General features: G+C 43.1%; 4 protein-coding genes and 1 non-coding gene across 13 annotated transcripts; 4 read left to right on the top strand and 1 right to left on the bottom strand.

Annotated features, from left to right (window-relative positions):
* Window positions 1–23,987: 23,987 nt before the first annotated feature.
* On the top strand, window positions 23,988–29,705 carry LOC115207679 (guanine nucleotide-binding protein-like 3). Its single transcript, XM_029775018.1, has 15 exons — window positions 23,988–24,200; window positions 24,385–24,443; window positions 24,704–24,844; window positions 24,927–25,043; window positions 25,126–25,218; window positions 25,367–25,502; window positions 25,614–25,717; window positions 25,899–26,049; window positions 26,440–26,527; window positions 26,802–26,979; window positions 27,084–27,226; window positions 27,432–27,568; window positions 28,447–28,592; window positions 28,861–28,930; window positions 29,206–29,705. Exons 1-15 carry the CDS (start codon window positions 24,188–24,190, stop codon window positions 29,304–29,306), a joined length of 1,677 nt encoding a protein of 558 aa, XP_029630878.1. The 5' UTR covers window positions 23,988–24,187; the 3' UTR covers window positions 29,307–29,705.
* LOC115147960 (small nucleolar RNA SNORD69) lies at window positions 26,593–26,668 on the top strand. The gene has a single exon (XR_003866539.1). It is a non-coding gene; the product is annotated as a small nucleolar RNA SNORD69 (small nucleolar RNA).
* Window positions 29,706–32,385: 2,680 nt separating the features above from the next.
* LOC115207678 (signal peptidase complex subunit 1) lies at window positions 32,386–33,681 on the top strand. The gene is made up of 4 exons (XM_029775017.1): window positions 32,386–32,533; window positions 33,022–33,081; window positions 33,170–33,256; window positions 33,463–33,681. The coding sequence occupies exons 1-4, from the start codon at window positions 32,420–32,422 to the stop codon at window positions 33,586–33,588; spliced, it is 387 nt and encodes a 128-aa protein (XP_029630877.1). The 5' UTR covers window positions 32,386–32,419; the 3' UTR covers window positions 33,589–33,681.
* A 106-nt stretch (window positions 33,682–33,787) lies between these two features.
* Window positions 33,788–41,366, bottom strand: LOC115207676 (serine/threonine-protein kinase Nek4). 8 transcript variants are annotated; one of them, XM_029775011.1, is made up of 16 exons: window positions 41,278–41,366; window positions 39,189–39,455; window positions 38,827–39,024; window positions 38,584–38,691; window positions 38,352–38,506; window positions 38,079–38,217; window positions 37,261–37,914; window positions 37,100–37,147; window positions 36,833–36,973; window positions 36,572–36,736; window positions 36,305–36,374; window positions 35,563–35,681; window positions 35,376–35,467; window positions 35,030–35,238; window positions 34,496–34,629; window positions 33,788–34,409 (listed from the first exon to the last, which is right to left on the bottom strand). In XM_029775011.1, exons 2-16 carry the CDS (start codon window positions 39,300–39,302, stop codon window positions 34,311–34,313), a joined length of 2,445 nt encoding a protein of 814 aa, XP_029630871.1. In that variant the 5' UTR covers window positions 39,303–39,455; window positions 41,278–41,366; the 3' UTR covers window positions 33,788–34,310. The 8 variants fall into 8 exon arrangements, 7 of the variants coding, with proteins under 7 accessions (XP_029630871.1, XP_029630869.1, XP_029630867.1 ...); XM_029775009.1 differs by lacking the exon at window positions 41,278–41,366 and adding an exon at window positions 39,788–40,084 and having other exon boundaries at window positions 35,376–35,464; XM_029775007.1 differs by lacking the exon at window positions 41,278–41,366 and adding an exon at window positions 39,788–40,082.
* A 151-nt stretch (window positions 41,367–41,517) lies between these two features.
* Window positions 41,518–101,788, top strand: LOC115207677 (calcium/calmodulin-dependent protein kinase type 1). 2 transcript variants are annotated; one of them, XM_029775016.1, is made up of 12 exons: window positions 41,518–41,646; window positions 48,604–48,717; window positions 86,482–86,613; window positions 95,677–95,751; window positions 97,262–97,400; window positions 98,004–98,130; window positions 98,306–98,381; window positions 98,599–98,711; window positions 99,246–99,324; window positions 99,478–99,565; window positions 99,745–99,889; window positions 100,304–101,788. In XM_029775016.1, exons 2-12 carry the CDS (start codon window positions 48,632–48,634, stop codon window positions 100,405–100,407), a joined length of 1,164 nt encoding a protein of 387 aa, XP_029630876.1. In that variant the 5' UTR covers window positions 41,518–41,646; window positions 48,604–48,631; the 3' UTR covers window positions 100,408–101,788. The 2 variants fall into 2 exon arrangements, with proteins under 2 accessions (XP_029630876.1, XP_029630875.1); XM_029775015.1 differs by lacking the exon at window positions 41,518–41,646 and adding an exon at window positions 43,371–43,550.
* The last annotated feature ends 16,767 nt before the right edge of the window (window positions 101,789–118,555 follow it).

The following is a 118,555-nucleotide window of genomic DNA, read 5'->3' as shown; positions in this document are numbered from 1 at the left end:
GTGTTAAAGAGCCAGCGAAGAAGAGGGTTTCCTGTGCAAGTTAATGCTTGATTTTGGGCCCGATGAAAACAATACTAGGCACAGTTCCATGTTTGTGGATTTCCCATTAGGAGCCAGTGTTGACAATGACTAGAAAGACATTAAACATATTCCCGTTTTTATTGCCCTTGGCACAGATTTTGAAGAACAACACCAAAAAAGGTAATCATGCAAACAGTAAAAAGTATTCTCTTTGTTGTTCTGTCAAATGCTCATGCTCTGATCTTTTTCCGAACAATGCCAGGTCCATCCTCAACACATACTGTTGAAAAATAAGGTACCAGTCAAAAGTTTGGACACACCTATTCATTAAAGGCTTTTTCTTTATATGTACTATTTTTACATTGTAGAATAATAGTGAAGACATCAAAACTATGAAATAACACATATGGAATCATGTAGTAACCAAAAAGTGGTAAACAAATAAAAATATATTTTAGATTTGAGATTCTTCAAAGTAGCCACCCTTTACCCTTACCTACAGTTGAAGTCGAAAGTTTATATACACTTAGGTTGGAGTCATTACAACTTGTTTTTCAACCACTCCACAAATTTCTTGTTATCAAACTATAGTTTTGGTTAGGACATCTACTTTGTGCATGACACAAGTAATTTTTCCAACGATTGCTTTCAGCAATTTCCAAATGCCTGAAGGTACTACGTTCATCTGTACAAACAATAGTATGCAAATATAAACACCATGGGACCACGCAGCCGTCAAACCGCTCAGGAAGGAGACACGTTATATCTCCTAGAGATGAACATACTTTGGTGCGAAAAGCGCAAATCAATCCCAGAACAACAGCAAAGGACCTTGTGAAGATGCTGGAGGAAACAGGTACAAATCCACAGAAAAATGAGTCCTATATCGACATAACCTGAAAGGCCGCTCAGCAAGGAAGAAGCCACTGCTCCAAAACCACCATAACAAATCCAGACTACGGTTTGCAACTGCACATGGGAACAAATATTGTACATTTTGGAGAAATGTCCTCTGGTCTGATGAAACAAAAATAGAACTGTTTGGCCATAATGACCATCGTTATGTTTGGAGGAAAAAGGGGGAGGCTTGCAAACCGAAGAACACCATCCCAACCGTGAAGCACGGTGGTGTCACAATTGTCGTATGAAGGAGCAGACCAAAATGCAGCGTGTGTATCGTTCCACATCTTTATTTAACTGTGAAACTATGCAAGACATACAATAAACTAATAAACAAAAACAACAAACCGTAACGAAGAGGGGCAACATACACAAACTCCAAATAATCTCCCACAAACCCAGGTGGGAAAAACATCTACTTAAATATTATCCCCAATTAGAGACAACGATGACCAGCTGCCTCGAATTGGAGATCATCCCAAATAAAACAACAAAGAAAAACAGAAACTAGAACATAACAACATAGAAAATGTGAACTAGACAAAACCCCGTCACGCCCTGACCTACTCTACCATAGATAATAATAGCTTCTATGGTCAGGATGTGACAGGGGGTGGCAGCATCATGTTGTGGGGGTGCTTTGCTGCAGGAGGGACTGGTGCACTTCACAAAATAGATGGCATCTTGAGGCAGGAAAATTATGTGTATCTATTGAAGGAACATCTCAAGACATCAGTCAGGAAGTTAAAGCTTGGTCACAAATGAGTCTTCCAAATGGACAATGACCCCAAGCATACTTCCAAAGTTGTGGCAAAATGGCTTAAGGACAGCAAAGTCAATGTATTGGAGTGGCCATCACAAACCCTGACCTCAATCCTATAGAAAAGTTGTGGGCAGAACTGAAAAAGCGTGTGCGAGCAAGGAGGCCTACAAACCTGACTCATTTACACCAGATCTGTCAGGAGGAATGGGCCAAAATTCACCCAACTTATTGTGGGAAGCTTGTGGAAGGCTACCCGAAACGTTTGACCCAAGTTTAACAATTTAAAGGCAATGCTACCAAATACTAATTGAGTGTATGTAAACTTCTGACCCACTGGGAATGTGATGAAAGAAATAAAAGCTGAAATAAATCATTCTCCCTAATATTATTCTGACATTTCACATTCTTAAAATAAAGTGGTGATCCTAACTGACCTAAGACAGGGAATGTTTACTAGGATTAAATGTCAGAAATTGTGAAAAACTGAGTTTAAATGTATTTGTCTAAGGTGTATGTAAACGTCCGACTTCATCTGTACATGTACAAATTACCTCGACTAACCTGTACCCCTGCACATTGACTTGGTATCAGTACCCTCTGCATATAGCCTTGTTATTGTTATTTCATTGTGTTACTTTTGTTACTTTTCACTTTAGTTTATTTGGGAAATATTTGAACTGCATTGTTGGACAAGGGCTTGTAAGTAAGCATTTCACGGATATTTTATTTTTATTTCACCTTTATTTAACCAGGTAGGCCAGTTGAGAACAAGTTCTCATTTACAACTGCAACCTGGCCAAGATAAAGCAAAGCAGTTCGACAAAAACAACAACACAGAGTTACACATAAACAAACGTACAGTCATAGAAAAAAATAAAAAATCTTTGTACAGTGTATGCAACTGTAGAAGAGTAGGGAGGTAGACAATAAGTAGGCAATAGAGGTAAAATAATTACAATTTAGCATTAACACTGGAGTGACAGATGTGCAGATGATGATGTGCAAGTAGAGATACTGGGGTGCAAAAGAGCAAGAGGGTAAGTAATAATACGGGGATGAGGTAGTTGGGTGCGCTATTTACAGATTGGCTGTGTACAGGTACAGTGATGGGTAAACTGCTCTGACAGATGATGCTTAAAGGTAGAGAGGGAAATATAAGACTCCAGCTTCAGTGATTTTTGCAATTCGTTCCAGTCACTGGCAGCAGAGAACTGGAAGGAAAGACGACCGAAGGAGGAATTGGTTTTCGGGGTGACCAATGAAATATACCTGCTTGAGTGCGTGCTACGGGTGGGTGGGTGACCAGTGAGCTGAGATAAGGCGGGGCTTTACCTAGCAAAGACTTATAGATGACCTGGAGCCAGTGGGTTTGGTGACGAATATGAAGCAAGGGCCAGCCAACAAGAGCATACAGGTCGCTGTGTGGCTCAGTTGGTAGAGCATGGTGTTTGCAACGCCAGGGTTGTGGGTTTGATTCCCACGGGTGACCAGTACAGATAAAAAAATGTAATGAAATGTATGCATTCACTACTGTAAGTTGCTCTGGATAAGAGCGTCTGCTAAAATGACAAAAAATGTAAAAAAATATGGGGCAAGGTGGTGCTGAGATGTTGGCTGGGGTAGCCAGGTGGAAAGCATGGCCAGCCATAGAAAAATGCTTACTGAAATGATCGATTATTGTTGGTTTATCGGTGGTGACAGTGTTTCCTATCCTCAGTGCAGCTGGGAGGAGGAGCTCTTATTCTCCATGGACTTTACAGTGTCCCAAAACTTTTGGAATTAGTGCGACAGGAAGCAAATTTCTGTTTGAAAAAGCTAGCCTTAGCTTTCCTAACCGACTGGGTATATTGGTTCCTGACTTCCCTGAAAGGTTGCATATCGCGGGGGCTATTCGATGCTAATGCCGAATGCCACAGGATGTTTTTGTGCTGGTCAAGAGCAGTCAAGTCTAGGGTGAAACAAGGGCTGTATCTGTTCTTAGATCTACATTTTTTGAATGGGGCATGCTTATTTAAGATGGTGAGGAAAGCACTTTTAAAGAGCACCCAGGCATCCTCTATTGACGGGATGAGGTCAATATCCTTTCAGGATACCCGGGCCAGGTCGATTAGAAAGGTATGCTTGCTGAAGTGTTTAAGGGAGCGTTTGACAGTGATGAGGGGCGGTCATTTGACAGCGGACCCATTACGCAGGCAGTCAATGAGGCAGTGATCGCTGAGATCCTGATTGAAGACAGCAGAGGTGTATTTAGAGGTTAAGTTGGTCAGGATGATATCTAAGAGGGTGCCCATGGTTACGGATTTAGGGTTGTACCTGGTAGGTTCCTTGATAATTTGTGTGAGATTGAGGGCATCAAGCTTAGATTCTAGGACAGCTGGGGTGTTAAGCATGTCCCAGTTTAGATCACCTAACAGTACGAACTCTGAAGATAGATTGGGGGCGATCAATTCACATATGGTGTCCAGGGCACAGCTGGGGGCTGAAGGGGGTCTATAACAACAGTGAGAGACTTGTTTCTGGAAAGGTGGATTTTTAAAGGTATAAATTCGAATTGTTTGGGCACAGAGCTGGATAGTAGGACAGAACTCTGCAAGCTATCTCTGCAGTAGATTGCAACTCCGCCCACTTTGGCAGTTCTATCTTGTCTGTAAATGTTGTAGTTGGGGATGGAAATTTCAGGATTTTTGGTGGCCTTCCTAAGCCAGGATTCAGACACGGCTAGGACATCCGGGTTGGCGGAGTGTGCTAAAGCAGTGAATAATACAAACTTAGAGAGGAGGCTTCTAATGTTAACATGCATGAAACCAAGGCTTTTACGGTTACAGAAGTCAACAAATGATAGCGCCTGGGGAATGGGAGTGATGCTGAGGGCTGCAGGGCCTGGGTTAACCGCTACATCACCAGAGGAACAGAGGAGGAATAGGTTAAGGGTATGGCTAAAGGCTATAAGAACTGGTTGTCTAGTACGTTCGGAACAGAGAGTAATAGGAGCAGATTTCTGGGCACGGAAGAATAGATTCAAGGCATAATGTACAGACAAGGGTATGGTAGGATGTGAGTACAGTGGAGGTAAACCTAGGCATTGAGTGACGATGAGAGAGGTTTTGTCTCTAGAGGCACCATTTAAGCCAGGTGAGGTCACCACATGTGTGTGGGGTGGAACAAAAGGGCTAGCTAAGGCATATTGAGCAGGTCTGGAGGCTATACAGTGAAATAAGACAAAAATCAGTAACCAAAACAGCAGTAGACAAGGCATATTGACATTATGGAGAGGCATGTGTAGCCGAGTGATCATAGGGTCCAGTGAGTAGCTAGGCGAGCTGGAGACACAGCGATTCAGACAGCTAGCAGGCCGGGGCTAGCAGGCTAGCAGATGGGCCTCAGGGGGACGTCGCAATGGAAGAGCCTGTTGAAACCCCCTCGGACGGTTACATCGGCAGACCAGTCGTGATGAATCAGCGAGGCTCCGTGTCGGCAGCAAAGGGTCCAGGCCAATTGGCAAAAGAGGTATTTAAGCCTTGGAATTGTCTGATGGATCTCTTCGGCTAGCTGGGAGATGGGCCTAGCTCGAGTCTAACTCCAGGATAACTGGTGCTTGCTTCGGGACAGAGACGTTAGCCAGGAGTAGCCACTCAGATAGCAGCTAGCTAGCTGCGATGATCCGGTGTAAAAGGTTCAGAGCTTGTGGTAGGAATATGGAGATGTGGTAGAGAAAAAGCAGTCCGATATGCTCTGGGTTGATATCGCGCTGTGCAGACTGGCAGGAATTGACCGGGCCGAGGCTGGCTGATGTCCGAGTAAACGGACCTGCCGCCCCAATATATTCAGTCCGTAGATGGAAATTGAGATTAAAAATATAAAAAATGTATACGAAATATATACAAAGAAAACGATATATACCCGGGATGGGACAAGACAAACAAATCAGACATCCGACTGCTACGCCATCTTGGAACAAACAATTATTTGATGACAGCTTTGCACACTCTTGGCATTCTCTCAACCAGCTTCACCTGGAATGCTTTACCAAAAGTCTTGAAGAAGTTCCCACATATGCTGAGCACTTGTTGGTTGCTTTTCCTTTACTTTGCAGTCCAACTCATCCCAATCCATCGCAATTGGGTTGAGGTCGGGTGATTGTGTAGGCCAGGTCATCTGATGCAGCACTCCATCACTCTCCTTCTTGGTCATATAGCCCTTACACAGCCTGGAGGTGTGTTGAGTCATTGTCCTGTTGAAAAACAAATGATAGTCCCACTAAGCGCAAACCAGATGGGATGGCTTATTGCTGCAGAATGCTGTGGTAGTCATCCTGGTTAAGTGTACTTTGAATTCTAAATAAATCACAGACAGTGTCACCAGCAAAGCACCCCCACACCATCACACCTCTTCCTCCATGCTTCACGATGGGAACCAGACATGCTGTCACGTCTGCCCCCGCTCCCCCTCTCTAGAGTTCCTGGTCGCCAGGCTGCTCATCATTACGCACACCTGTCACCATCTTGATGCGCACCATCGCTTCATCGGACTCACCTATATCTGTCACTTCCTCAGTTTCATTCCCGTGTCTGCATTGATGTTGTTAAGTTACTCCTGTCCAAACGCTGTTGTGGTTTTGTTTCATGTCTGTTTATCATTCAATCCACACAATAGACTTGCTTCTTGTCTCCCAACGTCAGTCGTTACAGAACCGTTACAGAATGCTGACTCCACAATTGGAAGCATCAGGGAGTTTATTTTATTCATTTAATTTAAAAAAATGTTGGTGAATGCATTGTTTCTCTGTCCAGTGTCAATGTTCTTTAGCCCATCTTAATCTTTTATTTTTATTGGCCAGTCTGAGATGTGGCTTTTTCTTTGCAACTCTGCCTAGAAGGCCAGCATCCCGGAGTCACCTCTTCACTGTTGACGTTGAGACTGGTGTTTTTTGGGTACTATTTAATGAAGCTGCCAGTTGAGGACCTGTGAGTCGTCTGTTTCTCAAACTAGACACTCTAATGTACATGTCCTCTTCCTCAGTTGTGCACCAGGGCCTCCCACTCCTCTTTCTATTCTGGTTAGAGCCAGTTTGCACTGTTCTTTGAAAGGAATAGTACACAGCGGTGTGCGAGATCTTCAGTTTCTTGGCAATTTCTCGCATGGAATAGCCTTCATATCTCAGAACAAGAATAGACTGATGAGCTTCAGAAGAAAGAACTTTGTTTCTGGCCATTTTGAGCCTGTAATCAAACCAACAAAAGCTGACACTCCAGATACGCAACTAGTCTAAAGAAGGCCAGTTATATTGCTTCTTTAATCAGGACAACAGTTTTCAGCTGTGCTAACATAATTGCAAACTGGTTATCTAATGATCAATTAGCCTTTTAAAATGATAAACTTGGATTAGCTAACACCTTGTGCCATTGGAACACAGGAGTGATGGTTGCTAGTAATGGGCCTCTGTTCGCCTATGTAGGTATTCCATCAAAAATCTGCTGTTTCCAGCTTCAATAGTCATTTACAACATTAACAATGTCTACACTGTATTTGATCAATTCAATGTCATTTTAATGAACAAAAAATGTGCTTTTCTTTCAAAAACAAGGACATTTCTACGTGACCCCAAACTTTTGAACGGTAGTGTAAGTATTCAGACCAATTGCTATGAGACTCTAAATTGAGCTCAGGTGCATCCTGTTTCCATTGATTATCTTTGAGATGTTTCTACAACTTGATTGGACTCCACCTGTGGTAAATTCAATTGATTGGACATGATTTGTGAAGGCACACACCTGTCTATATAAGGTCCCACCGTTGACAGTGCATGTCAGAGCAAAAACCAAGCCATGAGGTGAAAGTAATTGTCCGAAGAGCTCCGAGACAGGATTATGTCAAGGCACAGATCCGGCGAAGGGTACCAAAACATTTCTACAGCATTGAAGGTCCCAAAGAACACAGTGGCCTCCATTATTCCTAAATGGAAGAGGTTTGAAACCACCAAGACTCTTCCTAGAGCTGGCCGCCTGGCCAAACTGAGCAATTGGGGGAGAAGTGCCTTGGTCAGGGAGGTGACCAAGAACAAGATGGTCCCTCTGACAGAGCTCCAGAGATCCTCTGTGGAGATGGGAGAACCTTCCAGAAGGACAACCACCTCTGCAGTACTCCACCAATCAGGCCTTTAATGTAGAGTGGCCAGACAGAAGCCACTCCTCAGTAAAAGGAACATGACAGCCTGCTTGGAGTTTGCCAAAAGACACGTAAAGGACTCTCAGACCATGAGAAACAAGATTCTCTGTGGTCTGATGAAACTAAGATTGAACGTTTTGCTCTGAATGCCAAGTGTCACGTCTAGAGGAAACCTGGAACCATCCCTACAGTGAAGCATGGTGGTGGCAGCATCATGCTGTGGGGATGTTTTTTAGCAGCAGGGACTGGGAGACTAGTCAGGATCGGGGAAAGATGAACTAAGCAAAGTAAAGAGTGATCCTTGATGAAAACCCGCTCCAGAGTGCTGAGGACCTCAGACTGGGGCGAAGGTTCACCTTCCAAAAGGACAACGACCCTAAGCACACATCCAAGACAACGCATTAGAGGCTACATGACAAGTCTCTGAATGTCCTTGAATGGCCCAGCCAGAGCCCAGACTTGAACGCTGATCAAACATCTCTGGAGTGACCTGAAAATAGCTGTGCAGCGACGCTCCCAATGCAAGCTGACAGAGCTTGAGACGATCTGCAGAGAAGAATGGGAGAAACTCCCCAAATACATGTGTGTCAAGCTTGTAGCGTCATACCCAAGAAGACTTGAGGCTGTAATCACTGCCAAAGGTGCTTCAACAAAGTACTGAGTAAATGTTCTGAATACTTATGTAAATGTGATATTTCCTTCTTTTTTTATATACATTTGCATTTTTGCTTTGTCATTATGGGGTAATGTGTGTAAATTGATGAGGGAAAAAATGATTTCATCCATTTTAGAATAAGGCTGTAACGTAACAAAATGAGGAAAAAGTCAAGGGGTCTGAATACTATCCAAATGCACTGTATTTGTTGTAATATTTGATCTGGTTTTTCAGGAGGATGAAAATTAAATTCTAACCAGCTTTGCATTGCTTGTTTTAGAAAAGGTTTCATTTTCAATTAACAAAAATGAGAGTTTGTAATCTTGATAAAGGAAAAGTTTAAGGGGCAAAAGCATTAAACCTCTCACTAAAAGCTTCAGAGGGTGAGCTATTCTTAATAATCCACTGGAGAATCAGTTTGGGTTTAAGTACAACTTTTGTATGACTGAAGCTTTTAGTGAGAGGTTTTATGCTTTTGCCCCTCAAACTTGTATTAATTATATAAATAAGCAAGTTTAATTTTGTCTGGCTCACAGTTCCAAATAAAGTGAAAACTTTTTTGCTCATATAATTATAAAAACACGTTTTCTGAAGTAGGTAGCAACTTAAGTAAATATGTAAATGGTGATATGACTAATTAATTAATCAGTGTAATTTTATCATAAATAGACAGGTTTGTACCTCTCCATGGTTGCAAGATCTTGTCTATTTTTGCTAACTTTGTATTCAAATTTGTTGTTATGAGTTCATTTATTTCTTTAGGGATATGAATACCAGGTATGCATACTTCATCATCAGACCATTTTATTGGTAAACTTCAGGGTAATGTAAATGTTGTGTATTTTAACGATCCAATATGTAATACAATACACTTATCATAGTCCAGAGAGCCTAGAGGTGATCTAGATCTTCAATGAGACTGTGCAGGGGTCCAGATTGTGGATTTAAGAGAGAACTAGAATCATTGGCATACATTGACACTTTTGTTTTTAAGCAATGGATTTCTAACCCCTTGATATTATTGTTAGATCGGATTTTAATAGCTATTTTTCAATTGCCATAACAAATATATATATGGAGACAGTGGACAACCTTGTTTAACTCCTCTTGACGGTTCAATACTTTCTGATAAGTAGATTATTTACTATTTTACATATGGGGTTTCTATACATAACTTTAACCCATTGTATAAGACATTCACCAAAATGAAAATAGTCCAGGCATTTATGTATCAATTATATATTATAATCCATAATCATCATTGATTAGATAGCTCTTTTATAAAAACTATTACTGAACAATTTAGAAAAGTTCAAGGTTTGGGCAGGAGTGTTCATTCATAAAGGACCTGTCTGTCCAAGGCTCCTCATCAATATCTGTCTCAAAGCTTCTGTCAAAAGGAAAGAAGGAAATCAATGAAATGATACAGACACTGGTGTGACATCCTCTCTCTTGCAGAGCTCTATAAAAGTAGTTTCACACAATTCGATGAGCAAATCGCTGGTATTAAACACCATTATCACTATGTTCAGAGGGAGATAGTTACAGATGATGAGTTTTCAATTTCACTCCAGATGGGTATTGATTGACAGAGACTAAGAAATGTATATGCACTGCAGAACAGATGATAAATGTCGCTTGACTTAGAATAAGAATCAGTCATCTAATGGACAAAGAAACTCAGGCAATAACTGTGTCAACGATAGTGTGTTTTTCTTTTCTTCTGATCTGGTCAATGGTAATATGACAGAGGGTTGTCATTTCTTAACCACTGACAACCATCATAATGAAAACTGTACCATCAAGAGATGATGTGAAGTCCTCCCGAGTGGGGCAGCGGTTTAAGGCACTGCATTGCAGTGCTATAGGTGTTACTACAGACCCGGGTTCATTTCCAGGCTGTGCCACAACCAACTGTGGCCGGGAGTCCCATAGGACGGCGCACAATTGGCCAAGTGTCGTCCGGGTTAGGGGAGGGTTTGGCGGGTAGGGCTTTACTTGGCTCATCGCGCTCTAGTGACTCCTTGTGGTGGGCCGGGTGCCTGCGGGCTGACCCCGGTCGCCAGATGAACGGTGTTTCCTCCTACACATTGGTGCGGCTGGCTTCCGGGTTAAGCTGGTGGGTGTTAAGGAGCGTGGTTAGACAGGTCATGTTTCGGAGGACACATGACTCCACCTTTGCCTCTCCCGAGCCCTTTGGGGAGTTGCAGCAATGAGACAAGATCGAAAGTTGGGGAGAAAAAGGGTGTAAAATACAATAAAAAAATGTAATAAAAAAATAGATGACGTGAAGGTACCTCTGTTGATTCATGCATGAGTCAAAAAGGTAGGGCTAACCAGATCCTCTACTGTTTCTGAAGAGAGAAGCTAGGAGACAGGGAGAGCATGTGAACAGGGTCAGAGGGAAAAGGTCCAAATCCCACTACACTCACACTTTTTTTTAACCTTTATTTAACTATGCAAGTCAGGTCATGTTTCGGAGGACACATGACTCCACCTTTGCCTCTCCCGAGCCCTTTGGGGAGTTGCAGCGATGAGACAAGATCGAAAGTTGGGGAGAAAAAGGGTGTAAAATACAATAAAAAAATGTAATAAAAAAATAGATGACGTGAAGGTACCTCTGTTGATTCATGCATGAGTCAAAAAGGTAGGGCTAACCAGATCCTCTACTGTTTCTGAAGAGAGAAGCTAGGAGACAGGGAGAGCATGTGAACAGGGTCAGAGGGAAAAGGTCCAAATCTCACTACACTCACACTTTTTTTTACCTTTATTTAACTAGGCAAATTCTTATTTTCAATGATGGCCTAGGAACAGCGGGTTAACTGCCTTGTTCAGGGGCAGAATGATTGATGTTTGCCTTTTCAGCTCGGGGATTTGATCTTGCAACCTTCTGATTGCTAGTCCAACACTCTAACCACTAGGCTACCTGCCGCCCCCCAATCCCAAGCACTGTGGCCTAAGCTATATAACGGTGCACGTGTGTACGTCAATTGGATTGTGTGCTTGTCGTTGTGGCCATTTCAATGCATTTCCACTGAGGAAACCCACATCTGAAGTCGTAAAAAGTTTTTAAATACAGGCCAAGTTCAAAAACAAAGAATAGTTCAAATAGATGGGGTAGAGAGCACGGGAGAGGAAGGACAAGGGTGAGAACATATGGCACGATGTGAAAAGGACGTTGATAAAAAATTCAGGTCCCTCCATATGACATGAGTTTATATGAAAATGTAATTCAGTTACATTGTTCCAAAATTACACTGACAATTTTGAATTGGGGACAGCAAAACACTTACAAAGCACTTACACTTGTATGAGAAGTCAATTACTCTACAATATGTTTTCCTTTCAGATGCCCATTGGCTGTTTATAGAAATCAAAAATCCTCACACACTATACTGTTAAGGATTACAGATTCAATTAGAAAAATCCAAAGCATAAATAACAACAAATTATTTTTTACTGTGTTTATACCAACATAATATATCGGCAAAAAAATCCCCTCCACATCCACACAAACCACAACAATGGTTAGATAATCTTAAAGCTGACCTATCAGGCACAACCCATTTATACCTACCTCTTTGGAGAGATACAGCAGTTAAATACTGGAGCTATAAAAGCAAACTGTTTACCTGTCCCTTTGACTTTTCACAGGGCTGTGAAGTAGAAAATACTTTTCATGCAAATGTTGACTCTGAATGTTTAATGAGCACATCTATAATACATGGAGATGCACAAGGCAGAGGAGCAGGTGTAGGAGATTCACTGTTCCTTATAACGTTGCACTGGCCACTCTGGTGCAAAACACAGTTCAAGAGGAACGTAAATGTTTTCTGTAGGTCGGATCATGTTGTTTTGCTGATTGTATGGTTTCACAATCCTAGTGTTATATTGATTGCTGTTGCTTTCTTGGGCAGGTTTCTCTTGCAAAAGAGACTATGTGTCTCAATGGGCTTTTTAAATAAAAGTTTACGAGAAAAAAAAAACTTAATTGGGTGGCATTGATCGTTTCCCATTTGGTGATCAGACACTGTTTAAGCATTCTGATTCTGAAGGAATGAGGGTGTGTCACGACTCCTACCGAAGGTGGCTCCCCCTCCTGCTCGGGTGGCGCTCGGCGGTCGTCGTCACCGGCCTACTAGCTGCCACTGATCCCTTATTGTTTTCCCCCTTTCCGTTATTGTTTGCACCTGTTCTGTGTTGGGCTGATTAGTGGGGCTATATTAGCCAGTAGGCCCACCTGCTCTTTGTGTGGGATTGGCACTCTGTAATTTTGCTTGTGTACACGCTGATTGTGTTTTGCTCTAGTGTGTGGTTTTGCGCTGACTGTTTTTGGTCCCCTGTGTTTGGGGCACTTTGTTTTGTGTGCGCTCTGATCGCTGTTGGGGTGGCTTGTGTTTCGCCGTTGTGCTCATTAAAAGCCACTACCCTGTATCGCTGCTTCCTGCGCTTGATTCCTCACCCACTACGTCCAAGCCTTACAGAATCCCGCACCACGAATGGAGTCAGCAGGAGCAGCTGCCAACCCCCTTCCCTCGATGGAGGAACGCGTTCTCAATCACACCTCAGTCCTCCATCGGATCGGATCCGCGATGGACTAAATGATGGAGAGGATGGACCAATGGGAGAGGAGTGGTCTCCTCTCTCCACCTCCGGCTCCTCCGACTCAGCCACCTCCTCCTCCCACTGCATCCGGCTCCGGCGCGCTTCGTCTTGCGCTCCCGAGGGAGTATGATGGAGCGGCGGCTGGGTGCCAGGGATTTCTGCTCCAGCTCGAGCTGTACCTGGCTACCATGAGACCTGCTCCCTCGGGGGAGGAGAGTGTGAGTGTCCTCGTTTCCTGCCTGACGGGCCGAGCTCTGGAGTGGGCCAACGCAGTCTGGAATGGTCCGGACTTGGCGAGGGATCACTATCCAGAGTTCACCAGCCGCTTTCGGGCCGTGTTCGACCACCCTCCGGAGGGACGAGCAGCGGGTGAGCGGCTGTTCCACCTCAGGCAGGAGACGAGGAGCGCGCAGGACTTCGCGCTGGAGTTCCGGACCTTGGCCGCTGGGGCGGGGTGGAACGACAGGGCCCTGATAGACCATTACAGGTGTATTCTCCGGGTGGACGTCCACAGGGAGCTAGCTTGTCGGGACACCGCTCTCTCTCTCGACGAGCTTATAGACATGTATATCCGACTGGACAATCTGCTGGCTGCCCGCGGGCGTACGGAAAGGGTCCTGTCCGTTCCACCTCCGTGCACTCCCGCCCCTACTCCTATGGAGTTAGGGGGGGCCGTGCCGAGGGGTACCAGAGGAGGTGGCTCCTCCTGCACCAGCTGTGGTCGGAGAGGACACACGGCCGACCGGTGCTGGAGGAGTCACTCTGGGAGTCGAGAGGGCAGGCAGAACACTTCTCAGTCACCCCAGGTGAGTCAGCACCAAACTCACCCAGAACCCCCTGTTGGTCACATGTTCATATTAATTTTGTTTTCTGATTTTTCTCCCTCTTCCCAGCATAAGGCGCTAGTCGATTCAGGCGCAGCTGGGAACTTTATGGATCGCGGACTCGCCATCAAACTGGGCATTCCGCTAGTGCCAATAGATCCCCCCTTCCCCGTGCACTCCCTAGATAGCCAGCCATTAGGGTCAGGGTTGGTCAGGGTTGGTCAGGGAGGCCACGGTTCCACTGGACATGGTAACGCAGGGGAATCATAAGGAACGGATTAGTCTCTTCCTTATCGATTCACCTGCATTTCCGGTGGTGCTGGGGGTTCCCTGGCTGGCTGATCACAATCCCCGGATTTCGTGGAAACAGGGGGTTCCCCAGGAGTGGTCAGAGGAGTGTTCAGGGAGGTGTATAGGAGTTTCCAGAGGTGCCACGTCGGTGGAGAGTCCAGACCAGGTTTCCACCATGCGCATTCCCCCTGAATACGCCGATTTGGCGATCGCTTTCTGTAAGAAGAGGGCGACCAAATTACCACCTCATCGACAGGGGGATTGTGCGATAGATCTCCAGGTAAACGCTGCGCTTCCCAAGAGTCATGTGTACCCATTGTCACAGGAGGAGACGTTGGCTATGGAGACATATGTCACGGAATCTCTGGGACAGGGGTACATTCGGCCCTTCATTTCACCCATCTCCCCAAGTTTCTTTTTTGTGAAGAAAAAGGAGGGAGGTCTGTGTCCGTGCATTGATTACAGCGGTCTAAATGCTATCACGGTGGGGTTTAGTTACCCGCTACCTCTCATCGCTACGGCGGTGGAATCATTTCACGGAGCAAGATTCTTCACAAAACTGGACCTCAGGAGCGCGTATAACCTGGTGCGTATTAAGGATGGAGACGAGTGGAAAACCGCATTCAGTACCAGATCGGGCCATTATGAGTACCTCGTCATGCCATATGGGTTAAACAATGCTCCAGCCGTCTTTCAATCCTTTGTAGATGAGATTCTCAGGGACCTGCATGGGCAAGGCATGGTTGTCTATATCGATGATATTCTGATATATTCCGCCATGTGTCTCTGGTGCGCAAGGTGCTTGGGAGACTGCTGGAGCATGACCTATATGTCAAGGCTGAGAAGTGTGTGTTCTCCAAACGAGCCGTCTCCTTCCTGGGTTATCGCATTTCCACCATGGAGTGGGTGGTGATGGAGTGTGACCGCGTTAAGGCCATACGTAATTGGCTTACTCCAACCACGGTGAAGGAGGTGCAGCAGTTCTTAGGGTTTGCCAATTACTACCGGAGGTTTATCCGGGGTTTTGGCCAGGTAGTGGCTCCCATTACCTCACTGCTGAAGGGGGGGCCGGTGCATTTGCGGTGGTCGACTGAGGCGGACAGAGCCTTCAAAAGGTTGAAGGTGCTGTTCACCGAGGCACCCATGTTGGCGCACCCGGACCCCTCTCTAGCATTCATAGTGGAGGTGGACGCATCCGAGGCTGGGGTGGGTGCCATGCTATCACAGCGCTCGGGTACGCCACCGAAACTCCACCCCTGCGCTTTCTTTTCGAAGAAGCTCAGTTCGGCGGAGCGCAACTATGATGTGGGGGACCGGGAGTTGTTAGCGGTGGTAAAAGCCCTGAGGGTGTGGAGACACTGGCTTGAGGGGGCTAAGCACCCCTTTCTCATCTAGACCGACCACCAGAATCTGGAGTATATCCGGGCAGCTAGGAGACTGAATCTGCGTCAGGAAAGGTGGGCCATGTTCTTCACCCGTTTCAGGTTCACTATTTCCTATAAACCAGGCTCCCTGAACACGAGGGCTGACGCGCTGTCCCCTCTCTATGACACTGAGGACCGGCCCATCGATCCTACTCCCATCATTCCAGCTTCTAGGCTGGTGGCACCGGTGGTATGGGAGGTGGACTCGGGCGTTAAGGGTGGAACCTGTGCCTTCACAGTGTCTCGCGGGTCGCATGTACGTGCCGCTTGGTGTCCGTGATCAATTGATTTGGTGGGCCCACACACTACCCTCTTCGGATGATCCTGGTGTGGCGAGGACAGTGCGGGGTCTCAGGGGGAAGTAATGGTGGCCCACCTTGGCTAAGGACGTGAGGTTCTACGTCTCTTCCTGTTCGGTATGCGCCCAGAGTAAGGCTCCTAGGCATCTCCCGAGAGGGAAGTTACAGCCCCTCCCCGTTCCACAATGGCCATGGTCTCACCTGTCAGTGGACTTCCTGAATGATCTCCCCCCGTCTCAGGGGAGCACTACGGTCCTGGTTGTTGTGGATCAGTTTTCAAAGTCCTGCCGTCTCCTCCCGTTGCCCGGTCTCCCTACGGCCCTGCAGACTGCGGAGGCCCTATTTACCCACGTCTTCCGGCACTACGGGGTGCCAGAGGACATTGTCTCTGATCAAGGTTCCCAGTTCACGTCCAGGGTATGGAAGGCGTTTATGGAGCGTCTGGGGGTCTCGGTCAGCTTGACCTCCGGTTATCACCCCGAGAGTAATGGGCAGGCGGAGAGGGTGAACCAGGAGGTGGGCAGGTTTCCCCGGCCCGGGGAGTGGGCGAGGTACATTCCATGGGCGGAGTTGGCCCAGAACTCACTTCGTCACTCCTCCACTAACCTGTCACCCTTTCAGTGTGTTTTGGGTTACCAGCCGGTCCTGGCACCATGGCACCAGAGCCAGACCGAGGCTCCTGCGGTGGAGGAGTGGGTGCAGCGCTCCAATGAGACCTGGAGAGCCGTCCAGGAATCCCTGAAGCAAGCCAGTGGACGGCAGAATAGGAGTGCTGACCGCCACCACAGTGAGGCCCCCGTGTTCATACCGGGGGACAGGGTCTGGCTATCGACCCGGAACCTGCCTCTCCGTTTGCCCTGCCGGAAGCTGGGGCCACAGTGTGTGGGGCCCTTCAAAGTCCTGAGGATAAACAAGGTGTGTTATAGGTTACAACTCCCTTCCTATTACCGTATTAACCCCTCGTTTCATGTGTCTCTCCTCAGGCCGGTGGTAGCTGGTCCCCTTCAGGAAGGTGAGGTGCCGGAGGTCCCTCCGCCCCCTCTGGACATCGGGGGGTCCCCAGCGTACACCATACGGGCCATTCTGGACTCGAGACGCCAGGTGAGGGCCCTGCAGTACCTCGTGGACTGGGAGGGGTACGGCCCAGAGGAGAGATGCTGGGTACCGGTGGAGGACGTCTTGGACCCGTCCCTGTTGAGAGATTTCCATCGCCTCCACCCGGATTGCCCTGCGCCTCGCCCTCCGGGTCGCCCCCGAGCCGACACCGGGGGGGGGAGTACTGTCACGACTCCTACCGAAGGTGGCTCCCCCTCCTGCTCGGGTGGCGCTCGGTGGTCGTCGTCACCGGCCTACTAGCTACCACTGATCCCTTATTGTTTCCCCCTTTCCGTTATTGTTTGCACCTGTTCTGTGTTGGGCTGATTAGCGGGGCTATATTAGCCAGTAGGCCCGCCTGCTCTTTGTGCGGGATTGTTACTCTGTAATTTTGCTTGTGTACACGCTGATTGTGTTTTTCTCTAGTGCGTGGTTTTGCGCCGACAGTTTTCGGTCCCCTGTGTTTGGGGCACTTTGTTTTGTGTGCGCTCTAATCGCTGTTGGGGTGGCTTGTGTTTTGCCGTTGTGCTCATTAAAAGCCACTACCCTGTATCACTGCTTCCTGCGCTTGATTCCTCACCCACTACGCCCAAGCCTTACAGGGTACTAGTATGTGGCATTCAAACATGTGATTATAAACCCATTTTAAACCAACTCCAGACTACTTCACGGCACGCCCATGTTTGTTTAATCCAGTAACACACACGAGAGGTCACACAACACAGAGTGCATGAGCGTCTGATGTAAGCTCTGTGTTCTCCTCTCATGCTCTGGTATGCAACATCTGTGTAGCCCTGCTGGCTCAGAAAAGACAGATGCCGCCAGCTCATTGGCTGCTAATCTTGCCACCGTGAGAGAACGGCAAATCAAGAGGCCATTCCCAAGGCCCAGGAAAATGGATATTGATCCCGAGCCATGCCTAAATGAATTAAATTACAGAGTACTGTTGCTAGCAGCAGGGATGTTGAGGGAGGGCTTGAGAAGGAGGGAGAGAGGCAGGGAGAGGGTTGTGGGGGGATTGGAGGGTAACTCTACCAAGGCTTTGGCCACCCATGCCTGGCACTGGTAGACAGCTCACTCCCTCTTCTCCCCATAATCAATACTATTATCAATCATTCCCCCCTACCTTCTACATGAAAGAAGTCCCTAGAACACTCTCAGTCTCTATAACATGCCAGTCTTCTTGGTCAAGTCAAGTCAAATCAAATCAAAGTTTATTTGTCACGTGCGCCGAATACAACAGGTGTAGACCTTAAAGTGAAATGCTTACTTATAGGCTCAAACCAATAGTGCAAAAAAGGTATTAGGTGAACAACAGGTAGGGTAAAGAAATAAAAACAACAGTAAAAAGACAGTGAAAAATAACAGTAGCGAGGCTATATACAGTAGCGAGGCTATAAAAGTAGCGAGGCTACATACAGACACCGGTTAGTCAGGCTGATTGAGGTAGTATGTACATGTAGATAATGGTAATGGTACATTTGATTCAGACTGAGTGTGAAACTGCGAGGAAGCTATCGACTACATATTGGAGGGAGAAGATGCATCACAGACACAGGGGGGACTTGACTAACACCGTGTCAACATTAGTGGGCAAAGCTGGGTGGGAGGAGTCATTCACTAACCTGAAGTCATTAGTCTTCTTGTATGAGCAGTGATCCAGAGTCTTCACTCTTTCTCATTCACACCCTTTTTGTTCATGACCTGAAGAGAAGATGGGGATACGGGTCTGAGTCTGGAGAGGATATCTAACAGAGTGCTTCCCCTGCATGTTCTGAGCTTTGATATTCTGCATAGAAATGTGTCCAATGGTATGACAGGAATATCGAAGAGGAGAGTGTGAACTAACGGATATTAATAGTAACATCAAGGGATGGCTGTGCTTTCTCACTAAAATCCATATCTGGATTCGTAATAGCCATGAACAATTGGACGATATTAAAAGATTTCAGTGTCTTTTTGAGTCCTGGTATTCTTCAGTAGTCATTTTCAATTGCACTTGCAATCCTTTTTGATTTTAAGAAGCCCTTTCTTTGTGTTCAGCTTTGATACCTTTGTACATCAAGGGCACCTCTGTCATACTGTTGGGCCCATAGACTTATGGTTGGGCCCCTATGTTTTAGGACCAGTTTCCCAGACCAAGATTAGGCCTAGTCCTGGATTAAAAATCATTCTCAATGGAAATTCTCCATTGAGATCACTTTTTAGTCCAGTTCTAGGCTTAATTTATTTGTGTCTGGGAAACCAGCCCATAGAGCTTCAGTCACAAACATTCTTCCCCACTCCACTTCATCCCCTTCGGGCAGTGCTCCACTTCATGGCACAATTGAATAATCATAAAGAACCCATTAGATTCCAGATGACACACGGACAACAGCACATGCTCGACATATGTAAATGTGAATAAAAATGATGTCCATTTCAGTGCAGTGATGTTCCAATCCCTATGACATTATGAAGAGAATGCATCATGGTTCCTTAATGGGTGCCTGTGTCCATTAGATTGACACTCAAGGATGTCCCACCATGAGTAATACTTAAAGAAAAACTGCTGCTGATCTATGTACAGTACAGTCGTGGCCAAAAGTTTTGAGAATGACACAAATATTAATTTTCACAAAGTTTTCTGCTTCAGTGTCTTTAGATATTTTTGTCAGATGCTACTATGGAATACTGAAGTATAATTACAAGCATTTCATAAGTGTCAAAGGCTTTTATTGACAATTACATGAAGTTGATGCAAAGGGTCAATATTTGCAGTGTTGACCCTTCTTTTTCAAGACCTCTGCAATCTGCCCTGGCATGCTGTCAATTAACTTCTGGGCCACATCCTGACTAATGGCAGCCCATTCTTGCATAATCAATGCTTGGAGTTTGTCAGAATTTGTGGGTTTTTGTTTGTCCACCTGCCTCTTGAGGATTGACCACAAGTTCTCAATGGGATTAAGGTCTTGTTCCCCGAGCCACTTAGTTATCACTTTTGCCTCATGGCAAGGTGCTCCATCATGTTGGAAAAGGCATTGTTCGTCACCAAACTGTTCCTGGATGGTTGGGAGAAGTTGCTCTCGGAAGATGTGTTGGTACCATTCTTTATTCATGGCTGTGTTCTTAGGCCTCCCTGTGGCTCAGTTGGTAGAGCATGGTGTTTGCAACGCCAGCATGGTGTGTGCAACGCCAGGGTTGTGGGTTTGTTTCCCACGGGGGGGCAGTACAAAAAAAAAAAAAAAAATGCATGTAATGAAATGTATGCATTCACTACTGTAAGTTGCTCTGGATAAGAGTGTCTGCTAAATGACTAAAATGTAAATGTAGGCAAACTTGTGAGTGAGCCCACTCCCTTGGCTGAGAAGCAACCCCACACATGAATGGTCTCAGGATGCTTTACTGTTGGCATGACACAGGACTGATGGTAGAGCTCACCTTGTCTTCTCTGGACAAGCTTTTTTCCGGATGCCCCAAACAATTGGAAAGGGGATTCATCAGAGAAAATGACTTTACCACAGTCCTCAGCAGTCCAATCCCTGTACCTTTTCCAGAATATCAGTCTGTCCCTAATGTTTTTCCTGGAGAGAAGTGGCTTCTTTGCTGCCCTTCTTGACACCAGGCCATCCTCCAAAAGTCTTCGCCTCACTGTGCGTGCAGATGCGCTCACCCCTGCCTGCTGCCATTCCTGAGCAAGCTCTGTACTGGTGGTGCCCCGATCCTGCAGCTGAATCAACTTTAGGAGACGGTCCTGGCGCTTGCTGGACTTTCTTGGGCGCCCTGAAGCCTTCTTCACAACAACTGAACCGCTCTCCTTGAAGTTCTTCATGATCCGATAAATGGTTGATTTAGGTGCAATCTTACTGGCAGCAATATCCTTGCCTGTGAAGCCCTTTTTGTGCAAAGCAATGAAATGATGACGGCACATGTTTTCTTGCAGGTAACCATGGATGACAGAGGAAGAACAATGATTCCAAGCACCACCCTCCTTTTGAAGCTTCCAGTCTGTTATTCGACCTCAATCAGCATGACAGAATGATCTCCAGCCTTGTCCTTGTCAACACTCACACCTTGAGAGAATCACTGACATGATGTCAGCTGGTCCTTTTGTGGCAGGGCTGAAATGCAGCGGAAATATTTTGGGGGGATTCAGTTCATTTGCATGGCAAAGAGGGACTTTGCAATTAATTTCAATTCATCTGATCATTCTTCATAACATTCTGGAGTATATGCATATTGCCATCATACAAACTGAGGCAGCAGACTGTGAAAATTAATATTTGTGTCATTCTCAAAACTTTTGGCCACGACTGTATATTGCTTCCCTTGATACAAGTAAATAATTCCGAATTTTCGGGGTACACTGCATGCCAATTCTACATAATTCCATAAAATATAGGCTACATAATACAGATTGCTCACCAGCACCGATAGGCCAAGATATGTGGACTAAAGTGAAAAGGAATTTCAGAAACTATCGGGGGAGAGTGGAACTTGATAAAAATGCTTCTTGGTTGAAAAGCAGACTACTTCGGCCCTGGGGGTTTTACAGAAAGAGAAAGTAATTAGGGATTATTACATTTAAAAATGGCCTCTTATGGGTTTGGGACCAATCACAATGCTAATGCAACACAAAGCATGATGTAATTGGTAAATGAGTTGCAAAAATCTGACCAATCGGATTTGTATAGCCATTTTACAGCACAGTCAGACTGCATGAAATTTCAATATGGAGTGTGTCATGACTGTCCTGATCAGGTCAGGGTACAGGAGACCACCACCCTACAGATTATCTCCCAAACCCCCAACAGAGGAGGAGAGATCTAGGGGTCTGAAGATGTGGGGGTTTTATGACACCTCATGCCCATAATACAGAGAAATTCCTTTGTCCTAACAATGGAGAACTGGCCTCAGAACCTTAAACATGCAATAAAGGGACTTTGGAACAATGGTTTCCGTCAGCCACAATGGTGGTTATGACGAAAAGTGGAATATTAAAATGTATGTAACTTTTGTATTTGTTTTTAAAGGTTAAGAGATGACGTTATTATGAAAACATTGTACCTTTAAGAGTTTTCCCAGTATATGCCTGATGTTTATACATTGTACGCTGTTTGGAAAATATCCAAATCAAACAGAATGTTTTGATAAAGATGAAATGTGAAGTTAGTGTCTAAAATCGGATTTTTAGCCAAATCTAAGCCTTGCCCCCCTTTACTTGGTCCGCCCAGAGAATCGCCCTAAAGGCTGTTACACCCACTTCTGACCCGAGGGTATAAGACAGGAGAGTGAAGAATTAACATAGAAGACTATTGACCCCAAGCTGCAGCCAAGGTCTAACAAAGTCGACGAACCCCAAAACGAAACACAAGGTTGAAGACAAAGAAATATTTTTCTACACGAGCTACGGACGAGTAGCTGTGTCTAAGCGGGTGAATTCAAGCCGAACCACCCAGCCTCCACTCTCCATTGAATCGTGGTATCGACACCATTCGAGCCGAAGCTGTGAGCTCTGAGCTACAGAGCTGTCTGTCCTCAGAAGACCCCTTTCCGATCAAGGGTGAGGATCAGACCACTTAGCCAAGAAGGACACTGACATCGTGAGGACAACCAGAGAGTTGCGCCGGAGAACTGCGTCATTTAGAAGCCTAAACGACCCACGCGGAGCTTCCCACCTGAGAACTCCAACACGTAATTACACCATTATATTCTGACCCATAAGAGCGGCAGTTCGGGGCAAGGCTAATTTTAAATAAGCATGGCTGACAAATGAACCCAAATGTATATTTCTCTCGTGTACTTCCTTTATTTCTCTCTCTTTAAAATCCCCATTTTGGGTAACAAGCGCCATAGTGTGTTGGCCCGTTATACTAAGTCCTAATCGATAGCTAGACTGTGTTTTGTGTATGTGCATTTTTATCATCATTTTAGCTTGCTAGTAAATAAATAATCAACTAAGATTGGTGTGGTAAATTCAGTGGTAAAGCCCGGGTCCGTGCAGATTCCCGGATTATACGACTTTCAGATTATGAGACTGTAGAGGAAATTGATTAATTTAGCGACTGTTGTAATCGATATTCTGATATCCTTTGAGTTAATTTGGGAAATAGAAACTCAATCAAAACAATGTTCCCATGGTGCCCCAGGTTAATGAGTTAATAATTGCTTGATTCATTGCTTAATTCATTTAATCACGTAATTATAAACCGTTAATCATTCGATGAGCAACAGTCGTCACATTAACTAATACAACGTCACGACAAGTGGCTGCGGTTCCAACTTTTCTGGACTTCTATTTTGGAAGACTAAAGGTCCCAAAGCTTGTGTGGGATTCTTTACTTTACGGACAGTCTCTGGAGTAATAAATGGAGTGACATTGAGTGTAGAGGTGGATCAGATGAGAAATAATATTTCTGGTGTTTGTGACGCCCGCCGTTTGGTGAGACGTAGACACGGTGGAAATAGTGTGACTGAAGATACCCTGTCTGTCTTGTTGAACTTTGATACAGTTTCAGGTTGGGTTACATCAGCTATTCTGTGAAGGCCTTTGTTCCGAACCTGTTGCGGTGCTTTAGTTGCGAAGGATTTGGACATGTTGCAGCAGTGTGTAGAAGAGAGATCCCAAGATGCGAGAAGTGTGCAGGAGGGTATAGCCACAGGGAGTGTGAAGTTGGGGTAGAAAGCGCAGTGTGTCAACTCTGGGGGCACCCATACAGCTGGGGATCTGAAGTACCCTCACAGCCCTGTGAGAGAGAGACAGGTTGAGATTGTCAGAGTTTGAGTGGGGCAAAACGTTTCCTAGGCTGATGCATTGAAGGGTAAAGGATAGTCCAAGGGTGAGCGATTTTGACTTGGGAGATAGGGCTCACAAGTGAGTAGGCCTGAAGAGAGATAGTGTGTTTTAGTAAAGTATGACTTCTTGCGTTTATTGCAAAGGTTATTAATTGTACTGCACTGATGGAACTTAAATCCTATGAAATAGATGTGGTAGTGGCACCCACCTGAATGAAGTCAAAGTGAGTAAAATACTGCTTTGGCGCCATCTGCTGGGCACAGCTGCAGATGAGCAAAGATGACCAAACCGGAAGCGGAAACGTAAAGGCTAGCTTGTGGTTCCACGTGCAGCAGAATTTTAGTCACAGTGCCAGAACCATAGTCCTGCAATGAAGCGCCCAGGTATGTGTAGCAAAAGTTTTTACATTTGGCTTGTACAGTCGTTTTTCTTTATTATTCAGAAATAATATTGTCTTCAGTTGAATATATATATGTACATTGCCAGTTAGACTGCCAACACTTAACTAATGACCCATGCTGGCAAGCAAGCCAGCCCGAGACTTTCATGCGTTTCATGTTTTTCCAGGGTTAAAGAAAGCAAGTAAACGTGTGTCTTGCTCCAAACGTTACAAAATACAGAAAAAGGTATTGTGAATTGTATTCTTTACTGTCAATACTTAATTATATGTAGACCACTCCTAACGGTAGCTGTTGCTGTTATGAAGTAGCTAACTAAGTTGGCTAGTTCGGCGGTTTTAAAACCTCTCCTGCGGCGACCGCCATACGTTTCACAATTGTGAAGTAGTTAGCTCAGTATATTGTTCTTATAAGCTATGTACTGTTAATTATAGATATACTATATGCGCAAATGAAGTCTTGTCATGATTTATGTCATTTGATTTTAGGTCCGGGAACACAACAGAAAACTAAAAAAAAATGCAAAAAAGAAAGGAGTAGGCAAAAAAGCGAAAAAGGATATTGGAGTTCCCAACAAAGCACCCTTCAAAGAGGATATTCTGAGGGAAGCAGAACAGAGGAGGTTAAAGGTGAGTTTTGTGGTCCTCTCATATTTTAGGTGGCAAAATAATTAGGCCTAGATGAACATGTACTCATCTCTTTCCAACCCAGCTTGAAGAAGAAAAAGAGAAAAAAAAGTTTGCCAAGCAACAACAACGGGCTCAGAAGAGAAAGAAGGAAAACGCTGCCAGTAGTGATGGAGACACCAAAGTGAAGAAAGCTAGAAAGGTATAGGAAAATGTGAAGGGCATCAAAAATCATGCACTCATGTAGCTTGACAATATTTTAACTCCACATTTTAACTCCACAGGAGTTACCGTCACAGGAGGACCTTGTGAAACAGATGGTGAAACAAAGTGACCCAAGGAATTCAAAGAAGCACTTTTGTTCAGAATTAAACAAGGTAGCTAAGATTAATTGGTATTAGGTGTCCAGGCAAGGAAAGTATAGCCCTTGTCTGGCAGAGTTGCTGTGCAAGACAGAAGCTTTAATAAAGACATGCCCTACCTGAGTGTCCCTATGAATTGATATTCAGTCTATATTTTCTCCAGGTGATCGATGCCTCTGATGTTATAATTGAAGTCCTAGATGCCAGAGATCCCCTTGGCTGCAGGTGTCCACAGCTAGAGGAAGCTGTACTGAAGAGGGTTGGAAACAAGAAGCTACTATTCCTGTTGAACAAAATAGGTAATAATCTTAGGGATACGTCTTTAATGTCAATTATATGTAGATGTAGTGTTATCTTTATTCAAAAGGTAATTCAACTTAACTATTAAATTAATTTTCCAAATCCTGCAGATCTTGTCCCTAAAGAGAATGTGGAGAAGTGGCTGCAGTGTCTTCAGCTTGAGTTCCCAGCTGTGGCGTTCAAGGCGTCCACACAACTACAGGATAAAACAGTGGTATGGACTATGTACATGCAGTGCCTAAGATTTTAATGGAATTAATTTCACTGACTACTTGGGGAATCCATATTGATGACCAGGTTCGGTCACACCTGCAGAATATAGAAAATTGGTCATTACTGTGTAGACTATTTGAATATTGATCATAAATGCTTATACATGTTTTTTTGTTAAACAGCAAGAGAAGAAGGCTAGGTTTGCAACTCTTAATGGAGTAGTAGACCAGACCAAAGGAGTGGCCTGTTATGGCAGCGGCTGTCTTCTCCAGCTCCTGGGAGACTTTGCAAATGGGACAGGGAGAGAGGGCTCAGTAAAAGTGGGCTTAGTCGGTAAGGAAGCTACTCCCCTCACCATTATTTAGACAAACTGCATCTCCTCTCGTAATTAGTATGGCTCTCAAGTGGTGGTATTAAAGTGTTGTGCTTACGAAATTATGATGATTTGTGTGAACTACTGATGTCTGTGACGACTACTACAACGCTGATCTCATCCATAGCGATCGCAGTGTCCTGTTGTGTACCCTATGTCATATTTTGTCTGAGCTGTCTTGTGTTCATTCAGTTTATTTTATCCAATTATATTATTGTACTGTATGCACACATTAGCCTGTCTTATCTGTTATGACAACAAGATTATGAATCTTTAAGGGTTTATCCTGAACAGTATAAATGCACATTGTCTATTACTTGAACCACTTATGCCCTCCGATATCCCCTCAGGGTTCCCCAACGTGGGGAAGAGCAGTCTGATCAACAGCCTGAAAGGGATGAGGGCCTGTAATGCAGGAGTCCAGAGAGGGATCACCAGGTGAGTGAAGCTGAACCATTCATGATAGTGATGGGAGTCCATTCTATTCGCAGATGGTGAGGAATTGTATGAAGCATGATGAAGTTGAAGATCTGACAAAACAATGGAGTCTATATTCAATCCAACACTGAGCTTCATACACCTCATCGAGGTCTTACCAATTAGGGCAGAACAGTCCAAAACCCTTGGTCATGTCTGTTCACCTGAATTTGCTCAATGCACAAATGCCACTTGTTGCTTACCATTTAACATACCTCATGTCTGACTCTTGCAGGTGCTTCCAAGATGTCCACATCTCTAAAAATGTCAAGATGATTGACAGCCCAGGGGTAGTGGCGGCCCAGTCTAACCCAAAAGCTGCCATGGCGCTGAGGAGTCTCCAGGTGGAGGACAAGCAGGAGACTGTTCTAGAGGCCGTCAGGACCCTGCTCAAACGGTGCAACAAGCAACAGGTGAAACTGACATCACTAACGTGAGGAAATGTTTACTGCCAAGTTTGAGATCAAGCCCTAGGTCTGCTGAGCCTACTAATAGTTCATCCTGGACTTTGTTTCAGGTAATGCTTCAGTACAATGTTCCAGACTTCAGAAACTCGTTGGAGTTTTTATCCTTTTTTGCCAAGAAACGTGGATTTCTGCAGAAGGGTGGAGTCCCTAACACAGAGCTGGCTGCCTCTACCTTCCTCAGTGATTGGACAGGGTGAGTGTTGTCATGATTTGTCACCAATCAAATTTAAAGTAGGATGAGGCTAGCATGGAAATGAGGATAATTAACGCAATTCTTGAGTTCAAGTGAAGACTATAATCCAACTCTGATCCCTCTGCTGAGCCAGACTGAGCACTTTGCCTAGAAACTAGAATGAAAGGTATTTTTTTGTAAATACTTAAAATGTTTATCTTTTCAGGGCAAAGCTGAGTTATCACTGCAAAGCCCCTGAGAAGCTAAGCCTTCCCTCATACCTCTCTGAAGACATTGTAACAGAGATGCAGAAGGGCTGGGACTTGGACAAGCTGAGGAAGAGCAACGAGGAGACTCTAAGAAGTGTGTTAATTTTGTATTTTCTATAATAGAATAATTTTCTATTTTACATTTCAGTCATTTAGCAGACGCTCTTATTCATCTAGTCGGCTCGGGGATTTGAACCAGCAATCTTTCGGTTAGTGGGCCAACACTCAACTGCCAGGCTACCTTCCGCCCAGTAATGAATGAGTTTGTTGATGTACACCAGTGTTTCCCAACTCCGATCCTCGAGTACCCCCACCAGCATACCTTTTTGTTGTAACCCCGGACAAAAACCTCATTCTACTTGTCAAGGGCTTGATGATTAGTTGACATGTAGAATCAGGTGGGCTTGTCCAGGGCCACAACAAAAATATGTACTGGTGGGTGTACTGGAGGACCAGAGTTGGAAAACCCTGATGTACACTGAGTTTACAAAACATTACAAACACCTGCTCTTTCCATGACAGACTGACTAGGTGAAAGTTATGATCTGTTATTGATGTCACTTGTTAAATCCACTTCAATCGGTGTAGATGAAGGGGAGGAGACAAGTTAAAGAATGTTTACGCCTTGAGACAATTGAGACATGGTTTGCCATTCAGAGGGTGAATCGGCAAGACAAAATATTTCAATGCTTTTGAACGGGGTATGATGGGTGCCCTGGTTTGAGTGTCAACTGCAAAGCTGCTGGGTTTGTCACACAAGTTTCCCGTGTGTATCAAGAATGGTCCACCAGCCAACTTGACACAGTGGTGGGAAGCATTGGGAGTCAACATGGGCCAGCATCCCTGTGGATTGCTTTCAGCAACTTGTAGAATCCATGCCCTGACAAATTGAGGCTGTTCTGAGTGGAAATGGGTGCAACTCAATGTTTTGTACAGTAAGTGTATGTGATGACTGACCTACTCTCCTCCTAGGTGTAAAGTTCCCAAACCAGGCCAGCAGCATTGTCCTCCTGTCTAAAGGCCCCACTGCCGGAGTGCTGAGTGACAGAGACGTGGTTGAGGACAAACCTGCTCAAGGGCCCACTGAGGAGATGGAGGGTAGCTGTGCGAACCAAGAGGTAGCTGAAAATCTTTACACTTATTTCTCACCTGATAAATCAGATTAAAGTAGGATCAGTCTGTTCTAGCATGGAAATGAAGACAAATAACGCAAGTCTGAGTTAATGAAGACATCTAATCCAACTCTGATCCCACTGCTGAGCCGATTGCCTTGTCTGGAATTTACAATCAATGTATAAAATGTCTAAACTATTCTTTTCAGGGCAAATCTGAGCTATTACTGCAAAGAAATAAAGGCCTTTGTAATGGAATATCTTTTAATTTCAGGATGATGGGGTTGAAGAGGTGTCTGATGCAGATGAAACGGATGAACCACAGATAAAGACACCAGTCACAAGTAAATCAATATTAGAGACCAGCTTCATTCCTGTTATGTTCCTTATTAATATAGGATCAGTCTGTGTGGAAATGAGTACAATAAAGCAAGTCTGACTTTGTGAAGACTTCTAATCCAACTCTGATCCCACTGCTCAGCCAGACTGAGAACCTTGCTTGGAATCTAGAATGAAATGGATGCATTTAATTTTTTCCCTCAGGGAATAGCTTAATTCCTGTTACATTCCCAAACAAGTCTGTCAATATCACTTAACTAATGATTTCTGCTCTTTGCAGAAGAACCAGCCAAAGTGAGGTTCCAGGATCCTGTCCCAGGCAACATTCTCTCCTCAGTGCAGACAGATGATGCCTATGACTTCAACACAGATTTTAAATGAACATCTATGACCTTCTGGCTGTGTTTGACAGGCAGCCCAATTCTGATTTTGTTTTTTCACTAATTGGTCTTTAAACCAATCAGATCAGCTCAGAAAAATTTGATGTGATCAGTCAAAATAACAATTGGTGGAAAGAATATTAGATTTGGGCTGCCTGTGTAAACGCAGCCTTTGTTTCTCAACACTCTCATATCTTAACCTTACTAGCAGTACTGGCACCATCTGATGTTACTGTTTGAAGGCCTGTGTGTGTGGATGTAACCTGTAAAATTAGTTGGTAACAATGTTTTGCCTTTTGAGTAAAGGCCCAGCGGTAAATAGTTTAAGATCTGTCAATGTTCATTGTGAATTATTGTATATAGCCTGAACACAAATAAATTGATCCATATTTTGACTCAAGTTGTGCTTTCTCATTCCAGTTAAAATGGTGATGAATACAACAGCTCAACCCCACATAGGATGTTCAATTTTAGTTTGCCATGGTGTTCGGTTGACTTATCAGGACCAAGACTCAAGGTGGTTGACTGTTTTATTGAGCTGCTATTACAAAAGGATGACAATTTGAAAATGTACATTAATTAGATTAATCATTTTGTACAAAGTACAGAAATGGTGTAACTTAACACCATGTTTAATACTTTAAATGAAAACCATAGGATTGTGTAAATAAGCTACTTGACAATTATCAAATTCATAACCATTTCAGCTGTTGCACATGTATCGACACTAGTGGTTTGTGTGTATGCCATCCATCCTTAGCGCAAAGGCTTGTCACTAAAATGCAATAGAGATAAAGGATAGTAGGCTTGTATAAAGTTGTGTGGTAGTGGTCCTGATATACAAATTACTTTTATTTTTTATTTAACCAGGTAGGCCAGTTGAGAACAAGTTCTCATTTACAACTGCGACCTGGCCAAGATAAAGCAAAGCAGTGTGACAGTTACACATGGAATAAACAAACGTACAGTCAAAAACACAATAGAAAAGTCTATATACAGTGTGTGCAAATGAAGTAAGATTATCGAGGTAAGGTAACAAATAGGCCGTAGTGGTGAAATAATTACAGTTTAGCAAATAAACATTTGAGTGAGATGTGCAGAAGATGAATGTGCAAGTAGAGATACTGGGGTGCAAAGGAGAAGGGAAAATACAAATCATATATGGGGATGAGGTAGTTGGATGGGCTATGTACAGGTGCAATGATCTGTAAGCTGCTCTTATAGCTGATGCTTAAAGTGGGTGAGGGAGATATGTGTCTCCAGCTTCAGTGATTTTTGCAATTTGTTCCAGTCATTGGCAGCAGAGAACTGGAAGGAAAGGTGGCCAAAGGAGGAATTGGCTTTCGGGGTGACCAGTGAAATATACCTGCTGGAGCGCGTGCTACGGGTAGGTGCTGCTGTGGTGACCAGTAAGCTGAGATAAGGCGGGGCTTTACCTAGCAAAGACTTATAGATAACCTGTAGCCATTGGGTTTGGCAACTAGTATGAAGCAAGGGCCAACCAACGAGAGCGTACAGGTCGCAATGGTGGGTAGTGTATGGGGCTTTGGTGACTCGGTGGGATAGTCAGTTTTACGAGGGTATGTCTGGCAGCATGAGTGAAGGATGCTTTGTTGCGAAATAGGAAGCCGATTCTAGATTTAATTTTGGATTGGAGATGCTTAATATGAGTCTGGAAGGAGAGTTTACAGTCTAACCAGACACCTAGGTATTTGTAGTTGTCCACATATTCTAAGTGCTACAGTTCTGAGTGCTACTGGATGGACCCTGGTGGGAGGAGTATATCTCTCCGCCCCAACCCGTCATTCCTCCCAAAGGTTTTGTCAGACAGGCATGTGAACATCCCTTTTATCCTGTCTGCTTACGACCCCCCGGCAGTGGCGGGGGAGTCTGGGCCTCCCTCCAGCATGCTGTGTTCTGTGCGGGCACTGGCCACCTATTTGGAGGGGATACAGTCAGTGAGAACAGACCGGATTTTTGTCTGCTATGGTGAGAGAGTCCTGGGGGTGGGCTATCAAGCAGAGGCTCTCTCACTGGATCGTGGACACGAATACGACAGCATACCGCCAGGCTGGCAGGCCAGTGCTGGGATCTGTGGTGGCACATTCAACATGAGGTGTGGCTGCATCCTGGGCTCTACTGAGAGGAGTGCCCCTCGCTGATATCTGTGCTACGGCCCGCTGGGCTTCCTCTTGCATCTTTGCAAGGTACTATCGGGTAATGTGGCATCTCCCTCTGCGGTTGGTTGTCTGGCCAGGTCCCTCTAGCACCGACTAAATCTGGTATGGGTATACCAATATATTGGAGTGATCCAATATAGTGAAACATAACGAAGTTAACAAAACACACTCCAATCCTCTACGGTGCTAGTGTCGCGGTTATGGGGTCTATATATAGGGGTGGAACCCAGCCTGTGACACAGGTGTACACGGGAGTGAATCTGTAAATCCTCACTTTGGATGTGGAGTGATACCAATATATTGGAGTGATCCATATAGCTCACATAACCGTGGTTACATACGTAACCTTCACTCTCCTTTGTTATCCTGCACATAACGTACAAATGATGTAAAATGTTATAATGATCCATACAGAAAACGAAGTACTTTGATTTATATAGTGATTTAACCACCGTCCCCACAAATAAGCACAATAACAAACCCGATGGTTACGCTATGATTTCTCAACCAAGTCAAATCGTTTCTTATTAAAACAACATAGACATACAATCTGGGGTAAAGGAAAGTGTGAGTATATGTTCTGTAACGTTTAGCAATGACAAAAACATACAAAAACAATTCAAATCAAAAGCGAAGTGCCAACTCAACATCAACAAGTATGTCGCCTGTTAACTTGAATGGCCATAGTTGCCTACATATTTGCCTGTATTTAAATCGCAAAGTCTACTGTAGGATAATCATAAATTACAATGGAGGTCACAACCAGAACATCACTTTGAATTGTATAAGTATTTAGATATTTTTAAGTCGTTGAAGGGGTGGGATAACTTAGTAAGAGGACGAGAAGTAGTAACGTTGTGTAGCTGCACAAGTCACGCGCAGGCCTGATGCGCTTGAATGTATCAACAGTCTGGGGTCCTTCGAAATAGTACGTATGCTTTTTGAAACCGGAAGTCTCACCAGACAAATTGAAGAATTTTTATTCTCTCATCTGATTATCCAACGTAGCAAGATGTTGTCAATATTCAACTCCATTCCAACACACATGGTAAGAGTTTGAATTATTAGTGAACTCTCCGACTGTTACAAATAGCTACCAATTTATAAACGTTAGCCTGCTGCTACAAATATCAAGGTAACGTAGCTAGCTAACTTGCCAAGTGGTAATTGGCAACTTGCTAGCGAGCTACACAAGTTAGTTAGACCGATTCAGTAATCATATTGAACATGGTTAAGACAAACGTTATGATAATTAGCTAGCTCTTCATCACAACCATAAATCCATTTCATATTAATTGTTTGGATGCTAGCCAGCTAGATGCCCATATGGCACCTCTATGAACCTGTCGTAACCAAATGTATAAATGCATCCTCAATAACAAAGCTTAGATATAATATAAACAACCCTCTTTAAGTCACCACTTCGGATGAACCTTCCTGATTTGTTTTGATTATTGACACTTCAGATATTAGTTTTCCAGTTGTGATCAACCATCTACCAGTCCTTCCTCAAAAATAAAACGTGTGATGTTATAGGATTATAAAGGACAGAAACTGGCGGAGCAGATCTTCCAAGGAATCATACTTGTCTCAGCGGTGAGTGGCCTGTCAAACATACCTAATAAAATGGACTTTTCATATGTGTTGTTTTTACACTAGGCTAACCCCTTATATTACCCTCCAGGTGATTGGATTTGCTTACGGCCTCATCATTGAACAGTTTGGGTGGACTGTGTACATAGTGTTAGGAGGTTTCGCTGTGTCTTGTTTGGTGAGTTAAGTTTCATTCCATCCTCCTTGTATATGTTTATTTGACTCTTTTTTTTTCCAGTTGTGCCAAGCAGAAAATAATGTTGCACTTGTGCAAATAGTGCACCCACAGACCCACGTTGACTCCAATCTGCTTTTACAGGACCCAAACTAACTCTTCTGATTTACATCTCACAATCTCTCCCTCACTACCACCTTCTGTCTCAGCTGACCCTGCCCCCCTGGCCCATGTACAGACAGAACCCCCTCTCCTGGCAGCCAGCCCTACCAGAGACTATGGGAGAAACCCAGCAAAAGCCTCAGGAGAATCTGAAGAAGAAGAAGCACAAGTAGCTCATGAATGTTTGCCCAAGACACGTTTTGTAACTGAAAGCAACCATCATTGTTTGTCTATACAATAAATACTTGTTTGAAGGACCAAGGGAAGGAAGTTTAAAGGAAGCCTTTGTTAACAGGGAATTTTCAATCAGTGGTGGAATGTCTCATGTCAAACAAATTTCTGCTACTGTGGCTACTTTGTCAATTTCACACATTTTGATATTGTCCCAACTGTTTAATCATGTGGATAAATCAAAAAACAATAGACATATTATAAAGTCAGAGGGGTTGGAAATATTTACACTACAGTACTTCTACATCCTGCAACTTTTATATTATACAATCAATCATTATACAATCAAAATTAAGGATTTCCTATGTAGTATTTATAGGTACACCTCGTTTCACTAGTTTGCATTCTAAATATTAACTCATTTTATTAGTATTTTGCTACAATAATCTACCTATCTGACAGGTGGACACAGTAACAGAAGACTCAAATTCATTGCATATTGTAACCTGTATGGAAAATTAGAAGACACGGCTGTGTGCGAAGAAAGAAAACATTACAACCATGTCTAGCTAAAAAGGACTATCATGGATGCCATGTATTTTCTAAATTTGCTTTTAGAGTGAGGTATAAAAATAGTCTACATGTACATAGAAATGGAGATATGATTGTCGATACAAAAAGTATTACATTGCTTGTGTGTAAATGCATTTTTCATTAGCTGATCCTAACCCTTGAAAGAAACGTCCTCAAAGAATTTTAGCTGCCGCACCATCAACGCATATGACTGGTACTTGTCCTCTCCCATCTGCTTCCGAAGACACAGCTGTGTGCGAAGAAAGAAAAGAAAACAGATTACAACCATGCCTAGCTAAAAAGGACTGTATCATGGATGCCATTTTCAATCCTAACCTCTCGTTTGTCCTCGTCATCGTCCTCCATTATGTCCAGGACTCTGTCCAACAGCTTCACCCCAAGTCCCTTCACCACATCTGTTTTCAGGTGCTCAATGGCTCTGCGGATCTTTGCCGGTCCAGATGTGGTGCCTTGTAAGAGGTGGGTTGAATACAAAAAACATAAGTTTCACAGAAATCAATTTATTCCTCCATTAGAAATACATGGATTTCTCACTGATAAGCCAGATCATGTCGACAGAGCAATTTTGCATTGAAACATGCACGTATGTAGACACCAGATCGAATTTACAAGGGCAGAGTTTCCCAAACTCGGTCCTGGGCCTCCCCTGGGTATACTTTTTTTCCCTTTCTCCAAAAGCACTACACAGCTGATTTAAATAACCAACTCATCATCAAGCTTTGACTATTTGAATTAGCTGTGTAGTGCTAGGGGAAAAAAACTATATGTGCATCCAGGGAGGCTGCAGGACCTAGTTTGGGCAACCCTGTGCTAGGGAAGCTCAGAGAGATTGTTTTGGCTGAGACTTACCGGTGGATAATTCACTGAAGTGGAACTCCTGCTCCTCTCTAGCTTTCCCATGCAGCATCAGGGTGTCCCTATACTTCCTGTTCAGCTTAAACTCAGCTAGTGGAGTAGATCTAACACCATCCAGCTCACTAACAGTATCTCTGCCATCCATTCGCAATGTCTGGGTCATCATCTGAACCAGGTCCTGCATATCACTGGATTCACTCTTTCTGCAATGTAAAAAGAGAAGAAAATAACAATGTGTCAGATTTAAATGTGAACATTACCAGCAACACAAAGGGGGTAATGTGCTTCTATGGGTGTGGTGTGGCACTGCTCCCAAAGAGCCACAATAAATTGCTTTTACCCCTCTTTGCAGTCCCCTTCTGAGTGATCTGTTGAGCTGGTGGAGGAGCTGCATTTGTCCTCGTCTGATGGGCGCCCCAAAAACCTGTCCTGCTACAGGAACACACACCACTGTTATAGACTGAAGCCATATTTTGAAATTTTAGCTTACTGAAACAGTAAGACAATGGAGATGAACCTATATTTACCAGGTTGGTTTCCTTTCCCATTTCAGATACAGAGCGAGTGACAGTAGGGTTCTGGGACTCTGGCTGCTTATTATGTAAAGAGGCAACATCATAAGACGCCCTTCTTTCTGCATTGACAACTGTGGGAAAGAAGAATACTACAGTGAGCAATAGTAAGCAAAGCTACCGCTTTATTGTTCAAATAGGCAGACAATACTAGACAAAATGTCCCTTGCTAATTCCTTCTGGTCCCATGGTCATATGAAATATTGACAACAGAGGTCGGAGGAGTAGCCTGGGGGTTAGGAGCATTAGGCCAGTAAACGGAAGGTTGCTGGATTCAATCCCCGAGCCGACAAGGTACAAATATGTCGTTCTGCCCTTGAACAAGGCAATTAACCCTAATTGCTCAAGGATCGATGTCAATACTGGCTGATTACATTACATTTACATTTTAGTCATTTAGCAGACGCTCTTATCCAGAGCGACTTACAGTAGTGAATGCATACATTTCATACATTTTTTTTTTTTTTTCTCCCCCTGTGCTGGCCCCCCGTGGGAATCAAACCCACAACCCTGGTGTTGCAAACACCATGCTCTACCAACTGAGCTACAGGGAAGGCTGATCCCCTGGCTGTGACCACACTCTGAGGGTGTCTCAGGGGGAGTGGGATATGCAAAAAAAAAAAAACATTTCACAACTCACACTTGTACATACAGTGAAACAGGACTATATAAGTGCCCCCTAATTATTATTATTTACTTGGTTGGCTGGGGTTCTGCTGGGACTGCCTCAGTCTTCTCCTCTCCCTGGCTGTCAGAGGACGCTCCTGCTAGCAGTAGAGATGTTATTAATGTTACCTGCCTATGTAACTACTGTGTAAATACACAGTATTAGGGGCACTTGTGAGTGGGACCAACACAACACACAATACACTTCTTTACAATATACATTCCATACCTAAAGACAGTTTTTTTGTGTGCAGTAACACTAATCTACCTTGTTAATTGTTTAATCTATTTAGCTCACCGGTGGCAGTGGAGTGTTGCTTTCCTTGGAGGAGCTAATGGTTATGAAGGAAGTTGTTGTGGCCCTCTTCTTATCTGTGTTTGTCCTGCTTTTCTTCTTCCCCTCCACTACCAGTGCATTAACAGGAGGAGGCGGTAGAGGTCTAGGAGCTGCTACTTTATTCCACTGTAGAAGAACACGCAAGGGATGAGGAGTCTTTTGTTACAAAGTACAGTTTGATAGCCCAAAGCCATGATAAAAAGTTCCTGAAACTGTCCTCACCTTGTCCTGATCACTCTGTATCTGCCCCCTGTCCCTTTGTCTACGTTGGCAGGAGACAGAGGGTTCAGAGGAGGAGGGGGTACACAGAGGGGGCGTGTCCTGCTCTTGGACTAGGGGGAGGGGCTCCACATGACAGGGTGCCTACATACACCAATAAAACATAAACCAGTGTCAATGACCTCTAAAATATTGTGATATCTCAATAATGTCTGGAGTCTGGTAGAGTAGACTATGCATGATCAAATACAGGTAAAATCATGTTCTTACCACAGGAGGAAGGGGCTCTAAGAGCTTTTCTGTGGATACCAAGCTCTCCTTTAAAGACAATAACGCAGAGAGGCTTACTCTCATTCACCAAATTAATACCGTATGTGCACTGTGTGCAGCACATGATAGTATCATTCCCCATCCACAAGCCAGGCACTTACTTTGACAACGGCAGTATGTTTGTGTGCAGGAACCTCCTTGAGAAGATTCCTGGTGTCATCCTTGTTCTCTATATTTACTTCAAAGGTCTGTCCAGTGGATTCCACTTTGAGTTGTCCTGCAGACCTGAACTCAGACAAACTGGTAGAAACACCCAGACATATACTATGTCCAGTAGCTGGGCTCTCAATGACCACATCCTTGAGTAGCTCCATTGTGTCATCTTTATCGTCTGTGTTCACAGTTTTCTCTACAGAGGTTCTGACTCTGTCTCTGGTCTTTGGGGCGCCCTGCATTACAGGTCCTTTGGTGGTCTTGCTCTCCTCTTCCCTGGTACTGACACTTGATAGCAGCCTGCCCGGAGGAGGCAGAAAGGGGGGGGGATCCGGATTCCCTCCCCTCTGCTCCTCCACAGACCTCTGACAAAGAGCGTCATTATCTGCCCTGGCGTTGGACATGGTCTGGGGAGGATCCCCTCTCTGGGTGTTTGTCTCCTCTTCCTGTGTCTGGAGATCAATGTCAATGTTACTGATGGTTGCCAAGGACACACCAGTGGTGTTGAGAATGTCTGGTGTAGGGGATTTGGTTGTTAGATGTGTCTGGGGTGGGGTGTCCTGTGTGATTCCATTGCGCTCCTGTGTGTTGATCTCTTCCTTCTATGAATGATAACAAAAAACAGAACAAACACACCACAATTAAAAAAATCAAGACACTCGTGGGACTTGATGAGCATTGTTTTTACTTCATGGCCACTCTCTATAAAAAAAACTATAGATGTTATAAACTGTATTTAGTGCTGTTCTGTTAGCTGTTAACTCACCTTTTTCCCTCTGGTGTTTGGGTCTGGCTGGGGACATTGAGGGGGGCGCTCAGGCCTTGGCTGAGATGAAACCACAGATGCTGCACTATTGGGTCTGCGACTGCCACCAACCGCTTTCTTTCTGGACTTGGCAGTTTTCCTGGAGTGAATCAAACAAACAAGGCATCCAAGATGAGATCAATCCAACACACTTAATTTACTAACTCTTGGTTCAACATACATAGACGAGAGAGAGAGTACTAGCCAGGTACTACAACAGATGATGCCACCTACTCTTTGGTGGCCTCTAAAAACATGGCGATTTGTCGTTTGATGTAGGGCTGACGTAGGATGAGTTTGACATCAGGTCTGTCCTCTGGTCTCTTACACAGCATGCTCTTTATCAGAGCTCCCAGCTGTGGGTCATACTTACTCGGCATCTGAGGCAGCTGGAAAAACATAGATCAATTAATCTAGTAGCAGACAAATAATCTGTCATAATTTGGGCAAGATGCAAGGGACTGACCTTTCCCTCTACAATGCGGTAAACGAGTGAGTTCATGTCCTTGGCATTGAAGGCATGTTTCAGGGTGGTCATCTCGTACACACAGCAGCCCAGCGCCCACACGTCAGACTGGGAATAAAAGGAGGGTTGAGTTAGCCTAGTGCACACAACAGCATCTACCTCCTCAGATTCCTTCTGGCTCAACATAACTGGTGCTTCAACAGTGATGATCTCAAGCATGGATCTACTGTATACACACAGTACCTTGTGGTTGTAGGGTTTGTTGGAAAACAGCTCCGGGCTCATGTAGTACGGTGTTCCTATTAGAGTGCTGGCCATGTCGTTCTGATTCTCCAGAACCCGGGCAATGCCAAGGTCTCCTACTTTAATGATGTTAGTCTTGGTCAGGAAGATATTCTGGGTCTTTAGGTCCCGGTGCAAGATATGCTCCTCATGTAGATACTACAATTCAACAGAGAACACGGTGTTGTCAATGTAACTCTCCTGTAAGTAAACCTCGGCCTCTGCCAAAGGTAATGGCTGGGGGCAGAGCAGATGTTGCAGCATATCAATCAATCTGTATATAATATCTCAGCTATGATTTGATAAAATGCACTTTAATATACCTGGAGGGCCATAGCTATCTGGACGAACCACTCCACCACCTGCCTTTCAGGCAGGAGTTCCCCCTTCTGTTGCTTGAGTCTATGGTAGAGGTCGCCTCCCTCGCAGAAGCCCATGGCGATGTAGAGTTGGCAGTCTTCTCCTTCCCACGACTCCCTGTATGTCACGATGTTTGGGTGTCGTAGTCGCGAGAGAAGCTGAGCCTCCTGTTCCGCGGCTCGCCGCTCACGTTTCGAGGACGTGGTCAAGTTCAACTTCTTTATGACGTACTAAAAAAAAATTGAAAAAACGGGTTCACCATGTGCTGCACTATGCGAACATTCTGTCTAGATGCATTAGTGGCGAACATTCTGTCTAGACTGTTTTGTCACAAATGCGTCTAGACAGAATGTTCACCACAAATGCCACAGTTATTTATTTCTAAATGGCAAACATTATTCGTAGATCCCTTAGTATTGGCACTATCAAAGTTGGTTGGTTAGCTTAGCTAGCTACTTGCAATGTCCAAGATTCATGAAAGGGAAGAAATGTATCAGAGTCGACCAAACAAAGCTATTATAACATTATTGAAAGCCTGTTTTGAAGTGGATTGTTGTATTACCTGTTTACGGTCTGTTTTGTGTTTCACCAGATTCACCTCTCCATAACTCCCCTTTCCAACAACTCTGATAAACATGTAATTATTCATGACTTCAAATCGTCCAATCTTTGTAAATATTATCCCGAATTCAAAGGGTATAATCTAACTACTTAAATTAAGAAAACCTGTGAATATCTCCCATTTTCTGGGCATAATAAATCCAGATATCTAACTTACTTAGCGCAGGCTAATGAACAACAAGACGATTGTCAAAACAGGAAATCATCAGTAGCTTTTTCGTCACTAGGCAACTGGTACGTCAACGTCGACGTTTGTTTGACGGGTGTACCACAGATAGAACAATGATACAGATATTTCACTGGATGTATAAATATGAAGCATCCGTTTGGCGTTTCCACTCACTACCAAATATGGTAGTGAGAGGAAGCCCACTGGCGGGTAGTGGGAGAAGATGGAACGATATGGATTTTGGCCTACATTCTGCAAATTTTCTCATCGATGAAACATTTGATCTCAATACACTTTTCTACTCCCAAAACTAGACTATGTTATGAACTGAGTGGACTAAGTTTTGTAGACTTTAGCCTTTACCAACGTTTTTACAAATCGTGTTGTTTAAGAGTGCAAAGTCGAATTAAGTTATTGCACACGCGCATTTCACAGAGTAGGCGTTCCTTAAAGGAAATATGCAGATGTTGCTAGAACGGGCCAATGGGATCTCGCTAGCTCGTGCTTGGCTTCCCACCTTGCTTGTTCTGCCCACTATGACTCTTCTGTTCCCATTGGAAATGACAGGCTGCGGTCTATCTTGGTTTAGTTATAAAAAAAAATCCCATATATGACTAGGGTCGAAAATGTGGTGGCAGTTGTTGTATGGAAGTGTTCCCCGGATATTGCACAACGTTTTTTGTGTGCATCTACCTTTCACACATTATTTTATAGCTCAATGCTGTCTGCCTTTCACACATCACTGATTTCTATTGCAATTGCATCGATATTCAGAAAATGCTTAATTACAAATAGTATTGCTTATAGTCATGCTCCCAACCTGTATTCAATTGCCTATATCGAGTCCCTATAATGTCATGCATAAAGTCTCATGAATGAATGGGGATTTGTATTTGAGAGGGATGGAAAATAATGAGTCATCAATGAGGTAACGCCACTATCATATCATCCACGAGAGGGCAGTTGATTCTAACAAAGTTGGTGGTGCAGTTTGTTTGATTGTCATCTGGCTTTAGTCATTGATAACTTATGTTGTCTATTCTTCTCACCCTGACATTGTGTATAGCCTATGGCGACAATACAGATAGGCATATTGAATAAAATTCCAGTGGGAATGGATGTAGCCTACTTCTACGACATGTCATCATTGTAACACATGTCCTATCTAATGAAATATTAATTTGTTGGATGTCTTTAGTAGGCTTTATATAGCCTGTCTATCTATAGCCTAACGATTTATCTAATCATCTGGGACAACTTACCCGTCCAGATAGCCTTTTCGATTGCTACGTTTACCATTCTATTTAAATGAACATAATAACAAAAAATGAATGGTGAAAGTAAAGATGTGTCCTTGGTCGAAGAAGACACCGTTCATGACGGAATGCCAAGCAAATATAATAAACCAATTATGAAGCAGCTTGCTTACCTGTGTGCCACAAACAGGTTGTTGATTGGATGATTGACAAGAATGGTCGGCCCCTTGTGTGTTGGCCACTCCCTCCGCTCTTTTCCTGACGTCAGGAGAGTGCTGATTGGGGTGTCGAATCCAGTTTTTCGGCGAACGCCGTGAGTCTAAATTGGAGAAGCAGTGAAGAAAGAATCGACCTTTGAGATCGTGCAATTTACAGGTATGAGTCTCTGTCATGTTGATTGTAACATTGTGTGGACAAAATGAAAATTATTGACATAATCGAGATGTATTCGCTATATGGAAACATGCCCTAAACGCGAGAATAGTTGACATTTCTGGTCAGTTTGAAATGTTAAACTATAGCCTAAATAGTTTATTAAGTTTATAAATATAGTTTCTTAATAGTTGAAATTAATAATGTATGGAAAGTAATAGTTTAACGCAGCTGGTTGACATCACAGAATGAAACCAGGTTATGACTCTGCCGGAGAGACAGACAGTGCCCCGTCATATGGAATGTTCATTCATAATATGCATGCTAATGTATTACATTAATATTAATAATGCCCAGATACTGAAGGGCATATTTGTTTATGCCACTCTGTGTATTTCTCAGTGGATATCAGAGGGACTGATGGAGTGTGTGGAAACCAATAGAACAAAGATAAACTGAAAGCAGTGTTTAATTTCCCATCAAAGTTATTATTCACATTTGAGCATGTGTTATACTTATTGTACTTTTTGTACATATGTGTTTAGTGCCTTACTGAACTGGAATGCTTGAGGTATTTTGTATTTTCCTCTCAGTCTCTTTTCTCTCTCTATCTCAACTTTGAGTGTTCCTAATTTTTTTTAGAGTCAATGATATTCACACACACACACACACACACACACACACACACACACACACACACACACACACACACACACACACACACACACACACACACACACACACACACACACACGACACACACACATACACCATCGCTTTCTTTCCACATGCCAGCTCGGAAGGAGAAGGCGGCTTATCAATTAATAAGCTCATTTTGAAAGGGATTTGCTTAGTGTCCTGGACACCGGTGCCCCAGATGAGCGTGTGGTTCAGATCAGGATGTTATCATGACAAGGAGAATGTGATATCTGTGTATGGACAGTGAGATGTTACTGTAACACAGAGACACTCATGTGGCAGCTCTCAATGTGGATTTATCAGTAAGGATAGCCAATGTGTTCTTGACTTCTTGTCATAGGGGGTAAAGTTAAGTCAATAGGCCAAACATATAAAGGTGTGTTAACTACAGTGGATAAAAGCGACTAGGGACACACCATGTATTTGCTCAAGGCTTGTCTGGAATTACTGTTAGGCTAGAGCGATTTTTGAAAACTTATAGCATAATGATTGCCATAAGTATTGACTTTTATAATTGACCATGTTTTTAACCTGATTTGTTTTCTTTTTGTTATGTCATACTTAGTTGCATTGTTCCTATGCGCACCTCTGTCCCTGTTCTCTGTTGGGGGCCAATATCATGCACACACTCACACACATACACATAAACATACACATACACACACATCACTGCTGCCTTTTGGCATTCTCTGCCATGCTCATATGACAGCTATGCTGCTAGGATAGTCCAGTCTAACTAGCTGTGTGTGATCAGGATATGATCCCTATCACTAAGTGAATGATGACATTATACAATAAAGATAGATAAGCTGGAGGATTTTTATAGACAGATTGTACTCAGTATGAGCTTCAGAGAAATGGCCAGGATGTTTTTAATTTTCCATTGCATGTTACTGAGGGCTTATTAAGCAAGAGGGCTTGCCAATGGGTCTCCCCACTTCCTTTGTGTCTGTGTGTACGTGTGACTGTGTGTTGATGTGCGTGCGTGTGGCTGTCACTATGTTTGTGTCTGTGTGTGTACGTGTGACTCTGTGTGTATGTGTGGTTGGAGCACATCTAAAAAGGGACGGACCCCTTATCTCTTTTGCTGCAAGCCTGTGAGGTCACAGGTTTCAGAAACTCTCAGTTTGTCAAACTGCCTTCTCATACATGTCAGCACTTTTCTGTATGTGTGTTTCTTCTGTCCACTGCGCAGCAATGGGAAACCAGTGAGTACAGTGCTTCTCTCAATAAGCTTAACAACGGCGAATGCTGCATGTCAAATAGCTCTTAGGAATGTGGTTATATCTTTTTATCCAAAAAGCCTGCACAATCCTGTTGCCTCCCGGATATGTCGCTGGGCGTCTTGACGTTTCCTGATGAATGCAAACGATCTAATCAAACAGCAAAGCTTGTTTTTCTCAGAACATTGTTGGGAGCTCTACCTGCATGTGGTCCTCTTCAACTTCCCTTTATAACTTCTCCTATTTGCTCCTGTCCGCTCTTATGCAAGTCTCAAGCCCTACTGTTTTTATATAAAATAATCCTTGTTTGTTTTAAGACACTTATCCCTTGCTCTTTTGGAACTTTTTTTATTGATTTTTGTCCCTTTTGAGAGCTCAACTTCAGCTCTTTAAGCCTGACTAGGTTAATATGTACATTGTCTTGTGGGTCTTGGATAAATCTACAATTGTCTGTGTTCATTGGCTTGTCCTCTGTCCTGTTCAACTGAGTTGCAAATGTCTCAAGCATTTTGGAGCATATGCATATGCTGATACTGTATACCATAGCTGAGGGAAGTAGGGGTGCTGTAAGTGCTGCAGCACCCCCTGATAAAATGAAATAATGTTTTCTAAATTATATAATTACTCCTGTCTGAACACTGACTGAATTTGGGCAGCACACGCTCCAAATAACGAACAACTTGTTACCATGCGGCCATAGAAATATAATCCATAGAACCTAGCTAGCACATAACGTTCTGAGAGCTGTATAATTATTAGAGCTGGGTGAGAGCGTGATTGTCCTTTGATTATTTTGCATACAACCTTCCCATAACGTTTTCTACAGGTTTCCTCATGGTTTTATTTAAAGTAATGTTCTTAAACTGTTCAGATAACATTAGCAAACAACGTTCTTCTGTGGGAATTTCAGTACAGCATAACGTTTCTTCGTGGTTCTATTTAAAGTCATGTTCTCAGAACATTGAGAAACAACATTCTTCTGTGGGAATTCAAGTACTTTAGCATAAAATTTTCTACCGGTTTCCTCATGGTTCAATTTAAAGTCCTGTTCTAAGAACATTAAGAAAACTTTCCATAAAAAAACATAAGAAAACATTAGTAACATTCTTGAATGTTATTTAAAAACGTATACATTCTGTTCTCAGCAACAACAAAACTCTCTCTATCGTCTATCTTGTTAAGTGTGTTGGCCGCGTCCACAAATTGGCCACACCTGATCCTAATGAGTGCTTGTTTCCTTTGAAATTAGGGTCTGTTTGAACACACAAAAATTAACAGCTTGGTATGGGTTAAAAAAACAACAACAATGCATGCTAGCTCCATCCTGGTGGCACAGTGGCCTAATTCCATGGATAAAGAGCAGAAGATCATAGGTTTGAATATCACTGACGCCATGCCACAATAAAAAAACAAAATGCATTATAAATGCTTAAGCAAATGTATTTATATCTAATTTCTAATGTGTTCTGTGTTCAAAACAGTTAACCCAAACTAGATGGCAGTGTTATTAAAAGTCTTATTTAAACATGTTCTCAGAATGTTATTTAATTACCTTCAAATAACCTATAATTTCTGTTATCAGAATGTTAAGAAAATGTCCTAGGAAAACTTTCAGGGAACCATAGAAAAACATTCTCAGAACCTCCCTGCAACCTAAAAATGTACATTCCAAAAACAGGCAACATTTTCACTTCTGTTCTCAGAACGTTAAAAAAAAGTTCAGTTTTAAAGGTCAGGAAACGTATGGCTTCATTCCCAGAACCAATGGGAAACCAAAAATGTACGTTCCCACAATTTCCAAGGAACCAAATATGCTAGCTGGGAAGGGTTTTGGAACCTCACCCTAGTAATTTAACTGGTAAATGTGTATGCTCCAAATGGCTGTCAGTCCTGACTTGAATGGGTTCTATGGATTCTATTTCTATGGATTCAATTTCTCTTTGTGAATAGCTAAAGGCCTTTTACAAATGTCATAATACAATAGCGGGAAATACCTTTGTAAAGCAAATGGCTGCTGCTAAAATGAGAACACTAATTTGTCAGTAGAAGCTACCATTTATTTTGTCAACACCTCGGACGAACAGCACTTTTTTTTTTCAAAGTAGCTCAGGCCTATGTTGAGACCATCACCAGTACGGTGAGAAGCCAAGGCTACCTGTATTCATGCTATCTTCATCATTGGGTGAGTCAATGCCACTTGAAAGTTGATTTAGTAGCTTACTCTTGCCTATAATATTTATATATTTCCTCCTATTATTGTACAATCTGTGCGTCTCTCTTATTTTTATTGGCCCTGAGTCAGGTCAAGGCCAAGGCCCAGTTTGGCAAAAACACAAAGTTAAATTAATCTCAGAACCATTGGATCCTATGGTTTTAACAATGAACTTAGCTTAAGATGTTTTTGGGAAACCAGTCCCAGGGCGATTTTATTTATTTGTTTTTGACAGTGTCAGAGTAGCCACTCATTTTGGTCCTTTGTGTAGTATTAACAAATATTCTGATAATGTCTCCTAAATGATGTAGAATTGCATGAAATGCGTTTATAAAAGGCCACAGATTTCTCCCCCATTTGTGTAAATCCTAAAAAGGTTTCTCCGTAACTGTATGCCACTAGGCAAATGAAATGATAGAATGTGTTATTATAACAGGAAAAAAATAACAGCACTTCCAACTCAAAACATCTTCTTGCGGCTAAGCTGTATATTGTATTGTATAAAACCCATCTATTTTGCCAGTACAGTGGATAAACATATTATAATACATTACATCGACACACTTAGACTTTAACAGTGGTTATGGTAGAGGTACAATATAAGAAGACACCCTTTAATAGAGAAATTATAATCCATGCCATTGCCAACTTTAACAGCTTTGATCTTTCTGATAAACATTGCTCTTGGCCTGTATCTCTTTACAGTGCACCTGTGTCAACTAAGGGCCCATAACACAGACACTCAGAGAGCATATAGGCTAGGGCTGCATCAATACTTTCCTCTCTGCTTACTTTCCTTCATCTGCTCTGATCTATAATAAATGGACAAGTTTTAAGCGAAAATACCCTTGTATATTTCCACCATGTTACTCTCAGCTATCCCGTCTTCTCAGCTCAGTACAGACTAGGAAGAGGAGAGCAGAGGAAGCCACTAGACTATTGAGATGCTGCACATGCTACCAGACCAGAAATGCCCAGAAGACTTGTGTTGCTAATGAGAGTAACTGACAGGGCTCTCTCTTTCTCTGTCACACATTTGACTAGACTTCCTCTTACTGCTTCCCCAAGCAGATTGCTTTCCATACGGGTCTATGATGTCTATTTCTAATTTCAGTTCCTTTTATTTGTGTAGCTTTCACTATCCATGTTTTTTCCATCCACAATTTTTATGCGAGTAAAGTAATACCATATCAAAATCACAACAGCTGTGATAGAAACAGGTTGTTTCGGTACAATTTTATAAATGCCAATAGATAATTTGTTCATTTGACATGGTGAGATCTTTTTGTGTCGCAAAAATAAATTATGCATGAAATATTGATATAAAAACCATCCTATCGAAGTAAACTTTCACTCACATGATGATATGGTGTGTGGTCCTCCCACGACGACTCATAAACCATGCAGTTTATTAGGCTATAGATTAAATAATTTATGATGAATTTACCAGGGTGGTGAAAGTGCAAGGTGATCTTGATGCTCCTTTCCAATAAATATTGAGGGTCTTATTCTGGTGACATGATGATTGATGCTTGACTGCTGGTTGACAAATACAAATATTATCCATAATAATCTCATCATGTAGACTAGCCTATCTGCACAGCCTACCCGTACTGTATCTGCGAGCTGTTGGCTAGAGCTCACGTGCCAAGACCAGAGTAGGCATGTTTAATATTTAATGCAATAGTTTTTGTGACAAAACTATCTGTAGAGTTAAAAATGCGATGGAAAAACATTGAACTTTTAATTTTGATTACAATGTTTTAGCTAAGTGCTCAATACACTCTTGGCAATAAATCTCTTCCATCCGCACAGACCTGGTGGCGTAGCAGGAAATTTAAGTCACTGGCAACCAAGAGGTTGTGAGCTCAAATCCCAGATGAGGTGTGTCCCAAGTGTGCTCACAGTGAAGAATTTAACCCAAAAAATACTTTTGACTAAAAGTATCAAGTTCACTCAACAAATCCTTAAATGCAAATGTGTCAGTTTCACTTACTATACTAAGTTGAAATAACTTTAGATTAACTTAACTCAACATTAGATTTAGATTGTTCCCTGCTGCGTTAAAATCCAAACTTTTTAAAGTTGACTCAACCATTTTTTTTTACAGTGCAGAAAGATTATATCTGTGAGGACTAATTATAGTAACACAGAAATTGTATAATGTTTGACCTAGTTGTGGTTGTTTTATTGGTTGAATCATAACTACATCTACTATCCACAATGTTTTGGTTTAAAAGTATGCATTGCTATGCACCTGCAAAACTAGTCTCTGTTACTTCTCTTTGGTGTTAGGACTGGTAAGAATAGCAATGCAAGATGTTGAAGGGAAGCTTAAGTTTTGTTGATTCAGGATGATATGAGGTAAAGGAAGAATAGGACTGACAACCCTTGTCACCTGAAGCAGTTTGTAGAAGTTTGTATGTTCTGTGTGAAATATTTATGGTTTTAAGTGCCTGACTCACCTTATCAAACTTAGTTTCCAGGTAAGTCTAACACAATTGTGTGTCAAACTAAAAAATGTCCAAAAGATGTCCAGTCCAGTGACTTTGTCAGTCATCCCTTATCTCTTTGTCTTTAAATCCTTTTCAGTGTGACCCTGTAAAACAACACATTTCACTGCACCTATCCGGTGTATGTGACAATAAAGCATATATTTTACATTTTATTCTCTATCTTATTCTCAAACACAAAGAACTCTAATTGTTTCAATATCAACTCATACCTAGACAAATATTTGGGTATGCAACTATCCAGAAAGAGTGTGTCTTGTCTTAACAGTTTTTTCCCGTTGTTTAAACAATCAGTTTCTCTCCTCTTCTCCAGTATTGTAGCCGACCGACAGAAAAGAAAGATGCTTTTGGGTGATGATGGACATTCCTGGAAGAAGAAAACATCAGATGTGAAGGAAAACTACGACTTCAAGGAGATCCTGGGGACGTAAGTGCTGAAATCATATCTCATTTTGTTGTTGACAATATGGTTCAAGAGTGTCTGAGACTTTTACAATCCCTCAACTCATGATGAGAACACCCTGAAGAGTTCAGCAGTGTTATTCATATGCAGGCTACAGAACTTTAACTACAGAGGGACATTTGCAAGTGTTTTTTGTACCTGTACTTATTGAATTTGTATGTTTGACATGGATTGACTTGACTACCTCTTTAGGTATAATGGTCTTGTTTAATGCAGGCCACAGTGGACAGTATGTGGGTAGAAAGTGATTGGGGGATATCCTCTTCGCGTAAAGCCCTTAGATCAGGAATCTAGCTTGGTGATATGCCCATGGGTGGTCATCTACTAGCCTATTGTGAAAATTGGCCATGGTTTTAGATTACATTGTTTAGTTGTGTGTGCAAGTGCGTTCGTGTGCAAGTGCATGTGTGTGCGTGCGTCCGTGCGTTCGTGTGTGGGTACGTGTGTACATGCTTGCGTGCACATGCGTGTGAATGTGTGTGTGTATTTGTGTCTGTCTAGGCTCTTATGTCTCTTTTGTACATTTCTGTCTGGTCCAGTTGATAATGCATTCTAACAGCAGCTCTGTGGTATATATGCTGTATGATAGAACTTGCCTTGCTCCGAGCAGTGCTTTGGCGCCTCACACGTAATTTCACTGAATTATAAATGGCCCGGGGGATTTTACACTTCTGATTTTTATATTTAGATTTTTATGCAGTTTCCAGAGTGTGTTGTGTTTCATGTCTTTATGTGATTATAGTGGAAATTACGGTAATGGTGTGCTAGATATTCTGTACCACATTAAGTATGAAAGTGCAAGCTAAAATAGAGATTGTTTTTTACAGAGCTGGCATCAGCTGTTCTATTTTGACATACAGTGCCTTCAGAAAGTATTCACACACATTGACTTGTTCCACATTTAGTTATGTTACATCCTGAATTTAAAATGGATTAAACTGAGATTTTGTGTCACTGGCCTACACATAATACCCCATAATGTCAAAGTGGAATTATGTTTTTAGAAAAGAATACGAAATAAAAAGTTGAAATGTGTTGAGTCAATGAATATTCAACCCCTTTGTTATGGCAAGCCTAAATAAGTTCAGGAGTGAACATTTGCTTAACAAGTTACATAATAACTATAACATAATAACAAATTACATAATAACTAATAACTGTGCAATAATGGTGTTTAACATGATTTTTGAATGACTACCTTATGTCTGTACCCCACACATACCTGTAAGGTGTCTCAGTCAAGCAATGAATTTCAACCGCAAATTGAACCACAAAGACCAGGGAGGTTTTCCAATGCCTCACAATGAAGGGCTCCCATACTGGTAGATCGGTACAAAAAATGGAGACATTGAATAAACCTTTGAGCATGGGGAAGTTATTAATTACACTTTGGATGGTGCGTCACTACAAAGATGCAGGCCTCCCTCCTAACTCAGTCGCCGGAGAGGAAGGAAACCATCCCCACAGTGACCGTACGTACATATCCCAACCAGAAGCCATAGATTACAGGCAACATCTGCACCGAGCTAAAGGCTAGAGCTGCTGCTTTTTAAAGAGCAGGACACTAATCCGGACCCTTATAAGAAATCCCGCAATGCCCTCAGACTAACCATCAAACAGGCAAAGCGTCAATACAGGACTAAGATTGAGTCCTACTACACAGGCTCTGACGCTAGTCGGATGTGGCAGGGCTTGAACGTTATTACGGACTACAAAGGGAAACCCAGCCACGAGCTGCCCAGTGACGCGACACTACCAGACGAGCTAAATGCCTTTTATGCTTGCTTCGAGGCAAGCAACACCGAAGCATGCATGAGAGCACCAGCTGTTGCAGACAACTGTGTGATCACGCTCTCCATAGCCAATGTGAGCAAGACCTTTAAACAGGTCAACATTCACAAAGCCGCAGGGCCAGATGGATTACCAGGACGTGTACTCAAAGCATGCGTGGACCAACTGGCAAGTGTCTTCAATGACATTTTCAACCTCTCCCTGACCTAGTCTGTAATACCTACATGTTTCAAACAGACCACCATAGTCCCTGTGCCCAAGAAAGCGAAGGTAACCTGCCTAAATGATTACCGCCCCGTAGCACTCACATCGGAAGCCATGAAGTGCTTTGAAAGGCTGGTCATGGCTCACATCAACACCATCATGAAGGAAACCCTAGACCTACTCCAATTTGCATACTGCCCCAACAGATCCACAGATGATGCAATCTCAATTGCACTCCACACTGTCCTTTCCCTCCTGGACAAAAGGAACACCTATGTGGGAATGCTGTTCATTGACTACAGCTCAGCATTCAACACCATAGTACCCACAAAGCTCATAACTAAGCTAAGGACCCTAGGACAAAACACCTCCCTCTGCAACTGGATCCTGGACTTCCTGATGGGCCACTCCCAGGTGGTAAGGGTTGGCAACAACACATCTGCCACGCTGATCCTCAACACTGGGTTCCCTCAGGGGTGCATGCTTAGTCCCCTCCTTTACTCCCTGATCACCCACGACTGTGTGGCCAGGCACGACTCCAACACCATCATTAAGTTTGCTGACGACAAAACAGTGGTAGGCCTGATCAACGACAACAATGAGACAGCCTATAGGGAGGAGGTCAGAGACCTGGCAGTATGGTGCCAGGACAACAACCTCTCCCTCAATGTGAGCAAGACAAAGGAGCTTATCGTGAACTATACGAAAAGGAGGGCTGAACAGGCCCCCATTAACATCAACAGGGCTAAAGTGGAGCGGGTCGAGAGTTTTCATGTTCCTTGGTGTCCAAATCACCAATGAACTATCATGGTCCAAACACACCAAGACAGTCGGGAAGAGGGCACGACAAAACCTGTTCCCCCTCAGGAGACTGAAAAGGTTTGTCATGGGTCCCCAGATCCTCAAAAAGTTCTATAGCTGCACAATCGAGAACATCCTGACCGGTTGCATCTCCTCCTGGTATGGCAACTGCTTGGCATCTAAACGTAAGGCACTACAGAGGGTAGTGCGTACGGCCCAGTACATCACTGGGGCCAGCCAAGCTTCCTGACATCCAGGACCTATATACTAGGCGGTGTCAGAGGAAGGCCCAAAAAATTGTCAAAGACTCCAGTCACCCAAGTCATAGACTTCTCTCTCTGCTACTGCACGGCAAGCGGTACCAGAGCGCCAAGTCCAGGACCAAAAGGCTCCTTAACATCTCCGATCTTCAAGCCATAACACTGCTGAACAATTAATCCAATGCCCACCTGGAGTATTTACATTGACCCCCCCGCCCCTTTGTTTTTACACTGCTGCTACTTGCTGTTTATTTTCTATGCATAGTCATCTTACAAATTACCTCGACTAACCTGTAACCCTGCACATTGACTCGGTACTGGTACCCCTTATATATAGCCTCCCTATTGTTATGACATTTTCTTGTGTTACTTTTAGATTTTATTGAAAAAAAATATTTTGTAAATATTTTCTTAAAACCTGTTAGGGACAGACGTTCCGCTAGCGGAACGCCTCACCAATATCCAATGGTAGAGCGTGGCGCGAAATACAAATACTTCAAAAATGCTATAACTTCAATTTCTCAAACATATGACTATTTTACAGCTATTTAAAGACAAGACTCTCCTTAATCTAACCACATTGTCCGATTTCAAAAAGGCTTTACAACGAAAGCAAAACATTAGATTATGTCAGGAGAGTGCCCAGCCAGAAATAATCAGACACCCATTTTTCAAGCTAGCATATGATGTCACAAAAACCCAAACCACAGCTAAATGCAGCACTAACCTTTTATGATCTTCATCAGATGACACACCTAGGACATTATGTTATACAATACATGCATGTCTGTTCAATCAAGTTCATATTTATGTCAAAAAACAGCTTTTTACATTAGCATGTGACGTTCAGAAAAAGCATACCCCCGCAAACTTCCGGGGAATTTACTAACAGTTTGCTAAATTACTCACGATAAACGTTCACAAAAAGCATAACAATTATTTTAAGAATTATAGATACATTACTCCTCTATGCACTCGATATGTCCGATTTTAAAATAGCTTTTCGGATGAAGCACATTTTGCAATATTCTAAGTACATAGCCCAGCCATCACGGGCTAGCTATTTAGACACCCACGCAGTTCAGCCTTCACCAAAATCACATTTCCTATAAGAAAAATGTTCTTACCTTTCTTGTTCTTCGTCAGAATGCAGTCCCAGGACTTCTTCGTCAATAACAAATGTAGGTTTGGTCCCAAATAATCCATCGTTATATCCAAACAGCGACGTTTTGTTCGTGAGTTCTAGACACTATCAGAATGCTACATCACGAGCATGGCGCATGGCGTGACAAAAAATGTCTAAATATTCCATTACCGTACTTCGAAGCATGTCAACCGCTGTTTAAAACCAATTTTTATGCCATTTATCTCGTAGAAAAGCGATAATATTCCGACCGGGAATCTGCAATGAGCCTAAACAGCCGAATGAAATTTCTCCACGGGGGCGAATCGTGCACGCGCCTCATTCAATGGTCCTCTGATCGGCCACTTACCAAAGGCGATAATCTGTTTCGGCCAGAGGCCGCCTCGTCATCCTTCAGGTTTTTCCCGGGTTCTGAGAGCCTATTGGAACCCTAGGAATTGTCACGTTACAGCTAAGATCCTTACTTTTCAATAAACAGATGCAAGACGCACGACTCCTTGTCAGACAGGCCACTTCCTGCATGAAACCTTGTCAGGTTTTTGCCTGCCATAGGAGTTCTGTTATACTCACAGACACCATTCAAACAGTTTTAGAAACTTTAGGGTGTTTTCTATCCAAACCTGAACAATAATATGCATATTCTAGCTTCTGAGTTGGTGTAGGAGGCAGTTAAAAATGGGCACATATTTTTTCCAAAATTCTCAATACTGCCCCCTAGCCCAAACAGGTTAACAGATACATACCCTCATGGTCAGAGTGCGCTGGTTATTTCTTTAACATTTAGGTCAGGGGATTTCATGCTCAATTCCCCAGTAGTAGGCGTTGTACGGAACTTTATTGTGATGCTCTTTGGTTCTCAGGTATTTGTCTCTGACCCAGCCTGTCTTCAGACTGCTGACTACTCTGTTCTGATCTGTTCCTGGTGCCTGGATAATGGAATCAGGCTAAACCTATTGTCCAGTGGAGGTGTTTAAAAAGCTTTTGTGTACCAAACAGTGCTATTCTCTCACCAACTATTCCCCAAGCTCTTAGGGAGGCTCTCAAACTAACGCCTGTCTTTGCGTGCATTTGAAGTGAATTTACCTGGGATTATGTTGTCTCTGTGCTGCCTGTCTCTTGACATTTTTTGTTATTACTTTACGTTCATGGCTTCTGTCAGTTCTGGCTTGAGCCTACTCTATTTTGTGCAAAGAGTAAAACATTTTATTTTATTTTAAATGTAACCTTTATTTAACTAGCCAAGTCAGTTAAGAACAAATTCTTAGTTACAGTAACACTTAGCAATTAACTCTTTCAATGATACAGGATGTTTATCTAAGGTGCGCTTACATTAGACACACATACATTATATAAAGTGCCCGTTAAGTACACACATGGATTATTGTTAGTGAGGATTTAAACATCATCCATAACACGCTTTACATAATGTAGCCTAATGATACCTTGTGTTCCCCAGGCTCCTGTGTTGGTGTATGTATAAGCCAGTCTGTATTTGATTGGGATAAACCTACCGCAGTGCTTGTCTCATTCCTATCATTGTGATGCTTGTCAAACATTTTGGGTAAACACCATTTACATGGTAAACCACCTTTTCTCTCGGATCGCTTTGTTAGGAATGTGTTCCCCATATCCCATGTTCTGCCAGTTGTGTTATCCACACCTGTTTATGGAAAGATCACCGGATCACCACATCGCTCAGCTGCAAGTTCACCGTTGGCTGGTTGTCTTGGCAACAGGAGGAGACACTTTCCATATGGACTCTAACAGTCACTATGGAAACAACGTCTTTATCTGCTATTAATAATCCTGGCCTGTGAATGTGTGAGCATTGTGAGGGGCGATTAAGTCCCCTCATTGTATACACTGTTGTATGTGGGAGCAGAGCTAAATTCCTCTCTGACATTCTGTCATGAATAGGCCTTATGGGGGAAGAATCTCTGTGTGTGTGTGTGTGTGTGTGTGTGTGTGTGTCTGTTCATGTGTGGAGTTCACCATGTAGTCCCCTGTCCACACGACTCCCATCCCACCCTCCACCCCCTCATGCCATCTCTTTGTAGCAGACGTTCTCTGATCACGGCCTAAGCTTGTGTCCTCGCCTGTGTTTTCATCTTATTCAGCTCTACTCCACAGCACAATAGGACCTTGAGCGTGGCTGAGGTGCACCCATGACCAGCTCTGAAACCAGATTGCATAGCGGAGAAGGTGCGGTGGGATTCAAAATGGTCGGTAATCTGTTTGTTGACTTGGCTTTCGAAGACCTTAGAAAGACAGGGTAGGATAGATATAGGTCTGTAGCAGCTTGGGTCAAGAGTGTCCCCCCCTTTGAAGAGGGGGATGACCGCAGCTGCTTTCCAATCTTTGGGAATCTCAGATGACACGAAAGAGAGGTTGAACAGGCTAGTAATAGGGGTTGCAACCATTTCGGCAGATCATTTTAGAAAGAGAGGGTCCAGATTGTCTAGCCCGGCTGATTTGAATGGATCCAGATTTTGCAGCTCTTTCAGAACATCAGCTGACTGGATTTGGGAGAAGGAGAAATAGGGAAGGCTTGGGCGAGTAGCTGTGGGGGGTGCAGTGCTATTGACCGCGGTAGGGGTAGGCAGGTGGAAGCATTGCCAGCCGTAGAAAAATGCTTATTGAAATTCTCAATTATAGTGGATTTATCGGTGGTGACAGAGTTTCCTATCCTCAGTGCAGTGGGCAGCTGGGAGGAGGTGTTATTTTTCTCCATGGACTTTACAGTGTCCCAGATCTTTTTTGAGTTTATGTTGCAGGAAGCAAATTTCTGCTTGAAAAAGCTAGCCTTGGCTTTTCTAACTGCCTGTGTATATTGGTTTCTAACTTCCCTGAAAAGTTGCATATCACGGGGGCTGTTCGATGCTAATGCAGAACGCCACAGGATGTTTTTGTGTTGGTTAAGGGCAGTCAGGTCTGGAGTGAACCAAGGGCTATATCTGTTCCTGGTTCTACATTTCCTGAATGGGGCATGCTTATTTAAGATGGTGAGGAAGGCATTTAAAAAAAATAACCAGGCGTCCTCTACTGACGGGATGAGGTCAATATCCTTCCAGGATACCCGGGCCAGGTTGATTAGAAAGGCTTGCTCGCTGAAGTGTTTCAGGGAGCGTTTGACAGTGATGAGTGGAGGTCGTTTGACCGCTGACCCATTACGGATACAGGTAATGAGGAATCGCTGAGATCTTGGTTGAAAACAGCAGAGGTGTATTTAGAGGGCTAGTTGGTTAGGATGATATCTTTGAGGGTGCCCGTGTTAACAGGTTTGGGGTGGTACCTGGTAGGTTCATTGTTCATTTGTGTGAGATTGAGGGCATCAATCTTAGATTGTAGGATGGTTGGGGTGTTAGGCATGTCCCAGTTTAGGTCACCTAGCAGCACGAGCTCTGAAGATGGATGGGGGCAATCAGTTCACATATGGTGTCCAGAGCACAGCTGGGGGCAGAGGGTGGTCTATAGCAGGCGGCAACGGTGAGAGACTTGTTTTTAGAGAGGTGGATTTTTAAAAGTAGAAGTTCAAATTGTTTGGTACAGACCTGGATAGTAGGACAGAACTCTGCAGGCTATCTCTGCAGTAGATTGCAACACCGCCCCCTTTGGCAGTTCTATCTTGTCGGAAAATGTTGTAGTTAGGGATGAAGATTTCAGAGTTTTTGGTGGTCTTCCTAAGCCAGGATTCAGACACGGCTAGGACATCCGGGTTGGCAGAGTGTGCTAAAGCAGTGGATAAAACAAATTTATTGAGGAGGCTTCTAATGTTAACATGCAAACCAAGGCTATTACGGTTACAGAAGTCATCAAAAGAGAGTGCCTAGGGAATAGGAGTGGAGCAGGGCCTGGATTCACCTCCACATCACCAGAGGAACAGAGGAGGAGTAGGATAAGGGTACGGCTAAAATATATGACAATTGGTCGTCTATGACGTCCAGAATAGAGAGTAAAAGGAGCAGGTTTCTGGGGGCGATAAAATAGCTTCTAGGTATAATGTACAGACAAAGGTAAGGTAGGATGTGAATACAGTGGAGGTAAACCTAGGCATTGAGTGATGATGAGAGAGATATTGTCTCTAGAAACATCATTGAAACCAGGTGATGTCATAGCATGTGTGGGTGGTGGAACTGAAAGGTTGGATAAGGTGTAATGAGCAGGGCTAGAGGCTCTACAGTGAAATAAGCCAATAAACACTAACCAGAACAGTAATGGACAAGGCATATTGAGATTAAGGAGAGGCATGCTTAGCCGAGTGATCATCAGGGTCCAGAGAGATTCAGACAGCTAGCCGGGTCATAGGTAGCAAGCTGGCAGAAGATGGAGGGAGGTCTGTTTTAGCCACCTCGTGCTTTTCCGTCTGTAGATTAGTGGGGTTCCGTGTGGTAGAGGGGACCAATCCAGTTGGCAAAATAGTTGTAGTGGCCCAAGAAATTGTCCGATAGACCTATTCAGATAGCAGCCGATAAGACAGCTAACGATTAGCGGGCCGCAGATGGGCGTTCAGGTTACGTCGCGACGGAGGGGCCAAGTTGGATAACTCCCTTGGGCAGATAACGTCGGTAGTCCAGTCGTGAAGGCCCGGTGGGGCTCTGCATCGGCAGTAAAACGGGTCCGGATAGGTGATTGTAGTCCTGTAGTGGCTGATGGAACTCTTCAGCTGGCTAGCTTTTGAAATAATTTATGTTTGCTCTGGGACCGATGTTAGCCAATAGTCACTCGGATAGCAGCTAGCTAGCTGCAAGATCCAGGTGTAAATCTCCAGAGCTTGCAATAGAAATCCGGGGATATAGAGAGAAAAATAGTTTAGGTATGCTCTGGTCTGAGTCGCGTTGTACAAAACTGGCAATAGCTAATCGAGCTAAGGGATAGCTGATGACCACCAACCGTGGTTAGCTGAATACTAACGCTAGCTTCTGGCTAGCTTCTGGCTAGCTTCTGTTGTGGATTTCAGATTTGAGGTGAATAATACTTTTTTTTAAATTGGAGAGGCTGGTTGCAAGAGAGTGTTTTGAAATTGAGATTTTAGAAAAAAATATATAAAAAGATTTGCGAAGAAAATAAGTAAATATATATATATATATATATATATACACGGAACACGACAAGACGAGGACAAAGGACGTCTGACTGCTATGCCATCTTGGGTTAAGAATAATGAATATGTGACTTCATGTAGTGAGTTTTTGAAGGTTACTTTTTCAGAGACACTATGAAGAAGACCTTTTTTGGGCTATGTGCCCTATGATAAACATCCCAGACTGTTGCTATCATTGTGTGTGTGTGTGTGTGTGTGTCCTGCTGCTGCATGTGTTTCTGTAATTAAAACAGATCTGGATTAATGATGCACACACAGTCAACATCACTGCCACTGCAATCAACTCAAATCCTCTCCCCCTCACTATGTTCATCTCTTTCTCTTTTCCTTTCTTCCGTGCTCCTTATCTTAATTGTTCTCTTTGCTGTTGTTTCTTTATCTGTCCTTCCATCTATGTCCTCAGCTTTTATCTCTCTTTCACCTTCCCCAAACACAGCTTTATTTTAGCTCATATCCCTAGCTGCCTCTTAACTATCCTATTTGAAATCCAGCTCCATTTTGGCTCTCTTGTCCCCAAGTGCCTCATAATCAGTAGCAGTTTTCACACTGGGGTTTCTATGCCACTGGGCCTTGGAGTGTGTTGTGAAGCTGAAATGGGAGCTCCACTGTGCAGGCTGATGGGGGCAGTGAAACATAAAAACACATATTGATCATTTCCATAGCTGACAGACAGACTGTATGTAGGGTGAAATAGACAAGTATGATAGGCAAGGGTTCAATGGAAACAGAAGCACACTAACACACATACATACACGTGCACACAAAAAATAACTGGGAATGTTTAGAGCCCCCTGGCAATTTTACAAAGAGGAATATTTGACTACACCTTGAGCAAATTTTATTTGTTGGCAGAATGTCTTGGTTGATTATGTTTTTGACATGTGTTGATATTTTAATAGCTGTGTATCTTTCATTGTTGTTATTGCTTTACTCTTTATCAGTCTATTGCTCACACTGGGCCCACTGACTACATAGCACTTCCTAACCAGCATCACTCTCCTTGCTTAGATTGTACTGTGTAATAGTGGTTCTCTTTTAAAAGTCCATAGCTGTGTCCAGGGAACAGGGCAATCCTGGGTGTGTTCCAACACTCTCAGTGACCTTGGGGTAGACTGGGGTTTCTCAACAAACTGTTCATACTGTACAACCGCCTTTGCCAGTGCCATTTTGACTTCTAAATGGCCTAGTAATACATTGCAAGGACAGTCCGGGCCCCGGCAGTAAGCACAGGCCTCTAGAGGAAAATACTTTACAGCCCTTCAATACAGTTATTATGTGCAATCCCAGAATGCCTTGCAAAGCAGGGAAAGGGGGTGTGGGATGAGGAGAGGGGAAAGAGGAGAGGAGAGGGGGAGGTGGGGAAAGCACTGGAATAATCTAAAATCAATAGCGCTAATGGATCAACGTTCCCCAGTGTTGACGTTTAATGGTGGCCCAGTGTGCTCTGTCTCTCACTGGCTGCTATTTCTGGGATTGTTTCTGTGTGTCTGTGTCGTCTTTGTGTGTGTGTGTGTGTGTGTGTGTGTGTGTGTGTGTGTGTGTGTGTGTGTGAGAGAGAGAGTAAGGCTCTGAGAAAAGCCTGTAGGCTCTGAGAAATGCCTGAAAAGCCTGAGAACACCAGCTCAGCATATTGTGCCTGTTATGGACACGGACAGATATGGGGACATTGTTTCCTCAATACCTTCATAATACGGGCTGCATATTAAATCAATAACATGTGTTTATTGTTTTGTTGCAGTATTTGGTTGAAGTGGAATTAAGTCCATAGCTATTTTTCATTTCCTAGTCAGGGCCAGTGATCTGCCTGTTCTCTTGGACACAGGGCAGTTGTCCCACTGGACCTCTTCAGCAGGCCGCTTCAGAGTTCAGAGACCTCCAGAATGATGGATCAACCAGGTCTTTGAAATAGGGAAACTCTGGGCTCCGCTCCTCCTCCTGTCTTTCTGAGATGTCCTACATTGTTCTTATCGCTTCATTTACATTTACGTTTACATTTACGTCATTTAGCAGACGCTCTTATCCAGAGCGACTTACAAATTGGTGCATTCACCTTATGATATCCAGTGGAACAACCACTTTACAATAGTACATCTATATCTTTTTTTGGGGGGGGGGGATTATTTTATCCTATCCCAGGTATTCCTTAAAGAGGTGGGGTTTCAGGTGTCTACGGAAGGTGGTGATTGACTCCGCTGTCCTGGTGTCGTGAGGGAGCTTGTTCCACCATTGGGATGCCAGAGCAGCGAACAGTTTTGACTGGGCTGAGCGGGAACTGTGCTCCCGCAGAGGTAGGGAGGCGAGCAGGCCAGAGGTGGATGAACGCAGTGCCCTTCTTTGGGTGTAGGGACTGATCAGAGCCTGAAGGTACGGAGGTGCCGTTCCCCTCACAGCTCCGTAGGCAAGCACCATGGTCTTGTAGCAGATGCGAGCTTCAACTGGAAGCCAGTGGAGTGTGCGGAGGAGCGGGGGGATGTGCAAGAACTTGGGAAGGTTGAACACCAGACGGGCTGCGGCGTTCTGGATGAGTTGTAAGGGTTTAATGGCACAGGCAGGGAGCCCCGCCAACAGCGAGTTGCAGTAATCCAGACGGGAGATGACAAGTACCTGGATTAGGACCTGCGCCGCTTCCTGTGTAAGGCAGGGTCGTACTCTGCGAATGTTGTAGAGCATGAACCTACAGGATCGGGTCACCGCCTTGATGTTAGCTAAGAACGACAGGGTGTTGTCCAGGGTCACGCCAAGGCTCTTAGCACTCTGGGAGGAGGACACAATGGAGTGTCCTCCTCCCACTCATCTCCTCCCACTCATCTTCGGAAAACACAACGAGATGTGTTGTAAAGTATCGTAGCCCTTTTCCAGCGGAAAATATTTGTGGATTTACTATAAACTGCAGTGGATTTACTATAGGATTGGATTTAATATACTCATTTTGTCCAATGAGAGAGAGAGAGACTTTGACTTTGTCTTTCTTTACTGAAACGTTCTCATTTCATTTAACCCCCCCCCCACTTAAAAATAAAACACCAAAATATATCCTGTACTGCATACATGTACCATACTCACCTTTCCATCTACCACATGATACAAACCAACATCACAATACCCAAAACAATAGCCACTTCTACAACCGTATATCCAAAACATCTTTCCCAGCTATACAGACAGCCCCCCAACACACCATATCTCCTGAAACATATCCACACTTTTTTATCATTCTATAGTACTCAAACTCAACCCTAAGGAGCGCAGAGACCATCCCATTAAACAATAGTAAAGGGTCTGTTATCCCCCCATCTTTGACCCTGTTCCTCCTTGTTAGCCAAATAGCTAACTTTGCCTGAGCAAACGGAAAATTCAACAAAACACATTTGGCCTTCTCCTTAATCGAATACCTGTATCCCATTATAAACATCCCAACAGTAAAAACCACCCCCAACCCCTCACACATACATTCCAACAGAGACATTAATGACATTAACCTGGTGCACACAGAAAACATATGAATCACAGTTTCTTTCATTACACAGAAAGGACACCCCTGCCCGATTCCTGGTTCAACCTGTGCCAACCAGCTGTTAGTGGCCAGGGCTCCATGAAGAACCCTCCACTGGAGGTCCCCTGACCTCTTTGGTACTGGGGTTTTGTAGAGCCCCCTCCATCTAAAACCCACCATAGTCTCCGCCCCACATACCCCCTGCCACTGATGTGCCTTCACTCCTATTAGGCTCCTAATATTCCTAACCTTAACGCAGAGGTTGTAGAGGGCTTTATCTCCCACCCCTTCAAACTCCCTCAGGCTCGGAGTGTTAACATCTAACAAGTCCTCCAGACCCCCTAGCCAGTCTCCAGTCTCTGCCGTCACCTGTAGTGGCGGAAACATTGGTTGCCCCTCCCCCTTTGGCCGCTCAAACACCCCCCTTACCGGCTCAGACAGTGCCTCCTGGACCTCCTCCAGGAATCTATCCAGCAGCCAAAGAGACGTTATTCCTGTTTGTTGTGCCAAGACTTCTGGGGTTTTCCACCCCTCCTCTCTCACAAGTCTCAGGTCACCCAGCCTTTGTAAACCCGCCGCCATCAGCTGCCTCTGCAGGGTGGCCGACTGAACCGATCTCAAAGGGATGGCTGGGTTGTTGAAGATAGGCTCCGCCCACAGCCCAGGCTCCACACCCCTTCTCGTGTGGGCCTTAGCAGCTGCCAGGCCCTCAGCACAGCAGAGTAAAAATCTGAGAGACCTGCTGTACTCAGCCTCTCCAGCTTCATGAGGAACAGCTGCCGGTCCAACCCTAATCCGCCAGCTCTCCTCAGCAGCTTTCCTCCAGCCAACATCAGTATGGTACAGCAGTCTCTGCGCCATCTTTAGCCGGAAAGCAGCTATCCTGCTCTCCAGTTCCACCAGGCCCTGTCCTCCTTCGTGGACGGTCATGTACAACAATGCCGCCCTCAGCCAGTGATGGCCCGACCAGAAAAAGTCCAACAGCTTGCGTTGCAGGTCTGCGAGCAGACCGGCGGGGGGGTTGAGGACAGCCAGCTTATGCCACAGGGAAGATGCCACCAGGTTGTTGATTATCAGCACCCTCCCTCTATATGACACTTGGGACAGGAGCCACCTCCACCTGGCCAGTCTTGACACCACTGCCTGTGACAGCCCCTCCCAGTTCTTCCTGACCCACTTCTCCGAGCCCAGGTACACCCCCAACACTTTAAGCCCTTCACAACCCCACTGCAAACCCCCTGGAAGCAGAGGAGGGGCCCTAACCCCCCATGCCCCACATAACAGAGCTTTGCTCTTGCCCCAGTTCACCTTAGCTGAAGAAGCTCCCTCGTACACCTTCAGACTAGTCTCTAGTGCCTGCATATCCTGACCATCACAGAAACATCTGCATATGCTGACACTGCTATGCCTGTCACCACATCCTGTCCAGAACACTCCCTGCAGTGTCCTGCGCAGCAGTCCCAAAAAGGCTCAATAGCTAGTGTGTATAACTGCCCAGATAGAGGGCATCCTTGTCTAATGCCCCGTCTCACCCAGACTGGCCTACTGAGCCACCCTCCCACCTTGACCATACATAACGACCCAGCATACAACAGCTTCACACAGGTCAAAAAACTCTTCCCAAACCCAAACACAGACATCACATTAAACAGATACTCATGGTCCACTCTATCAAAAGCCTTCTCTTGATCTAAAGAGACGAGTCCAAAGTTCACATTAGAACCTCTCGACAAGTCCAACATGTCCCTAATTAAGAACAGGTTATCCGTGATTGAGCGTCCCAGTACACAATATGTTTGGTCCTTATGTATCAAGTCCAAATGGGACTTCAGTCTGTTAGAGAGGACCTTGGCAAATATCTTGTAGTCCGCACAGTGTAATGCCACAGGCCTCCAGTTCTTAAGTTCACACAAGTCCCCTTTTTTGGGCAGGAGAGTCAGAGCCGCCCGACGGCAGCTCATCGGCAACTCTCCTACCCTGACGCATTCACGCAACACGCAAAAGATATCCTGTCCAATTATTCCCCAGAATTTTTTATAAAACTCCACTGGGAGTCCATCGACCCCCAGTGCACAACCGGGGGACGTCTGGGTTACGGCCTCTGCCAGTTCATGGGACAACAGAGGAATGTCCATTTCATCCCACTGTGCCAGAGAGAGCTTAGGGAGTCCTGTGAACAAGACCTGAGCACACATAGGATCACACACTTCTGCCCTATACAACTCAGTATAAAATTCCACAGTCCGCTCCCGCATCTCCCCCACCACAGAGGTCACCCGCCCATCAGACAGACGTAGACAATGCATACCCTTGGCTTCACCGCTCTGTCTTTCCAAACCAAAGAAGAAGGCGCTGGGAGCATCCATCTCCTTGAGCATGGAGAACCTAGCTCTTACAAGTGCTCCCTTTGCTTTAACCTGGAAAAAACACCCAGGTCCCTACGTAATTCAGCTAAATTAGCCTGAAGGCCTACATTGCCTTGCCCCACCATCTCTACTGATCAAGTCGGGCTGCACTCACCCTATCCCCAAAAACCTTCACCCATGTATACTGTCTTGTGTTGGGATGTTTAGTTCTCCAAACATCCACTAGGTCGAACTGAATAATGATGTCCCTTAACACTCCCACCGACACTGAATGAGGCTCTTCCCCATTTCTGTCTTTTGTAAAATCCATTGTACAGTTCCAGTCCCCTCCGACCACCAGCGTCTCCTCAGGCACTACCTGTGAGAGTTCCTGTCTAAGACTCCCAAATAGAACCCCCCTCTCTCTCCCTGTATTAGGCGCATACACATTTATAAAGACAAAACCCATGTTGTTAATTTCTGCTTTTACAACAAGCAGCCTACCCTACACACCTCCTTTGAGGAGCAAATTTTTACAGACAGACCCGGTGCAAAAAGGACTGCCGCCCCTGCAATGAAGCCGCCCCAATCGACTTCATTCAACACATCACTATCTCCTGCAGAAACATCACCTGAACTTTTTTTTGTTTTACATATTCACCCAACACACTCCTCTTTCAAGCATCTCTGGCGCCATTTATATTGAGCGAGCCTACCAAAAGAGTCTCCATAAGAAGTGGGAGAAAAGCCAGCAAAGAAAGAGGTCAATAGCAAAGCTCAAAAAGCCCCAGTGTCAAGAAAGAAAATATACATCCAAACAGTGTCTGAAGGTAAACCTTTATGAACTGTTGTGAACCACTTCCTCAACATATACCATTTCCTGGGTGAGAGGACACCATGCCCCTCATTTTTCATAGCATGTTGTACTGATCTTACAAACTTTCTCGGATCAGAAAAAAAGTCTCAAGATGAACTTTTTTCCCCTTGGTCTCATTCAGGAACCTTGTCAGTTCTCTCAACGTGTACTTTGACCCCTCTGCTTGACTGGCTGTCAGCTCCGGGCCCATTGAAGAGGAGTTTGAAAAAACTACCAAATATTATTTCCAAGCTAAACAGCTAATGCACTGGCAAACAAACAACAGAAACCTGAAAACACCATCCAACCTGGAACTGAGTGAGTAATGTTTAGTCTGAAGCTACTCTTAAAGCCAAGAAGAAAAATACATTACAATTATACATTTTACTTCATAATGACTGAATTCTAAGTTAAGGCTACCAAGCTTGCTAGGACAGAACACAGATTGTACATACAGTTGAAGTTGGAAGTTTACATACACTTAGGTTGTAGTCATTAAAACTCGTTTTTCAACCACTCAACAAATTTCTTGTTAACAAACTATAGTTTTGGCAAGTCGTTTAGGACATCTACTTTGTGCATGACACAAGTAATTTTTCCAACAATTGTTTACAGACAGATTATTTCACTTATAATTCACTGTATCACAATTCCAGTGGGTCAGAAGTTAACATACACTAAGTTGTGTGCCTTTAAACAGCTTGGAAAAATCCAGAAAATGATGTCATGGCTTTAGAAGCTTCTGATAGGCTAATTGACATCATTTGAGTTAATTGGAGGTGTACCTGTGGATGTATTTCAAGGCCTACCTTCAAATTCAATGCCTCTTTGCTTGACATCATGGGAAAATCTAAAGAAATCAGACAAGACCTTAGAAAAAAAGAGTTTCAAGTCTGGTTCATCCTTGGTAGCAATTTCCAAATGCCTGAAGGTTGCACGTTCATCTGTACAAACAATAGTAAGCAAGTATAAACACCATGGGATAACGTAGCCGTCATTCCGCTCAGGAAGGAGACACATTCTGTCTCCTAGAGATGAACGTACTTTTGTGTGAAAAGTGCAAATAAATCCCAGAATAACAGCAAAGGACCTTGTGAAGATGCTGGAGGAAACAGATACAAAAGTATTTAAATCCACAGTAAACGAGTCCTATATTGACATAACCTGAAAGGCCGCTCAGCAAGGAAGAAGCCATTGCTCCAAAACTGCCATAAAAAAGCCAGACTACGGTTTGCAACTGCACATGGGGACAAAGATCGTAAGATCGTACTTGTTGGAGAAATGTCCTCTGGTCTGATGAAACAAAAATAGAAGTGTTTGGCCATAATGACCATTCTTATGTTTGGAGGAAAAAGGGGGAGGCATGCAAGCCGAAGAACACCATCCCAACCGTGAAGCACGAGGGTGGCAGCATCATGTTGTGTGGGTGCTTTGCTGTAGGAGGGACTGGTGCACTTCACAAAATAGGTGGCATCATGAGGAGGACAATTATGTTGATATATTGAAGCAACATCTCAAGGAAGTTAAAGCTTGGTCACAAATGGGTCTTCCAAATGGACAATGACCCCAAGCATACTTCCAAAGTTGTGGCAAAATGGCTTAAGGACAACAAAGTCAAGGTATTGGAGTGGCCATCACAAAGCCCTGACCTCAATCCTATAGAAAATTTGTGCGAGCAAGGAGGCCTACAAACCTGACTCAGTTACACCGGCTCTGTCAGGAGGAATGGGCCAAACTTCACCCAACTTATTGTGGGAAGCTTGTGGAAGGCTACCCGAAACGTTTGACCCAAGTTAAATAATTTAAAGGCAACGCTACCTTGTGTAGTATGAGGGTGTATGAAAACTTCTGACCCACTGGGAATATGATGAAAGAAATAAAAGCTGAAATAAATCATTCTCCCTACTATTATTCTGACATTTCACATTCTTAAAATAAAGTGGTGATCCTAACTGACCTAAGACAGGGAATGTTGTATTACTATTCAATGAAATTGTGAAAAACCGAGTTTAAATGTATTTGGCTGAGGTGTATGTAAACTTCCGACTTCATCTGTATTAGACTGCATCTTCAATTAGCACTGAGGTGTGGATTGAGAGATGTCAAAATCCTTGAGCCCAACAATGGCAGGAGAGTTTCACAGCCAGGAGAGTTTCACAACCTACCTGGATGTAAAAAATTATGAGGCAAAAACCTGAGAAGAGTACAAAAATAACAGCTCACCTGGATTTTTTTGTTGTTATTCTGTCTCCCACTGTTCAAATAAACCTACCATTAAAATGATAGACTGATAATTTCTTTGTCAGTGGGCAAACGTACAAAATCAGCAGTGGATCAAATACTTTTTTCCCTCACTGTACACTACGGAAATTGAAGGAACAGCATGTCAGAAATCAGCTCAGTGTAATTGAAGAATCCATAGACTCTAACCACTTCTGGGAAAATTGGAAAACACTAAATAAACAACAACACGAAGAGTTATCTATCCAAAATGGAGATGTATGAGTAAACCAGTTCTACAATCTTTTGGGACCTATATCAAAGAACAAACAGCAAAAACATATACTTACTCAAATACAAATCTTAGAATAAACTATTAAAGACTACCAGAACCCACTGGATTCTCCAATTACATTGAATGAACTACAGGACAAAATACAAACCCTCCAACCCAAAAAGGCCCATGGTGTTGACAGTATCCTCAATGAAATTATAAAGTATACAGACCACAAATTCCAATTGACTATACTTAAACTCTTTAACATCATCCTTGGCTCTGGCATCTTCCCCAATATTTGGAACCAAGGACTTATCACCCGAATCCACAACAGTGGAGACAAATTTGACCCCTAATATCTTATGTGTCAACAGCAACCTTGGGAAAATCATCTGCATTATCATTAACAGCAGACTCGTACATTTCCTCAGTGAAAAAAATGTACTGAGAAAATGTCAAATTGGCTTTTTACCAAATTACCGTACGACAGACCACATATTTACCCTGCATACTCAAATTGACAAACAAACAAACCAAAACAAAGGCAGTCTTCTCATGCTTTGTTGATTTAAAAAAAGCTTTTGACTCAATTTGGCATGAGGGTCTGCTATACAAATTGATGGAAAGTGGGGTTGGGGGAAAAACATCTGACATCATAAAATCCATGTACACAAACAAAAAGTGTGCAGTTAAAATGGTCAAAAAACACATTTCTTTCAACAGGGCCGTGGGGTGAGACAGGGGTGCAGCTTAAGCCCCACCCTCTTCAACACATATATCAATGAATCGGCGAGGGCACTAGAACAGCCTACAGCACCCGGCCTCACCCTACTAGAATCTGAAATCAAATGTCTATTGTTTGCTGATGATCTGATGCTTCAGTCCCCAACCAAGGAGGGCCTACAGCAGCACCTAGATCTTCTGCACATATTCTGTCAGACCTGGGCCCTGACAGTAAATCTCAGTAAGACAAAAATAATGGTGTTCCAAAAAAGGTCTAGTTGCCAGGACCACAAATACAAATTCCATCTAGACACCGTTGCCCTAGAGCACACAAAAAACTATACATGCGTCGGCCTAAATATCAGCGCCACAGGTAACTTCCACAAAGCTGTGAACGAGCTGAAAGGCAAGGCAAGAAGGGCCTTCTATGCCATCAAAAGGAACATAAAATTTGACGTACCAATTAGAATCTGTCAAGAAATACTTGAATCAGTTATAGAATCTATTGCCCTTTATGGTTGTGAGGTCTGGGATCCGCTCACCAACCAAGAATTCTGCATGCAGAATTCTGCGAAAAATACCCTCCGTGTACAACGTAAAACACCAAATAATGCATGCAGAGCAGAATTAGGTCAATACCCGCTGATGATCAAAATCTAGAAAAGAGCCGTTAAATTCTACAACCACCTAAAAGGAAGTGATTCCCAAACCTTCCATAACAAAGCCATCACCTACAAAGAGATGAACCTGGAGAAGAATCCCCTAAGAAAGCTGGTCCTGGGGCTCTGTTCACAAACACAAACAGGCCCCACAGAGCCCAAGGACATCAACACAATTAGACCCAAACAAATCATGAGAAAACAAAAAGATGATTACTTGACACATTGGAAATAATTAACAAAGAAACTGCGCAGACTATAATGCTATTTGGCCCCAGACAGAGAGTACACAATGGCAGAACACCTGACCACTGTGACTGACACCATATATTGTGATAATGTTTACTGTTCATTTGTATTGTTGGAGAGATGCCCTTTTAGTGTAAGAGCTGTTTGAAAAGACTGCCTGAAATTTCAGCCTGTTTTGACCTTCCATGGTGACTTCACTATGTAGTAAATTAGTTAGTAGACCAATAAGAGTGTTCCAAATCATCTCTCCCAATAACAGCAACATTTCAGTTTTACCCTCCCCACTAAACCACTCCCAGACAGTCCTAGCACAATTCTTGTTTGTGAAATTGCCCTTTGCTAAGAAGCCATTCTTTTACCATTGTAATTTAAAAACAATCAAGCAAGTTACTTATTGTTACCCATAAATTGTTACCCAGATAGAAATGGTTGCATTGGACCTTTAATAGTAAGTCAACATACTTTTTTAACCTCAAAACAATCCTAGCCCTCCTTTCATAGGTACAGCAGTTGTAGTCTTTCTCCCTGGAGGTACTCTAGGCAAGTCTGGAGAGGCAAGGGAGCAGCTGTCTCTCCCAGCATGGGGAAACACAGGGAGGTGTCTCACTCCATCAATTATTCAGCCTACCCCTCGCTCCCCTCTAACCACCATACTCACTCCCTTAGCCTCCCTCCATAGATCAACCCTCCATACCCCTCCATACTGAACCCCACATTTCCCCCACCCACATATTTCCATCTCTGCTTGGGAAAAAGTTCAGGTCCCCACAATGAAAGTAACAGTACACTGACCCTCTTTTGAGTGTGCCCATGTAGGCCCCTAACCATCTGTAGGTCTGTACCAATTCTTTGTGAACAAATTAGTCTTTCCCCTCTCCAGAGACACTCTCCAGAGGACAAACACATACAAGCATGAGAGGCTATCTCCCTGTTCATGGCACCATGTCTTTAGCCCTCCCTCTGTTCAACCACCCCACTGTCCCTCAGCTCTGCTCCATACATTTCTTCCATCTGTCCAGCTCTTTATCCCACCAGCTCCCCCATCTATCTGGCTCTCTGTTCTACTACATCCTGACTTATCTATCATCCCTCCATCCCATAGGTCTCCACGACAGTGTTCCCTCTGTCCTCTACAGCTCAGGCTGTGGGTTCAGTGTGCTGACACAGCTCTCTGTGCTGCATGTCTGAGTTACTGGCCAAGCCAGGAGAACATAACCCCTATCTATCCTGAGCCAGCTCAGACAGCACTGTGATTTACTGTACTGGAACCTATAGAGAGCTATCCTCTCTCCCTGCCCTCGATCTCTAACTCTCTCTTTTTCTCATTCCTCTCTTCTGCTCTCTTAAACACACACACACACACACACACACACACACACACACACACACACACACACACACACACACACACACACACACACACACACACACACACACACACACACACACACACACACACACACACACACACACACACACATTCACATGCATGCACTGGTTGCATCACTGCCTGGTATGGCAACTGCTCGGCCTCCGACCGCAAGGCACTACAGAAGGTAGTGCGTACGGCCCAGTACATCACTGGGGCCAAGCTTCCTGCCATCCAGGTCCTCTATACCAAGCGGTGTGAGAGGAAGGCCCCAAAAATTGTCAAAGTCTCCAGCCACCCTAGTCATAGACTGTTCTCTCTGCTACCACACGTCAAGCGGTACCGGACTGCCACGTCTTGGTCCAAGAGGCTTCTAAACAGCTTCTATCCCCAAACCATAAGACTACTGAACATCTAATCAAATGTCTACCCAGACTACTTGCATTGCCCCTCCCCTTTTACGCTGCCGCTACTCTCTGTTATTATCTATGCATACGTCACTTTAATAACTCTACCCACATGTATATATTACTCCAATTAACTTGACTAACCGGTGCCCCCGCACATTGACTCTGTACCGGTACCCCCTGTATATAGCCTCGCTATTGTTATTTTACTGCTGCTCTTTAATTATTTGTTACTCTATTTCTTATTTTTTTAGGTATTTTTCTTAAAACTGCATTGTTGGTTTAAGGGCTTGTGAGTAAGCATTTCACTGTAAGGTCTACACCTGTTGTATTCATCGCATGTGACAAGTACAATTTGATTTGACACACACAAATTTGATATACTGTATCTTCTCCCTTGTTTCTCTATCACTATCTTAATATTTCCCCGTTTCTTTTCTCTTTTCATCTCTCATCTTTTCTTCCTGGTTTTTGTGCGTCTCATTATAATTTGCCTAATCATTAGAGAAAATAATGCACATATGCAAAACCACAGCAAGTACTTCAGCTTCGACTCAATCTGTTTGCATTTGCTGTTGACTGCATCACATTTGGTTTACAGATGACTAACATTTGATAGAGAGAAAGGGAAATTTAGTGTGAGAGAAATGGAGAGAGAGAAACTGAGAAAGGGTGATAGAAATAGTCACTTGTGCACATGAGAGAGGGATGTGCTAGAAAGTAGGAGAGGGTTGGATAAGTGAGAGAGAGAAGGAGAAAGGATGAGTGCAGATACCTTGGTTGTTTACTGTGGCCCAAGGCAGCTCCTCCTGTTAGCGACATGTTTTGGTAACAGGAGGATTCTGAGGGAGAAACCTGCACATGCACACTGCAGTGACTGTATGGGACCTGTTGTTGTGGCTTCAGAGAATTACTAATGACACCATTGCATGCAAGCAGTGGGTCATGTTTAGGTTAAATAAAGAAGTCAAGTCAAGCGCTCATCTGTCCTATGAGAGGAAACCAGAACCCCTATCTATCCTAAGCCAGCTCAGACAGCACTGTAATTTACTGTACCGGACCCTGCAGACAGTTGGCCCAGCTCCTCTATCCTCTCTCCCTGCTCTCTCTTTTTCTCTTTCTCCTTATCTTGTCTTCTCTCTCTTCTGCTCTCTTTCTTAAGCGCACACACACCACACACACACACACACACACACACACACACACACACACACACACACACACACACACACACACACACACACACACACACACACACACACACACACACACACACACGTTTTGGTAACAGGGGGATTTTGAGAGAGAAACCAGCTGTATGGGGCCTGTTGTTGTGTCTTGTGGCTTCAGAGAATCACTAATGACACCATTGCATGAAAGCAGTGGCTCATGTTTAGTTTAAATAAAGAGGTCCAGTCAACCAGTCATCTGCCTGTGAGAGGAACCCAGTACCAATTTAGCCTCACCTTATGAAAGTACGATTGGAACTATATATATATATATATATTTTTTTTTTTTATCTCCGCTAGCTCAATGCCATTTATATTTGTTTTGTTATTTGTTGTTGGGGAGGTTACAGGTTACAGGTGCATTTCATGTATCCATAGGCTGCCACTCAAAAGAAGAAAAAAACATTAAGAAATACATATAGAGTTGAATAATACAAAGTTGAATAACAAATTTACTATTAACAGGAAAAGAAAACAAAAAAGAAGTGGGCCTGCACCCCCAACCTCCTACTCCATTCCCCCTACCCCACACAGTCAACATGTCTCCATCTAACCCCCCACTCCTGGAAACCATGTCCCCCCCAGAAACTAGGGTTGCTCGTCAGTCACCCACCTGAGGCATATTGCTTTGCCATTCATCTGCCGCCATCACCTCATGTTTCAACATGATAATGCACTGCCCTATGTCGCAAGGATCTGTACAAAATTGCTGGAAGCTGAAAATATCCCACTTCTTCCATTGTCTGCATACTCACCACTTCCCCATTGAGCATGTTTGGGATGCTCTGGATCAACATGTACAACAGAGTGTTTCAGTTCCCGCCAATATCCAGCAACTTCGCACAGCTATTGAAGAGGAGTGGGACAACATTCCACAGGCCACAACCAACAGCCTGATAAATTCTATGCGAAGGAAATGTATTGCACTGCATGAGGCAAATGGTGGTCACACCAGATACTGACTGCTTTTCTGATCCATACCCGTACCTTTTTTTAAGGTATCTGTAACCAATCCGTAGATCAGGGCCTAATTAATTAATTTGAATTGAGTGATTTCCTTATATGAACTGTAACTCAGTAAAATCTTTGACATTTTTGCATGTTGAATTTTTATATCACTTGTTAAATCCACTGCAATCAGAACGAGATTGGTTAAAGGATGTTAAAGTGTAACTGACAGCATTTTAACTACTTTGCAGACAATCATAATATCAGTAAAACATATTAAATTCCCAGTTTATGCTTCAAAACTAACTTTCTAAAATGTTTCAAAACTAGGTTATTATTCACTCAAAATGTAAGGCATTGTTGGGAGAATAGATGGATGCAGTTCAATGCATAATTAACCTCTACAGGATCGGTGTCGCCCCCCCCCCTTGTTCAAGGCAAAACTGCTATATCTCCTTAAAGTTGGATGGGTTCTGCTGGTGTACAGCAATCTTTAAGTCATACCACAGATTCTCAATTTGATTGAGGTCTGGGCTTTGACTAGGCCATTCCAAGACATTTAAATGTTCTTAAACTAGTCAAGTGTTGCTTTAGCAGTATGTTTAGGGTCATTGTCCTGCTGGAAGGTGAACCTCTGTCCTAGTCTCAAATCTCTGGAAGACTGAAGCAGGTTTCCCTCAAGAATTTCCCTGTATTTAGCACCATCCATCATTCCTTCAATTCTGACCAATTTCCCAGTCCTTGCTGATGAAAAACATCCCCACAGCATGATGCTGCCACTACAATGCTTCACTGTGGGGATGGGGTTCTCGGGGTGATGAGAGGTGTTGGGTTTACGCCAGACATAGCGTTTTGTTTGATGGCCAAAAAGCTCAGTTTTAGACTCATCTGACCAGAGTACCTTCTTCTATATGTTTGGAGAGTCTCCCACATGCCTTTTGGGGAACACCAAACGTGTTTGCTTATTTTTTTCTTTAAGCAATGGCTTTTTTTCTGGCCACTTTTCCGTAAAGCCCAGCTCTGTAGAGATACTCCAATCTCCGCTGTGGAGGTTTGCAGCTCCTTCAGGGTTATCTTTGGTCTCTTTGTTGCCTCCTTGCCTGGTCCGTGAGTTTTGGTGGGCGGCCCTCTCTTGGCAGGTTTGTTGTGGTGTATTATTCCGTCCATTTTTTAATAATGGATTTAATGGTGCTCTGTGGGATGTTCAACGTTTTGGATATTTTTTTATAACCCAACCCTGATCTGTACTTCTCCACAACTTTGTCCCTGACCTGTTTGGAGAGCTCCTTGGTCTTCATAGTGCTGCTTGCTTGGTGGTGCCCCTTGCTTAGTGTTGTTGCTGACTCTGGGGCCTTTCAGAGCAGGTGTAAAAATACTGAGATCATGTGAGAGATCATGTGACTCTTAGATTGCACACAGGTGGACTTTATTTAACTAATTATGTAATTGGTTGCACCAGATCTTATTTAGGGGCTTCATAGCAAAGGGGGTGAATACATATGCACCCACCACTTTTTTGTTTTAATTTTTAATTTTTATTTTGGAAATAAGTGATTTTCAATTCACTTCACCAATTTGGACTATTTTGTGTATGTCCATTACATGCAATCCAAATAAAAATCAATTTAAATTACAGGTTGTAATGCAACAAAATAGGAAAAATGCCAAGGGGATGAATACTTTTGCAAGGTACTGTATCTGATAAGGGCAGAAAGCTTAAATTCTTGTTAATCTAACTGCTCTGTCCAATTTACAGTAGCTATTACAGTGAAATAATTCCATGCTATTGTTTGAAGAGAGTACAGAGTTATGAACTTGAAAATGTATCAATAAACTAATTAGGCACTTTTGGGCAGACTTGATATAACATTTTGAACAGAAATGCAATGGTTTATTGGATCAGTCTAAAACTTTGCACATACGCTGCTGCTATCTACTGGTAAAAATCGAAATTGCGCCTAACCTGGAATAATACATTGTGACCTTTCTCTTGCATTTCAAAGATTGTTTTTTTCTCTGTATTTCACCAGATCTAATGTGTTATATTCTCCTAAATTAATTTCACATTTCCACAAACTTCAAAGTGTTTCCTTTAAAATGGTATCAAGAATATGCATATCCTTGCTTCAGGTCCTGAGCTACAGGCAGTTAGATTTGGGTATGTCATTTTAGGTGAAAAAAAAGGGTTCGATCCTTAACTTAATTCACCAATACATTTCTTGTTAGTCCAAAAAATCAGCTGGCCTGGTACATTGTTTGCTACTGCCACCCATTCGGGATGCACCGTTTCAGTTTCAATGACTCAATATTTTGAACAAAAACGGATGACTGTAACTAAGACTGTGAATGTCAATACAATCAAACTAGCAAGGGCACTTATCACAAGTCACTCATAACGTGGCTAATAGGCTAGCGCACTTGTGTTAAACACAAGGCGCGTGGGCCGAATAGGACACACATGCGAGTATAAATGCATCAACAGTTGAGTCATCTACTTTCTGATATTACAGCCTGATGTGCATGATATTACAGCCTGATGTGCATGATATTACAGCCTGATGTGCATGATATTACAGCCTGATGTGCATGATATTACAGCCTGATGTGCATGATATTACAGCCTGATGTGCATGATATTACAGCCTGATGTGCATGATATTACAGCCTGATGTGCATGATATTACAGCCTGATGTGCATGATATTACAGCCTGATGTGCATGATATTACAGCCTGATGTGCATGATATTACAGCCTGATGTGCATGATATTACAGCCTGATGTGCATGATATTACAGCCTGATGTGCATGCATCGGTGAATTGAACTTCAACTTCACTGCTTTCTTGTGCTCCTTTTACAGCAGGCAGCAGAGAGAAAGTGTACAGACACATGCCACAGTCCTAGCTAGGCTACTAAAATGTTGCAGTCTGGCTTTGATTTTTAAAGCTTGACAATGAATAACCAAAAAACTAAACCTGCAACAAAACATCATGCAAAAGAGAAACATGTAGGCCTATTACAGCAACAATTGCTGTAATAGGCCTACAAGCAGGCAAGTTCCAATTCAGTTGTCAAGCCGTGGGTTTGGACAAGTATTATTTGGTAGGCAAGCTGCAGAAGGATGAGTAAGCTACTTTTCCCCATCTTTTATCAGTGCAATTTTGACGGCCTACTAGTTGAATAAGTTTGAGAGGGTTTATCTAATGTTCCCTCCTTAGATTTTAGCTCATCTTGCTCTGGCTAGCATTAGTTGTTGATCTGGTTGTTGTTGATGTACATAGGCAACTGAGGGAGAGATGTAAGAGGACTCCCATGGTATTTACATATTTGCAGAAATCCATTCAGGTATATTTTGTGGCTTTTGGCGAATGCTTTCTAATGATCTAAAGTCATTCTGTTGCAACTGCCTGTAAACACACAGTCCAGTTCAAAGTGCATGATGGCAGGCCCATTTGGCAAATGGATTATTTGCATATAGGCCTACTGTATCTCTGATTGGCTATGGTACACTGGTCTGCGTAGACGCCGGTCCTAGACTGGACAGATGGTTTTTATTCGGTTTTATTTATCGCAGGGTCTATAAATTGTTCAAACGCGTGGCAGCTTTCAGACTCTATATTGCTATAGAATTTTCCAAAAAGCCTTACTATACGTCATTCCCAAACATTCTATGAATTTATGAAAACTTGAAAATTACGATATCTAGGTGCTCGCTTGTCAGAAAATGTAAAATCTTTATATGAACAGATTTGAATACGATTTAATGTTGCTAAAATGCTGTCAGTTCCACTTTAAGCCTTGAGACAATTGAGACATGGATTGTGTATGTGTGCCATTCATAGGGTGAATGGGCAAGACAAAGATTTAAGTGCCTTTGAAAGAGGTATGGTAGTCGGTGCCAGGCACACCGGTTTGTGTCAGGAACTGCAACACTGCTGGGTTTTTCACACTCAACAGTTTCCTGTGTATATCAAGAATGGTCCACCACCCTAAGGACATCCAGGCAACTTCATACAACTGTGGGAAGCATTGGAGTCAACATTGGCCAGCATCCCTGTGGAATGCTTTTGGCACCTTGTAGAGTCCATGCCCTGACAAATTGAGGCTGTTCTGAGGGCAAAAGGAGGAAAGAGGAGCACCTTCCTTATATGGTGTTGCACCCAATGTTTGGTATACTCAGTGTAAGTCTTGAAATCTCACTATCGATTTTATCCCAATAGCCAGAAGGGGGACACAAGTGAGGCTCAATGTCAATCTGTCTCATTTATTGATTTAACTATTACGCTTTCATGTCATTTTAATGTGCCTGGAGAATTCAATTCACAGTGTCTTTTAAGCCTTTTAACTTGATTCTCTGACACTGGTCCCCTAACTCCATGCTATCAACTCCCAGGATGTAATCTTTCTGTGGGCACATCAGTCGCTAATGGGCCTACCACCACCACCATAGATCTCTCTTTACTTTGATGTCCACCAGCGAAAGCATGGGAAGGATCAGTCAGGAGAGCAGTGTTTTGAGGAATGCTTTGTGAGTTCTGACTAACTGCCCCCTGATACTTTTCATGCTAGCGGGAGGAAAGGGCTTTTTGGTATCAATTTACTCACAGGTTGTATGTCACTATTTACAAGAACGGTGGTAAGCATGAATACTGTAACATGCAAAGCTTTTACAGATATCAGTTTTTGGATGTATCAGTTTGGACATATCAGTGTACTTCAAGTCTATGAAGGTTTTAATAAAAGCTGTAAAGTGCAACCCAAAGTAGAATGTCTCTGTGTTTTTTGTGTCAGGAGAACAAATGGCTCACTAGAGACATGGACAGCAGTTCAGCAGCGTACATTAACCACCGGCAGCTCTGTCCTGACCCACTTCTATTAGTATCAACCCTGCATAATTGCAGCACAGCACAGGATAGCCTGCAGTGTCTGGGCCACACACACCTGGTGTTTGTCCCTCTTACATAAGACCATCTGCTTTTAACCACTACTGAGACAGGGGTTCATGACTGATGGCCAAATATGCCAGACACTCAGTAACACACAAGGCACTTTGGACAGCTACTATAGGAAAGATGCTAACTGAGTGTTTATCAAAGAGTCTGTTTAGGTAACCTTCTGTATGTTGAACCTTTTGGGGGCTTGTGGTAGTCTGGGACATGCACTATTCTATTAGGTTCTTACACTTTCAGTGATACGGCTCCCTGGCTTTGTTGGGTCATGATGGTACTTTGCTTTTTCTCCAGATTAGGATGACTCATGCTAAATAAATGGACATGAGGATGATTTTCTCACTTGCCAAATAGGAAAAAAGTAATCCCTCTGTATTTAGCTCAGTAAGAGTTAGTGAAAGTCTGCTTTATCACTTATCAGCACATGAGTTCCTTTGGCTGAACCTTTCTGTTCCAGTAGCTTCCACACTATATGTGACTACCTCTCCCAGCTGTGTTTGTGTGCTTGTCAGATCATAACATATTCTTCTTCACAGAGCTTTTGAGGAAAAGTATCCTGCTTCTGAAGAAGGCTCATGCCTAAACTTGGTCAGCCTTTTCTCTAATAACACGTCTTTATTTTTAGCCCAGTTTCCTGTATGAAACCACTCAAGGCTGGCACAAATGTGAGCATTTCTGTCCGCCTGGGTTTACTTTCATCTTTGTTAAAGTGTTAAATAGTCAAGCACATAAAATGTGAGTTTCCCATTCCTCTCCATTCCTCTCCATTCCTCTCCATTCCTCTCCATTCCTCTACATTCCTCTACATTCCTCTCCATTCCTCTCCATTCCTCTCCATTCCTCTCCATTCCTCTACATTCCTCTCCATTCCTCTCCATTCCTCTCCATTCCTCTCCATTCCTCTGCCACCCTAGGTGTCCGCCCCCTTATTATTTTGTCCCACTCTCTCCTCTGTCTCAGAGAACTAGTGGTGACTCCATCACAGAGTAGGCCCTAGAGCCACACAGCCTCAGCCAATCATACACAAGATGCAATGGGAATTGTGAGAAACAAGCGGAAACAAATGTCCCTTTGACATCAAGTCATGAATTCCATGGACGTTCCAGTTAAGTGTGCTTATTGGCCTTTATTGTCGTCATATTACTGTGTGCACTACGTAGTGTGTCCTGAGAGGAGTATGAGAGAAGTAATACTAGGAAAGAGAGGACAGAGGGGAATATTAGTGGACATGGAAACACTATCATAGGGAGTAAAAATGGAAAATGAGGGGTGGAGGGGGATTCAGAGAAAGGAGAGTGAGGGATATGAGGGGTTGTCCTCCCTCTTCTGGCCTGGCCTGCTGTTGTCACAGTAATACCAGTCTGTAATCAGTTATCATAGATGATGCTGGCCCAATGGAGAAAAGGAGGAGGATAGGATGGAGGGATGAAAAAACAGAGAAAATTAATGTGAGAGTGAAAGAGATCAGGAGAGGGAAAGAAAGTAGAGATGTCAAGGGGAGAAGCGTGTGAGAGAGCAGGAAGGAGATGTAGCTCCTTTGATCAGTCTTGCAGAGCGGCGGAGGATAGGATCGAGGGATGAGAGGATTGGAGGGAGGAGAGAAAGCAGGGGAATGAGAGTGGTCTCTTTAATGAGCTCACCGGGACCATTGTTTCTATCAGGCAGGTTTGCATGTTATCAAAGGTGCTGAGGGAAGTTTGGAATGTCCACATCAGTATGGCTATAGCAGGGGTGCCAGACAGTGGGTTTCTGCTCTGTCGTCACTGGCTTATGCAAGAACAGACTGGCTCCCCGGGCTAGCTGAGAGCCATCTGAGTGACCCTGAGGGGGATTAGCACTACACAGAGAACTGTCATTCACACTATATGCTGTTACTCATAATGTTAGACACAGCTCTATCAGGGTTCTCTTAAAGAAGCGTTTGTAGTCACGGCTGTCATTTTGCACGCAAATGGTCCAACATTTTGCCAGTGTGCTCTTGGAGTTGTTTTTTGACACGCGCTATCAATGGCTTTTAGGCAAGATCTCAAACTGTCATATCATAGCATTGTTAATGGTGTTGAAAAGAGGAATGAAGGATTTCATCACTCGTTTTTTATTCAAAGTAGAGAGAGCTGACCTTTCCTTCGTCTTGCTTCATTTGGCTCATATGTTCTTGTTTCCTACCTGCTTGACCAAGAGTCTAAGTGGTACAGATGGCTCAGTTGTTGCATGGTCCAGAAAACACCAGGCCCATGTTCAGCAGGCAGGAAATAAGAGGAAAGGCCCAAGATGGTGTATTCCTATCTCAGTTTGCCTCACTATGGGGGAGCTCTGTGTTTGCTTCCCAGAATCTTACACACCAGCAGAGACTGCTTTCATTTTAGCCTGGTACTGCTTTATATGACCTTTATTTCTGCCACACGACAACACTCTAATGAGTGTGTGTGGATGGGTGTTTGCCTGTGTGTGTGTTTGTTTTGTATGAGTGTGTACACCTTTTTTTGTGTGCTTGTGTGTGGGAGAGTGTGTTAGGCTTTGAATTCCTTTGATGCACAGCAAAGTCATTAAAATATGAGGCAGAGAGAGCGAACCACACTCACAGGAGGTTGCTATTAGCAATGGAATCTAAGCAACACCAAGTCTTTATTTTAAGCGCTATTTGCAGATGGGGAAAATGTTCTAACAATCTTCCACTGCCAGAGATTTAATGGCTCGATTATTCCAATGTTTGTTTTTTGTTTCATATAGAGCAGATACCCTTTGCTTGTCAGCGTTACTGTGTCGTAAGATCAGATAGGACAAGTGTTTTAACTTCCCCAGTTTGGCAATAACAAAGCTCTGTGCACTTTCTGGCCAGTACATAGTGTTTTAGTGTATGTCTGCTTGATTCACCTTGTTTTATTGGTGCATAATAAAGTTGCATTGGTGTATAATAAAGTTTTATTGGTAGATAATAAGGTCTTGTATGACATCATGACTGCGTGATTACTTGTGAACAACATACTCTGCAACTCTCTGATAACACTAGTCAGTCCTCCTGAACCTGAAGTTTGCATACAGACCATAGCCTTTACAAACAGTATGCTATAGTTTACATGTTGCTTATATACAGTTTGCATAAGGAGTGTGAAGCGATGAATTATACATGCACTGTATAATGGCTGTATATCGTAGGATACACTGTGTGCATTAGAGCTGGTAGTGTGTATGTGATGTAGACCTATGTGTGGATAGGGACTAGTGTATACAGTAAATACTCTCCAAGTCTATGGGTTAGATTTAGTACACTTAGATTTATAGAAAAAAGCTTGAACTTTGTCCTCTGTGTCTACAAGACAAAGACGATCAACCTCTATTGAGTCAACTTGTTTTAGAGGAAATCCAATTGTAAAAGTTATTTGTAATCCAATTGTAAACGTTTCAGAGGACAATCATACACTCTTTCGCTGGCCCTTAGTGTATTTTTAACTCTCTCCCTTAGGGACCCTGCCTGGCCACTGAATGAATTTGGCATGGCTTATGAAAGCCTTTGATTCAAACAGTGAGGATCTTAAGGCTCCGTTGGGACACTAGACTGTCAGCATAGTGACAGGCTGTCTTAAGAAGCTCTGAAGCAAAATGTTGATTTAAGAGATGGACTGTTAAGGGACAGTTGGCTGTTAAAATAACTTTCTGCTAGGATGCTTGACTATGTGAACAATTGGCTGTTTTAACTGTTGATTGACTTAAATACTAAACCTTTTGGTATTATTATTAGTATAGTTGACTGTTTGGACTGTTTGACTACACTCTTAGTAAAAAGGGTTCCAAAAGGGTTATTCAGCTGTCCTCATACGAGAACTGTTTCTGGTTCCAGGTAGAACCATTTTTGGTTCCAGGTAGAATTATTTTGAGTTCCATGTAGAACCCTCTGTGGAAAGGGTTTTACATGGAACCCAAAAGGGTTCTACCTGGAACCAAAAACGGTTCTTCAAGAGTGTAGTATCATAGTCTGTATAGAAGAGCACAAAGCTGTGTACTGTTGCGATAGGAGGGTGTTTGGATAGTGTCTAGCTGTGTACTGTTGCGATAGCTGTGTGTTTGGATAGTGTCTAAGCTGTGTACTGTTGCGATAGCTGTGTGTTTGGATAGTGTCTAAGCTGTGTACTGTTGCGATAGCTGTGTGTTTGGATAGTGTCTAGCTGTGTACTGTTGCGATAGCTGTGTGTTTGGATAGTGTCTAAGCTGTGTACTGTTGCGATAGCTGTGTGTTTGGATAGTGTCTAAGCTGTGTACTGTTGCGATAGCTGTGTGTTTGGATAGTGTCTAAGCTGTGTACTGTTGCGATAGGAGGGTGTTTGGATAGTGTCTAAGCTGTGTACTGTTGCGATAGCTGTGTGTTTGGATAGTGTCTAGCTGTGTACCGTTGCGATAGCTGTGTGTTTGGATAGTGTCTAAGCTGTGTACTGTTGCGATAGCTGTGTGTTTGGATAGTGTCTAAGCTGTGTACTGTTGCGATAGCTGTGTGTTTGGATAGTGTCTAAGCTGTGTACTGTTGCGATAGGAGGGTGTTTGGATAGTGTCTAAGCTGTGTACTGTTGCGATAGGTGTGTGTTTGGATAGTGTCTAAGCTGTGTACTGTTGCGATAGGAGGGTGTTTGGATAGTGTCTAGCTGTGTACTGTTGCGATAGGTGTGTGTTTGGATAGTGTCTAAGCTGTGTACTGTTGCGATAGGTGTGTGTTTGGATAGTGTCTATGTGAGTGTATCTTAGAGGAGGCTCTGTCTGCTGGTATTAGTAGTATGTTGGGACTGTTTGGTGTTGGATAATGTCAGGGCCAGGCGTCTTCCCCGACCTGTGTCTCTTGGTGATGATAGGAACATCCTGTTAGGATCAGCTCAGTAAATACCCACCCCCCGGCTCTGCTCCATCCCAGCCAAAACCCACAGCACAGCACGTCACTGAACCAAAACCACTCGCCCTGTTCCTAATAAATATTAAGAAGACTGCATAGTATATTTTCTTAACGTCCCTCAAGATGTCAAGGGGATTTCTTCAGCATTAGTCAGAAGGATATATGTTGTTTGTTATGAAAAAAACTGGAGGTGATTTAAAGCCTCCAAGATGTTTTATAAGGCATCATTATCAGTCAAACATCTAAATGTACTGGAGAGCATGTTTACTGTCTGTTATCACGTATCTTCTGTGTAAATACAGCAGGTCTGTGAAAACAGGACACATTGGCACGTGACAGGATGTGGTACTGTCATGTTTGATTATACCCTAACAATAGAGCAAACTAATCCTGAAACAGACTTGCAAGGTTATGAGTTCATCATTATCATCATCCATCATTGTTATTATCATGGGTCTTTTTTGGGAGAATGTTTGCACTCTGCCATTTCTAGTCTGGTCTTTCTGGAGGCAGTTTCAGAGTTCAGAATTGCATTTGCTACAGATTCTAGAGTGGAATTTGAACTGGTGACCTCCCCACCCTCTGCTGCAGGGCTGGATTTGGGCCCAGAGTCACAATGACCAGTATAGAGCCATGTTTCCTAATGGTGAACTGTGGCCAGCAGTGGCGTGTATTCATGGAGGCAAAGGGAAGCCAGGTTTCCCCCAAAAATGTACCAAGATTAAAAAAATATATATATTTAGTCTCTCTGTGTTTTACAATTTTCCTTTAATTATCAAGAGGCTGAATGTATCTCACCAGAGAAATCATCCGAGTGAAACAGTGCTCCTCTGTCTCAGGATGTGTAGGCCATCTATCTGATGCTGTCTGGTCAAAAAGAGTATGACATTGTTACTGCCCGTAGCATTGATTGCAAAGGAAGCCAGCAAACATTTGGCCTCTCTTGATAATACATTTTTTAAAAAATAGTCAATCGGCGTTCAGCTAAACTGAGTGAGCTCAACTGTGAATGGTCCTGGTGCACCAAAAACAAAAGTGTCAAGGGAAGCCAGTTTGGATTTGGCTTCACACCAATCACAAGCCAAACGTCATTTACAGATTAAAAAAAACTTGAATTGTTGCATCTCATTGTGTCGTTGTCCTCCGGTGGCTAGCTATCTAAAATTGTCCCATTCCTAAATTAGCCATGGATGGAGATAGGGATTTGGACTTGTGGTTTTACTTAATTCTATTTACTGGTCAATGATTAAAACAGTGATTCTGATCTAACCATAAATTCATACATTGTGCTCCTGACCTGAGAGGATAGAAGTTCAAAATGTAGCTAGATGTGGTATGATAATGTTTACTAGCTGGCCAAGTGCATCATTGCGCATGAAAGTATGTTAGGCTAGTGAGCTAGAATTTTAGCCAGGTAGCCTAGGACAACAAAAACTTAAAACGTGTACTGTATGACAGAGTCATGAAAGAGAGGATGATGGCATTGGCGTTTCTGGGTGAGACAACTTTTTTTTTTAACTTGCGCGCACACACACCCACACACACACACACACACACACACACACACACACACACACACACACACACACACACACAGAGAGAGAGATCATATTTAGCACATGTTGATTAGTCTAAATAGTTTTTGGTATCTTAGTTCTCACTGTATTAGACTAAGCATAGGGGATTTTATTATATTGAACAATTGAAGTTGAATTGGTGCTGGAATAATGAATGCAGCTCCTGTTTTCTATGCAACTTGTGGTAACTCTCCGTGTTTCTAAATCAATAGTTTAGTTTAGTAGTCTGAAAATGTTGAAAACATTAACTTGCTTGACCATGCTGTAGGTCAGGGTTACCCAACTGACGGCCGAAAATATGTTTTTTCATTGTAAGACATAAAAGACTGTAGAAATCAGCTCCAAGTGATTTAATTTAAGAAATTTCCAAGGATTCCCACACATAATAGAGAGACACGTGATCGTATACAAATGTAAGCAAGGTTTGAAATTATGATGTTTTAGTCAAGCATTATATCTGTTTGGGCTTTTTACGGTCAATTTGCAGTCTACAAATTATTTATAATTATGTTCCCGGCCCCCTGACCATCCACTCAACAAAAAATCGTCCCGCGGCTGAATCTATATAGTTGATGATCCTGTAGGTCATGTAACTGTTTTTTTGTGGACTTCACCGGACAGATGTTGCTCTCCAGTTTTGGGATGAAACAAAGGTGCGGGTGAATTTATTCTGCCACTGTGCCTTCTTATTGTCTCGGCCTTAGGCTTATATATGACAGTGTCACGGGATATGAACTAACAGGTTATAGAGCAAACAACGCAATTATCACAACACATATGTTGTAATCTGGCTTTCTTTTCTGGCTTGGCTTCTTCAGGGATTTTACCCAGACACCGCTACTGGTGACCAGTCTCCTTGGGTCGTAGCTGGGTTGAGACAAGAAACATGGTTCTATTTAGTGAGTCACAAGAATACTAAAACGTTCTGTTTCCACAGTGATTTAGATGAGGTAATATGTTTACAATTTCTCTTAGCAAGAGCAGGAAGAACACTCAACAACAACCATCTACCAAATTCAAGACTTTGCACGACATTGAGGAATTACCATTGAAAAAACGGTTTCGTCCAATTGACAATTTATAGAAGATTTGTCTCTTTTGTTTTCCTGCGTGTTGTTGGTGTGTTTCTACTGAAATAACCCGGTGAGCACAATCATTCCCATTGTGGTTTAAGGTCAGTGATTGGCTTGACTCCTGAATGTTAAGCGTTTGATGCTGTTTTGCAGGGTTATAAATAGCATGCAAACGTTTTTTTTCTTTCAGTCCTTTCAAATGAATGAACCAGTCCCGAGGGTCAAAACACAAATCTAACACATCCTTTGTTGTCGTTACGTGTAACACCTGTGCCCATGTGTACCAAACACACAAACAATAACACGTGTTGTCCAACATCCATTATGTCCTACTTTAATTCCAGGAAGTCAGAATCAGATGGAGCAGGCTGACCACAACAACCCCTCAGTTCCATTTCAGGTGTGCCTGAGAGCATGCGTCATCATTATCCAAAGCCAAACATATGGCTGGCCTTTGGGATTTGATCACCTGTATTGGAAAAGTCAAATTTAATGTCATTTTAGTAAAACATTTTTATTCTCTGACTGTGTATTGCACCTACGGCTTGCCATTAGTGAAGAAGAGGCTTCCACCATTTTGTTATGCAGCGTCTTCTCTGAGACCCTGGCATGGTGCCATCATGCCATGCCTTGTCTTACTGTAGATTATGTTTGTATAAAACCTGCCCTCTGAGGCTTAAGGCTCAGCCATGTCCATGTCCTGCACACAGCTACCAGCAACCTAGAGAAAGATAAGACTGAGTGAGGCTGGGGACTGTTACCACTGCATAACACACACATATGTACACAAACCACGCACATGCACACATACGTCCTCAGACATGTACGCAAGTTACAACACTTGAGGAAACAAGCCAACCCATATGCTCCCAGTCCAAAGTCCAGTTTCCTCAGTATTCATTTAGAGGATAAATAAATAAAACTAAAAGTGAAACTTGTTTGATGTAGGCCACTTTATAAAATCTAGAATGTTCCAAAATTAAGTGAGCTACCCCTGTAGAGTTGCTTCTGGTTCATATACTTTAATAAGGAGTTTTTCCTTGCCATTGTTACAGTACCTCTGCTTGCTCTTTTGGAGTGTTTGTCCTGGGTTATTAATAAAAATGATTGCAGAAGAAAATACATGTGATTGGCAGTCTGTGTTGTCTTTGGCTGACCTGTCTTGTTTTTGTTTCAGGGGGGCTTTCTCCGAGGTGGTCCTAGCAGAAGAGAAGAGGACCCAGAAACTGGTGGCCATCAAATGCATCCCTAAGAAAGCCCTGGAGGGCAAAGAGAACAGCATTGAGAACGAGATTGCTGTCCTACACAAGTGAGTGACACACACACTCACACACACACACCCACATGTTGCTCATCGATTTTAGGGGAGGAGGAGATTTAACTCTGAGTCAGATAGTGACTACAATTGCGGTAATGACAGTCTGGTTAAAATACCTAACTTTAAAACAGGGGAATTACGTACCAAGCCGGAAACACACGGAACTAGAGGGGCCTAAGCTATTTATAGTGCTCTTGTTGCCTAGGTTACAGGAGACACATAGGCCTAGTGAATATACAGGGATCCTTCTAGAGTTGAGGATTGGAGTGCGAGAGGGAGAGAGTGAGACAAAAAGAGAGAGAGACAGAAAGAGAAAGAAAGAGACATACATAGACCGTAGTTTAAACTACTAAAAGTAAAAATAAGCCAACATTTCTTCGAGTAGTGTTAGAGGATGTCACTACTGCCCCCAGGACAGAGCTGCTTAGTCACCGAAAGTTGCATCAGATAGCAAGGAGGTAGTTAGAAGACATCAGTGATCAAGATTGTGGATGTAGTTAACATCATTGTAGAAGTCCGCGGGTAGTTACTATCAGTGTGAAGGGTTATGGATACAGTTATCTGTTGAGAGAGAGAGAGAGAGAGAGAACCTTTTATAGAGGGGCTGTGCCACTAACCTTCCTTACTGTATTGTACTGAGAGAGAGTTTTTATTTCACCTTTATTTAACCAGGTAGGCTAGTTGAGAACAAGTTCTCATTTGGAACTGCGACCTGGCCAAGATAAAGCATACAGTCAATAATACAGTAGAACAAAAGAAAACAAAAAGTCTATATACAGTGCAAATGAGGTAAGTTAAGGCAATGGTGGCGAAGTAATTACAATATAGCAATTAAACACTGGAATGGTAGATGTGCAGAAGATGAATGTGCAAGTAGAGATACTGGGGTGCAAAGGAGCAAGATAAAGAAATAAAGAAATAAATAAATAAATACAGTATGGGGATGAGGTAGGTAGATAGATGGGCTGTATGAAGCGAGGGCCAACCAACGAGAGCGTACAGGTCGCAATGGTGGGTAGTGTATGGGGCTTTGGTGACAAAACGTATGGCACTGTGATAGACTGCATCCAGTTTGTTGAGTAGAGTGTTGGAGGCTATTTTATAGATGACATCATGAAGTCGAGGATCGGTAGAATGGTCAGTTTTCCGAGGGTATGTTTGGCAGCATGAGTGAAGGATGTTTTATTGCGATATAGGAAGCCGATTCTAGATTTAATGTTGGATTGGAGATGCTTAATGTGAGTCTGGAAGGAGAGTTTACAGTCTAACCAGACACCCAGGTATTTGTAGTTGACCACGTATTCTAAGTCAGAGCCGTCCAGAGTAGTGATGCTGGACGGGCGAGCAGTTGCGGGCAGTGATCAATTGAATAGCATGCATTTAGTTTTACTTGCGTTTAAGAGCAGTTGGAGGCCACGGAAGGAGAGTTGTATGGCATTGAAGCTTGTCAGGAGGTTAGTTAACACAGTGTCCAAAGAGGGGCCAGAAGTATACAGAATGGTGTCGTCTGCGTAGAGGTGGATCAGAGAATCACCAGCAGCAAGAGCAGCATCATTGATGTATACAGAGAAGAGAGTCGGCCTGAGAATTGAACCCTGTGGCACACCCATAGAGACTGCCAGAGATCCGGACAACAGGCCCTCCGATTTGACACACTGAACTCTATCAGAGAAGTAGTTGGTAAACCAGGCGAGGCAATCATTTGAGAAACCAAGGCTGTCGAGTCTGCCAATAAGAATGTGGTGATTGACAGAGTCGAAAGCCTTGGCCAGGTTGATGAATACGGCTGCACAGTAATGTCTCTTATCGATGGCGGTTACGATGTCGTTTAGGACCTTGAGCGTGGCTGAGGTGCACCCATGACCAGCTCTGAAACCAGATTGCATAGCGGAGAAGGTACGGTGGGATTCGAAATGGTCAGTAATCTGTTTGTTAACTTAGCTTTCGAGGACCTTAGAAAGACAGACTAGGAAAAATATAGGTCTGTAGCAGTTTGGGTCTAGAGTGTCCCCCCCTTTGAAGAGGGGGATGACCGCAGCAGCTTTCCAATCTTTGAGAATCTCAAGCGATACAAAAGAGAGGTTGAACAGGCTAGTAATAGGGGTTGCAACAATTTCGGCAGATAATTTTAGAAAGAGAGGGTCCAGATTGTCTAGCCCGGCTGATTTGAATGGATCCAGATTTTGCAGCTCTTTCAGAACATCAGTTATCTGGATTTGGGTGAAGGAGAAATGGTGGGGGCTTTGGCGGGTTGCTGTGGAGGGTGCCGGGCAGTTGACCGGGGTAGGGGTTGCCAGGTGGAAAGCATGGCCAGCCGTAGAGAAATGCTTATTGAAATTCTCAATTATTGTGGATTTATCGGTGGTAACAGTGTTTCCTAGCTTCAGAGCAGTGGGCAGCTGGGAGAAGGTGCTCTTTTTCTCCATGGACTTTACAGTGTCCCAGAACTTTTTTGAGTTAGTTCTACAGGATGCAAATTTCTGTTTGAAAAAGCTAGCCTTAGCTTTTCTAACTGACTGTGTATATTTGTTCCTAACTTCCCTGAAAAGTTGCATATCACGGGGGGGCTATTCGATGCTAATGCAGGATGCCACGGGATGTTTTTGTGCTGGTCAAGGGCAGACAGGTCTGGAGTGAACCAAGGACTATATCTATTCCTAGTTCAAAATTGTTTGAGTGGGGCATGCTTGTTTAAGATGGCGAGGAAGGCACTTTTAAAGAATAGCCAGGCATCATTTATTGACGGGATGAGGTCAATTTCATTCCAGGATACTAGGCACTGCAGGACCTGGATTAACCTCCAGATCACCAGAGGAACAGAGGAGAAGTAGGATAAAGGCTATACGAACTGGCCGTCTAGCACGTTCCGAACAGAGAGTAAAAGGAGCAGGTTTCTGGACACGATAGTATAGATTCAAGGCATAGTGTACAGACAAAGGTAAGGTAGGATGTGAGTACATTGGAGGTAAACCTAGTCATTGAGTAATGATGAGAGAGGTATAGTCTCTGGAGACGTTTAAACCAGGTGATGTCATCGCATATGTAGGAGGTGGAACAACATGGTTGGTTAAGGCATATTGAGCAGGGCTAGAGGTTCTACAGTGAAATAAGACAGTAATCACTAACCAGGACAGTAATGGACGAGGCATATTTATATTAGAGAGAGGCATGCGTAGCCAAGTGAACATATGGGTCCAGTGAGTGGTTGGGCTGACTGGGGACACGGCGATTCAGACAGTTAGCAGGCCGGGGCTAAACAAGCTAGCAGTTAGCAGACTGGAGCTGGCAAGCTAGCAGTTAGCAAGCAAGCAGTTGGCAGACCGGGGCTAGCAGTTAGCAGACTGGGGCAGGCGAGCTAGCAGTTAACAGACCGGGGCTAGCAAGTTAGCCTTTTGGGGACATCGCGATGGGGGTAAGTCTGTTTTTGCCTCTTTGTGCGGTGACGTCGAAAGAACAGTCATGGAATTAGTAGGGTTCCAAGTAGCTCTAGGTAGCTAGTAGGCTGCGGTTAGCCGAATGGGCCTTCAGCGGACGTCTCGCCTGAGGGGCCTGTTGGAATCCTCGGGCAGATTATGTCAGTATTCCAGTCGTAGAGGATCGGCGAGGTTCTGTGCCCCATACCGGCGGTAGAAGGGGTCTGGATATTGTAGCCCAGGAGTGTGCTTCGGTGGTAGCACAGGGGCCCTGGCCAGGCTAGCTTCAGGCTAATTGGTGCTTGCTCCGGGATGGAAATGCTAGCCAGGAGTAGTCACCCGGGATTGCGGTTAGCTAGTTGCGAAGATCCAGATGAAAATGTTCAGAGTTTGCGGTAGGAATCCGGGGATATGGGAGGAAAAAAATAAAAAATAGGTCCGTTATGCTCTGGTTTGAGTCACGTTGTTCGAACTGGCAAGAGCTTTCCGAGCTAAAGGTTAGCTGATGACCGCTAGCAATGGTTTGCTTACTGGTAACTGCTAGGTAGTTAGCTGGCAAGCTTCAGTTGAGGGATTCCAGATCCGAAGTGAATAGAAATACTTTAGAAAAGAAAAACAGATCCACGCCACATTGGGTGAGGCGGGTTGCAGGAGAGTATTTAGAAGTTGAGGTTTCGTAAAATATTTTTAAAAGATATGCGAAGAAAAATATGTTAAAAGATATATACAAGGGACACGACAGGACAAAGACATCTGACTGCTACGCCATCTTGGATTGCAAAGATCATAGCTTTCACCTGGTCGTGTTCATAATGTTTTGTGAAAATGATTATAATGCCCTTTTTGTGTAGGATATGTAGCCTAATATAGTGTACTGAACTGTATCCCCCAGAGTACTGCATGAAACCATTAGTCAGCCCCTGTATGGAGCAATTCATTACCTCTGCTCACTCTCTCCACTCAATAAAACATACTTTACTGAGAGCATAATGAAATCAAAGGGCTTTTATAATCTCCCTCTTGTCTCAGTTGGATCACTGCCAATGACAAAGTGTTGTGTTTTCCCCCAGACAACAGTGTTTCAGAAAGGGCATAGTTACACACGTGATACTAGATTAATATTGCGGTGCGATTCCATGTTTGATCTGGCCTCTCTCTGAGCTGCGTCAGTGTGACAAGTGTCTGTCATTAATGGGGTGCTGTTCGTCTCTCTGATTGTCTGGCTATCTGTTGGTCAGTATCAATACGACTCCTATACACTGAGTGTACAAAACATTAGGAATCAGTGTAGATGAAGGGGAGGAGGCATGTTAAAGAAAGAAGTGCCTTTGAACAGGGTATGGTAGGACGTACCAGATTCACCGGTTTGTGTCAAGAACTGCTACGCTGCAGGGTTTATCACAGTCCACATTGTCCCTTGTGTGTCAAAAATGGTCCACCACCCAAAGTGCATCCAGGCAACTTGACATAATTGTGGGAATCATTGGACTCAACATGGGCCAGTAGTTACCCGTCTGCTTAAATTCCATGGGAAGAATGACTCATGTTGGCTCTCCCTGTGAGTGTCAGTTGCTGCTATACTGAAGACTTAGGCCATTTTTTATATATTTTTTTCATTTAACCTTTATTTAACGAGGCAAGTCAGTTAACAACAAATTCCTATTTACAATGACGGCCTACCCCGGCCAAACCGGGCCGATGCTGGGCAATTGTGCGCTGCCCTATGGGACTCCCAATCATGGCCAGATGTGATGCAGCCTGGATTCGAACCAGGGACTGCAGTGACGCCTCTTGCACTGAGATGCTGTGCCTTCACCTAATATCATTCTTTATGAGCAGGTCTTCTCAAAATTTTGTGACACAGATGGATGAATTATTGGTAGTTTAAGGGGAAAGCAATGTATTCTACCTGTGCTGTGCAATGCTAATTTGGTGTAGAGAGAGAGAGAGACCTAGAGATAGAGTAGGAGCTACTCTTGCAGTCATAGGAGGACTCAGCCTTGTGTCAGAGCATTGTTAGCTTTCTACCCCTTGAATGGTTCTGCACTCCTGCAGAGCTAAAACCAAAGATAGAAAAATGGCAGTGAAGAAGATGTGTCAGTGTTCTGTAAGGTGAGGAGTGTCTAAGAGAGATTGAGAGATTGTGTGTGTTTGTAGGCGAGCATGGGGCTGATGGTAGAAAACCGCCTCCAAAGCAGTGAATCACCAGTGTTCTATTACCACGCCAATGACTCTCAGGGCCGACGGAATACACTGCTCAACCAATTAGAGTCTGACCACTCTTGATAAAACTCTAGCTCCAGGTAACTAATATTACCTTTTTAATATATATATTTTTTACTTTTTCATATAGTGCTCCCTATGAAGTTAATTTATATACAAAAATGATCAAAATGATCTGAGAGAAAATTGAAATGCTATTTTTAACAATCACACGGTGTCAAGAAAAAGACAGTTCTGTATTTCTCATGGTAACGTAGACTGAGTATACAAAATATTAGGAACAGCTTCCTAATATTGAGTTGCACCACCCACTTTTGCCCTGAGAACAGCCTCAATTTGTCGGGCATGGGCTCTACAAGGTGTCGAAAGCGTTTTACAGGGATCCTGGTCCATGTCGATTCCAATTCATCCCACAGTTTTGTCAAGTTGGTTGGATGTCCTTTGCGTGGTGGACCTAGGGTTGTTGTGGTGACCCTATTACCGCCACACCGGCAGTCACGAGTCATGAAGGCAGTCAAATTCCACGTGACCATTTAGCCACGGTAATTAGGCTCCTCCAAGCTCTGATGTTGCTGCTGGTCATTAGTAGCCTACCAAACTTGCTAACTGCCTGGTACTCAGCACTCTATTGTCCCTCTAATCACTCTGATATAAACGCAAATGTTATCGAAAATCGAATCAAATACTTCATGAGAGCCCATGAGCTCATCTTGGGCAACATTTCTATAGGCTATGCAATTGCGCGAGAAAACAGAGTGATGGCCTCTACAAAAAAAGAGGTTCCCATCAGCTTTCTATAGACTAAGCCTACTATTTTTATTTCTCAACTTTCCTAATATTAAGCACATTGTTTACCTTTACAACAGGACAACCTGGCTGGCATGAAAATGAACTACAGGAAAGCATCCTCCATTCGCTATTAAAGTGCATAGATGACATCTATTTTTTCCCACTGCCCCTGTTTCGAGACAGCTCCATGATAATGGTCCATTCTAAATGGACCACTAAATCAAATCAAAAGAAAAGATTAGATCAAGAATAGTCTGATGGGTGTCAATATTATCCTATCACTTGTGAATTATATATTGTCACTTGTGAATGATGCCCAGCATAAGAAACTTCCTTTTTTTTGGGCGACTTTTTCAAATCATAGTCACACACCTAGCCCATAGGCCTATGTGTTTTTATAAGGTTTGTATCACAACTGAAGTGGCCAAATAACTTCTTAAAATTAAGCACATTAATACGCTTTACAAGGGGTTTAGAGCCTAACTGTCACGCCCTGACCTAAGAGAGACGGTTTATTTCTCAATTTTTTTAGGTCAGGGTGTGGGGTGGGCATTCTATGTTTTTTATTTCTATGTTTTGGCCAGGTATGGTTTCCAATCAGAGGCAGCTACCTATCGTTGTCTCTGATTGGGAACCATACTTAGGCAGCCCTTTTTCTCTCCTTGAGTTGTGGGATCTTAATTTTGTACTGCTCGGTAAGCCTGCAAGACGTGACTGTCTTTTACCTTTGTTTATTATTTTGTTTAAGTGTTCTGATTTAAAATAAATATCAAGATGAACACATACCACGCTGCACCTTGGTCTACTCCTTTGGACAATCGTTACACTAACTGGTATACATAAGCAGCACGTGAGTTTGAAGTTTGGGGAAGATCATTTTCACCATAAAAATAAATGCACCTTTATAATTAAAACATTACATGCAAAATTGCATTTGCAGTCACTTTTGATAATGGTGTTTTCCCGTTAATGGCACATTTGCGCTTATAGCCTACTGCCATGTGCATATTGCAGCGCTTCTAATGTGAAGAAATAGTCTAATAGTTTATCAACATTTTAAGCTAAACATTCTGATTTCTTGCGTCAGCCACATTGCGTAAAAAAATATTTTTGGATGCAAGTGGTTGTATTAATTTGGGATCTATTGCACCCCACAACTGTCCCAGACTATGTTTGGAATATTTTCTTGCACAGAACAGAATAGGTCAACTTTTGTACTGTAAGGGATAGTAGATTGCTGTTCGTTAGGCCTATTCATCTTGTTGGCTGATGAAAAGTAAATGTGGACAGTTCTTCCAATATCTTCAATATGCACCTCAGAATTGGATAAGGACACGCGCAGTTGCATCCCTGATGTGTCTGTCTTCACTTGTAGCCTGTGAGAAAGACCTGATCACGTGATGAAGAGCCATGTGAGTGAGAGATGCTTCGGATTGCGCAGCAATCAGGAAGAAGGGAACAACGCTGCACTCCAGGCCGCAAAAGGCATGGATTTTTTTTAGGGTGCATTACGGCCACAAAGGGGAGGCTGCTCTGAAATTCGAGGCATTATCAAGTGCTTGCTAAATTGTGAATGAGAGACTATTGAAGTGTGTACAGCCTGCAAAAAAAGCAAAGCTCATACCTTTCAAGCAACTTTTTTCAAATCATCATTAGAGTCTCATCATGCAGCCTTACAATGTATTAAAAATCAAAACATATAGCCCAATGTTTGAACAACAACTAAAGTTACATTAAAACTCTAAATTAAGTATATAGGACTACCTACTTATTTGTTGACCGCTCAACACAGAATAGTTGCATGTGCGCACTCCCTCAAATCGTTTGGAGAAAATATTTATATTTTATTCAGCTTTGTTCAGTTGTATTCTTCATACTATAAAATAATGCCATGGAATTCAAAGCAAATCTTGTCTGCTAAATGGACTAGGGTAGCCCACAGCCATTTGGCATAGCCACATCCGGACCTAACATAAGAACAACTCAGAGTATGCTATTCTTTTCTTCTGAAATAGACTACATTTTCTTCATATCATGCTTCTTTAGACCTGTCTAAATTAAATAATGGATTTATTGTGATGGTGTAGGCTATATTATATGGATTTATTAGACTTTTTAAAATGTAGATGTCCCAAGGTCTGCATCAGTGGCTTGTATGCTATGTGTGGAAACCAGGAGATGCTAAATATGTTTATGCTGATTAATGCTCAATTACCGTGAGACCGACAGTTATTTGCTTGACAATCACCGGCTGATGAAATTTTGTGACTGCCACAGCCCTAGGTGGACCATTCTTGATTCGCACAGGAAACTATTGAGCGTGAAAAACCCAGCAGCATTTAAGTTCTTGACACGATAACCCGTTCAAATGCACTTAAATCTTTTGTCTTGCCCATTCACCCTCTGAATGGCACACGTACACAATCCATGTCTCAAGGCTTAAAAATCATTATTTAACCTGTCTCCTCCCCTTCATCTACACTGATTTGAAGTGGATTTATCAAGTGACATCAATAAGGGATCATAGCTTTCACCTGGATTCACTTGGTCAGTCTAGGTCATGGTAAGAGCAGGTGTTCATAATGTTTTGTGTTTGTGACTATGACTCTAAAGTTCTCTCCCTCTCTAGGTTAAAACATGCCAACATTGTTTCCCTGGAGGACATCTTTGAGAGTAAAACCCACCTCTACTTGATTATGCAGCTGTGAGTGACCATCCTGCTGTCTTTATTTTGTCCTTCTTTCTGCTATCTCTCTCTGTTCTCCAATTCTACCCACGTCAACACTTTCTGTCCCCAAATCAACTCACTCTCTGCAGCCTTCAGTTTAAAAACTTTCCGGATTATGCCTCTGCAATGTGTGTTTGTGTGTGTGTTTCAGGCTCCCTGCCTGTGCTGTCTCCCACGCACAGTGTCATTCTCCATTAATTACTCTCTGAGCTCAGGGTCCTTCTGTTCACTGATCTCAAGAGAAGCCCCCCTCCCTCCCACACACATACAGACATACACTCGCAGCATCGTGCCTGCTGACAACCACTGGGGAATATGCCCTCACACAGTAACTTTGCTCTCAACCACCCATCTCTCTTCCTGAAATGTCAGAAGGTGTGGAGCAAGTTAGAGACAGAGAGAAAGGGGGGAGAAAGAGAGAGAGGTTTTTTTGAAAACAGTCGGTGGTGTGATGACAGAGGGATGTTGTGTTCACTTTAGCAACACTGCCGTAAGGGCAGTCAGATTTAACCAAAGAACAGTTGGGGGTTTGCACACATAAAAATCCCCCCCCCTCTCTCTCTCTTTCTCTTTCTCTCTCTCTCTCTCTCCTCCCCAGCTTGACAGGGCTTTAGCTTGTTGTTATTGCTGAATCATAGAGAGCAGTGGTGGGTACATCTAGGAAGAAGTGATGCCTCCACCTAGTGGTGATGGAGGCTAATACCAGGTTGAAGTTAGTTAAAGCAGGTTGAAGTTAGACGACATATAATCAAATCAAATTTTATTGGTCACATACACATAGTTAGCAGATGTTATTGCGAGAGTTTCGAATTGCTTATGCTTCTAGATCCGACAGTGCAGCAGTGTCTAACAGGTAATATCTAACAATTCCACAACAAAACCTAATATCTAACAAATTCCACAACGAAACGTAACACACACAATCTAGTAAAGGGATGGGATAAGAATATATAAGTATACAATATATGGATGAGCAGTGACCGAGTGGCTAAGATGCAATAGATAGTAAAGAATAGATAGTGACGGATACAGTATATACATATGAAATGAGTAATGCGAAATATGTAAACATTCTTGAAGTAGCATTATTAAAGTGACGAGTGTTTCATTTGTTAAAGTGGCCAATGATATCAAGTCTGTAGGTAGGCAGCCGCCTCCCTGTAGCAATTAGACGGCAATATGTAGCAGTTAGACGGCAATATGTAGCAGTTAGATGACCATATGTAGCAGTTAGATGGCCATATGTAGCAGTTAGATGGCCATATGTAGCAGTTAGATGGCCATATGTAGCAGTTAGATGGCCATATGTAGCAGTTAGATGGCCATATGTAGCAGTTAGATGGCCATATGTAGCAGTTAGATGGCCATATGTAGCAGTTAGATGGCCATATGTAGCAGTTAGATGGCCATATGTAGCAGTTAGATGGCCATATGTAGCAGTTAGATGGCCATATGTATATCAAAATCGTTCCTCTTCTCTATCCAGGGTGTCTGGTGGGGAGCTGTTTGATAGGATTGTGGAGAAGGGATTTTACACAGAGAAAGATGCCAGCAAGCTCATTCAGCAGATCCTGGATGCTGTCAAATACCTCCATGACATGGGCATCGTACACCGCGACCTGAAGGTGAGCCTGAGTCAAGGGTCAGGTGGTGAGGACGATATTTAGGTGGGCATTTAGGGGCTCCAGAGTGGCGCAGCGGTCTAAGGCACTGCATCTCAGTGCTAGAGGCATCACTACAGACCCTGGTTCGATTCCAGGCTGTATCACAACCGGCCGTGATTGGGAGTAAGGGAAGGACAAAGGGCATGAAAGATGAGATTTCAGAGTTTTAAACAATGGAGTCCTTTACCTTCTCGTTTCAGTCCAATGACTGAATAGTCACAAGACTGGATGAGTGATAGGCATCCCCACTATGAAAAACTGCAATGTTGAATTTTCACCATTGTACCTTTTAGTAATTAGTGTATTACTAATTACGAGAGGTTAAAGGGTAACCTTGTAGTATGGAAAATGTTTGTTTCCTACGCTAGTGTTTTGTCCCAAGTATTCTGCAGTGCCTGCAAATTAGATTAATTAACTATAATTTGTTTACAGGCAGTTCAGCAGAGTGTAAACTGATTGATCATTAGTTTGGATAACTAATTATTTCCCCAGTGTGTGTGCGTGTGCATGTGTGTGTTAAATGTTTGTGACAATAAAGTTGTTTGATTTCTCTGTCTTTCCCAGCCGGAGAACCTTCTGTACGACAGTATGGAGGAGGACTCTAAGATCATGATCAGTGACTTTGGCCTGTCCAAGATCGAGGGATCTGGAAGTGTCATGTCCACAGCCTGCGGAACACCAGGATACGTGGGTAAGGAGGACTGGCACTGATCAGTGCATGCCTGTGTGTGTGTGTCTTTATCTATGTGTCAAGAGCATGTCTTTTCTATGATTTGAGTCTGTTTGAGAGCAAGCACACACACAGTGATCATGTCAGACTACATGTGTAATGATGCTGATGAAAACACTGCTCTGATGTCTTGCAGCCCCTGAAGTGTTGGCCCAGAAACCCTACAGCAAGGCGGTGGACTGCTGGTCTATTGGGGTCATCGCCTACATCCTGTGAGTTATGGGCTTGGACTGACTCTTTAACTGTAGTCTTTCTCCTACCAGTCTTAAAACATAATTTCTGCGTTACATTTCTTTCCACTACATTGTTTTCAACAATCAACTCATACCAGATCAATGATAACTTCATGGATGCATTTTGAAGTATGAAAACACTACAACAGGTCTCCTAACTCTCCCGTGATACCTTTACGCTCTTATTCTGACACAGTTTGTGTGGATACCCTCCGTTCTATGACGAGAATGACGCCAAGCTCTTTGAGCAGATCCTGAAGGCTGACTATGAGTTTGACTCTCCGTACTGGGACGATATCTCTGACTCAGGTACAGTAATCCTCTCCTTTCTCTGCTCCCTGGAGAGAGAAACAAAACCTGGACACTACAGCATAGTGCAACACAGTATGTATAACATTATGTTGCCATTATTAGTTCCCCTTGTCAGCAGTTTCATATTAATGGAAATTACTCCCTAGCTCTAGGGTTTGTTATGCTTTGAGTGTCTGCCAAGCTGTCAGTGTGTATGGGATTAACCATAAGACACTCACTGGCCATAGAACAATCACTGAGGCCCTGTGAGATCACAATTTCTTAGTCCTGTAGGGAGTTTCTGAAGTCAGGTCAAAGGCATGTGGACAGTTTTTCTTTTTACTGTCAGTCTGGACAGTGTTTCTGCTGCAGTGAAGCTTCTTGTACTATAGTAACCTGGGAGCTAGTCTATTTCTACTTTAGCTACCTTTTTGTCATCTGTAAGTAGCATTATTAGTTACTGTATATCTCATGTAAATTAAGAAAAAAGGCATTGTTTTTGGGTGAAATATGTGAGTTGTAAATGTGTGTCTGTTCATGTGTTGTTTTCAGCCAAAGACTTCATAGTTCACTTGATGGAGAAGGACCCCAGGATACGCTACACATGTGACCAGGCTCTGCAGCACCCCTGGTAGTGTACACCATATTCTCCTTCACACACACACATGCATGCACATAACACAACTTTATCATAATCTACTACATTTTTGCTATTGTCTAGTTTTCACCTGTTCTTGTGACAACCAGCTGAACTTGTCCCCTCATGTCTTTCTCTGTCCCTCAGGATCGCTGGTGACACAGCTCTAGATAAGAACATCCATGAGTCTGTCAGTGCCCAGATCAAGAAAAACTTTGCCAAGAGCAAGTGGAGGGTGAGTTACTTTTTCTGTGCACCTGGCCTTCTTCAAAATGCAAAGACATTTTTGCTTTGTTTGATATATAAGTAGAATCCTACAGCATTCAGCTGTCTGTCATTGTCAGTACAGTTTTCTATGGCAGTTATTATGTATCACTTTTAAATATTCTGATTTGAATGTGTTCCCTCCTGCAGCAAGCGTTTAACGCCACGGCAGTGGTGCGTCACATGAGGCGTTTGCAGCTGGGCACCAGTCAGGAGGGCCCCAGCCAGGCCACCCTGCCCAGCCCTCTCCGAGCCCACCTGCTGCCCGAGGCCACAGAGACAGAGCACACCACCGGTCAGTGGGACAAACCTCCGTCACACCACACAAGTTAGGACTAAGTGTAGCAAAACATAATTGAATAACTGGAGACACGACATGATATTGTGAATGCCCCATCCCCCCCCAAAAATACTTAATTTAGCTGCTCTGTTTTGTTCATCCCCAGTATGTCTTGTTGCTATGTACAGTATGTTGTTAGTGAATAACAAGTCCCTTTCACAGCGTATTAGGCTCAGGCTTACGTACTTCTCAAACACAATCAGTTACACTGTCTCACTCATTAACACTTTGATATGTAATCCTTGTCTAATGCCCAATAGGGGACTGTTTGAAATAAGCTAATAAAAGGCAGATTTATAGTGTAGATAGAAGCGTCCTGAGTTTTCAGATTTCTGTGTGCTGATCATCCACTCTCACTCTGTGTTCCAGAGTCTCCGTGCGAGGGATGCTGCTCCCAGAGTGCTGATGGGGGGGCTGAGCGTGACCCCCTCTCCAACTGCACCTACCGCTGCCATCCAACCAGTCTGGTCTGATCCCTGCCCACCAATGGCTTTCCCATTTATTTACCTCTGGACACCAGCGAACTCCCTATTCTGGCCAGGAATACAGAGTTGTTCCAGTGCCCTGCCAACAGGGGGGGCAGGCGGGTTATGAATTCAGGTTGGGGAGGAGGGACTTGATGCCAACAAGAGGAGGTAATTTGAACGGATTGGGGGAGATGAGAAGAACAAAGAGGAGGAGAGGTGTGGTGCGGGACAAACTGTTTACTCGTCCTTTTAAAATGTGTGTCTGCTTTTTACATCTCTGCATTTATGTACATGCTGTTTTCTATCTTAATTATCCTTCCCCTTTGACAACTTCTAGAAAGAGAATCCACTAATGATATCTGCATGGTCAGAAGACAGGTCCCTGTCTATTGGAAACATGTGTTTTATAGCATGAAAGGTCTATTGCACAATCGTGTATGGTGGTAACCATTGTGTTATAGTTCATGTACTGCAGATACACATCTTTATGACGATAATAAGTTTAGCCCCTCAGAATTATAATTGTATGGCTTTGTTGTATTTTATATTTGTATAAATGTAGCCTTACAATACACAGATGCATTCACCTAATACCACTGCTGGAGAATCCATGTGGGAATACTCCATCTATTGGACTATATATTATTTCTTTTTTTCTCAGCATGTTTGTGCTTCACCACTAAGTTTGTGGTTGTGCTCCCCAGGCTTGTAACAGAACAAGGCTTTCAGATTTTAACTAATTCAGCACAGGGACGTCTTCTCTATGCCTTTAGGACAATGTCAAAGGTTTATTTTCTGGTAGCTTTTACAAATTTAAAGATACACCTATATCTCTGTACAGTTAATGCAGCATTAGAGGCGATTTCATTTCTATCATTGTATTGTTGTATATATTTCATTGTGGTAATTGAACCATTAAAATACATACTTTTCTCTTCTGTCTAGATCTCTTTCCCAGTTGAGAAGTGTAATACCTCATGGGAGATAGACTTACATACACAGCCATTCCTCTTAGTACTAAGAATAGGTCTCAGTTAACCCACAGTTTTTACTCCTTGATGTTTCTTAAAAGCCACAGTCTTCCCTATGGGGGGAATATGATCCCGTTGATAAAGCTGCTCAAAACTTAACCCATTATAGATATTACTGTAAGACCATGGAGAATGAAATGAGGTCCGGCCTTTCCTCAACCCAATGCAGGGTGTGGGTGTTTTTAACTGAAGACACATTTGTAAGTGTAGATACTTATCTGACCATGTAGATACTACTAATGTTCCCACTTTGACTACTCTTCCATGGATCTTACCTCCATTCATATGTTGGTTGTTTTCCGAGCCAATGTATCTGTACAGAGAGAAATTGAATTAAAGAATGTAAGTATACATCTCATTGTCTCACCTCATCATTTCTTCTATCTCACTCATCTTAAGGTCATTTAGATCTAAAAGAGAAAGCAGGATTTTTTTATTAGAGGACTTTACTCTAAAAAACAAATTCCTCAGTTCAGTTCATGTTCTTTCCATCATCTTCATACATTTACTGTACACAGCACTAGCTTACAATAGAACAAATTTGACATATTATACTCGCATTTTGATTAATGAACACATACTCACTTGATTTAATTATCTGATGAGAAGGGTACAATGTGCTTCCCTCACCAGGACAGTCCAGTCCAGTGGGTTGTAGCTCCTACTGTAAGTAAGATTTAGGGCTTTCTTACTTTCGTTCCAATAGCCAAGTGAACAAGACTTGGAAGTGTGGCAACGCGAGACTAGAGGGGAGAGGGACGTGATCCTATCCTCTCTGAGGCTAGTGGGAGGAGCTATAGGAGGACGGGCTCATTGTACTGGCTAGAATGGAATGGTATCAAACATGGAAACACGTTTGACTTCAATCCATTAATTTCATTCCAGCCCTTACAATGAGCCCGTCTTCCTATAGCTCCTCCCACCAGCCTCCTATGTGTCCTTACTCCCTCTAGCTAGTTCCACGCAAAGGCATTGACTCTACAGACCTTCTTGCCATAGCTTGCATTGCATTTAAAGCTAATTGATTGACATATTTGCCTTTGCGTTTCCTGTTTCAGTGGCTTTTGTGTACTGTGCTGGTCTAAATGCTGATCATTGACTGTGCTGTTCCCCTTATTGATATTGAGCTGTGATTGATTGTTTCTTACAGTCAAAATGTAGACCTTTTCATTCAGTGTTTCTGTCAATGTTGTGTACTCAGCAGTCTACTCTACACAATTCCCCATCGGTTATCTTTCAAAGAGCCATTCATTAAACTGATAGTAGAGCTATTTTCATAACCAAGAAATGACTTCAAATAAAATTAGCACGGGTGTTAGCGGCTTATCACTAAAAAGGAGGCAACATTTGGTTTCCTGAGCTGAGATTATCAATGAGATAGACTACATGTTGAGGTCTTCCAGATAAAGTGGAGGGGAACCAGGACATGGACTAATGACTGTGCCTCTTTCTGCTCAGTGATGTTATTATATAGTGTGTGCGAATTAAAAGAGGCTAACTCTTCTCCAACCCTGGCTTTCCCCTTGAATGAGTCTTTTGATAGTAATAGTGAGTGGCATTTGTGAAAGACATTTAACATGTTTAAGTGTAGCCTGTCCAATGATTGCATGGTGTGATTCAAAATGTGTGGGGGAGGATAAAACATGTATTGTATAAACACAGCACTTATTGTAAGCTATGCACATAAAATAGCCGCCTTTATTCTGTAATCTTCATTCCAACAGTTTTATTTTAGGTAAATTATATTCACCAAATCGGACACTTGACATGTGGACAGGGACAAGGGCAGTGCAAGTTGTCATATCTGTTCAAGTCTGAGTAACAGTAACAATTGATTATTGGCTTTATCTTGTATTTGATATCCACACATCTGTTTGGATAGTGAAGTAGTTTGTGATGCAGTGAAAATTTCCCTAGAGTGTGTGAGCACTAGTGGTCTTTTAGAGAGGATTCTATCTACACGTGACAAGAAGACATTCTATCCTTACCTAAAGTGGAAAACATTCTATATGCAAAAAGTATGAGAAGGGCTTACACTGGATCTGAAAAGCTGACGATTGTTTGATAGCTGATGGTTATTTAATGAGCTTACAGTGCCTTGCAAAAGTATTCACCCCCCTTGGAGTTTTTCCTATTTTGTTGCATTACAACCTGTAATTTCAATTGATTTAATTTGGATTTCATGTAATGGACATACACAAAATAGTACAAATTGGTGAAGTGAAATGAAAAAAAATGACTTGTTTCAAAAAAACAGATGGAAGAAGGTACTCTGGTCAGGTGAGACTAAAATTTAGCTTTTTGGCCATCAAGGAAAATGCTATGTCTGGCGCAAACCCAACACCTCTCATCACCCCTAGAACACCATCCAGTGACAGTGAAGCAGGGTGGTGGCAGCATCATGCTGTGGGGATGAAACTGGTCAGAATTGAAGGAATGATGGATGGCGCTAAATACAGGGCAATTCTTGAGGGAAACCTTTCACTCTTCCAGAGATTTGAGACTGGGACGGAGGTTCACCTTCCAGCAGGACAATGACCCTCAGCATACTGCTGAAGCAACACTTGAGTGGTTTAAGGGGATACATTTAAATGTCTTGGAATGGCCTAGTCAAAGCCCAAACCTCAATCCAATGGAGAATCTGTGGTATGACTTAAAGATTGCTGTACACCAGCAGAACCCATCCAACTTGAAGGAGCTGGAGCAGTTTTGCCTTGAAGAATGGACACAAATCCCAGTGGCTAGATGTGCCAAGCTTATAGAGACATACCCCAAGAAACTTGCAGCTGTAATTGCTGCGAAAGGTGACTCTACAAAGTATTGACTTTGGGGGGGGGGGGGGGATAGTTATGCACGCTTAAGTTTTCTGGTTTTTTTTGTCTTATTTCTTGTTTGTTTCACAAGAAAAATATTTTGCATCTTCAAAGTGGTAGGCATGTTGTGTAAATCAAATAATACAAACCCCCCCAAAATCTATTTTCCTTCCAGGTTGTAAGGCAACAAAATAGGAAAAATGCCAAGGCGGGTGAATACTACCGCAAGCCGCTGTACACATTGACATTTGCTTACTCCAATTTAACAATCTGAACAAATCCTTTGATGAGAAAAGTATATTAAGTTGTATTATCTGTTCTTGACATTTTTTTTGAAGTAAATTGTATAAATGAATATTTGTACGCATATACAGTTGAAGCCGGAAGTTTACAAACACTTAGGTTGGAGTCATTAAAACTCGTTTTTCAACCACTCCACAAATTTCTTGTCAACAAACTATAGTTTTGGCAAGTCGGTTAGGACATCTACTTTGTGCATGACACAAGTAATTTTTCCAACAATTGTTTACAGACAGATTATTTCACTCGATCACAATTCCAGTGGGTCAGAAGTTCACATACACGAAGTTGACTGTGCCTATAAACATCTCGGAAAATTCCAGAAAATGATGTAATGGCTTTAGAAGCTTCTGATAGGCTAATTGACATAATTTGAGTCAAAAAATTGTAGACCTCCACGTCTGGTTCATCCTTGGGAGCAATTTCCAAATGCCTGAAGGTACCACATTTGTCTGTACAAATAATAGTACGCAAGTATAAACACTAGTGGGACCACGCAGACGTCATACCGCTCAGGAGACGCGTTCTGTCTCCTAGAGTTGAACGTACTTTGTTGCGAAAAGTGCAAATCAATCCCAGAACAACAGCAAAGGACCTTGTGAAGATGCTGGAGGAAACAGGTACAAAAGTATCTATATCCACAGTAAAACAAGTCCTATATATCGACATAAACTGAAAGGCCGCTCAGCAAGGAAGAAGCCACTGCTCCAAAACCGCCATAAAAATCCAGACTACGGTTTGCAACTGCACATGGGGACAAAGATCGTACTTTTTGGAGAAATGTCCTCTGGTCTGAAGAAATAAAAAAAGAACTGTTTGGCCATAATGACCATTCTTATGTTTGGAGGAAAAAGGGGGAGGCTTGCAAGCCGAAGAACACCATCCCAGCCGTGAAGTATGGGGGTGGCAGCATCATGTTGTGGGGGTGCAATGCTGCAGGAGGGACTGGTGCACTTCACAAAATAAATGGCATCATGAGGGAGGAAAATGATGTGGAAATATTGAAGCAACATCTCAAGACATCAGTCAGGAAGTTAAAGCTTGGTCACAAATGGGTCTTCCAAATGGACAATGATCCCAAGCATACTTCCAAAGTTGTGGCAAAATGGTTTAAGGACAACAAAGTCAAGGTATTGGAGTGGCCATCACAAAGAAAATTTGTGGGCAGAACTGAAAAAGTGTATGCGGGCAAGAAGGCCTACAAACCTGACTCAGTTACACCAGCTCTGTCAGGAGTAATGGACCATAATTCACCCAACTTTTTGTGGGAAGCTTGTGGAAGGCCACCTAAAACGTTTGACCCAATTTAAACAATTTAAAGGCAAAGCTACCAAATACTAACTTCTGACCCACTGGGAATGTGATGAAAGAAACAAAAGCTGAAATAAATAATTCTTTACTATTATTCTGACATTTCACATTCTTAAAATAAAGTGGTGATCCTATCTGACCTAAGACAGGGAATTTTTTACTAAGATTAAATGTCAGGAATTGTAAAAAACTGAGTTTAAATGTATTTGGCTGAGGTGTATGTAACCTTCCGACTTCATCTGTACCTAATATTATGTTTTGCAAAAGCTACAGTGCTAATGTATGGATGCAATGCATCATGAGTTATTGAGTTAACTATGGAGTATTGTTAAGTATCAAAGCCAATGATTTGTACTTTGAACACATTTGCAAATGGATGGTATATTAAAACTTCTCTGTCTATGCATTATGTGTCTGACTGTCCTGCCTCTTGAGCCCTTGAAGCCCAGCTTGATACTCACGCTGTGTCCTAAGAGTCTGATATGATGCTTTCATTGCAGACAAACTGCACCAGGATACTCAATTCATACATGAAATCGTGAAAAGTTCCACTCACTCTGGTGTTGAGTAGGGGCTTAGTGGTTTGGATGTCTGGATTTCCTGCATAACCAGCAATGTAACTTTCCCTAAGATGTTAGTGGTTTATACCCCACTAACCCCAGCCTTCTGAAAGTAATCTCTCCTCCCTTTAGAAGAGATGGAGAGACTTGGTGGCTTGGATGAAAACCCTAGATAAATGTCAGCAATGTGATAAGTGTCTTCGGCCGGGCTGGGAAGCTGAATCAGAAGGAAGGAGGAAGGAAAGTGAGAGGGAGTGGGGTGTGGTAACTCTCAGCAAAATCAAATGACCATTCAACAAATCAATTCAATTTCAGATAATGTAAAGTGCTCAATGGCAACCTGGCAAAGACAAATATTGGATAGAACCAAAGAGTGGTACACCATCCATTTCTGACCCATCCACTTTCTGTGTGGTCTCACCCTAAACATCCAGCTCTGCCTACCATCATTCCCTCTCTGCATCTTTCCACTCTCTCCTTCATTATCTACATAGTCCCTCTCTATATTTTCAATCAGCCTAATTGTCCTGGTAATACCACATAATTCCTACCCTGTGTGTTCTCTCCTGAGTGAGACCACTAGACTCCTGCTTTCTATCTGCAGTAGTATCCCCCTGCCTTAGTTCACCACAGCCTCATTTACCCAGCATTCCTCTTGTCTGGGGGAGAGAGAGATTGACAATGAGAGAGACTGAGAGGAAGAGAGAAAACAGAGGCCACTTCACCCAGTAGTATCCAGCTGCAGCCCTGCAACAACCTGTGACTAAAACTAGCCTGTCACTAAAACCAATACTATCGCCACCTACTGGCTGTGGTGAATCCTACCACATACACGTGATCTCCTTTTCTTTCCCAGATTCCTTTCTTTGCTTCCTTTCCTTTCCTCCTTTCCTAGCGTCCTTTACTTTCCTCCTTTTTTAGATCCCTTTCCTAGCTTTCCTTTCCACTCAACTAGCCATGGTTCTTTCCCTACCACATACATGTGAACTCTTCCTTTTCTTTCCTAGATGCCTTTCCTCTCCCCCGTTCCTTTCCTCCTTTCATAGATCCCTTTCTTTTCCTTCTTTCCTAGCTTCCTTCCCTCTTTCCTAGATAATTCCCTCCTTTCCTAGCTCCATTTTTCTGGCTTCCTTTCCTTAAACATTTCCTTTCCTCATTGTATATCCTATATTCCTTTCCTCCTTTCCTCACTCCCTTTTGTTTCCTCCTTTCCTCCTTTCCCAGAACCTTCCTTTGCTCCCCCAGCTTCCTTTCCTCCTTTCCTTGCTTCTTTTCCTTCTTCCTTTCATTTCCTCCTTTTCTTTCCTATATTCCTTTCCTCACTCCCTTTTCTTACATTATTTCCTAGCTACCTTTTTTTTCCTACTTTCTTAGCTTACTTTACTTTCGTAGCCTACTTTCCTAGATTCCTTTCCTTCCATGCCTCCCTTTCCTTGCCTCAATCCCTATTTCCCTTTCCTTATTTCCTTTCCTATCTAATTTCCTAGCTCCCTATCCTTATTCATTTAATTTCCACTTTTATTTTTTAGATTCCTTTCCTCCTTTTTCCACTGCCTTTCTTTCCACCTTTCCTAGCTTCCTTTCTTTTCCTCCTTTCCTAGGATTTGCCACGGCCAGTAGAGAGGAAAAGAAAGGAGATAGGGAAGGGAGCTAGGAAAGAAGGAGTGGAATGGAAAGAAGATAAAGAAAGGGAGATAGGGAATGAGGAAAGGGAATGAGGAAAGGAAAGGGAGTTAGGGAAGGAAGCTAGAAAAGGAGGAATGGAAGCTAGGACAAGAGGAAAGAAATGGAAGCTAGGAAAGGAGGAAAAGAAAGGGAGCTAGGACAGAAGGAAAGAAAAGGGAGTGAGGAAAGGAGGAAAGGAATCTAGGAAAGAAAAGGAGGAAAGGGGGAAAAAATAAGGAAAGTAAGCTAGGAAAGGAGCAGAGGAAAGGGTAGTAAGGAAAGAAAGGAAGGAATTTAAGAAAGGAGGAAATTAAGCTGGTAAAGGAGGAAAAGAAGCTCCGAAAGGAGGAATGGAATCTAGGAAAGTAAAGGAGAAGTTCACATGTATGTGGCAGGGATGAACCACGGCCAGTAGAGAGGAAAGGAAGTTAGGAAAGGAGGAAAGGAAGCTAGGAAATAAGTAAAGGAAAGGGAACTAGGAAGGAGGAAATGAAAGGGAGCAAGGATAGTAGGAAAGGAGTCTAGGAAAGAAAAGGAGGTTCACATGTATATGGCAGGGATTAACCATAGCCAGTAGAGAGGATAGGAAAGGAAGAAGGAAAATAAGTTAGGAAAGGAGTAAAGGAAAGGGAGCGACAAAAGGAGGAAAGGAATCTAGGAAAGAAAAGGAGAAGTTCACATGTACAGTATGTGGTAGGGATTAACCACGGGCAGTAGATGGCGATAGTATTGGTTTTAGTGACAGGCTGATTTTTGTGACAGGCTAGTTTTAGTCACAGAATGCTGCGTGGCTACAGCTGGATGCATCTCCCTTCACCATCTCAAGTCTCCAGCCACCCAGTAGGGACACTGCCCTAGTGTCGTGCTCCTGGACACTGCCCTAGTGTCGGAGCTGCGGATCTCCACACAACCTCTCTCCATTCCCATGGACGCCAGAGTTTTGAACGGGCACTCTATTGGCAGGATCAATCATAGCACTATTCCTATCAACCTGAGAGTGTCAGGGAATCACAGTGAGTCCATGCAGTTCCTGCTCATTGAATCTCCTCATGCACCTGTGGTTTTGGGATTGTCATGGCTCCAGAGGCACAACCCCCTGATCGACTGGGCTACGGGTTCTATCCTATTTTTAAAGTAGACTAATTTCTTAATCTTCATTGGCTGATCGCTCACAACTAATAGGTATACCCACCCAGTTGATTACTTTAAAATGGTGGAAGCCCTCAATGGCAATATCCATGCTTAAAAGGGTTATATCCATGTTGAGCCACTATCTATCTCTATGACAGACAGAACTCTGATATAAAGTCATTTTTTCAAAGTTGCTGAAATGCCATGTGCGTCCTCTCATAATTACAGTTGAAGTCGGAAGTTTACATACACCATAGCCAAATTAATTTAAACTCAGTTTTTCACAGTTCCTGACATTTAATCTAGGATCACCACTTTATTTTAAGAAAGTGAAATGTCAGAATAATAGTAGAGAATGATTTATTTCAGCTTTTATTTCTTTCATCACATTCCCAGTGGGTCAGAAGTTTACATGCTACCAAATACTAATTGAGTGTATTGCCTTTATATTGCTTAACTTGGGTCAAACGTTTCGGGTAGCCTTCCGCAAGCTTCCCACAATAAGTTGGGTGAATTTTGGGCCATTCCTCCTGACAGAGCTGGTGTAACTGAGTCAGGTTTGTAGGCCTCCTTGCTCGCACACTTTTCCAGTTCTGCCCACAAATTTTCTATAGGATTGAGGTCAGCGTTTTGTGATGGCCTCTCCAATACCTTAACTTTGTTGTCTTTAAGCCATTTTGCCACAGCTTTGGAAGTATGCTTGGGGTCATTGTCCATTTGGAAGACCCATTTGTGACCAAGCTTTAACTTCCTGATTGATATCTTGAGATGTTGTTTCAATATATCCACATACTTTTCCTCCCTCATGATGCCATCTATTTTGTGAAGTGCACCAGTCCGTCCTGCAGCAATGCACCCCCACAACATGATGCTGCCACCTCCGTGCTTTACGGTTGGGATGGTGTTCTTCGGTTTGCAAGCCTCCCCTTTTTCCTCCAAACATAAGAATGGTCATTATGGCCAAACAGTTCTATTTTTGTTTCATCAGACCAGAGGACATTTCTCCAAAAAGTAGAATCTTTGTCCGCATGTGCAGTTGCAAACCATAGTCTGGATTTTTATGGCTGTTTTGGAGCAGTGGCTTCTTCCTTGCAGAGTGGCCTTTCAGGTTATGTCAATATAGGACTTGTTTTACTGTGGATAAAAGATACTTTCGTACCCGTTTCCTCCAGCATCATCACAAGGTCCTTCGCTGTTGTTCTGGGATTGATTTGCGCTTTTCGCACCAAAGTACGTCCATCTCTAGGAGACAGAACGCGTCTCCTTCCTGAGCAGTATGATGGCTGAGGGGACCCATGGTGTTTATACTTGCATACTATTGTTTGTACAGATGAACGTGGTACCTTCAGGCATTTGGAAATTGCTCCCAAGGATGAACCAGACTTGTGGAGGTCTACAATTATTTTCCTGAGGTTTTGGCTGATTTCTTTAGATTTTCCCATGATGTCAAGCAAAGAGGCACTGAGTTTGAAGGTAGGCCTTGAAATACATCCAAGATGTTTAAAGGCACAGTCAACTTAGTGACCTACTGGAATTGTGAATGACAAGTGAAATAATCTGTCTGTAAACAATTGTTGGAAAAATTACTTGTGTCATGCACAAAGTAGATGTCCTAACCGACTTGCCAAAACTACAGTTTGTTAACAAGAAATTTGTGTAGTGGTTGAAAAACAAGTTTTAATGACTCCAACCTAAGTGTATGTAAACTTCCGACTTCAACTGTATATCAGTGCATTCACAACAACATAACCATCACGAAACCTCTATTCGATCAAATAATCCTCACGTAGCAAATTAGCAATTACATTTTTTGTTGACCAAATTCGACACTCATTGACCTCCATACAAATATTCCTCACTTTGTGGGCTTATTTTTAGGACAGATTTTGGGCTGAGTAAAACCTCTCCCTTCGCCTCTTGGTTTACTGGAAACGGAGGGCCCCATTCACATCGACAGGGCTGTATTGGAGCAGGTTGAGAGCTTCAAGTTCCTCTGTGTCTTCCACCGCCAAGCCATCACTGGCTCCTAATGGGAAATCCACAAAAATTGAACTGTGCCTAGTATTGTTTTCATCGGGCACAGAATCAAGCATTAACTTGCACAGGAAACCCTCCTCTTTGCTGTCTCTTTCACACACACGCACATTAACACTTTCACACTCTTTATACACACTGCTTCTACTCTGTTGATTATCTATCCTTATTGCCTAGTCACTTTTACCTCCCTGTAAATATTACCTCATTTAGGTAGGCCTCGTGGTCCCGTGTGGCTCAGTTGGTAGAGCATGGTGTTTGCAACACCAGGGTTGTGGGTTCGATTCCCACAGGGGCCTGTACGGGGGAAAAAACTATGTATGAAATGTATGCATTCACTACTGTATGTCGCTCTGGATAAGAGTGTCTGCTAAATGACTAAAATGTAAATTTACCTCAACTATGTTGTGCCCTGCACATTGACTTGGTACCGCTACTCCTTTTACATAGTAATAAAATAACGATAATTAGACTATCAGATTTTTTGTTCTTACTTATAACTGCATTGTTGCGAAAAAAGGCTCATAAGTAAGCATTTCACAGTAAAGTCTACACCTGTTGTATTCAGTGCATGTGACAAATACAATTTAAATTACTTTAAACTGCGTTAGAGCTGTCAAATCCACAAGTGGCTCCCGGCACTATATCTAAAGCAGACATTGCCATTGGCTGCACAGAGTCCCATTAAGAGAAATCCCATGCAGCCTTGTTAACAGCACTGGAATTTGAGATGTAATTTACACCTTGATTAGGTTGATAGAAATCCTAATTATTTCATTTGAGCGTCATTATTTCTTAGCCTGCACTTTCTTGTTCTGAACTTCTAATGTGAGTGGGATGGGTGTTGAGTGGACGGGTGGACGGGTGTGGCAGCTGCTCACCGATTTGACAGCTCCAATGCAGTTCCACCTCCAACACTGCCAAAACATCAGCTATGCAGGTGTCGGCAATCGCCAGTTTAACACTTGATTTGATTGATTCTAGGTCTAGGACTCTCTCCGATCTCTCAATTGTTCTTTAATACATTGTACAGCAATAACCCTAGCTGTAAGTAACCCTAACCCTAGCTTCATGTCCACATCCTGGTTCAACCCTGACCCTAGCCTCAACTCTAACCACACCAAGTATGGCTCCCCTACCTCCGAATTCCCAATTTAACCTGTGGACATCAAATCAAATGTATTCATAAACCCTTCTTACATCAGCAGATATCTCAAAGTGCTGTTGAGAAACCCAGTCTAAAACCACAAACTGCAAGCAATGCAGGTGTAGAAGCACGGTGGCTAGGACAAACTCCCTAGAAAAGGCCAGAACCTAGGAAGAAACCTAGAGAGGAACCAGGCTATGAGGGGTGGCCAGTCCTCTTCTGGCTGTGCCAGGAGGAGATTAGAACAGAACATGGCCAAGATGTTCAAATGTTCATAGATGACCAGCAGGGTCAAATAATAATAATCACAGTGGTTGTCGAGGGTGCAACAGGTCAGCACCTCAGGAGTAAATGTCAGTTGGCTTTTCATAGCCGATCATTCAGAGTATCTCTACCACTCCTGCTGTCTCTAGGGAGTTGAAAACAGCAGGTCTGGGACAGGTAGCACGTCCGGTGAACAGGTCAGGGTTCCATAGCCGCAGGCAGAACAGTTGAAACTGGATATCCAGTTACAACTTCCTCTTGAATCTTCTACTCTCCAGACAGAAACTTGTGGTGGGGTTTTGGAGTGACGGGATCAATTTTAAGGCCCTCAGCTCCCTCTCTTGATCTTTGGTTAGTAGAGACTTAGGACCTCTTCTAACAGGAAGGCTTTATCACTTGTGTGTGAGCCAAGTCCTAGGAGAAAGTTGACATTAATAAGCTTGTTTTGTTTCACCTGCTGACCTGATGGACTGAGGATTTGACCTTTGAACTCTCCAACATCTGTAAGTCTGATATACACTCTGACCAATGACTCATCACTCAAGCACAAGGTCAAGCCCTGGGGATATGAGTATGTATTACAAGGTAATTTGAGTGGATTTGGAACCTTATGTGGGAAAATGAGCCTAGGTACCAGTCTCAAAACAAACCTTATCTATTATTTGCCTCATTCAAATGTTATAATTAGAAACTGTTACTGTTCAATATCCAAGGTTATCTTGCTCAGCGTACATATGTCAAAGTGCTGAGTCTGGAGTGTATTGGACTAAATTAAATATATTTGGTGCACACACACACACTGTCATTCTCACGTCCTATACGGCTGTCGTCAGGACCCCATTGTGTCCGTGTCTGTCAGTGTTGCTGGGAGTTACTTGTGCCCGCTGTGTCAATCAGCACCTTCTCCATTCTCTTTCTTTTTACTTGTTCTACCTATACCACTACCATATTAACTGACCATAACTGTAACTGTAAATGACCCTAAATACCCAAATGTGTTGTTACTTCACTGACACACCAATCAACAATCTTTAGCTTATTTTAAATAGAAAGGTTATAAAGACACATAGCAGAAGTCACAGGGTTAGAGCTGTGTCACCGTGCAGTCACGTCACCTCAATTCCCCAGGTACTATAAAGTCACCACAAGGTCCAATGTGTGTTCACAGAGGTGTTGAATGTTTTGGCTGAACTTGTAATTCACTGACACACACATTCAGATATCTGAGCCTAGGTCTTTCACAATAAGATCACACACAATAAGATCACTGACGTGAGATCACTGACTCAAAGACATGCCTACTCATCTCAGTTAGCCTAGGAGTTTCTATTTTGACGAGTCCATAGAGATTGATGGTTTATTATTTTCTATGCTTGAAATGTTAGACCACAGAGTTTAAAACCTTGTTTTGTTAGCTTTGTTATATTAGCAAACACTGAAGCAGGTGGAATCAGTTTGGTTTCACTATATTGTGGTCTATACTCTCAATAGCTCACGTTTAACAAGGTCTAGAAACGTAATGTTCAAACCATGTGTTATCAATGATTGTGACCAGGGCCTGGTTTCCCGATAGCATTTAGGCTTACAAGTGTTTTAACATGCATCGTTCCTACAATGGCTGAAGATGGAACATGAGTTTCCTAAAACATCACACAAAAAGTTGTTTATAGGTATGTTGTTAGAGCATATGTTGATACTGATAGGATCGAAAGAAAGTCAGCTCTGCTATCGGATCAGCTTTCTCCATTAAAATCTTACCTTAACATTAGATTTATACCACAATGCTGACGATGGCTCAGCTCCTAGAGAGATATTACCACCTACGGTTGCAAATGTTGAGGCGGCTAATTCTAATGCTTACTCAATAAAAATACATAATTGCTAACATGATAATGTGTAGCCTATGAAATATATTGCAAAAAATTTGACAGTAGCCTACAAGTATCAAAATAGAACTCGACTGAACATAAAATCTATTTCAAAATGATTGAAATAGGCCCATAGCCTAGGCCTACTGTATTTATATTGTGATACAGACATCTCGGTTTTAATTTTAAGCATTTTATTATATGTCGCTTGTTTGTATCAATTGCAAAGACACTGGCAACTTTGTATTTGTAGTCAACTTTGTCAGAAGTTCTCAGTGGTCACACAGAAACAGATAAACCATGTGATTATATCTTTAGCGGGAAAAAAGTGCATAAAGTGACGTGGGAGGGCAAAAAAGCATCTACCAACACCCTTAGCTGTTCTACTAGTGGTCTGAGGCAGGCGTTAGATTACGAGTGTTCTGAGGCCGGCGTTAGATTACGAGTGGTCTGAGGCAGGCGTTAGATTACGAGTGGTCTGAGGCAGGCGTTAGATTACGAGTGGTCTGAGGCAGGCGTTAGATTACGAGTGGTCTGAGGCAGGCGTTAGATTACGAGTGTTCTGAGGCCGGCGTTAGATTACGAGTGGTCTGAGGCAGGCGTTAGATTACGAGTGGTCTGAGGCAGGCGTTAGATTACGAGTGGTCTGAGGCAGGCGTTAGATTACGAGTGGTCTGAGGCAGGCGTTAGATTACGAGTGGTCTGAGGCAGGCGTTAGATTACGAGTGGTCTGAGGCAGGCGTTAGATTACGAGTGGTCTGAGGCAGGCGTTAGATTACGAGTGGTCTGAGGCAGGCGTTAGATTACGAGTGGTCTGAGGCACGCGTTAGATTACGAGTGGTCTGAGGCAGGCGTTAGATTACGAGTGGTCTGAGGCAGGCGTTAGATTACGAGTGGTCTGAGGCAGGCGTTAGATTACGAGTGGTCTGAGGCAGGCGTTAGATTACGAGTGGTCTGAGGCAGGCGTTAGATTACGAGTGGTCTGAGGCAGGCGTTAGATTACGAGTGTTCTGAGGCAGGCGTTAGATTACGAGTGTTCTGAGGCAGGCGTTAGATTACGAGTGTTCTGAGGCAGGCGTTAGATTACGAGTGTTCTGAGGCAGGCGTTAGATTACGAGTGGTCTGAGGCAGGCGTTAGATTACGAGTGTTCTGAGGCAGGCGTTAGATTACGAGTGTTCTGAGGCAGGCGTTAGATTACGAGTGGTCTGAGGCAGGCGTTAGATTACGAGTGGTCTGAGGCAGGCGTTAGATTACGAGTGGTCTGAGGCAGGCGTTAGATTACGAGTGTTCTGAGGCAGGCGTTAGATTACGAGTTGTTTGAGGCAGGCGTTAGATTACGAGTGGTTTGAGGCAGGCGTTAGATTACGAGTGGTTTGAGGCAGGCGTTAGATTACGAGTGGTCTGAGGCAGGCGTTAGATTACGTTAGATTAAGCTTTTTCAAGTGCAACGTTAATAACGGTGGTTTTGGGAAACAGTTTGGAGATTTAACGATGATCCTACGAAGGTTCTAATAATGAACATAGCCTTAAGATTTGTTTTGGGAAACCGGGTCCAGATCCTTACACTAGAGACACTGTGTATGAAGAGCATGGGAGGTTGTAATAGTGATTATAGTAGTAGAGCTGAATGAAGTCTTCTCGTTACACTCCAGCTCCCCTCACCTCCATGGGGAATCTGATTCCAGATTTCGCAATGAAGGGTGTTTCAAGGTGCCAGAGGATCAGTGAACAGAAAATCTTGCTCATTAATAAATGTGCCTCCAGACCAAAAACTATTTGGACGTCTGAGAACACTGAGGCCAATGTTGGATTGAAAAATAAATCCAGAACTTTTAGAAGCAGGTTTCTAAAAGGAGAATAGGGAGTAGGGAAAATGTGTGAACTGTCTGTTGCCTGCCTGTTATTATGAGCATGTCTACACATTTATCTTTCAGCCTGCTTGCATTCTAGTCTGTCTGTCTGCAGGCTGATGTCTGTTTGTAAATCTAACAGCAACCATCTATCAGTCTACATGTTGCCTTTGAAATAGATGGATGTGACACTGGTGGGAGAGAGAGAGAGAGACAGCACAAGATAATGGGTTATTTTTACACATTCAGGGGTCTGTGTCCCATCAGAGTAGATCAAACCCTGCAAGACACTTGACATACATGCTAATTGTATTACCGACAGGTTTGATACCTTACTCTTCATGAAAACTGTTAGGAATTATTACAAAACTCTCCCATACACAGGCAGACAGCCCAGATCTCCCAAGTGAGTCTGTCAGAAATGGAGGGAAAAAAGGAGAGGTTATGAAGAGAGCATGGAAAGAGAGCGAAAGAAAGAGAATTATGAATGAGTGGTTTTTCCACACCCGTAGTCTTGCCTCTTTAGAATGTGATTCTTCTCAGAATGCTTCCACCGGAACAATGGATCAAAGGGCCAGAGAGAGAGAATGGAATTTCAGGGCCATGGGTTGTTTGAGTTCATCAGGGCACTGTGTACACAACAGGGACACCTCATTGACTGGACAAGTTGGGTTATACACACTGTATACAGTACACACACACGCATACAAACACATTTAGCTATAACAAATATAATTACTTATAACACTTAAGTCTTGACATGATGTTTCCTCTGAGACCAACACAAACACAGTAACAAACAAACAGTCAGTCATTTACATTCACATCCATCTTAATTTACGATATGTGTTTAAATAACCCTATCCCAAACAGAATCCTTCCTTTACCTTGTCTTCACATTGTTCTGTATCTATAGGCCATTCAGACCTTTTTCTTGGGGAACTTTTATGGTTGATATAGAGAGGGGAAAGGGAGTTTCCCAGACCCTGACCGATCAGCATTCACAAAGGCAGGCGAGACAGACGGCCCGCTGTTTGTGAGTGTGTATGTGTCTGTGAACGCGCGATCGAGAGAGTGTGTGTGTGAGTGAGGTCCTCTGGGTTTTATGTCTGGGATGGGAAAAGAGAGGTGCTGCTGCCAACCGTCCTGTGAAAGAGTATTTATGTGGCGTTCAGGACTCATTAACACCCAGAAATTCTGGGAGAGCTACAGAGGAGCTGCATATAATAGCACATTGTGTGTGTGTGTGTGTGTGTGTTTAGAATATAAAGTAGGTTTCTCAATGTTTCTCTAGGACATTTCTACTTTATGTAATCAAAATGGATCACTGATGAAGTGGTTGTTTTAATCATTCTTAACCATGTTTCCTGTTTTCTAATGCGCCAGATGGCCAGGTCTTAATCACAAATTACAAATCCGTTGTTGACAATGGTCTGAATAAAAAGTTGAACAGGCATTGTAGATTTTATTTGTACCTTTTTTTATTTAACTAGGCAAGTCAGTTAAGAACAAATTCTTACCCTACCCTAGTCAACAGCCCTGCACCCCCCACAGCAACTTGCCCAAACTGCTACATTCCTATATCTATCCTACTCTGCCTTTCAAAGGTCAAAGCCAAGTTAACAAACAGATCACTGACCATTTCGAATCCCACTGTACCATCTCCGCTATGCAATCTGGTTTCCGAGCTGGTCATGGGTGCACCTCAGCCACGCTCAAGGTCCTAAACAATATAATAACCTCCATCGATAAGAGACAATACTGTGTAGCTGTATTCATAGACCTGGCCAAGGCTTTCGACTCTGTCAATCACCACATTCTTATTCGCAGACTCAACAGCCTTGGTTTCTCAAATGACTGCCTTGCCTGGTTCACCAACTACTTCTCAGACAGAGTTCAGTGTGTCAGATTGGAGGGCCTGTTGTCCGGACCTCTGGCAGTCTCTATGGGGTTGCCACAGGGTTAAATTCTCGGCTCTTGCTGCTGGTGATTCTCTGATCCACCTCTACGCAGACGACACCATTCTGTATACTTCTGGCCCTTCTTTGGACATCGTGTTAACTAACCTCCAACTGCTCTTAAATGCAAGTAAAACTAAATGCATGCTCTTCAACCGATCGCTACCATCACCTGCCCGCCCGTCCAGCATCACTACTCTGGACAGTTCTGACTTTGAATA

This window comes from Salmo trutta, chromosome 14 (assembly GCF_901001165.1).
Source record: "Salmo trutta chromosome 14, fSalTru1.1, whole genome shotgun sequence".
Classification (NCBI taxonomy): Eukaryota; Metazoa; Chordata; class Actinopteri; order Salmoniformes; family Salmonidae; genus Salmo; species Salmo trutta.
This window is presented reverse-complemented; position numbering and strand designations above follow the sequence as displayed.

Excerpts from the sequence above, each read along its gene's own strand:
- LOC115207679 (XM_029775018.1), top strand. Across the intron at positions 25,503-25,613 it reads ATTCCTGTTGAACAAAATAG|ATCTTGTCCCTAAAGAGAAT; the intron begins GTAATAATCTTA and ends CAAATCCTGCAG. Across the intron at positions 26,050-26,439 it reads AGTAAAAGTGGGCTTAGTCG|GGTTCCCCAACGTGGGGAAG; the intron begins GTAAGGAAGCTA and ends ATATCCCCTCAG.
- LOC115207678 (XM_029775017.1), top strand. The coding sequence starts at position 32,420 with ATGCTTTTTGAAACCGGAAGTCTCACCAGACAAATTGAAGAATTTTTA. Across the intron at positions 32,534-33,021 it reads ACTCCATTCCAACACACATG|GATTATAAAGGACAGAAACT; the intron begins GTAAGAGTTTGA and ends GTGATGTTATAG. Across the intron at positions 33,257-33,462 it reads GTTTCGCTGTGTCTTGTTTG|CTGACCCTGCCCCCCTGGCC; the intron begins GTGAGTTAAGTT and ends CTTCTGTCTCAG.
- LOC115207676 (XM_029775007.1), bottom strand. The coding sequence starts at position 39,874 with ATGAATAATTACATGTTTATCAGAGTTGTTGGAAAGGGGAGTTATGGA. Across the intron at positions 39,025-39,188 it reads AGATAGCTATGGCCCTCCAG|TATCTACATGAGGAGCATAT; the intron begins GTATATTAAAGT and ends GTTGAATTGTAG. Across the intron at positions 38,692-38,826 it reads ACAAACCCTACAACCACAAG|TCTGACGTGTGGGCGCTGGG; the intron begins GTACTGTGTGTA and ends TTTTATTCCCAG.
- LOC115207677 (XM_029775015.1), top strand. The coding sequence starts at position 43,492 with ATGTCAGCACTTTTCTGTATGTGTGTTTCTTCTGTCCACTGCGCAGCA. Across the intron at positions 97,401-98,003 it reads TCGTACACCGCGACCTGAAG|CCGGAGAACCTTCTGTACGA; the intron begins GTGAGCCTGAGT and ends TGTCTTTCCCAG. Across the intron at positions 99,890-100,303 it reads AGAGACAGAGCACACCACCG|AGTCTCCGTGCGAGGGATGC; the intron begins GTCAGTGGGACA and ends TCTGTGTTCCAG.